This window comes from Pipistrellus hanaki (assembly GCF_964339955.1).
Source record: "Pipistrellus hanaki genome assembly, chromosome: 2".
Classification (NCBI taxonomy): Eukaryota; Metazoa; Chordata; class Mammalia; order Chiroptera; family Vespertilionidae; genus Pipistrellus; species Pipistrellus hanaki.
The window spans coordinates 25714236-25836131 of record NC_140504.1 but is presented as its reverse complement, the minus strand read 5'-3'; the positions used below and the strand labels follow the sequence as shown (position 1 = coordinate 25836131).

Below are 121896 nucleotides of genomic sequence, written 5' to 3'. Positions count from 1 at the left end.
AATCCCATACATATGCAACAGGATGTTATATTCAGTACCTGCTAAGGCATGAAAGAAGCAGAGACCCCATTTCAAAGTGAGGGTACATTCCAGGGTTTGTAAAAAGAAAAAAAAAAGGAGCTGCTAGTGAACTTGTTTTACAATCCTGAACTGACTACCAACTTCTGCCTATAAGAGAATTTGAGGGGCGAAGGTATGAAGTGGAGACTAAAAGAGTCCTTTTGGGAAGCTGCTGGAATACTATGTGTCCCACAACCCTTCAAAAGAGTAAGGCTTGGTACAATCAAAATAATGTCAGTAGTTAAGAACATGATGTTTATACATGTAGAATGTACTTGTTCCAGAGTTTATTTAATTTATTAAGGAAGGAACCATCAGAATGGTCAAGCTGGTTCAAAAACATTTGATAGGCTGACTACATAGGGGCATGTACAAAAAATATTGGCATATGACTTCCAGTAAGATACAAAACTAGTAAATGTGCTATAGGACAGTAAAACTCTAAGATCTGGGATTATTTTCTCTAAAGGACAGTTACATATAAAATTTTAGAGATGTATGAATAGTAAATATTATCACAAAACTGTACTTTTTCCTAGAGAATAAGGTAACCTTTGAGTGGGCTCTTAGAGTAGGCATTGAAAAGTTATGTAGTTGCTCCTTATCTTATGTTCATGCTTTGAACAATGTCAGTGAGCAGTCCCTGACTGTCATTTGAAGCCTGGTAGGACATACATCAGTGGGTCGCTGCCATTGGGGACACACTGGGCTAGCTTTTGACTCCTTTCTGAGGAATCAGAAATGCAATTGGTAGGCTGGCCTGTTGTCAATCTCTGAGCTAAAGAGAGGCAACTGTGTTGGCTGTCTCACACTCGCACAATGTGGCAGGGCAAAGCACGCAAAAGCATTTCCTATATGTCACATATGGAACATGCAAAAATAAGAGAAAGTGGGTTATTTAAAATTCTGTCCAGGAGGACCACTGAGACCCTGCAGAGGGAAGCAAGAATAATCACTTCATGCCAGAGACATCATCACCTCTAAAGGGATTTAGGGAAGAGGTCCACTGTGGATGGGATGGGTGGTCTCTGGGTAACAGACAGCTTTGTTGACATAAGAATGCCTGACCCTCTAGAGAGGTTTTATAAAAACTTATTTGATTCCAACAGAGGATATTCCAACAGACTGAGAAAAATGCTTCCTGAAATGTCAGTTTGCAGCTTCTTTTATTCTTTTGAATTAAGGAAGAATTGGAAGGTGTGATTACAGGATAGTGAAGATCATGAGGTCTCTTGAGGAGTCTAAAAGAGGGTATTTCAAAGGTGTGTTAACCGAGATGCACAGAAACAATGAACAGGAATTGCTTAAGGCAAGGATAAGTCTGTGACTAAAAAGTTACATGCTTAAGGCATGACTATCCCATATAATAAAAGCATGATATGCAAATTGACCCTAAGGGCAGAATGACCAGAATGACTGCTTGACCAGTAACTGTGAGGCACACTGACCACCTCTTGGTCCCTTTCCCTGGCTGGCAGGCTCCCGTCACCTGATGGCAAATGGGGAACTGGGTTGAGTAGTGGGGAATGCGGGCAGTGCCAGGCCAAAGCCTCCTCCTGTCACCCCACACACAGAGGATGACCCAGGGGTGGGTGGCGGTGGGGGGTCGGGCCAGCTGCAGGCAGCAGGGGGAAGATGGCCCTTTCACAGGTCAGACCTAGGGACTGTACCTGTGCATGAATTTCATACGCTGGGCCTTTAGTTTACTATAAAGCCTACCAGTTAAGAATTTATGATCATATTATCCTGTGAGGTTGTTTTCCATAGAACTGTCTTTTCATCCACAGCTTTAAACACCTGTCAGGTGCAGTACCAGCCAAGACAGGACTTTTCTGCTTTAATCCTTATCCTTTCCTGTGATCTTAATATAGGAAATAAATAAGATAGGAGCAAGAATGCAGAATAGGAACATGAGCCTTTTTTAAATTAAATGTATTGGAATGACATCCTAGCTAATAAAAGAGTAATATGCAAATTGACCATCACTCCAACACAGAAGATGGCTGCCCCCATGTGGTCAAAGATCCTGCCCCCATGTAGACACAAGATGACCACCAAAAGATAGCCAGCAGGAGATGGAAGTTGAGGGCAATCAAGCCTGCAGGGGAGGGTAGTTAGGGGTGACCTGACTGGCAGAGGAGGGAAGTTGGGTGTGATTGGGCCTGCAGGGAAGGGCAGTTGGAGAGGAACCCAGGCCTGCAGGGGAGAGCAGTTGGGGGGGGGGGGGGTAGACCAGGCCTGCAGGAGAGGACAGTTAGGGGCAAACAGGCTGTCAGAGGAGTGGTTAGGGGGTGATCAGGCTGGTAGGCAGAAGTGGTTAGGGGTAATCAGGAAGGTAGACAGGTGAGCAGTTGGGAGGCAGCAGTCCTGGATTGTGAGAGGGATGTCTGACTGCCTGTTTAGGCCCAATCCTATTGAAGAGGGTGTAGACTGGGATGAGGGACACCTCCCGCTCCATGCACAAATTTTGTGTATTGGGCCTCTAGTTGGTTAATAAAATTACATGGGTTTCAATGTACAATTCTATGATACATCATCTATACATTGCATTGCGTGTTAACCATCCAAAGTCAAATATTCTGCCACCATATATTTGAACCCCTTTATCCTTTCCTACCCCAAACCCCCTTCTCACTGGTAACCACCACCATATTATTGTCCATATTTATGATTTTTTTGTTTTGTTTTCCTTGTTCATTCACTTGTTGCTTTCAGTTTTATAATCTCTCATTTGAGTGATATCATATATGGAGGTTCCTAAAAAAAAAAAAAAAAGTAAGAACAGAGTTACCATATGACCTTTTCTGGGTATCTACCCCAAAAATGTATTCACAAAGATATATGCATACCTATGTTCATTATAGTATTATTCATGGTGGCCAAGACATGAAAACAAGTGAAGTGTCCTTTGGTAGATGTTTGGATAAAGAAGATGTGATACGTATATCTGGTTTCAACTGATAACTCAAATTTGAAAAAGAAATGTATTTTAATAAATACTGCTTTTATAATTATTCAAAGTATACACATTTTTGGAATATATATATACATACATACACACACACACACACACACACACACACACACATATATATATATATATATATATATATGCATATATACACATATGAATACTACTCAGTCATAAGAAAAGAAAATGTACTGCTGTTTGTGACAACAACATGGATGGATCCTGAGAATATAATGCTAAGTAAAATAAGTCAGACAGAAAAAGTCAAGAACCATAAGTCTTTCTTTCAGGTCCTTGACTTTATGCTTGCCTGTCATCAGCAAGCCTGATAACTATGGAAGGAAGAAAACGTTGATGCTAAATCATTTGCAAGGTTTTGACAATTACGTGGGACTGGACATTTTTCTTATCCATCTAAGAACTTTTATTACCTGTGAGTGACCAGAAAAAGTCTTGAGGCCTGCCACAATTTTCCTCTAGGCAGCAGCCTACCAAGTACAAAATAAGATTACTTAATGAGTTGCTGACTTAATGGGTGTGTGTGTGTGTGTATGTGTGTGTGTGTGTGTGTGTGTGTGTGTGATGGGGGGCGGGGGAGATATTTAAGCGTGACCTTGCAGCTACCCTTTACATTCAATGTCTAGTCTCTCAATTTCTTCCTTGTGGATAATTTTTTTTATGTCTTTAAATAGAATATCCCTAGTTCAGAAAACTTGTATTCAAATCTCATCTTCACCCTGGCACAATAAAACATGACTTTGCAAAAACTCTCAGGAATACTGTACTCCAATACAGATGTGGAAAACTATTTGCAGAACTGCTGGTGTGTCAGTTAAATGCATTCTGCTTCAGGACATTGGCTCTCTAGAGGTGTCTCTGTTTTCAGATGTTTCATTTCATGTTGTCACTAATTATGTTCTGAAAGACAAACACTTCATATTTTTTTTTATTTTATTGCATAATGTGGCATGGGATTAGTACTTTTCTTTTCTTTTTTTTTTTTTGGTTCTGCTTTGTTTTTCATAGCTGTGCATGAATTAAAGTATTTTCCAGAATGTAAGATAATGTCCTTTTAATGCTTTTGAAAAGTGCCAGGATATTTTATTGATTATTTTTATGAGTTTAATTTTACCAGTAAATGCTTTTAATAATTCTTCTCTGCAGTGAAAAATGATGCTGTACAGAAGTGATTGGAGGTTTTGTATAAAATACTGCTCTTGATGATGAAGTCAGAAATGAAGTTTGTTTATTGTTCCCTGCCTGGACTATTCCTTGACCTGATTACCCCATGTCTTACTCTCTCCCCGAATTCAGAGGCTCCACATCAATCATTAATTAGCTGCCTCTTGCATGCCCACACTGGGGATCAAGCCCCCAGCCAAGGCGTATGCCCTGACTGGGAATAGAACCATGACCTCCTGGTTTATAGGGCGATGCTGAACCACTGAGCCACACTGGCCAGGCTATTTTGTTTCTTTATGCTGCTCTGTCTTTAAAAAACCTGGCATATTTATGTTTATTTACTGACTTTATGCCTCCATTAAAATATAAATTTGACAACAGGAGGGGCTATGTTTGTTTTTTTCACTGCTATATTTTAGAACCTAGGATGATGGACCCCGAATAAATATATGTTAAATGAATGAATGGATGGATGGATGCATGATGAAAACCTTTCATGGTAATTTGAATGGCACAGCTATCAGGGAAATGCAGCTTTAAATAAGAAACTCTACGAGTGTTATATCCTTTTAAAACTTTCACTGTATAAGATTTAATATTTTATGATTTTTTTTTTTCAGAGTGGAAGAGAGATAGAGAGTTAGAAACATCAATGAGAGAGAATCATTGATAAGCTGCCTCTTGCATACCCCCTACTGGGGATGTGCCCACAACCAAGGTATATGCCCTTGACTGGAATCCAACCTGGGACCCTTCAGTTCGCAGGCCGAGGCTCTATCCACTGAGCCAAACCGGTTTTGGCAACTGTATAAGGTTTAAAGGAAGGATTCAGTGAATTTATACCTTGAGCACTAAGATAACCAAAGCCACCACCATCATTTTTAAGCATTTATTAAGTACCTACTATGGGCCTGGTTTAATTCTTAAAGACTTAATGGACCTTGTTTCATTTACTCTTCCATGCAGACCATGTATGGACTAAGTGTGATGTTACGGATTAAACTGGGTTTTATAACATGTTCAAGGCCACAACTGTGGCAGCTCTAGAAGTCAAACTCAGGTCTGCCTTCATTTCAAAGCCCGGAGTCATGACCACAGGCTATCATTGTTCTTTCTTATCTATTCCGGCTATAATCGTATACAACTGAATCTGCCAAGGCAAAGCATTGTGTTCTTAAATGAGTATTGGCAGGTGCATTAATGTGGAAAGCAGTGGTGCAGAGGGTGGCATCATAACCACAGACCTTGAGATTATTAGTCCAGCAATAAAGGAGGATTCAGTGTGGATAAGCATAAAAGACTTTTTGACTACTGCCTGCAGAATCAGGTATACATCCCACTTGCAGAATATAAAAACAGCCTATTTCGGAAGCCAAAAATTAAGTTCACCTCAGGTGATTCTGGGAAGTGTGGGTTTATATCCTCCCCCTCTCTTTCTCTCTCTCATTACACCTACCCACTCGCCCTCCCATATATTTGGTGTAAAGAAAATGGAGTTCTGAGTTTGCCAAGGCACCTGGGTTCTAGTCTTGGCTTTGTCTATTGTGACCTTGGATAAGCAATTGAACAGGGCCTATATGCGGAAGTTCTGAACTTGTTTGGGTTCGTTCTTCTAGGGTCTGCCCTTTGCTGGCTCTGTAATTTTGGGTTGTTATTCAAGCGTTCTGTGCCTTAATTTTCTTAGCTATACGTTAGGCTGTTTTGAGGGTTAAATGTTACAAATAAAACTCTTAAAACAGTGCTTGGAATACGTAGGGGCTCAGTGCTAGCCAGGGGTTACCCACCCCAGCAGAAAGTCTCCAGACCTGCAGAGTTTCCCAGCCCTTTCCTTCCCTCCCTCTCCATCTCCTTCGTCCCCCTCCCCTTTCTCCTCCACCTAGCCTCTCCCCTATTCCCTCTCGGCACGGCTCCTTAGCTCCCTCTGCCGGCCGACAGCGGCAGGGCCCAGCCTTCCGGTTGCTATGGCTACTGAGGCAACGCGGTAACCAAGGAGACCAAGGCGGAAGCTGTGGGCGACTAGCTTGGGCCGCGGCTGTGACGCGGAAGCCTGGGGTCTGCAGGTGGGTGGACCTGCGGCGGGGCTGGGGGGCTGCGGGGCGGTGAGGGGAGCGGGTGGGCCGGCGGGGAAGGAGGGCCAGAAGGTACTTGCGGAGCCCCTGCCCGGCTCTGTGTCAGCCCTGCAGGCTGAGGGCTGGGCCAGGAGGCCTTGACCTCAGGAGTTGAAAGTCCTCTTTTCTCTAGGCAAATGGAGACCTGGATCCAGGGAGAGCCCCAGGCAGGACACGGGTACCCCTTCTACAGCCGGACCTTTTAAACGTGCTAGCTTCTTTTATTCCTTGAAGTTATTTGCGCCTTAGGAAAAGTCTGGTGCCTGAGAAAGCATGATCACACTCCCTTTCCTGGCCTCCTTTCTGCCTGGGCGGCCTCATGCCCCCGCTTCATTCCTCCCAAGCAAAGGTCGCAGAGAGGGATGCCAGATTCCTGATTCATCTGAAGCTGTGGAACTTTTCCCCTCCTTCCCGAATCAGCATTTGAGGGCTCAATATAGCGGTCTGGTAGTTATGTATTTTTTGCACCCTGCTATTTAAAATCCAGAGAGAGCAAGTCTCAGAAAATAAAGTCATATGAAGTTGAAACTTCCCAGGTTAAAACTATGCAATCTGTATGCTAATTGAAAACTTAAAAACAAAACACACACACACACACACACACACACACACACACACACCAAAAACAAAATGGAATCCTCCCGCTCCCTCTAGCATCTTATCTTAGAGGTTACATAGAGGTCCACCCTGACCTTCCATAAAATATGCCAGCTGTATCACAAATTAATTATTTGAAAGTTCCTCGGTCCTTGGTTTATTTCCTTCAAAACCCAATACTTCCCACAATTATTTTATTTGCTTTTTAATTTTTCTTAATTCCTTCAGCAGAGTGTAAGTCTAATGAGGATTGGGCACTGAACCTGTCTGGTCCACCTTGTTCCACAGCCCTTACCCTGATACCGGGCACAGAAGAGGTGTTTAATGTGTATTTGTTGAAAGCTTATCACAGTCCGGTAGGATACTTGGGGAGAAAACCCAAATATTTGTTGAAGCAGGAAAGAGGGTGGTGTGTTCATTAAATTTTTTTTTCATAAGGTTGATTATGCAATAAATTCAAAGCAGTACAGAAAAATTAAATACTTAAAACTTAGCACATTATTTTTTAAAAATATTTTTATTGATATTTTTTACAGAGAGGAAGGGAGAGGAATAGAGAGTTAGAAACATCGATGAGAGAGAAACATTGATCAGCTGCCTCCTGCATGCTGCCCGCTGGGGATGTGCCCACAACCAAGGTACATGTCCCTGATTGGAATCAAACCCGGGACCCTCAGTCCACAGGCAGACACTCTATCCACTGAGCCAAATCTGTGAGGGCAAACTTAGCACATTATTATTAGCAATACACTATATGTAAGCCTTCTACTAATTGCTGGGGATTCAAAGTCCAAATATTTGAGTTACTTGGGAAACAACACTTATATAAGGGAAGCAGCAAACAAATAACAGCGAATGAATGAAATATACATGGTATCCTCACAGTATGAGAAACTCCTTTCTGATGGAAGAAATCTTCCTGGTAGAGGTAGCCTATGAACTGGGCATTGAATAGAATACAACTTGTGAGCAGAGATGTGGAAAGTTAAGCATAAGGTTTAGGAAGATTGGGATGCATGAGGGATCTTAAGTTCCAAGTGGAGAAACTGTGTATTTGTTGTTTTCCTAGGGCTTCTGGGAACTGTTTAAAGGCAATCATTTGTGACCCCAGATTACATGGGAGCAACCTGACAATACAATTTCAATGGTGTTTGAATATATTGGTGTAAAATATTTGATGTCAAACAGTTCTTTTTCTAAATTTTCTGTTTATGGCAGATTGAGAGTAGGGGAGGGGCAAGAATCAAAATGATTTCAATGAATCATTTTAAGTCAATAGAACCATATTTAGATTTTGAGTCTTAAGAGAAGCCAATAGGACTGGGAATAAAATTGTAATTCCTGGCTCTATTACTAATCTTGGACAGATGCCTTATTTACCCATTCCTAAAATATGTGCCAGAGAGCACCTAGGGTATTAATGGATTGTAAGAGAATGAGTGGGAGATATAAAATATAAATACAGGGTGCCCCCAAAACATGTATACACATTTTAACAGCTGATAGCTCAATTGATTTTCTTTCTCTTCAGCCAGACTAAGTTTTGAACAAAGGAAATTTATCCTAAAACTAGAGGCCTGGTGCACAAATTTGTGCATGGGTGGGGTCGCTCATCCTAGCCTGCAATCAGGGCTGATCGGGGCTGTCTTGTCCAGTAGGCTGGCCAGGGGGAGGAAGGGGACTGGGAGGTTGGCTGTGGGAACATACTGGCCACCAGGGGGCAGCTCCTGCATTGAGCATCTGCCCCTTAATGGTCAGTGTGAGTCATAGTATATGGTAGACTGGTTGTTCTAATTGTTCAGTCGTAATGGTAGCTTAGGCTTTTATATATGTAGACTAGAAGCCCAGTGCATGGATTTGTGCACAGGTGGGGTCTGACCTGTCCTGATCAAGGGTGGGACCAGCTTGCGGGGAGGTGCCATGGTCAGTTGGCCAGCTGGCCCCATCCCCTAGTCAAACTCCCATTCAAACTCCCTGTCAAATGGGGGCCATTTGCATATTAGCCTTTTATTATATAGGATACTATGGAAAGTTTGAAAATGCAGTCGAAGTACAAACACTGCCTTTATAATTATTCACAGTGTCCCTCCCCCCAAAAAACATATACACACTTTAACAGCTGACCACTCATTTAATTTTCACTCTTTTCAGATTTAACATTTAAAATAATGGGTGAAGCCATACTAGGCTTCGAACAAAGGAAATTTATCCACTAGACTTTTTTTTAATGGGGATACATAAAATATAAAGTTTACAATACAAAACTGTCAACAGTTAATAAATTGAGGGGCACAAATACAGCAGTGCCTGGACCAGAACAGTCATCAGTTTAAAAAAAGGCATTGGAAAAAAAAAATCATTTCTGTAGATTCTTTTAAATTTTGAAAATGAACTGTATGTTAATGAACACTGACTTTATCCTCATTCAAAGTATGTATATATATTTCTGGGGTACCCTATATATGAAAGAGCTTTTTCCCCCTGAAATTTATAGTTTATAAATTTAATACTTTTATTGCTATTTATAATCAGATGTTTCTAGTTAATACAGGATTAATAATAATTGTACATTACTGTCATGCCTTTCAAAATGTTTTTAAGCAATAGAAGAGTTTCTTTATATTAAATCTGACCCAGAGGTTTATTATGTAAAATAGATAAACATCAAATAAGTTGTGGTTAAAGCAGAGCCTTTAATGATCCGCCTATTTCCTTTGCAAGGTATCGGGTCTAGTAATAATTAATGTCGTTTTTAACATTTGTTTAAAATCTTGCTTGGCGTTGACTTGTATTGACATAACCTTCAAACACGTGGTATCTACAGAACATGTGAAGTGCAATTAACAAGTTTTGCTTGAAAAAGTTTGTGTTTGGTTTGGTTTTTGTTGCAAAACTAGGGCTAAGAAGATGGCGGATGAAGAGCATATTCGGCACCGCATGCTTTACGAGTTCCAATTAGGAAGAAAAGCAAGTGAGGCTGCAAAAACATCTGTAGTGCTCTTGGTCAAGATGCAGTTAGCGCCAGAAAATGCCAGCGTTGGTTTGAGAAATTTTGCGAGGGAAATTTTTCGTTAGATGACAAGAGTGGTCAAGGCCGTGTGTCCAATTTTGATCAAGAAGCTCTTCAAGCTCTTTTGGTGCAAAATCCTCAAATTACCCAACAAGAGCTTGCAACAACTTTAAATTGTTCACAAAAAACAATTTCCAATCAATTGCGTGCACTTGGCAAAGTCCAAAAGTTTGGAAAATGGGTTCCTCATGAGTTGACCGACAACAACCATAATCAAAGAGTCACAATTTGCAGTTCGCTCCTCTCTCGTCAAAACCGTTTGCCGTTTTTAGAGCAAATTGTTACCGGAGATGAAGAATGGGTGCTGTATGTTAATTTGAAAAGGCGGCCTCAATGGTTGGACAAAAATGAGGCTCCGCAGCCCACGCCAAAACCTGACTTGCATGCGAAAAAAGTGTTGTTGTGTGTTTGGTGGAATTTTAAAGGAATTCTTCATTATGAACTTTTACCATCTAACCAAACCATTACAAGTGCAGTGTATAGTGCCCAATTGGAAAGGTTAGCTCAAGCTTTAAGAGAAAAAGAACCCGCGCTGATGAATCGGAAGGGCGTAACTCTTCACCACGATAACGCATGGCCGCATACTGCAAGAATCACTGCTGAAAAACTGCGCCAGTTGGAATGGGAAGTTCTCCCTCAACCTGCATATTCTCCTGATATTGCCCCTTCTGATTACCATTTGTTTCGTTCTTTGCAAAACTTTCTTCTTGGAAAAAAATTTAATAATGAAGAATGCCTCAAAAATGCATTGACCGAATTTTTTGCATCAAAATCACAAGAATTTTACAACAGAGGGATTAAAATGCTTCCTGAGTGTTGGGCACAAGTAGTAGAAAACAACGGCAACTATATTGTTGATTAAATTTTGTTGTATTGTTTAAATAAATTCGATTTAAAAAAGTATTAGAAAACGACATTAACTATTACTAGACCTAATAGTTTCTAGGCTTGCCCTCCCTCTCCATACCCCAAGCTCTCTGGAGGCTCCTTAGGAGCCCACTGTTGTACAGGCCACAGATATCCTGAAGATTGAGGGCTGAGAGGTGGGATCCTCACCATTTTCTTCATGTGGATAAAGCAAAACTCAAGAGATCACTCTGACACAAAGTCTTCTGCACTTAAACACTGTCCTATACAATAAGAAAGGAATATGCTAATGATCCGGTATGCTGCAACATCATAACCAATTTACAAGTGGTAGAGAGCTACAGGAGGGCGGGGGAGCAGGTGGAGAGTTACAGGAGGGTGTGACAGTGAGCTACCAGCCATGGTGTGCGGGTGGCCAGCTGAGGCAAGCGGCAGTAAGCTACTTGCACAAGGATTTGTGTGCGGGGCTACTAGTCTTTTAATATTTTTGTTTTTAATTGGAAAGTACTTTACAATGACATCTTGTCCCTTGCTGTCTAAGTAAACTTTCTCAGGTGTTCTCAAAGGGAGCCTGCACATAGAATGTGAACTGTGGGTGACCTGGGATTTTTGAATATGTGCTAATGTAAAAAAAAAAAAAAAATCCTGATTTATTGGCTTTTAACCTTTCGGGTTTAAGATTCTCTGAATCTTTAGAAAAAGCAACTAATCTTATATAAGTTTTCAGTTATGCAAATTGGCCCACCTTGAAAACTATGTTTTCCTAAACCTCCCATTTTGCCAGTGTCCTGATGGTAAATTCTTGGAGGCTGGGCCAACTCTTTTTTATTTTTTTTTATTATTCTTTCTTGATTAAAATATTACATATGTCTCCTTTCCCCCCCTATTGACCTCTCCCAGGCCACTCCCAACCCCCAGTACATGCCCTCATCTTCCTAGTGAAATGTATTTTTGTTTATTTCACAGAGGAAGGGAGATAGATAGAAATAGCAGTGATGAGATAACCTTTGATTGGCTGCCTCCTGCACGCCCCATACTATGAATCAAGGCCGCAATCTGGGCATATCCCCTGACTGGAATCAAATCGTGACCTCCTGGTTCATAGGTCTTGTTCTCAACTGCTGAGCCATGCCTGTTGGACAACGAGGGCGACTCTTGATGAATGCTCTGAGCTTTTAGATTTATAGCTCATCATCATAAATTTCCTTGTTTCCCTTGGTGGCAGCAGGCCTTGGTGCTTGGGTTGCATTCGGAATGAGAACTGTGTATAAGGATCATCAAACCATCATGGACAATTTTGGGTCATATTGTCTGTATATGTGTGGGGAAAAACGAGGTTGGGGACAGGAAAATGTTGCAGCCTAATAAATCAGGGACCTAGAAAATGCTCCAAGTAACTACTAAACTTTTTGGATTTAATGATAAGACAAAAAAAATGAGTGATCAGAGGACAGGTGGAGGTTTGCATCACAGGGATTTTATCTGCATTCCCCTGATTAGGCAACTGAAGTTTTGTGCTTTGCTATTCTTCTTGATGACATTGTTATATCCTTGCTGTCCCAAGAAAGGTGACTGATTCTCTGTTGGTTTTACTAAAGGAAACATGCAGAACGAATGACTCACAATTACAGCCTTTCTTTTTTTTTTAATTTTTATTCCAGACAAGAAAATTGGCTTATGTGTGTGACTCGATAAAACATTCAATTGAGAAGAAACCTTACTAATTGCATTCAGTGAAGTGAAATGCCCTCTGAATAAGACCATTTGTTGGTTAAATCACATTATCAGCAGAGTTATAAATCTGAATCATCTCGTGCTAATGAAATTCACTGACTTTTCTTTCATTCTTTTCAGTCTTTCTGTATCAGATCAGCTTTATGTACATACACAAAAAATTGCATATCTCAATGCATAAATAAAATCAGGCAATGTAAATTATTTTAATTTATTAGACACAGTAACTGTGGATTCTTTTTAAAAACATATATTTTATTAATTTTTTACAGAGAGGAAGGGAGAGGGATAGAGAGCTAGAAACATCGGTGAGAGAAAAACATCGACCAGCTGCCTCCTGCATACTCCCTACTGGGGATGTGCCCGCAACCAACATACATGCCCTTGACTGGAATTGAACCTGGGACCCTTCAGTCCATAGGCCGATGCTCTATCGACTGAGCCAAACCAGTTTCAGCAGAAAATGTGGATTCTTTTACTTTTACTTAATGATAATGATAATGATGAAGTATTATTTTTCTTGCAAAACTTACCAACAGTAGACTAGGGTCCAATAGTTGGATTTCTTGATTATAATAATAAAAAAAGATATATATATATTCTATGTTATAGAAGCAGGATTATTCCAGAAGGTTTTATTAAAGGTAGCTTTTGTAGCCTCTGTTTGATAAAAATGAGACAGAGATTTTACCTACAAAGAAGATGCATCCTCCCCAAAAGCAAACAAAATCCTAGGTGTCTGTTCCTGTGAAAGCTTTAGTTCTTTTTGACACTGATTTTAGCTTTGAGAGACAAGAGGTGTTGGTTGAGAAATGAATCTGAGTTGGGTGTTCCTCCTAAGTATTTCTGTTGGAATGTCCCATGGTATTGCTGTTGCTTATGTGGCTTTCTCTTTGATTGTGAATTCTTTGAGGGAAGATACCATGTTATTTACCATAGTGACTTCAGTACCGGTTACTGGGGTCACAAAGGATCTGCTACATTAATGTTGATGAAAGGCATAAATATACATACTCCTATGATGCAACCACTCACTACATTGCTTACAATATAAAATTTTGTGAAATTTAATTTTGTAATTATCTTCAAAGAATAATTTCCTTCAGAGTTTCCTCCAAGGTTGTAGAAGTCTACCATTTCATGATGGATTTGATTTTTGGAGGTAGGGTTATTTGAAACTAGATTTGAGTGAACAAAGTAGTTGCTTCTGCTGGGCATTTTTATTTTCAATGAAGCACAACAAAATAGATTTGTGTTTTTTTTTTTTGAGGGTATGATGGGTTCTGAAGACGGTTTCAAAAGAGACATTCCCAAAATGTTTTGATCAATGGTGGCATCACTGAAATTATGTTGTGTAGACTTTGAAGTCACAATAACCTTCCATTTGGTTATTCATATTCTGATGCCTACTCTTAAGTCTATGAAAAGCTTCTAGTGTTATTTTATGTTCTTTCCTTAAAACTTTCAGTGACTCTCAGCTATAGAATAAGTTCCAAAAGCTTTATATTGGCATTTAAAGCAACCCATTATTGGGCCTCAGTCTATATTTCCAAGCTTATGCCTGCTTTTCCCCCTTCATGTAACCTGTACATCAATCAAAGGGAAGCAGTCAGTCCCCATTTAAGAGCTGTACTTTCTTATAATGTAGAATGATCATTCAATCCATATCATCATATATAAGCCTTGCTTATCCTTAAAGCTATATTATAAATACTAGCAAGCTAGAATTCTCTCTTTTCTCTCACTTCTATTATTAAATGTGTAAATTTTATGGCCCTTGTCATTTCCACCTTGTTTTATAGCTTTTACATATAGCTCTTAAATGCTGTATTTGACTCTATGCCATTTGAGCCCAAACAACAAATATTCTTGGGCCTTCTTCATGCCTTTCAGCCCAGAACTTTGCATATAGTGTAGCCTTTACAAATATTTATAGGGAGTGTGAGCATATAAGAGCACATATATATAAACTTGAGAGTATCAAATGATTTGAGCATTTAAGAGTAAGGACTCTATGTATTGCTTCTTATATTTCTATAGAGTATTTGGGATTTGGAAATTTTTATTCATATAAAAATCTAATAGTTTTGCATGTGATTCGGTAATTCAGCATTGCAGAGTAAATTATTATAGGACCATGAATAATTGGGATACTCAGGAAAGAAGGTGTTCTGAATAATTTAATTTTCTGGTTAACTTAGAGTTAGGCAGAAAATCTATTTTGTTTCATTTCTTATTGAAAATTCTTTCTAAATATGCTAATTTCTTATCTTAGGCTAAGAGCATCATTAAAATTTTCTTTGATAAATGAGAATATTAAAATGCTTTTGGGCAATCATTGCATACCTTAATTCTCATCTTACATTACCATATATGCAAAAAAAAGAGGTTTTAAGTTTGGACTGTATCTCTTTTCACTATATTTAGCCTTGGATGTTATTTTTGGATGGGAGCAAATACATGATATATATTTTTATAACCTTAACATAGAAAGAGCCAGAATATGTACTCTACTTGTGTTTATGAATGCTTTCTTCACTTTCAGTTGAATATTGCCATAGCCTTTTGCTACATGATTATTGTAAAATCTTATATCTATCAGAAATGTTGTATTTATAATTTTATTGGTATGTAAATGTATATAAATTATAATTATCACATACAATATTTTTTTTGTTTAACCTTTGATTTAGCCTTTTTTTTCTCCTAACAATTTCTAAGTTATATGTAGTTTCAGATTTGTAAGTTAACCTCTTTACCACTGACATAATTCTTTTGTCTTTGTTACTTTTTCAGAAGTTTCCACAAATAACAGTAATTTGTAGAGAATATTAAGACAGTAACCATGAACAGCAAAGACTTTGTAGTTCTTCCATGGGGAAAACCTGGACATTCTGTGAAGCTAAAATATAAGTAAGTGCATACAATATTTACTTAAGGAGAAATAATTGCTGAAGTTTTTGCATATTGTAACTGAAAGCATTTTTGCTTAAGGCTGTTTAGAGTTGAACTCTAAATTCGTGAATTCTTATCTCTTTTTTGTTTTCACAGCTGTATTTTCATCTATAAGAGTGTTGGCCTGATAATAGATTAAAAAGTAAGAAATAAAATATTTATGACACGGGAATAGAAGGAAAAAGGTATAAATGAAGGTTGTGCATACTAACTATTAAAACTATAGCAGAAAGTTACAAATATTTTTTGTGACACTTATATAAAATAAAATAAAAATATTGCTCTGAGAAAATGGAAAGAAACTTAAAGTTAAGGAGACTGTTAGGGTGAGTGACCTTTTAACAGGAAAAAGGAAGCCCTCACTTTGCATGGTTAAAAGATGCTATGTTGAATGCACCTTTCTCAGGAAGAATACCCTCTGTCCTAGATTGCCTGGTAGATGCATTCAGCCAGAGCCAAGCAGCTCTGTGTATCTGGGAATTTCATGATGTGGCGAGGATGCCAGAAGTTCAGTATATTGTTTGCCTTTGAGAACATCTATCTAGAGTCCCTGAAAATTCCCAAGATCTCCCTGTCCAACATCACTAAAACCCCACTAGTACAGGTTGGGGACAGACTGTTGGTTTTTAATTTTAGTTTCTGAGTTCCCTGGTCCAGACCAATAGTCCTATGGTATTCAATGTCTTCATAGCTTTCCTAATCCTCCCTTTACTGTAAAAGCATTGTGTAACTAGAAAATGCTATACAAATTTATGGCATTATCATGATAAGGATCCACATTTTTTTTTTTTTTTTTTTTTTGGTGGGGAAGGGAGGTATGCAATCGCTGGTATTACCAATTTCCCTTTATTCTCTAAAAAGAGAAGGGGATGTGCCTTTGATTTTAGTGATATGTTTCAAATCTGTGTGTACAGACTTATATTCATCCAACAAACATTTATTAAGAGTTCTAGGGAATGGTGGAAACAAAAGGAGGAAGTCATAATCTGTCCTCAGGCACCTTGTAGAGGATGTGAGTAAACAAAATTGTCCCTACAGTCCCAGGGGCTGAATATGTGCCATTTTGGTATACTCAGGTACCTCCCGGTACACCTCCAGCGAGCTCACGAGCACACTGTATCTCAATTCCACTCAGACGTGTCCGTGTTCCTCTCTATGCTAGAAGCTCCATTGGGTCTCATGTTCTATTACCTAATTTAGTGAGGGTATGGTATGTAGTAGGGGCTGAATTACACCTTGCAGAGCAAACATAATGAAAGCAATGCCCTTCCCTCAATATCTTTGCCAGCGTCTCTAAACCTTCTGGACAGCCTTTTCCTCTTGTCACTTTTTATATATCTCCCTGGATTGTATTCATTTGGGAACATAGCATTGGCTCCCTTGCTCCCAGCTCTATAAATCAGTTCTCTCTTCTGATTTCCATTATTCTTATTTTGGTTTCTTGCTGTGGCATGTGTGGGTGCCCATTCAGAAAATAGAGATTTAAACTCATGATAGGTAACAAAAGATAGACAGCTAAGTTAGCTTAGACCCACGGAAGAGTCAATGACATGCTGACTAGAAAATAGAAGGAAATGGCTGTGTCAAAAGCTTGGTGGGCTTCAGATATTATAAAAATTTCTTGTACAGGAATCTATAAGGGGGCTCTTGTCTCAAAAGTTATCTTCTTATTGTTTTTCTTCAAGGAAAGAATTGGTGGTGCTTGGCTCAGTTACCATTTAATCTTTTCGATGGCTCCTGTACCAAAACCCTATAATCAAAAATAAATAAATAAATAAATAAATAAATAAATAAATAATAATAATAAAAAGAACAGAGCCTGCATGGAGAATACACACACACACACACACACACACACACACACACACACACATATTTGACATAAAGATATAAATTTACTTTAGCAAAAATAAATTTATTTCTTTGAAGATTTAGCAAAAATATGTAGTCTGCTTACACAGAAAAAGTGGTTATTTTAAACAGTGTCTTGAAAAACACTCAAATCCTTATAGAAAAGACAGTATAAAATTTAAAAATAATTTTCCTTTGTTGTCTATTGTGTGCCATAGATATTTGTTTATCTGTAAAGGCATAGCTCATATATAAAGTGAATTATGATTTATCACCTCTAGCAATGCAATGGGAAAAATGAGAGTCTAAGATTTGCAGAAATACCTGCTTAAATAGAAAGCAAATGCTAACTTTAGAACCCATATTTTAAAGAAGCAAGAGTAATTAAAATATTTTATCACTATTTATTACTCACAATTTTGCTTAAAAGAAAAAGTTGATATAAAATTACTTTGCTTTGATTTTGTTGGTTTACCCCAAATGAACGTTCTGCCTTTAAATCTTATTCAGAAATGCCCGAGAACTGAAGGTAGAGAAAGTACAGTTAGAGTTGGACAACCAAGAGGTGGAAAAGAAGCTGCAAGAGTTCCAATCAACAAGGAGCAAAGACAAAGAAGAAAGAGAGTAGGTGATGTTTTTGGATAATTTCAGAGGAATAAACTGAATTATGCAAAGAACTATTTTATGTACTCTTGTCCTTCCAATAAAGATCTGTCCTGAATGAACAATTTCTGGCTTTTCCTGATGATCAAGCAATATTGAATTTCCCCTGTTTTTTTTCTCTTTGTGTTTCTTATGTAAGACATGTTGCTTTTTAAAATCACTATGACTTTTGTATCTTCTGGACTATATTTACTCTCACATGTTATTTCTCTGCTTTTATTTTTCTTCTGAATCATTTATAGTCTAGAATTTTCAGGACATTAATACAGAATTTGCCTTTTGCTCCCCTAAAATTGCCATCAACAGGAGATTGCTAGTCTATGTTTAGAGTCATTATTATTTATTTAAAACCTTTGAGGGGCAGGAGTTTACATGTACATACATATATAAGAATTGCTTACAACCATGAGTATGTTTGAAATATTTTAAACCAACATGCTTTAGCTGAAATTCAATTAAAGAAAATTCAAATGTTTATTATAGTTTCAGGATAATTTATCTTTGTCTATCTCCCTGGTCGGCAAACTGCGGCTCGCAAGCCACATGCAGCTCTTTGGCCCCTTGAGTGTGGCTATTCCACAGAATACCACGGCCGGGGCGAGTCTGTTTTGAAGAAATGGCATTAGAAAAAGTTTAAGTTTAAAAAATTTGGCTCTCAAAAGAAATTTAAATCGTTGTACTGTTGATATTTGGCTCTGTTAACTAAAGAGTTTGCCGACCACTGACCACTAGTCTATCTCTTTGAAAAATATTCATGACACATGCACACACCCTTTCTCATGACTAGAACATTGGTTTAAACAAGGCATCTCTATAGTGTATGTCACCACAGGTGACAAAGTTTATTGTGCACCTTGCTGCTCTTCTCTTAATGATCCAATTACCAGTTTTATTTCTTTTTACTTCACTGCTTTGGACTTCTCAGTGGCTCAAAAATGTGTCTATGAAAGAGAGTTTCTGAAATCAGCTCCCAAGAGTCAGTTTTATTTAGCTGAGGAACCTTTTCTCGGTATTCTAAAAATTGTTCTGAAGCTTGACTGAGTTTTCAGAAGAGTTAAATGCTTTATTAAGGTTCCATGGGAGGTAAATGTAGCCGGAATGAGAATGTGCCACTTCCTGGTTAGGAAGTTGGAAGCCCAGTGTTCTCATCTTGGCTTTCTTATCCATCATCTGTGACCTTGCGCAAGATTTTGTCTCATTACTTTTTAAGTGGGAACTGAACTCCCTGTTCTGTTGACTTAAAAAAAAAATTATGAGTCTCAAAGGTACTTTGAAAACTAAACCTTAGAGCAAACAGCTTGCCTTCTTTGTAATATCTGTTACCTTTCAACCTGGGAGCTAATTTTAAGTTTTAATAAAGAATTAATCACTTAGATCTGCTGAATATTTTTTATTATTGTTTTGCTTCCTTTTCCTGTTTATATCTGTGGACCCTTAGCTTTTAAAACTGCATGACAATCTGTAGTTTCCTATAAATCAGTAAAGCTATCTATAGTCATTATAATGTCCAAAAAAATGGAATACTTCATCTCTTTGGACATTTCACTTTTATTCATTTTATCTCAAAAATTCCAAATATGGTAAAGCTATATTTCAGAATTACCGAGGATGCTGTGGCATTATTGATATTTCATTTTCATTTTGTGGTGGTCTGTTACATGCTAACAACTGCATTTCCATTTTCTGAAACAGGAAAAATATATTTGTTTTCATTAAAAGGAGAAATGTGTTTAGTTATATTTTATTTTCTGTTTATTTATATTAAAGGTCAAGTGACTATCACTGGAAATCTGGAAAAGTGGGAAAATTGGGTAATCCGTCACATATACTGTCACAAAATAAAGGAAATGTTATTAAGGTAAGAAAATATTATTTGATTCTCAAGCAGTTTGCTAAGCAATAATATATAAATTATGTTTTCAGGTCTTGCATTACTTTCCATACTTAAGAGCTTACTGTTCTTGTTTTAACAACTGCATATTATTGGATTTTGATTAATTTTTTATAGGCTATATAGAACTTTCATATTCAGATATGTTTTTGTTTTTCATCTGCAAGTTGAATTTTTTAAAACTAATTTTTCCCATTCAGTTTTGTTTCTGGTGTCAAGTATTTGAAATAGAACTATGTAGGTTATTTGATATAATAAAGGGACAGATTTTTTTCTGCCTTTTTATTATATCACATTTGCTTAATATGTTGATGTGCTGCTTAAATAATAATTATTATCACTATCCTGTTGATTGTATATATGAAGATACCAAGGGAAAACTACTTATAGGTTGCCCAGCTATAGAATTACTTTATCTTTACTATCCTATATAATAAAAGGGTAATATGCAAATAGACCGAATGGCAGAACAACTAGTTGCTATGATGCACACTGACCACCAGGGGGCAGATGCTCAATTCAGGAGCTGCCCCCAGCCTGCAGGCCCCAAGAGCCCGATTGCAGGGCTGGTGAGCTGGCAGGAACGGCCAACCCCTCAGTCCCTCCCTCCCGGTCAGCTGGCTACTATCTCAGGTTGGTGAAAATGTTACTGGGAGGGGTGGCAGAGGACATGGGAGGTGCCAGACCAAGGCCCCCACCCTACTAGTCACCCCACACACAGAGGCGTCCAGCGGCAGGGGTGGGACCAATGAGTGGGTGGGAATGGCCAGCCTCTCGGTCCCTCCCCACAGCCAGCTGGCATTCTTTCCCACAGCCCAGACAGACACAGGCCTGCCCACAGCTGCAGATAGCTGCTGCTCACTCCTCTCCACCTGCTCCCTGCGTGGGAGGGAGGAGCCATCAGCAGGGTAGCAGGCATTGGTTAGGTGGGTCTGCTGAAGTCTAACCTGTTCAGAATTCCATGTTCTATGCTTAAAGCACCTGATCTTACCCTCCTCAGTGGTGATATGACCTGAAGTCTAATTAGACCTTTTAGTGAGATGGGTTGTCATGCCCCAGGATTCTGCAAGTAGAATCCTCCAACGAATAAATGCAGTTGAATGTTCAGGTGTGACCAGAATGACCTTGATAGTGCCACCAGCGCCCTGGAATGCTCTCAGGCATTGGGCCCATACCCCATCCCTTACCATGAAGGAAATTTCACACAAAGCATCTTCCATGAGCCGGCCTCCACTGGGGGATCACAGTCTCCTACTTGAGCTTGAAGTATATCCTGGGATGCGCCCACCTTGGGTGCAAGATGGTGAATGGGGAACTGGGGGTGGGTGGCAGTGGGGGGCAGGGCCGGCTGCTGGCAGCCCAGCGAGATGGCCCTGATCACAGGCCAAGCCTAGGGACCATACCTGCACATGAATTTCATGCACCGTGCCTCTAGTGTATCATAAAATAACATTGCATTATATGTATGATTAAAGCCAGATGAGTGCCATTCTATAAAGAAAACTGTTTTGCTTCTGAATTCGTTAGTACAAGATCCATGACTTTGTGAGTTTTAACTTAGATAGCTTTTACTTTTTATATACCTGTCATTAAACTTTCATTGGGCAGTTGGCATCTACAAACATTTTGCTTGGTGCTTCTAAACTTTTTGGCTTTGAAAAAGCATTTTATATTACTGAAATATGTTTCTTTAATTTTTGGATTAAAAGTTTTATAATCCACCTTCTGTTTTTTATTATCTATCTGAGACATAGTGTTCCATGTTTTAGATGCTATTATAAATATAATGTATTAAAAATGATGACTCTGTGATTCTTATCTAATTCATTCTTTGTAATTATTTTTATTTTTAAAATATATTTTTCTGAGAAGAAGGAAGAGGGAGAGAGAGAGAGAGAGAGAAACATCAGTGATGAGAATCATTGATTGGTTGCCTCCTGCATGCTTCCTACTGGGAGTGAGCCTGAAACCAGGCATGTGCCTTGACCAGGAATCAAACTGTGACCTCCTGGTTCTTAGGTCAATGCTCAACCACTATTGAGCATTGGCTATTCTTTAGTATTTATTAAGTGCCTTCTTTGTCATGTAGTGAATTTTTCTTGTTCTCCAGGAGATCCTTATCCAATGTGGAAGACAATGTAAAATATAGAAAACATCAGTATGTAATTTTTCATAACTATTTAGTGTATGAGCTATCTGTGCTTGAGAAATAATAGTTTAGTTCTGAAAATATTTGAAAGTCTACCAGATGTGTTTGTAAGAAAACAGTGATGAATAAGTCATAATGCTAGTGCCCACAATCTTCATAATTGAGTCAAAGGATGAAAGCATGGAGGGTTGGGTGCTATAGAAGGTGGGTATCCTTATCTAATAAAGAAGGAATATGCTAATTGATCATCACTCCATCACAAATATGGATGCACCCACAGCTGAGGCCAAGTTCCCTTAAGGAGCCTTAATGAGCAATCAGCAGGGACTTGAGGCTAAGCCCTCCCCCGCCCCCATGGGACATGACAGGAGACGTCAGGCCATGCCCCCCACCCAGCAGGGCTTGACAGGGGACCTCAAGGCACTCCTCCCACCTTGGTCTAAGATGAGGGACCTCAGGCCATAACTCCCGTTCTGGTGCTGGGCCAGGGGACCTGAGGCTATGCCCCCTGCTTTTGGGGCTCGAGAAGAGTGGGACTGGCCAGGACTGGATCTCACAAGATTTTGAGGCACATGTGGGTGGGTGGGGACTTGTCCTGTGGTGCGCCCCAGACTTTGATAGGAGGAAGGTTTTCATATACATTTTACTAATTTTCTTTCATCTCTGACACTTCTATTATAGAGAAAGGGCAAATAGCAATATTAAATTATTTCCTCTAATTAATCCCCTTTTAATGTGCACAAATTTCGTGCACTGGGCCACTAGTCCTAGTATAAGGTGAGCTAGGACAGGAGGGGAGGCCTTAAATAACGTTGATTTTTTTCATTGGATGAATGGAATTCCCTGCAGCTTTGGAACAGGAGGATAGTAAGATTAAGGTGATGCTTTATGATGGTTGATTTTGTTCAAATATCCAGTGTATTTTAAGTTTATAAATATAGAGCAAATGACATCCAAACTGTTTTGCTCATGCATTGCATTAATAAAGAATATATTTTGAGCACAGCTTTGTGCCCATGAACTCTTTATTTATAAATAGAATTCAATTATATATATATATATATATATATATATATATATATATATATTTGTTTACTAATATATCATGTAAATTGTAAAGCAAAATATAGATATTAATCAAGGATAATATGTAGATTTTTCTTTGATATTCTCTTCTCTTTTCCTGAGCTTCCTCAGACATGCATACATGCTACTTTGGAGGCCACTGGTATAGAGGCAGAGAGATCTTCAAAAGAATCTAGAGATCTTTAAGAGAATTTGATGAGAAGAATCTAACTTAAAATGTAGCAGAATAATTACAAAGGATACATGAAACTAAAAAAAAAAGGGAAAGGAAAGGAAGAAATCATATATATAATTGATATTGCAGTCTGGGTTAGCTAGGAGATAGAATAAAGAGAGAAGTTAGAAAAAGAGTTCTGGGATATTGATTTAGACCTTCTTCTCTTCCTTTCTCTCCTCCTTCCTTCCTTTTCCCCAGCTTTATTGAGGTATAATGACAAAATTGTAACATATTTAAAGTGTTCAATATGATTATTCAATATACATATATGTTGTAAAACTAACCCTGCCCACTGTGCTGAATTGATTATTTATCTATTGCCTCACATATTTCTCTCTCTTTCTCTCTCTTTCTCTCTCTCTCTCTCTCTCTCTCTCTCTCTCTCTCTCTCTCTCTCTCTCTCTCTCTCTGTGTGTGTGTGTGTGTCTGTTTTATCAGAACATTAAAGTTCAACCCTTTTAACAAATTTCAGAGATTTAGTTTTTATTTGATTTAGGATATTTTTTTCCATTGATTTAAAAAATATATACCGGTATTTTAGATTTTTTACTTACAGGAAGGGAGAGGGATAGAGGGTTAGAAACATCGATGAGAGAGAAACATCAATCAGCTGCCTCCTGCACACCCCTTACTGGGGATGTGCCTGCAACCAAGGTACATGCCCTTGACCGGAATTGAACCTGGGACCTTTCAGTCTGCAGGCTGATGCTCTACCCACTGAGCCAAACTGGTTAGAGCTCCATTGATTTTTAGAGAGCGTGAAAGGGAGGGTGAAAAGACGCACAGAGAAATATTGATGTGAGAGAGAGACACTGATTGGTTGCTTCCCACATATGCCCCAACTGGAGCTTGACCAGAATCAAATCCTTGACCCTTCAATCCATGTGCTGACACTCTAAACACTGAGCAAAACCGGCTCGGGCAAGATTTAGAGTTTTTATTTGGATTCTCATGTGTTTGTAGAAGCTGAGCAAGTAAATGTGGTTCCTGAGAATCTATAAAAAGCTCAGGTGTGAAGGGAAAAGCTCCAGGTATATGGAGGCCAAGGGAACTTTAATATTTACCCACTCTCTGTTTTACACCAGTCAACAGCTTAGCTGCTTTGTCTGTTTTATCTCATTAAGTGCTTATATCACTCTTAAAAGGCAGCAGTTATTTTTCTAGTTCCACAGATGAAGTAATTTAACATCAAATAAGTAACTTGCTCAAGGTCAAGCATCAGGGCCAGGATTTGAGAGGCAGGCTTTCAGGCCGGCTCTAAGATAATTCGCCAGCTCTGCAGTGAAGGGAGCCTGAGAAGAGAAAGAATGGTGGGAGGAGACTCAAAATAATGTGATTTCCTGGAAGGGGAAAGTGAAGGAGGGTGTTTTTAGAAAATATAGAGAAGTCAACCCTCTCTGATACATTGTGTAGTGGAAAAGTTTTGAGTCTAGTTTTAGACCAGTGTTTTCTCCACAGGGGGCAATCCCTTCCCCCAGAAGACACTGGCAATGTTTGGAGACATTTGATTTCACCAATGAGAGTTGTTTGTTTGTTTGTTTGTTTTGCTAATGGTATGTAATGGTTACAGTCCAGGAGTGCAGCTATACATCCTACAGTACATTGGACAGCTCTCATAGCAAAGAATTATTTTAGCCAACGTCAAGAAATCCTGTTTAGACTAAATTCCTCACTCATTTCCTTAGTGTTGTGATTTTTCAGACAAGTCATTTGACCTTCCTGAGGTTTTGTCACTGTGTTTGTAAACATGCATAATGATGCTCGTTAATTACTTCACAGAGTCTTTAGCAATGTGTGAGATACTAGGTGTGAAACCAATTGTAACATCAACTGAAAATCACATTAAAATGTCTATTTATGGGGAATGAGAATTTCTAGAAACACAGAATTTGATTTGATGATTGGGTCATTATTAGATGTAGAGATGAGTCAGTTTGTGGTTGCGAGATGGATTCACAAAGCAGAGTAAAGATTAAAGATGCAAATGAGGGAAGTGCCAGTTTCTGGGGGTTGTAGTATTTTTTTTTTCATTTTAATTTCTTTATTGATTGAGGCATTACATATTTGTCCTCATCCCCCCATTTACTCCCCGCCATCACCTCCCCCGCCCATCATGTCTTCACCCCTCTGTTGTCTGTGTCCATTGGTTAGGCTTATATGCATGCATGTAAGTCCTTTGGTTGATTTCTTCCTCTTACCTCCATCCTCCCCTACATTTCCTCTGAGGTTTGAAAGTCTGATCGATGCTTTCCTGTCTCTGGATCTGCTTTTATTCATCAGTTTATGTTGTTCATGTTACAATTCAGACATATCATTAAGGTAGAAATATTGGAAATTTTGATTATAACAATGAGATTAATTTATCTGTAACTTGTATAACTTTACAAGTTTAAAAATAAAAGTTTGATTCCTAAGAATTGATTATTTTAATCCCATTTTTCTTTTTTGCTGTTTGGTACATAGCATCTGAGTAGCTACTTAAAGGACTTGAACAACAAGTGCCTTTTTGAAGCAAAACCACTAGCTTTATTGAGAATAATTAGGCCTAAATTTTCACATGACTGTGGTTGATACAGCCATAGACATAGAGTCAACCTCTGTTCCCATATTCTCATGTACAAATTGGGCAATTGAGTGTGCAAATTACAAATTGAAAAGTAGGCATGAACTGACAGTGTCTGTGTAGCTGTGCACGCTCCTTCATATTTATCTGTGTACTTCAAATGTTGGTTTTAATGACCAAGGCAAGTAGGTGCAATTGGCCAATCTGTTTTATATATTTAAATCTTAAGATCCCAGCATTTTAAGTGAATATTTGTCTGAAATACCTAGCAGTGAGTCTTATTTACCTTTTATTTCCTACAATTGGAAAAGTCAAGGATCACAAATAATATATTTGGAGGTTAAGTCTATGATGCTTAAATATGTGGTTTCTAAATTGGTCAAATAAGATAATAATATTGGCTCCTACAGTATATAAGCAGAGTAGCTCAGTCATAATTTAGTTCAGATCCAGTCTATGCAAATATTAGACTTTGTGTCTTTCACAAAGATCAGAGCTAGAAAAGCCTTTATAATATTTGAATAGCAGTGCTTTCCTAAAATCATTTGATGATATCTAATGATATTTGTTTAACATAAGATAATTTAGTCTCAATAATTTATAGTGCTTTAAAAGATTGTTTTTATATATTTCCAAAATGTATTTTCTTTTTTATAAAATTTTATTAACTTAATTACGAGGTCTAGTTATGCTTTAATGAGGATCTATTAATTTTATATTATTCTTTCAAAAATTTTGTTTTCAAGATGCACCAAAATTTTATAACTTTTGATATTTTTGTTAATGACTTAAACTTTCTTTGAATAAGAGAATGTATAACTAACAAATAGTATCTATTTCATTCATATAGCCTTTTCCTGGAAAAGTAAGATTAAAATTACTGAAGGAGAAGCTTCAAGGTAAACAGTTTACCATTGTATTATTAGTTGCTATAGATATAATTTTTTTTTTTTACATTTGAATTACATAGAAAATTGAAGTGCTAGAATTGTTTTATGCAATAGAAAGCTTCCACATCCCCAGATGATGACTCTTTACCTTTAATACTCAAAATACATTTTACTTATGTTTCTTTGTAGTGGAGGGGGGATTATTTTATTTACAAAGACTATCAACTTAGAATATGATTATAATATAGCATTTTTCATAGGGAGGACTTTCATAGCACTAGTACTTAAAGTTTATTAATATCATCTTTTAACTAGGATAATAATTTGGCAGTATAAATTATAAATTAAAAATGTACTCTAGGAAATTAAGGGAATATTAACAAATTCATTTATATTTTAATATATTTTGACAACAAAAACCTAAGTTAATATTGAATATATAATAATTCCAAATGAAATAAGACTTTTTAATAGAGGACAAACCCATTTGATTTGAATGGCTAAGATGATTTGGCAGAACAAGTTCTAGAAATGTATAACATTTAGTATAGAAGAAGTTCTGTGTGGGCTTCAGTTTGATCTGGAGATATGACAGAATGCCACAGGTATTCTATCAAGAGCATAGTTTTTATGTTTTTTTTTTGTGTGTGTGTGTTTAAAATAACATATAATATATATATTTTTAAATGCCCCACACTGGGATCAAGCCTGCAACCCAGGCATATGCCGTGACTTGGAATTGAACCATGACCTCCTGGTTCATAGTCAACACTCAACCACTGAGCCACACTGGTCAGACAAGAACATAGTTTTTAACACTTATTACATTCTATAATTTTACATGCCCCGTTTAAGTGAATTTTAAGCAGAGCACATGTGGGTGAATATGTGTGGCCCTGAGGTCATAGGAAGGGAACTGTGGGGTCCTCAGCCTACTGGGAGGATTAGGCTTGGCCACCTGCCATGCTTACTGGCCAACTAATACTTAAACATTACTTGATAATTTAGAAATATGCATAGTTTCATTAATTACTTGATTAATTGAAAATCTAAACATCATATTACAAAGTGATTAGTCTGACTTTTCTTTTTTTTTTTTTTCTTCCAGAGCCAGTGAAACAAGGTTTTAATTATCAGATGGCAAATTTTTCTGAAAGAGAAAAGCCCAAGATGAGAGGGAAAGTGTGTGGGCAGTGTGAGAACAAAACCGCTCTGCTTGTACGTACACTCTACTGAGATTCTGGCATAGAACTTACCCGTGGTCCCAGATACTGTCCCAACTTTTCCTGCTCTGCTATCGACACACTTTCCCTCTGTGACTCTTACTGTGACACCTTGGGATGGAGTGTGCCTGCTGCTGGGGAAGGCCCACAGGGCCCTGAGGCGCCTCCTCCGGCTCCGGGGTGAGGCACTAACTGCTTGAACTTGCCCTCTCTGCCCTACAACCCAAACCAAACCTACAACCCAAACCAAAACTGCAGCAGGCATTCTCCTCTCCTCTGACCCCCACATCTCCCTCTGTGCCCCTTTTGGTCACACGTGAAGAGTCTGTTATACTTGCTATCACCATGTTCTCTCCTCTTATTCTCCTCTCTCTCTCTCTCTCTCTTTTAATTGAGGTATATTTCACTTACCGTGAAGTGGAAAGATCTTACTAGTAAATGTATACATAACTAGATGCCTTCCTAGAAATGTCTGCACTCCCAGCAAGATAACAGAAGACTTGTGCCTTTTCCAACTCATCCCCACAGCAAAGGCAGCCACTGTTGTGATTTTTAGCTCCTTATACATAGTGGTGCCTGTTTTTGAACTTCATGTAAATGGAATTATAAGGTATATACACAGGGGTGGGCTAAGTAGGCTTACCGGCGTGAGTAAATGAAACACAGAGTTTATTCTTGATTTATTTATTTATTTATTTATTTATTTATTTATTTATTATTAACATACTTTTGCCCACCCCTGTGTGTGTGTGTGTGTGTGTGTGTGTGTGTGTGTGTGTGTGTATATAATTTTTCTTTGTGTGTAAGTTTTGCTGCATGTGGAGATGTGGAGATTCACTCACATTACATTTATCAGTAGTTTGTTCATTTGTATTACTGACTAGTATTGCATAGGATAGATACACCAAGATTTACTTGTTTGTTCACGTGTTGAATGACATGTGGGTTGTTTCTGTTTTTCCCTGTTATGTTGATGGCTGTTGTGTGTACATTTATGTGCAAGTCTTCCTCCTTCCCCCCAATGACATTTGTTCTTTCTTTTCTTAAAAGTTTTAAAGCGAACTTTAAAAAATAGTTCAAAAGATAATGCTTTCTGACAGCTCTCTAACTTTTCATTGGTGTCAATGCCATGAACTTTAAAAAAAATATCGTAAAATACATCATAATTTAAAAGTTCCCATCTTAGCCATTTTAAATGCTCAGTTCAGTGGCATTAAGTATCTACATTGTCTGAAAATGCAGACATTTATAAAAATATTGGATTTATTTGATTGTAGATTTTATCATTTTTAAAAATAAATGATTAGTATTGCAATTAATGACAAAAAATTGACTTAATGATTAGTAATGTGGGGCTGTGCCTGAAAGCTTTAAGCTTTGAGCCAGAATTTGGGGTTGAAATTATGGCTCCATTAACTATACTACTTGACAAATTCTTAATCATTTTGTTCTTAATCACCTTCACAATAGAGATACAATGGTCATTATCACTTTAGGGGGTTGTTGTGAGGATTAAATGAGATGAAACATGTAAAGCCCTTAGAACAGTGAGTAAATGCTCAGTAAACATTGTGAATATTGTTCTTTGATTCTAGCCTTCTCTTTTAGTTTCATTATACTATAGTTACATAATATTTCTTACTGTTTTCACCTTTTTGTAGTGTTGGCCTAGTCATTTTATATATCTGATAAATCTGTCTACATTAACGTAGGTAACTATGTCATCATATGGGGAGTTACCATTATTAAAATAATACAATTTAAAAAAATTAATGGACATAAAATGTCTGTTGAATTTTTAATAAGAGCTTAGCCTACTTTCCTATGTTTTATACATTCTAGTGCCTTATTAGTGCATTCAGCTGCTGCATGGCATCAACTGGGAGCCTGTTAGCATACAGCATCTCAGATAGCATTTCAAACATCACCAAATTAACCGGTAGAAGGCAGAAGAGCTTGGTCAACCTCTCTCCAGTCTGCCCCAACCGCTTTAGGCTTTCAGTTCCCTGTTGAGGGAAAGAGGAAGGGTGGGGAGAACACTGGAGGGCACCCTCAAGGGGAGGGAATGAAAGAGAGTCAAAGGGAATGTGAGCTCCTTGACAGAGACTTCCTGGCACCATCTTGTCATGATTTCTTATTTGCACCACCAGTGTTCTGAACCTGGGCCAGCTCAAGGAAAGGAGGTATTTTAGCCATTCTCGCTGCTTTTTGTCCTGGTGGTAAGAGTGTTGAAATGACTGCCACTGCACGGTGGTACTTTCACTTGTAGTAAAAATTCCATTTTCTTCTCTCTTAACTTTCAGTCTTGCTTGGTACCAGTATAGAGACAAGTACATAACATTTTTCAATTTGTCCCTAAACTTAAAAATTACACTTTAACACGTAAAGAATTTGGAAGATAAATGTATACTTGTCTGTAATCATTTCACCAGTCATAACCGTTGCTGACATTTTGAAATAATAATTTTGTTTGAGGAATCTTCTAAAAATATTTTTTAAAACCATGTTTTGAGAAGCATCAGTGAAAGAGTATACTCAAGGAAGTGTATGGGGCCTTTTAAAGGCAAATTGTATGCAAACCATTTGAAACTAAGTGTACCCTGTTAATCCATACAGTAAGATAAAAAGACTAACGCTGGGAGTAGTTTTGATCCAGAGACAGTGCGGTGTAGTTTGTATCAGGTCAAGAAATTTGACCTGATGATGCCTATTGTTTTATGATTTATTAAAAAAATGTTACATGCATACTTTCATCTTACACACATATAAGACATTCTATCGAGTATAGTTATTTTGATATGAGAGTAATTTGTTTACAAATTAGTTTTTCTGAGTTAAATCTTAACTGGGACAAATGGTTGTTCCAGTTTCCTTGGACTGCACTATAGGTATGTAATGGAAGAAATAAATATAATAGCAATAGCATCTATACACAAACATCTTATCAAAGTCATATTATAAGATTGTGTTTTTTGTTTTGTTTTTTAAATATCTTTTAAGGTATGTCTTGAATGTGGAGAAGATTACTGTTCAGGATGCTTTGCTAAAATTCACCAGAAGGGGGCACTGAAGTTCCACAGAACAACTCTTTTGCAGGTATGGCTTTAAAATACTTTACTGGAAATGTATTTATAGAACGTTTCAACACAAAGACATTTAAAACATGCTTAATTATCGAGAATTTAGGATGATTTGCACTAATTTCTAAAATTCTATTAGGTACAGACAATCTTTACATACTTAAAATTATTTTACTGAACACTAATCTGAATCCTATTTTGCTATTTAAACTGTGTTTTAATGTAGTTCCTAAAACACTTAGCTTGATTAGAATTTTTATGTCATGCATTCTATCTGTGAATTTGACATTTAAAAATTAGACCATATTTTAAACTATTGTTTTAATTGAATACATGATCTAAGTATTATTTCTATCTAACTTATGTTTGACATTTTATGTTTAGTTTAAAAATTATTATTTTATTTGTCCTCATTATTATGTAAATAAGCTTATCTCTCAGGTTTCCCCCTACATATTAGAACCTTTTATTTATCTTCATATAGTCATTGGTTTTTGAAATGCCTAAACTCAAACCATGTGAGCTGGTCTTAAAATTCTACTACTTGAGCAACTAATATGGTTCAATGTAGATATGAAATTATAGCACTTACTAGAGGCCGAATGCATGAAATTTGTGCCAGGAGCTCTGCCCTGACAGCTTGCCTTGGCCCTCGTAGCCACAGCTTCGTCCGGAAGGTCTTCTGGAAGGATGTCTAGAAGGTCGTTTGGCTGTCTGGTCTAATTAGCATATTGTGCTTTAATATTATTATAGATGTTTAATGATGCCTTGGTTTCTCATAACTTTCATTCCTTTGACAACAAATATTCATTGAGTACCTTTAGGAAGCAGTATCTGTGAGAGGCAGTGACCTTGCACAGTTGAATATCACTAGGATCCTGCGCTTGGATCTGGAGATAAAACAGAACCAAGGAACTTGTGTAATGGGTTAAGGATTTTATTATTTCTTAGAGGCAAAGGGATGGGGATGATTGGATCTATATTTTGAAAGATCACTGGTAGATTTAAACCTTTACATTTAAAAATACATTTGTATTGATTCAGAGAGGAAGAGAGAGAGGGAGAGAGAGAGAGAAACATCAATGATGAGAATCATTGATCAGATGCCTCTTGCCTGACTCCTACTGGGGATCGAGCCCACAACCCGGGCATGTGCCCTGACTGGGACTCAAACCATGACCTCCTGGTTCATAGGTCAATGCTCAACCACTGAGCCATGCCAGCTGGGCTTTACATGTTACTTGAATATAAATATCAGTAGCTCTAAAGACCCAAGTAATGATAATGCAAAACCTAAAATTGATCTTACTCATATTAATATTTATCAATGTCAATTACTTTCAAATGGCTACTCAATGTTTGGATTATCCTGATAGAAATGCAGAAATGATGGAGGGAGAAGGACAAAGAAACGACAAAAAACAAACCCAACTCCCTGCTATTGTCTCCCCTCAGGATGGTGCAATTGAACTGTCATAAGAAATAAGAGTTGCTATATACAAAAGTGAGTGTAATTGCTAACATGGAACCAGTATAAAATTTAACTAAAGACACTCCACTTTAAGGGAGAAAAGTATAATTACCCTACTGTGCATTTATGTTAGGAATTTTCCATTCAATGATTTATTCAGCACATTGTTTGAGCTATTACTTAGTGAGTGTAGATACTGCTGGTATGGAAGATACAGAGAGAAATAAGACATGGTTTCTCCCTCAACTTCAGGATCTGACACTTATGATTTAAGTCTGATTCTCTTCTCTCTCTCACTCCTTCACCTCTCTCTCTCTCTCTCTCTCTCTCTCTCTCTCTCTCTCTCTCTCTCTCTCTCCACACACACACACACACACACACACACACACACACACAAAACATACACACACACACACACACACACACACACACACACACGGAGAGGAAGGAGAGGGAACATACATTTCAATAAATGTTAACCTTTATTATGTAAGTCTCTGCCAAGTAAAATGCATGAAGGAAATTATTAAATTATCTTGCTTTTCTCTCTGTTCCCATCCTCTTCCCTGCCTTTCTCTGTGTTAAGGGTCCAGATGCTCTTGTGCCTTGGCCTGATGACCATGGCTCAGCAATGAGTGGACATCTCTTTCTGTTTATCAATTATTAACCAGTCATAGAGTGTTTTTGGTTTTCTGCCCTTTTGGTACTATCCAAGTCATAAGAGATTTTTTTAATTGAGTGCTGGATTCATACCCAATCTGAGAAGTTAGGGTGGACATTTTAAGGGATTAAGCAAAGGAAAAAAAGAAAGAAAGACTCATAGATACTGAAAACAGTATGGTGATGGCCAGAGGAAAAGGGGGAAGTACAGAAAGGTAAAAGGGGGGAAATGGTGATGGAAGAATACTGGAGTTGGGGTGGTAAACATATGCTACAAGTGCTGATGGTGTATTGTAAAATTGTATACCTGAAACTTGTATAAATTTATTAACCAATGTCACCCTGATAAATTCAAATTTTTTAAAAAAAGTAGAAACAAAAACAAACAAAAAACAAGTGTTTTATAGGATGCGAAGAAATTTGGTGGGAAAGTATTTGATTCTCTAACAACTCTGCTGTACACCTGAAACTAATACAAAATAATATTGAATGTAAACTGGCATTGAAAATTAAAATAAAAAAAAATGGTGTAGCCATTATGGATAACAATATGGCAATTCCTAAAAAAAAATAAAAATAAAATTAGTATATGAGGGGAAAAAAACATTACTAAATAAAAAGCAAGCATTCTAGGCTAATGGCTGCTATACCTTATCTTTTTAACCTAGTTATTATAAAGCATAGCCAAATTTGAGTATTCTAAATCATTTGACCCCCATCTTCTAGCCCAGTGAGTCTGTATGAAGTTCATTGTCAATTAGTATCATTTTGTTCTGTCATATCTTGTTTTACTTACAAAAAAAAAAATCCCTGAAAAACTGAAAGCAAACTATTTCCATTTCCATATTGACTAACCTGATAATTTCACAGGGCCTTTCTTTTGACTTATGATTGATTTAGACTTGGCAGTGAGCTTGACACACAAGTTTATTTTTACCTCTCAGACTGTTAAATAATTACTTATCTGAAAAATAGAGTGTAAATGTGCACCGGGAATTACTAAGGATGAATATTCTACTTCTATATTTAGAATCATTTTCAACACTAATGGTTTAAAAAAGATGATTGTAGTGGGTGAGCTTCACATTGATAAAAAATAGGTCTTAATATAGCAGGAATTTCTATTATCAGAGATAATGGAAGATAGGAGAAAAAACAAACTAAAGGCATTTTAATGTGAAGTATGACATACACAAAGGGAGGTTGGATTAAACAAATCAATATATTCTGATATGTATATTTTCTTAATTGGAATGGAGATTTCCATAAGTGGATAGAAGAGATCTTAGGAAATGGAGAGGCGAATAAGAAGAAATAATTGAGGTAGAATTTCTATGTTTTCTGGTATAAAACCTTTATTTTTAGCATCTTTACATTTTGATCTTCAAATAAAGGTATGCCTATATAAATATGGCTATCAGTGGGAATATATGCTTGCTTGAACAAAGTTACAGAAAAATAATTATCAGGAAGGACTTCAGTTATCATCACAGTACAATTTATGCTTATTGACTTTATGGTAGAATTTTTTTTTCCTTTTAGTTGACAGTAACCAATATTATCTAGCTTATGGACTCACAGTATTATCATTCTGTTGCCATTTAGAATAATATTATATTTTCATTTTATTTATTTTTTATTTATTTTTAATTTACACAATATATTAGTTTCAGCTGTACAGCATAATAATTTAATAGTTGTTTCTATTGCTCATTGACCACCACGATAAGTCTAGTTAACATCCGTCATTATACAATTCCAAAAAAATATTTTTATTGCGATGAGGACTTTTAAGATCTATTCACTTAGCAACTTTCAAATAGACAATACAGTACTATTAACTACAGTCACCATGTTGTCCATTATATTGCCATGACTTATTTGTTTTATAAGTGGAAATTTGTATCTTTGGATCCCCATTTTGCCCATTTCCCCCACACTCCACCCTTGCCTCTAGTGGCCACCAATCAGTGCTCATAATATATATTTTCAAATTGTAGCTAGTCATTTTGGATAATATGGTTACTTAATTGGATGATCTTAAAAAAAATTCATTCTGGAGCAAGGGAGAGGGAGAGTGAGAGAGGGAAACATTGATTGGTTGCTTCATGCACAAACTTGCAACTTGGGTATGTACCCTGACCAGGATCATGTAACCTTATAGTGTAGGAGACAACACTCCAACCAACTGAGCCACACTGGCCAGGGCTAGTAGCCCAGTAGCCCATTTTAAATGTCATGTGTACACTATTATTGACGCTATGATGTACCCCCAGATCCTCCTCTTTAATACTGAGACAATCATTCCCTACCTCACTGAAGTGTTGCCTGTGGATTAGCTATAGTTAAGCCTTCCCATGAATTATTTTGCTCAAAGGGAATGGCTGCTTCCAAGCTTAAACTCCATCACTGGAGGCAGCCTATTTTCTGGGCCAATTTCTGGTTGATGTGAGGGTACATTGCCAGCAGCCCACTTACCTCCATTGTCAACTCTGATGGGCTTTCAAAGCTCCCCGCCTTGGGATTGGCAGTTGCATTGAAGTCAGCTGTTGCCTCTACCCTACTCTCCTCCCCTTCACTGTCCAGGTGTCCTTCTCTGAGCAGGAAAAGCCATGCAGGCAGAGCTCAGCATTTGTTTCCTGGGGAACAAACATGACATTATGCTATTTAGAGTGAAATTACAGATAATTGTTGCCCTAAATTTAGAGTAATTTAGCGCTGCTGTTTTGAAGGTCAATATATAACATCTTTTTCTTTACTTTCCAAATTCTGAATTAAGTAGGAAATAGATATTAGATCTGGAAGGCAGAAATCAAAATATCAATTTTATTATTGATACAATCAAAATTGGTGGTTGTAACATGAATATATAGACAAATTCAACTTCCTGGTACTTCCTTAAATTGAACCTTCTTCTGATTCTTTTTTTTTTTTTTTTTTTTCCCTCATTCACCCCACCAAATTGTAGACATTTATGTACCTTTGGCAGAGCAGGGCCTAACCAGTACAACTCCTCAGTGAGGGTCTAGATTGGAATGCATCCCTCTCTGGAGAGGCAGCTGAGAGAACCCAGAAGGGCAGAAGGCTCACTTCCTTCTCCCAAAGTCTCACCTAGAAATGGATGGGAAGTAAATGTTCCTTCAAAAAGGAGTTATTATAATTCACATGATTTTAGAATCCCGGTGATGTAAATATACTAAACAGGTATATTACATTTGCTATTTGTAATTATTAGTTAATATTATACTTAAGAAGAAATAAAGCATTTAAAATATAAATAAACCACTGAGTACTGGCATGCTTTATCTGTTTTTTTCAGTGGGACTATTGCATATTTCTTGTGCCACAAGTCTGTGTTCATTGTCCTTCAATATGATTGTTACTTTGTCCTTTATCAGTTTTTTTTCAAAACTATATTGTTATTAACTAGTCCCTCTTTTATACCTCCTGATATTTTTTTTTCCCCAGAGAAGAAGAGAGAGAAAAAGAGAAATAGAAACATCAATGACGAGAGAGAATCATTGACTGGCTGCCTCCTGCATGCCCCCTACTGGGGATCAAGCCCGCAACCTAGGCAAGTGCCCTGACTGGGAATCGAACCTTGAGCCCCTGGCTCATGGGTTAATGCTCAACCATTGAGCCAGTACGGCCAGGCTTTTCTGATAAATTTTAAATTCTGTGAGGGTAGGTACTATTTGTGTCTTATTCACCACAGTATTTTCAGTGATTGATATTGTACCTGGCACATATAAATCAATTTTTGAACAAATGAAAACGTGAGTGAATCCCTCACGAGATGTTCAAGCTCCTGAAATAATTTAAAACTATATTTTAAGTAGCGGTGTGTATTTTTTCTCTCTGACTTTTGAAAACCAAAGACGATAATTAAAAGACTTACAATATGTTAAAGTGCTATGTTAGAGGAGGGTTAACAAAAGCCTTTGCTCTTTAGTATGTGAATTTGACCTTTAATTTTCTAACTCTTTCCCTGGGACACCGATAAAGGTAGTGATGTCTGCTGTATTTCTAGACTTATGGTAAATATGACTCCTGATTGGTCAGGTGGCTCTTACTGGGAGAACCGTCGTTACTTGGAGTGAGACAGAGCTCCCTGAGTGTGGTGAGCTGTACAACTGGCCTGTCTGCCGTGAGGCTCTGGAAGATGTGCAAGAGGTTAACTCCATGGGAACAGGGTTTCCAAGCGAGGTGTGTCCCTAGCTGTGCTTCTGCCTGAAGTGCTGCTGCCAGAATCCAACCCAAAAAGATACTGTCCTGGTGGCAATGGTATTCCTGTTCTTATCGTTCTGAGTACACTGATGCCAAGACTGGCTTTCTGGCAGCCCTGGTAGTCTGAAAGTTTAGTGCATCCAGGCAGACTCCTCGGTGGACGTTGCAGTTAAGTCTTTAATGAACCAGAATGTCAAAAACCAGAATGATAGGATACCCGAACGATAAGGGAAGAACACTTGTATAGGCATCACTGACAAGAATTAAAAACAAACAAACAAACAAACAACAAAAGCAACACAAACACACACAACTTTCTTGATGTATAACTTAGATATGATACAATTCATTCAAGTTGCACAATTCAATGGATTTAAGTATATTCACAGATATGTGCAAATTCCAGCACAATTAATAGTTTAGAACATTTCCATCCCCTCAAAAAGAAACCTGTTGCTACTATTTTCATTCCCTATATGCCTTTTCCCAATTCCCTGGCAGCCACTACTCTATTTTTGTCATTGTAGGTTAGCTTATTCTGGACATTTAATGTAAATTGGGCCATCAGGTATCAGTACTTAACTTTAGTTCATTCTATGGTTATTCCACATTTTTTTTATGCATTCATTGTTTGATACACATTTGCATTCCCACCTTTTGACTATTATGATAAGGTGACCAGATTTTAACATCAGTAAAGGTGGACACCATTGCGGGGGGGGGGGGGTCTTGATTAAAAATTTGGTCTATATGGAGCAACAAAATTTTTCATAGAACACAAAAATAGTAATTTAATATATTTTTAAAAATTTCAACATAAGTACAATTTACAAATATAATAAAAAAATTATGTATAATCTTGTCACTTTCAAGGCCAGTGCTAGATTTTTTGCCGCCACTATAAAATATAAATAATATGAGTACTGTCTGCTAATTTCATAAATAAATAAATTACTTACCTAAATTATTAGAATAGCTGATTTGTAATGACATCACTTGTTTAGCTTACTAGCACGCAGTATGATGTGTATTGTCTGAGAAACAGTTACAAAATGTTTTCGTTGTTGAGAACTTTGATAAGCAGTTCTCGACAATCAGTTCTCAACAATTATTTGTTATTATTAAAGTTTAACATTATAAAATTAACAAAAATAATATAAAACTCATATCCTGGCAAAATAGCCACATGGCCGCCGAAAACGGTATATTTCCTTCCCATTCCCCTGCCATTCCCTAGGTTGTCCTGCATTCTTTCAAAAAATCAGGGCTTTTTTAAAACGCCGTGGGACGAGGGACAAATTGTTAAAAATTGGGACTGTCCTGCCAAAAGCGGGACATCTGGTCATCTTATGATAATGTTCCTATGAACATCTGTGTACAGGGTTTTGTGGGAATATGTGTCTTTTTTCTCTTAGTTGTATCTGTAACAGTGGGTCCTATGGTGACTGTCCCTACTTGTTGGAGGAACTGCCCACTCTTTCCCAAAACGACTGCTCCATTTTGCACTTCCCCCAGCAGAGTGCACGATTTCTGCTTTCTCTGTGTCCTAGCTAACACGTGTTGTCTGTCCTTTTGATTCTGGCATCTTTGTGGGCAAAAAGTAGTATCTCCTGGTCGTTTTGATTTGCATTTCTCCAATGACTAATGATGCCACACTTCTTTTCATTGCTTATTGGTCATCTGTATGTCTTTCTTGGAGAAATGGTGGCAAGAATTTTTGAGAAGACTTAAGTATGGGCTCTTTATTAGCCTGCACGTCAGTAAAACTCCATGTGTGTGATGATCTTTAAGATACGAGTACTAAGAAAAGCTAGGGGAAGGGAAAAGACCATCTTTGATAGGGCTATGGGGAAAGAAGTTAGAAAATACCATCAGTGGGGAGTTGGAAGAACATAGTGGTTTAGGGAGCATATTACAGTAGCAAGTGACAGGTACGGTGGAGTGGGTGGAGGCAGTGCGAGGGTTTGGTGCAGAGAGGGCCTGAATCAATGTCAAAGGGAAGAGAAGGTGCTTCTGTGAAATTTATGCTGAGGGCATCCTTAAGATAAAGCTCATATATGCAAGCTCAGAAACTCCCAGGGTGGTTGTGTGGGTCAGATTCAATGACAGCAAGTATAAAAGTATTTTATTCAGAGCAGGTGCTCCATACATTAGGTTTATTAGTCAGGATGCATTGCTAGCAGAAATTCAGTCAAGTCTTACACCATCTAAATTTAGAAGTTAGAAAATAGCATAATGTTAGTGATGATGAGTCTAAATTACTAATTAAATGGTTACTTTTGGTTTTAGGGCTGTTTTCATATATATATATATATATATATATATATATATATATATATATATATATATTACTGCTTTTGTGTAAAAAACAATAACAGTGAAGTAAGGTATTAGAGCTCAGTCTGTAAGATTATATTAAAAACACAGACTTTCTCCTCATCCAAATTGAGAATAATAGAATCTCAATTTTGGAGGGGACCATTCAGATTATTAGATTAATCACATGATGAACCTTTAATCAATCATATTGCAAACATCCATCATCATTGGAGCCTTTATAATTCATGGGTGCTATTTATGTTAGCTTACGATTTATCATAGAATCTGACAAATTTTAGAATAGTTTTATTGACTGTATTTTATGTTTGTTGGACTTTATGGGCTAAAAGCCATCTAATTATGATGGAACAGCATTACTAAATATAAAAATCAAATATGGCAAATTATTTATTGTTAATTAGTTTATTCTGCTATGCCTAAAAATCTATCATTCAAAGAATTGCATATAAGCATATAAAATCTTTTCTTCCTCATGTAGCTCAAACATGAGTAATTGGTGACAGTAGCTAACTTATCTGAATGCATTTTACATGTTATATTAGTCTAAAACAATAGTGACTACTTGCTAAAATATTGTACATAATTATATGGCATCAGAAGTGCAAATAGAAAGCAGGTGGCAGGTGTGAATTTCCTGCATTATTTTCTTGTTGCTATTCTGGCTCACTTTTATGATTGCTCTCTAAATAGAAATTTTTAATGTTGTAATAAAAGTTGAAGGCACAATTATTTATACTGAGATTACATTCTGGGTTTTTTTCTTGATACCAAGAGATTTAAAAATTTTTGACAAATATTACCTTTTGAGCTATTACATTTTATGCTATATTGCCTTATATAAAATATTTTAACTGCAGTGTTTTATTTCATTATTTTTACATGTTATTTTAAGATAATACTAAATATCGAGTCCAGGTTATGTTCGCTTGGCATTTACTATCTGTTAAATAGCAAGCTGCATTTATATCAGGGGCAAGTGTCCAGGTCCCTGTTTATTTTTATTATCTCTTTGTGTGTCAAGGGGGAATAATAATACATAAATCTTTGAATAATAGAGCCTGTGGTTTCCATGAGACCTTTGTAAGAAAGGTAAATCTGAGGATCCTTTACATTCTACTTTAAATTATACTTAAATGATACTGGAGTAAGCAATAAACCAGCCACATGAATTTCACACTTCCAGGATTTCATTCCTGTCTGGCTTGCAATAAGGAGTTTCTTATACCATTGATATTTTTGAACTACTCATGCACATTCCATATCTGTTTTTAGAACCATGATGAACAGAAGTGGATGTAAAGTATAGTTTTGTTGTGAGTTCTCCTGTTGCAATTTTATTTTTTATACATAATATATAGAGTTTTATATGTAAATATATATTATATATTAGAAGCCCAGTGCATGGATTCATGCACATTGAAAGTAAATTAATTGGGAGGTGGCCAGTGGAGTGGGACTGGGCAGGATGGGCTGAACACTCCTTGGAGTCAACCTCCAGTGGTCCCTCCCCAGCCAGCTGCACCTGGGGCAGGGCTGGGGCTTGAAGGGCACGTGTGGAGTAAGTGGGGTCTCTCAGCCTAGCCTGCAGGGATCAGGCCAATACCTGCAGTCCAACATCCCCTGAGGGGTCCCAGAGTTCAAGAGGGCACTCTGCAAAGTTGCTGTCCCTGACAGCTCCTGTGTTGTGTGTCTGCCCTCTGGTGGTCAATGCACATCATAGCTACCAGCTAGTCAGCAGGTCAGCCAATCAGCCAGTTACTTAGGCTTTAAAAAAAAAAAAAAAAAAAAAAAATTTCTTTATTATGAGAGGAAAGGAGTGGGAGGGAGAGATAGAAACATCAATGATGAGAGAGAGTCATTGATTGGCTGCCTCCTGCACACCCCCTACTTGGTATGGAGCCTGCAACCCAGGCATGTGCCCTTGGCTGGAATTGAACCTGGGACCACACAGCCCACAGGCTGACACTCTATTCACTGAACCAAACCAGCTAGGGCTCGCTTAGGCTTTTATATATATAGATGGCTTCAGAATAGCTCAGTATGTATTAATTAGATTTAAGGTCAGTACATGTGACCTCGGTGCTCAATAGCAGTGACACAAATGTATTTCTCAAATCAGAGCCTAGGAGCAGCCAGTCTCGGGTGAGCATAGAGCTCCAGGGGTTGAGGTTGCAGGCTCTTTATATTTTCTTGCTCTGCCATTGGGGACAGGGGGTTCTGTTTCCCAAATTACCTTCCCATCTGTGATGTCTATGAAGCATCAGTTGGCACTTGTTGCAATTTTCTTTCATCCCGTGAATATTGTTTGCTTCTGTTTTTCATTTATTTGTATGAAGAATTTACTCAAAATTTGTTTTCTTTTTTAGTTTCTGCCATGTGGAAATTTCTGTCCTCTTTCTCTACCTTTCCAACTGGCCTGAATTACTTTTTTGTTTTCTTGTTTTTGTTTTTGTTTTTTCTTTTTTTTTCTTTTGATCCTAACAGTAGATACAAACTTTGGTCACATAACTTTAACTTTTATGGAAAGTGCAGATTTGACTCTGCAGTAAATCATAGGGAACAAATTTGTACTAAGATTATCTTTAAAGGTGGAATCATCAGAAAAGCAAATAATAATATGGTCTAAGAATAGAAGATATAGTTTAATACTGTAGAGTAATTAAAAGATAAAGCTCATTATTTTCATTCTTGTTTCATTAATTAAGATGTTTAAAATTATGTATTTTATAAGTGAATTATGTTTACTTTGGAAAGATATTTTTACTAAGTAGAAATGTAATGGGATTGTTGCATCTTGCCATAGATCTATGATAAGTTGAGGAATTTATCTGCTTGGTGAGTTAGTATTCCTACTTTTCTATGTAGTTTTAAACTGAGAGATTTATTCTCATTGTTAGTGTTGATTTCTGATAATAGGATCCTTAGACCCTCCACATGTAATGTATGAATAGAAATATGCTACAAAATAATTTGTAGATGTTTCTTTGGATAAACAAATCTTGAGCAAATGTTTGATAACTTTTAATAAACTTTACTTTGCTATAAATTAAAGCATAATTCTTTAGTGTGCATGTGTTTGTGATATAAATTTGCATACTATGTTATGGCAGAAACACTTATAACTAAAAATACGATCTCTGGTAATAAAAGCATACTATGCTAATTAGACTGGACATCCTTCCATCCTTCTGGATGAAGCCAGGGCTGTGAGGGAAGCCTGTGTCCCAGGTGCCTGCGGGTGGCCAGAGGTAGGGAAGGCTGGGTCCTGGGTGCCAGAGGGAAGCTGGTGCCATGAGCCGGGGAAAGGAAGCTTGCTTTGCACAAATTTTATGCATCAGGCCTCTGGTTTCTAAATAATTCCCCATTCTGGAAAATCACAATTTCTTAAACTTTTTCCTCTTTTTCCTCCTTTCTTTCCTTCTATCCTTCCTTCTTTCTCTCCCTCTCATCTCTCTCTCTTTCTCCCCCCCCCCTCCTCTTTCTCTCTCCATTAATCCTCACCCAAGGATATTTTTCCCATTCATTTTTTAGAAGGAATGGGAGGAGGGGAGGGGGAGTTACAGACATCAATGTCCCTGGGCCAGGGACCAAGAACCTGTAACTGATGTATGCATCCTTGACTGGAGTTGAACCCCAGACCCTTCAGTCTGCAGGCCAACACTCTAACCATTGAGCCAAACCGCTAGGGCTCAACTTTTTTTTTTTTTTTTTTTTAAAGGTCTTTATACATTCCTAAGGTTTTGGTTTTAATTGTGAGACAGCTTGCCCTTAATTGCCTTCTTCCAGTAATGTGATGGAGAGAGAAAAACCTAAGAATAAATAAAACGCCACAGTTTTTCTGATATCATACTTCCGTTTACCAATTGCTTATGAGGTAATTTATAGCAAAGAAAACAGAACAAACTGTTCTTGAGAGAATGTTCCTGATAAGCGAGGGGGATTGTTTTCCTCAAAAGGCAGGCCAAAATAAATAAATAATGAAAAATATATATATAATATAAAAATTCCATTAGTGCACTTGATATTTCCACAATGATTTTATCTATTAAAGCTTTCCCAGTCTGCCCGTATTCAACCCTGACAATCACTGCAGCTGATGAATTCCTAACGTTCCTTCTGCTGAAACGTACTTTCTTTCTCTGTGTGTATATGTATCTCTTTTCCTCCCTCTCTACCCTTTTGCTTAGCATATACAACGAAATAGCAGAACTCTCCCACAGAAATTAGTTTTTTTACTTTCTAATGCAAGGCTATGTTTGCAATAAATCTCTTCTAAAACTCTGTAATTGGGAAATCAATGAAAGTTAACACCATGAAAAGAGACATCGCAGCATTTTCTTTGCTCGCAATTAGGAAGTAACACAGGTCTAAATTGTGCGGGGAACTCTGTGAGCTGGAACCTCTGGATCACATGCGGAGGCATGGCTATGCCACCGTGGGCATTGATATTCCTGGCCGGGCAGCCCTGGTGTGGGATGATAATGGTAGCTGTGTTTTGAAGCACGGACACTGTCACAAAGTCTATCCTTTTTTTTTCTGACTAAACTAAAACTTTCACTCTTGGATCTTCACTTCTACAAGGTGCCATCCATTCCAAAATGTTATAAAATATCAACTCTCTTTACTTTGATTAATGATGCGTTGTCAGAGTGATGAATTCTTCTTGGGTGTAATTTGAAAGATAATATCATTCCAGGGAGGACAAAAAGAAAGTTCAGGTGAGAATTTAGAACAGCAACCAGATGAAATCCTACCAGCACGCAGTGCAGTGAGAGACGTGAGGGGACCTGGAGGTGCTGGCAGTCAATCACATGCTGGGTCTTTAGTTTAAGCTTCTGTTCTACAGCGTGATGTACTATGTGCCCCGAAGGCTGTTTTGTTTTTGTTTTTAAACATATTTAGCATGTGGCCACGTGGCACAGCTAATTTCAATCATTTTCAGTCCCCTCTGCCTCCTGTTGATTCCTTTTAGTACTGCTATATACATATAAACGTTCATATTTATAAGATGGGAATATAAATATCTTTGAGTTTTAAAATTGGGAAATATATTTTCAATAGATATGGTACAGTGTAAGGCACTTAATATGCATAGTTTTCTATGTCATTTTATTTTATTTTTTAATATATTTTATTGATTTTTTTTTTTGACACAGGAAGAGAGAGGGATAGAGAGTTAGAAACATCAATGAGAGAGAAACATCAATCAGCTGCCTCCTGCACACCCCCTCCTGGGAATGTACCCGCAACCAAGGTATATGCCCTTGACTGGAATCGAACCTGGGACCCTTCACTTCCAGGCTGATGCTCTATCCACTGAGCCAAATCGGTTAGGGCTAGTTTTCTATTTTAAATATTTCATTACAATAATCTTCACATTCTTGTTTACTGACTGCTTATTACTTACAATGATAGTTTTTGTATTATCAAGTAAAAGATAATTTGTTTTGTGTTACAAATCCAGATAGGTCCTTCTAAGCAGAGAGAAAAGGCTGCAGAGATATATGCCAAACTGTTAATTATGGTTATGTTTGGAAAGCACCAGTCCTGAATTAGAAGACACCTCTATTTCTTACTTTTTAATATGGTGGTATTATGATCTATTTTAGTTGCGTTTCTATAATTTTAAAGATGTTGCTACTATAAGGCTACATCTATGTATTTCTCTGTGGGGATGTTCTTGAGTATTTTGGGCAGGATTTTTTCTTCTTAAGCTCTTCATCCCTCACAATTCAAAACATTTATTAAACTTGGTGGTTATCACCCATTAAATGTCAGTAGTGCTGTCCAATGATTGTGAAAATCAAAAACACCTCCCCACATTTTCAAATCTTGATGCTCTAGTTGGGAAGTAGTGATCTTTGTATCAATCAGATCTCTTACACTAGCTTGCTAAAAAAAAAAGACTTTTTCCTTGTTGCTGATGGCCTCACAGATGTCTGGTGAGGGAGTGAGGATGATGTGGCTGAGACACGGTAAGAACCAGGACTGGAAATGGGAGAGCTGTTGAGGGCCCAGGGAGACGTCTTCTCTTTGAACTTTGTATGTGTGTGTATATCTACTTTATTCTTATAATGAACAAATTATGAATTTACCTAACAGACAGACCACATGTCACCTTCTTGATTCCAAATCTAAATTCTCATCAAATCAACCTGGACTAGATGCTGACTCCCTGTCCAATGTCTCTTGGACTTCTATATGTCGTCTTTCAAAAAGTGTTTTTATTTAGGTCCCTTGTCCTTTTTTTTTTTTTTTTTTTGATTGGGTTGTTTATCTCCCTTTTGTTAAGTTGTGTGAGTTTCCTATAAATTTTCTCAGAAATCATGTTGGAAAATATGTTCTCCCATGCAGTGGACTTTCTTGTTGTTTTGTTGATGGTTTCTTTTGCTTTTTATTTTGATGAAGTCCCATTTGTTTATTTTTTCTTATTTTCCATTGCCCTAGGAGCTGTATCAGTAAAGATGCTGCTACGACAAATGCCTACTATTTTGCTGCCTATTGCTTCTTCTAAGATTTTTATGGTTTCTCGTCTTACGTTTAAATCCTTTTTCCATTTTGAGTTTATTTTTATGTATTTTTATTTTTTTGTAATGTGGTTTATCTACTTTGCTATCAGGTTGTATTAGCCTCATAAAAAGAATTTAGAAATATTTTTCTTCTATTTTCTGAATGTGTTTGTGTTGGATTGGTATAATTTTTTTCTTAAATATTGGTTATAACTTATTAGTGAAACAGTATGAGTCTGGGATTTTTTTTTCCTCATAGGAAGATTTTGAATTATTAATTTAAGAAAAATTTCCTTATTCTATTCTAATTTTCTAGATTCAATTTTGGTAGCTTGTATTTTTCACTGGATGTTATCAAAATGTTGGCATAATTTAAGAAATATATATTTTTATTGATTTTTTACCAAGAGGAAGGTAGAGGGATATAGAGTTAGATAAATTGATGAGAGAGAAACATCAATTAGCTGCCTCCTGCACACTCCCTACTGGGTATATGCCTGCAACCAAGGTACATGCCCTTGACCAGAACCAAATCTGGGACAATTGAGTCCAAAGACCGATGTGCTATAAGCCAAACTGGTTAGGACTGGCATCATTTTTTAAATTTCTCTATAATCTTTTTAATTTCTGCAGAATAGTGATGTTCCTTATTTCATTATTTATTTTGTTAACTTGTATTTTACTCTTTATTTTTCTCAGTCAGTCTACCCATGGCTTTATAATTTTTCAAGTCTACTTAACAAACCAAGTTTTGATTTCATTGATTTATTCATTTTTTTTCTATTCATTGACACCACATATGTTATGTTTTCATGATCAGTCAATTGAAGGTATTTTCTATTTTTGTGTGTGTGTGGTTTATTTAGTTTTTAATCCAAAGATTATTTAGAAGTAGCTTATTCTACTTCTAAATATTTTGTTTCACAAAATAAGTTGTTGCTGTTTTTTAATTTTAATTTTTTTATGGAGGTCAGAGATCATGCTTTCTATGATTTCAATTCTAATGAATTTATTACCACTTATTTTATGTGAAGCATATGGTCTATCTTGAAGAATGACTCATGTGCACTTGTGAATAATTCATATTCTGATGTTGTGAGGTTGAAGGTTCTTTAAATGTGATTTACTTGATGGTGGTGTTCAAGTTTTCTATATCCTTATTGATTTTTGCCTAGCTATTTCATTAATTTCTGATGGGGGCATTAACATTTCTAACTGTAATTTTTAATGGGCTTAATATCTTTTTAGTTAATAGTATGTTGTTGCTTTATATATTTTGGGGCTCTGTTGTTAGTTGCATATATAATTGTTAGAATTTCCTATTTTATTGGCTGTTATTATTATAAAATATTTCTCCTTGTATTATTTCTTATTAATATAACCAGTCCAGTTTTTTTATTGTTATTACTTTCAAGATATATATATATATATATATATATATATATATATATATATATATTCATCCTCTTACTTTAAACTATTTGTCTTTGAATTTAAAGTTAGCTCATAAATGGCTCATATTGGGTCTTGCTTTTTTTTAAAAAAAAAAAAATCAAGCCTGACACTTTCTGCCTCTTAATGGTAGTATTTAGTTCATTTACATTTAATGTAATTAGTGATGTATTTGGGTTTACATCTTCCGTGTTGCTATTTGTTTTTCAGATGTCTGTGTGTTTTTTTGTTTGTTATTTTATTCCTTCTTAATTTGTATTAAACAAATTTTGTATTGTACTATTGAAATTTTTGATGTGTGTATGTATGAGTGTGTGCATAAATGGATATAGATATATTTATTCAGTGATTATACTAAGTATTATAATATACATCTTGTAAAAATTTACTTCACATTAACACTGACTTACTTTGGTAAAAGATTGTATAAATGGCTTTAACTTAACTCTATGTTTCTCCAGTTCTTTGTGATATTATTACACACAATACTGATTCATATCAATGTTATAAACCCACAGCAGTGTTAATGTTATTGCTATATATAATTTTATGCCCTTAAAAAATTAAGAGAAGAAAAGATAAACTAAATATTTAAGCATGTTTTACATTTATCCATATATTAATGTTCCTGGAGTTCTACTTTTTTTCTGGTAAATTTAATACCTTTTAGTCTTAAAATCTCTTTTTAAGTTATTCTTTTAAGGCAGAAATAATAATGCTAATAGTGAATTATATCTTATTTGTCTACTTGGGAAAGTCTGAATTTTTTGCTTTATTTTAGAAGGATGGTTTGCTGAATATACAATTATTTTTGGCATTTTTTTTTTCTTTCAGCACTTGGTATCATTTCAGTGCTGCCTGGTCTTCATTTTTTTCAGATGCAAAATCAGCTGTTACTCATATTAATGTATGCTTATATGTGATGAGTCATTTTTCTTTTGTTGCTTTCAAGTTTTCCTGGTTGTCATTGGCTTTCAGTAGTTTGTTTATAATATGTCTCTGTATGAATCTCCTTATATTCATCATCAGGTTTGGTGAGTTTCTTAGATTTTTAAAGTAATACTTTTCACCAAATATGAGAATTTGGGAACAGTCATTTCTTCATATATTTTCTGTTCTTTTCTCTCCCTCTGATACTCCCTCTAAATGTATGTTGGATGCTTGATGCTGTTCCCTAGGTCTCTAAAAGTATATTCATTTTCTTCAATCTTTTCCTCTTTGGTTTTCAAATTGGATAATGTATCTTGATCTATTATCAAGTTCACTAAGTCATCCTTTTTGGGGAAGCAGGGGACTTGGTTGGACAGTCTCTAAGGAAGAATCTCCGAAAGATCAGGGCCTCTAGGGAGACCTTGCCTAAATTAGCTGCCTCTGCCTTGATTTTTCCAAACAAGTCCGAGCCCCTGGCTGTTTTGTTGGAATCTCTATGTTTAGTCTTTAGATCTGACCTTGTAGAAGCATGTGCTTTCTCAAGAATACTTACTCTGCTGATTGTTATCTAGAGGTTAATTTTAGTTCAAGCTGTTGTTATAATAAAAGCCCAAGGCGGCAGACAATCGGGGCTGTTTTGGTGCCTCCTGCCAAGCAGCCCTATAGCCCTCTCTTTCACAGGAATGTGTGTCAGAGTAACCCATTCATCCATCACTCAGGGTCTGCTGGTCAGTCCTGACAATCCTTCTTCCATTTTATGTCTCTTCTTAACCTATGTAGGTCATACTCAATAATTTTCATTTTGTTCTCTTGATGATTTCCATTTCTTAATTAGCCTTTCTATAGTGCTCTCGTTTTCAGGATCATCCCATTAAATGTTTGGCTGGCCTACTGCTAACCCCAAGTGGGACCAAAACCTCAGGCTTTCAGACCTATAGGTTTTCCTCATTCACTTACAACCAAATTCACTAGATTGTTGATAATGCCACAGAAACTTCGAGATACTACTTTCTGCTGAGAATCAAGCACACTCCCTATCGAGCAAGGCCAGTCTTGCCCTAGTTACACTGATAGAGTTGGGAAGAGAAATATAAAATAGGAGCAGCCGGACACTCTTCACTAATGTCACAGTAGTTTTTCTTGACTGACTACTACTTGTTGTTTGATGTTGGTTGATTTCCTGAAATAGCTTTTAACAAATGTACCCAACATAATATTTATTTTATGGAGGGACAATTATTTTCTGACCTCTTTAGTATATCCTAGTCTGAAGTCCCACTTCTGCCTATTAATTAGGGAGAAATTCTATTTTCTGTGAATTTTAACAATTTATTTTACAGAGAAGTAGTATATTGTGATCTAAATAAAAAGGCAGCAATCATTTGAATGCACTACTCTATCACTCTGCAGGGTGTTTTTCATTCAGAATGTATATTCTTCACAACAGCTTTGCAAGGTAACTATTGTCTTCATTTTACAGGTACAAACACTTAAGCTTAGAGAGGTACAATCATTTCCCTTTTGTACTATTATTGATAGTGCTTTTTAGTTTATCTGTGTTGACATTGACTTAGCTTGGGTAGAAGCGACACATATTCAAATGGAATTTTCAGTCATTTTTATCTCAGTAAATTAGTTAAATTTGATTCAACCAGCAATGTTCTAGTTGCATAGTGTGAAGGACAGGGCTTCAGGGAGGAGAATTGAAAGAAGGCGATGTAAAACATTGTATGTAAGGCAGAATGAGACATGGTTCCCTCTCTCAAGAATTCACAAAAGGGAAGACAGCTGTATTCAACCAACTGTAACACTACTGACTGATAAGTGTTTTGACACAGAGATACTCCAAACTGAATGTGCATTCAAGTTACTTGTGAAACTGCAGATTCTGAGTCAGTGAGTCTGAATGGGACCTGACAGTTTGTGTTTTTAGAGAGTTTCCAGGGATGGAGATACTGCTGATTTATGGGCCACACATTGAGCAGCAAAGCTCTATGGGTGTAAGCAGGGTTTATAAGAGCACGCAGAAAATATGTCTATTTTGCTCCAATTAGTTGAGGAAGAAAACTTTGTCTCGAAGAGATTAAACAGTTTGCCCTTTTAAGCTACCTTTAATAATGCCATTGGATATACATTGGAGCTGGATAACATTTGATCTGGGCCTAAAGTGATAAAGAGAATTATAATAGGAGCACTCACCTTTCCAAGTAGGGAGGAAGACTTTGGTAAGGCAAGAAAATAATATATTTATGTACATTATTAAAGGGAAACACCTTTTTTTTTTTTTTTATAACATTTTCTTTTTATTAGCTCAAGCAATACCCAGTTAAGGGTAATTTCCAAATACGCTTGCTATAGTAAAAGTTGTTGTTACTCACCTAAGAGTTTGACATGGATGTTCCTAAGACACCTTCCCGCTTAAACAATTATTTGGTGACTTTTACCTGTAACATTCAACTTGGTCAATATGTTACTTCCAAAGTCACTATACATCATACGATGAAAAGGATAGAGAAGGCAATTCGTTTCTTATCACCTTGACATTGGAAACTTGTTACTGCTTCCCACACTCAGTAGCTATCACAGAGATCCATGGGATTCAAGGGAAGAATTTCCCTAGGCGGGGAGGGGAAAGCATCTAGCGATTAGTTGTCAGTTCTTCTCTGGAGTGAGTATGGCAAATGGGTCTGGAGGATGGGAAGCTATAAGTTATTAATATGTGTGATACATTTTTCACATATTTGGGAACTTTTAAATATTGTAAAATAGTATGTTACAGTACTATAGTGAATTTCTAGACTTATTGATCCTGTTAAACATATGTCTCTTAGTTAAGAGATAGATTATTTAAGTTTGTTCTATAATCCTACTCTTATAGAATACTTGTAACTTTGTTGTTCAAAACTTTTTTTTCAAAGTTTATGTTGCCCCCAACCCTCCCATATACATGCATAACAGAAAAGATGAGCAGAAGGAGAATCTCGAATCCTCCCTTCAATTTGATGCTGCTTGCTCAAACCTGAAATAAGTAAATAAATTAAAACAAACAAAGAGTAATCTTATTTTTAAGAAAGCATAACTAAAGCGCATTTTGTGTTAATTCAGTAGGGAACAGGACTAGGCTAAAAGAAGAAAAACCTTGGCTCTAAATCATTTTATACCCATTGGCTTTGACCTAAGCTTTATGAGCCTGGGTTTCCTTGTCCAAGTAATGGGGATCAAAATATCTGTTAAATATTTGTTCCTCTATTGAAATAATTGCTTTAAGAATAAGAAAAATTAAGTATACATATACACTTTTAAAACCAAGGAAAGTAATATTTAAATATTCCATTTTTTGTGAGAAAGAAAATTCCAGTTTATTGGCATTTTATTTATCCAGAATTAACAGAACTTTAAGACATTTAGATATACAGTATTGTATTTTATCAGTTATCCAAGCTGTTTATCATATATTTAATAGTAAATTTAATATAGGAATGAAATCATTTTTTGGCTATTTTATAGTCTTTTAAAATGCTCCCTAAAAATGTTACAAAAATTATTGTAACGATAAGATACATTTTAGGACAAAAGTAATCTTTCTTTTGTGCTATTTAATTGTGTATATATATATATATATTTTTTTTTTGAATGATGATTCTATTGTAATACTTTTATGTAAAAATAATACCAATATTTTAAATTTTGATTTAATAAGATAAAAACTAGATATTTTAACCACCTTTGATATCAACAGAACTTCATTCTAGGAAATATGAAATCAGACTTAGATAGGATTATGTGTAGAAAATATTTGCCAAAATGCAGTTATTTCTGGAAGGATTAAGCAGTATCATTGGCTTGAATATTTTCTCTTGTCTTCCTTTCATGTTTTTCCTTGTTAAATCAACTGTATTCAGCTTCAATTTATAAACAATAACATGCACTCAACATTTCTCATATAAATAATAGCATACACTTATTTGTGGTAAAATACCAATAACATAAATGTTTTCATCTTAAACATTTTTTTAAAAATATATATTTTATTGATTTTGTACAGAGAGGAAGGGAGAGAGATAGAGAGTAAGAAACATCGATGAGAGAGAGAGTCATCGATCAGCTGCCTCTTGCACACCCCCTACTGGGGATGTGCCTGCAACCAAGGTACATGCCCTTGACCGGAATCGAACCCAGGACTTTCAGTCCCCAAGCCGACGCTCTATCCATTGAGCCAAACCGGTCCCGGCTCATCTTAAACATTTTAAGTGTACAGTTCAGCAATGCTAAGTGCAATGAGTAGTAAATAAGCCATAGAAGTCTAGTGCACAGTATTATGAATATGCACAATAATATTGTATTATAATTATGAATATATATATATATTTAAAAAGACTGTATAGGTGTAAATGGGCTTTTGAACGGTCATTGTGAAGTTTGGACTGGACACCATAGATCTGTGAAAGCACAACAATTATGTGCATAGGTCACCTTAGTCATTTTTTCATATATAACTTATTAATTCAGTGTGAAATAACACCAGTTAATTTGATGTTCACTGATTTATTCAAGAATAAGATTGGATCTTAACAAATTTTCAAAAGGTCATACTGGAAAATTTCCATGTAATTTTAGCTATTTAAATAGGTAAGTAGTTGAAAATTTAAAAATAGGAATATTTCCATGAGAGAGTCCAAATGAATTATTTCTGATCCCTGCCAGAGTTTTCCCCTGTCTTGAGGACATTTGCTAAGAAGTAAGACTTGCTGCTTTTGCTCCCAATGCCAGGCTCTCAGAGAGCCTCTGAAAGGCCCGCGTCTTCCCCTGGAGTTTGTTGGGTTCAAGTTCAGGTGGCATTCATCATCCTGCAGTGTCCGGTCGGGGGCAAACCCAGGGAGTTCTGATAGAAGACTCCTCAGAAGAGGGCTTTCCCGAGATTTGCCTGTTCCTTTTGATTCTGAAGAAGGCTCTTGGAAAGCTTCTTTGAATTATTTTTTTTTCAGTCCTTTACTTTTATTAAGCTTTATTGTTGAAGGTATTACATATGTCCCATTTTTCTCCCGTTGACCCCTTCAGGCCTGCTTCTTTCCCCCACACCAGGCCTCCACCACCCCATTGTCTGTGTACACATATGCGTATACATTCTTGATCTCTTCCCACCTATCCACCCAACCCCACCTTCCCTCTGAGATTCAGCAGTGTGTCCCATGTTTCTATGTCTCTGGATCCATTTTGTTCAACAGTTTATTTTGTTCATTAGATTCCACATATGAGTGAGATCACGTGGTACTTGTCTTTCTCTGACTGGCTTATTTCACTTAGCACAATGCTCTTCAGATCAGCGATCGCCAACCTTCCAGACCTCAGGGACCATCGGTTGGCGACCGCTGCTCCCGATCATTTATTTTAATTCCGGAGTCCTTTTGCTCCTTCCCCACAAACCTCATTTTTACTATATGTTATTTTTCAGGCATGGCGGTGGCCACACAGAGATTTAAGGAGATATGATTTTTTTATTCTATGAGCTTACATGGTATCATGGGATAGACAGATGCCACAAGATGATCTAAAATTACTCTTGTAGGGGTTGGTAGGAAGAGAGTACAGAGAAGGGCCACTGCACACAGCTGAAGAAGGAAGGCCTGGAAAGGTTCCTGATGTGGGAGTAAAGGGTGACAAATCCAGGAGAAGGAGAGGTCTGAGAGGCAAAGAAAACAGTGGAGGGTGGAGGGCCTCCCTGGTAACTGACACTCATGAGCAGAGGTGCCACACATGGAGAGCCTTGCAGTGCGGAGAGACTTCAGGAACTACAGATAGATGCACTTCCTGTGTCTCCACTTTTAAACAGCTAATAGTTTCTAAAGATGTTTTATCACCGAGGAATACTTATGACTGCTTATTCAGGCTCCGACCAGATAAGCTATATTTAGTTCTTTCGCCATGGTGTGCATAAAATTACCGGTCTACTTATGTGGGGTTGGAAAGGCTATGAGTCATTAGAATGATACTATACACCTGGGTCACTTCCCAGCTCTGCCACCCACTCACCATGTGACCAAGGGCAAGTCAGCTAAACCCGCAGAGCTTTTGTTTCTTTATCCCTGAAACAGATAAAAATAGGAACGCTTCAGAGTTGACTTTAGGATTAAATAACATGTTTTTAAGACACTTAGGCTAATGTGAGCCCAAACTAGCCCCTCCAAACATCTTGTAGCTGTCACTATTATATCGGTTGATATAAATGTCAATTTGTATTTTTAAATATTAAGTAAAATACATTGAATTTAGTAGGAATGGAATAATGAAAACATAATGTGAGGTATCTAAATTACAGAAGGCTTATAGATTTGGCTTTTTAGTCACATTTTTGTTCCTTTATTAACAGACAAAAACTCAAATATTATCCAATGTATTGGATGTTGCCCATCAGTTTATCAAGGAAGTGAATCCAGATAAACTCAAAGGGGAGAATCGCTCTCCAAAAGAGATTAGTAAACGTCAGCATCGACCCAAACCTCCTCCGCTGCAAGGGAGCAGCTGCCAGGTAAGCTGTGGGAAGTGTAGGAGACATTTCTGTCATATATGGTCCGTCATATATGGTCCTGGAGACTGGCATGCCTATACTGTAGAGTTTTGCAGATTATTTTATCAGATTGTTATTTAATCTTAATTTTTTTTATTGATCAAAAACATCTCGACTATAACAATCCCTTTAAGGAGATTGCTTTGATTGTACTGGATGCTGATATATTTTAAAAAATATATATTTTATTGATTTTTTTACAGAGAGGAAGGCAGAGAGATAGACAGAAATATCGATGAGAGAGAAACATCGATCAGCTGCCTCCTGCATACCCTCCACCGGGGATGTTCCTGCAACCAAGGCACATGCCCTTGACTGGAATCAAACCTGGGACTCCTCAGTCCACAGGCCAATGTTCTATCCACTGAGCCAAACTGGTTAGGGCTGGATGCTGATTTCTTGATGAATGATCTTTTGAGCCTGTGGCTTTCTGGGCATTTCCACCATTGCAGGAAAAGAATGAGTATTTGGGAGGAACATAAAAATAGAGAACACAATGCAATATAATGAATTTATATTAATCAGGACGTCAGAGGCTAAGAGTACAAAACCTTGCCAAGTGTTTTAGGTGACAGTGAATCTCGTAGTTTTTTATAATAGGATTTATACCAAAAGCTGGTAGTTATTGAGATTGATTACTGACCCCATAATGTGCTAGATAAGTTTCATCAGCTCATGTCCATATTTTTATAATAGGATTGCTGTATTGACTTTTTAGCAGAAGACAAACTTCCTCAGATTTTGATCTATGCAATAACCCTTATTCCTTTACCTCTCCCCTTCCCACTGCAGTTTGGAATAGTGCCTGACCTGTCCATAGTCACACAGCTTGTTACTTGGTGGGTCTGGAATTGCATCAGTCTGAATTCCAAACCCATGCTCACAGAGTATAAGGGAGAGTGTGCTCTATGCTAGTCTGACCTCTTCCAGAAGAAGAACTATGCTTGAATTGTCCAGGAAAGTCAGCATATTTGAATGGATTTCATGTTTGTGAGGAATCACTGAATTATGAATTAAAGCCTCATAATTATAATAATGTACTGAGGCCTGACGGTGTGCCAGATACTGTCTTAAATATTTTACCTGTAATATCCATTTTTGTCCTTTCTTAATTCTTTTTTTTTTCAGATGAGAAAATAATGGCAAAAAACATTTTTTATATATGGCCTGAGGTATTATTGATAGTGGAACTTATATATGAACCCAGATTTTTTATTCCAAATTACTTGCTTTTAGCCACTACTTAGAGACTATGATTTGAGGTTTTTCCTTTATGCCTGCCATTTTTAAAAATTTATTCTATCAATAAAAATGATAAGTCAGCCGAAGCCGGTTTGGCTCAGTGGTAGAGCGTCGGCCTGCGGACTGAAAGGTCCCAGGTTCGATTCCGGTCAAGGGCATGTACCTTGGTTGCGGGCACATCCCCAGTAGGGGGTATGCAAGAGGCAGCTGGTCGATGTTTCTCTCATTGACGTTTCTAGCTCTCTATCTCTCTCCCTTCCTCCTTTCTGTGAAATATCAATAAAAAAATAAGTCAACAACTAACATTTATTAAATACCAGATGCTAGGCATTGTGCTTAGTTACTTACCTGCCTTCCCTTATTCAATAATCATAACCATATGAGTTTTGCATTATTATTACCCCCATTTAACAGATGAGGACAATGTGGGCCTAAGTAAATAACCAATGAAAAAGCTACAGAGCTTATTTCTTTGCCTGTGCTTCTAATTACTAGAATAAGTGCTGCCTCTTATCCACATAGGTAACTGCTGTATAGACCCTCACCTCTTGTCTTAAGAACCTTTAATTCAGTGGTTTCATCCGGGAGTATATACATTTTCTCAACTGGAGAAACCTTAAAGAAACACACAGAACTGAGTTTAGCATCTCTATGAGTGGGGTCCAGACATGTGAGGTCTTAGTAACTGCTCAGTGATTATTCCTGGTGAATACTCGTGGTTGGGAATTGCTGGAAGCCAATTCCAGCATGTCATAATTGCAAGAGTTTCATCAAAAGGTTGATGAAACTTGGAGGCTCAACAAGGGCTGAGTCACATATGTAATCATCTGTTGGAATAACTAAAAGGCACTTCCCCCAAACCTGAATAGGATAATTTTTTGCTGCCAGACAGCTCAGGGCATCTTAATCTACATGTTATTGCCTCCTGTTGGCCAAACACCTGAACAGCCATACACTATTCCCCAATATGACCATGCTTCTGTAAATCCTACCCTTTGAAGTGTATATCTCCACCTTGCCTAAGACAAACTGTGTTAATAAAAAGCTGTGGTCCTGAGACAAGGAGAACTACCAACAACTTAGAACTTTAGCTCCTTTAGCTGAAGATCCTCTGACCCCCAATGCCTTTCAAAATTATCTTTTTTCTTTGGACTCTTATTTAATCTAAGCATAGCCTTTCTCCAGATTGCTAAACCCTTCTTAATGCTGGGACAAGAACCCCAGCAGGGAGTCACAGCTATAGACCCTCAGGTGTGCACCCATCTGTAGTGCATGCACTAAAGAGATGTCCCTATTATATGCTTGGTAGTCGTCTGTATTGAAGAGCAGTGGTTCTCCAATTGTAATAAGCATCAGAAGTATGGGATGTGCATTCCTGGTCTGCCACTCAAATTTTGATTTTTCCCCCCATCGGTGTTAGAGTACAGGAATCTGATTTTTAATTAGCCTACCAAGCAATTCCAAAACCTGGAAGAGTCAAAATGGTGACAGTGTTTAATAGCTGTCTTAGGCCTTTTCTTATGGATTCAGGGCCCTGGGTATCCTTGGAAAGGGGTGCAATTCATAGAAGAGCTTTCATTTTAGAGACTAAAACCTGGATTTGAAATACTGACCCTGATTTTCTTACAAGCTTTCATAACATCCAGCATTTTACTTAGCTTTTTTGATTCTCTGTTTCCTCTTCTGGAAAGTGGCACGTATATATGAAAATGGGAATAAACATGTCTTGTTGGAATACCCTGTGGCCCAGGAGTGTAATGCCTGCGCAGCACGGACTCATCAAATTTTCTATTCCTTATAGAATTTGGGCAGGGTCATAGGCTCTGAGTGGAAGTGACATATGACAGTCTGGGCTGAAACATTTAAGAACCAATGTACAATCTGCTGGCTTTTTCCTATTCTGTCACTACTACTGTGTTTCCCCGAAAATAAGACATCCTCCGAAAATAAGACCTAGCACATGGAAAGATAAGACATCCCCTGAAAAGAAGACCTAGCACAACTTTGGGAGAAAAAAAATTAATAGAAGACACTGTCTTATTTTCGGGGAAACAGGGTATGTGGAAGCCAAGTATTCCAAAGGCATAGCTATAAAATGCAAATGTCTTATATCTCAGACTCTGATTGGTTGCTTGGAAAGGAGCCGCCCTGGGGAATTGCTGCAACCACCACACACTTAAACCATTGCACCAAGTTTTCAATGCTTCTTTATTAGTGCAAACACACACACACACACACACACACACACACACACACACACACACACACTGTTTAGTGGATGCCTGTAATTACCTTCCCACATATTTCTGAAACTCAATATTTTCCAATCAAATTCATTATTTTCCCTCCAATAGATATTATTATACTATTGGTGTCAGCCTGTCTCCCAGCTTCCTAAGCTGGCACGAACAGTTAGTTATTTTCAATAGTCCTGTCTCTTCTGCCTCTGCACATCCAGTCAGTTACCACGTCCCACACAGTCTACCATCTAAAACCTAGCTTGACTGTTTGGTCATTTCTATTTTTATTGCCATTCTTAATCCTGAAGTTAGCTCTTTCTTCAAGTGAAAAATGTTTATAGGGTGTACATTTCATTTCATTCTCTCTTTTTCTAGGAATCAATATTTCCAATTTTGTATGTAGTTATTTATTGAAGCCAATATTAATATACTTTGCAAACTGCTCTGAAAACATGCTTTTTACACTTAATGCAACATTTTAATATCAATTTAAGTGCATTCTAGAACCTTCTCATTCTATATAGTGGCTATAAAATACTCCATTTATTAGACTTATTAAGATCTATTTTCCACTGGTCAACATTTAACATGTTTCAGTCTTTTGCCAATACAAACTATAGTATGAAGAATGTTTTTGGAAAATGTTGGTTTGTATACATATTTACATAATAAATTCTGAACATTTCTAACTGAAGAGGGTTATGCATTTGTAATGTTGATATTGCCAAATGGCCATAAGATTTTCCTTGCATCCAAACTCATTATCTCCCCCCACCCTAATTTCTCTCTTTATATGTATGACTATTCAGTGGTTTTGTGTTTCCAATAAGTTTAAGCCTAATTGTCTATGTGGCAGGCAGGATTGTTCACGATCTGCCCCCTCTTTGTCTTTCCACCCTTTATATTTTTTCATGTCCCACTCTGCTGTATTAATATAAACTACTTCCAGTTTCATGCCATACTGCTGTTTGGCTCCATGTCTCTGTCTATGTATCATTCCCTCTCTCTGGAATCCTGCCCGTGCCACTCTCGGCCCACAGAATTCTTGTTTATCTGAGTTAAATACCTGCACTTGCACCTGTCTCTGTTGTGGGCTTATTAACCTGTGTTCTGTGGCCAGCAGCTAGCACAGTGTCTGGCAGGTTCCCAGCTGGTTTTTCTTTACATTTAAATTTTTTATGCACTATTTAATCATCTTCTCTCAATTGTACTCTAACAATCTGCCTGTTTATTTTGCAATTAAGGAATGAACATGAAGGATCCTACTTGTGTCTCTAGAAGATACACAATGCCAATTTAGCAATCTGATATCGGTATAGGTAATCCACACTTGGTGATTAAACATTGGTGTGGAATTTATTTTGCTCTGGCTTCATAATTTGGATTTCTCTGATTCAATGGATAACTGCCAATGCCAACCTTTATTTTTTTCGGTGTGCTCACAGTGGATTTATATTTTATCCTGAATTCATCTTTTCTCCCATCTTTACACTAAGAAGCATGCAATGTTTCACATGCATTTATTTATTCATTTATTCAACCAACTTTTAATGAGCATCACTTTGAACCTGGTACAGCTCTTGGCACTGAGGGAGGAAAATATCCTCTGATTTCATTACATTCTAATGATGTGTGTGTGAGAGAAATAAGTAAATTCACACAGAGATATTATTTTGAGAAAAATATAGCAGATAAGGGATTAGAAAGTGTGTGTGTGTGTGTGTGTGCGGGGGGAGAGAGTCTGTATTTTAAGGTCATCAGCAAGGTCAACACCTACTCTGAGAGTAGGTGACGATTGAGCAGAGACTGACTGAAATCAGTAGAATGACTGTATGGCATGTGGAGAAGACTCACTCCAGGCATTGGGTAAAGATAGTGTGCAAAGCCCTTAAGTGGGAAGGTGCTGGGTTAGTTCCCAGAACTGTAAGGATATGTTTGTCTGGAGCAAGGTAAGAGAAGAGGAAAATGGAAGGAATTGAACTGAAAGGCAGGGAGTACAAGGTTGTGTAGGCCCTTGTAAGTCCTAGTAGGGTCTGGGGGATTCATACAGAGTCATTGCAGGGTTTTGAGCAGAGGCCTGCCCTGATCAAATTTGCAAGTTATGAAACTGCTCTTTCTGCTGTGGGGAGGTGGCAGGAGCAGGAGATTGGAAAATAGGAGGGTCACCTACACGACTGTTGTCACTTTCCAGGGAGGGCACTGGTGAATAACATAATGATAAACTCTCAGTCCTGTAGGCTCAGTTTTAATAATTTCTGAAGAGACCATTTGTAACCCGGATACAGTTTGAAAGAAATCAGTGGAGCATATACATAACTAAAACTTTAAAACATTCTATTCTAAGTTTAAAAAGCGTGTGACTTTGAATGCCTAACAACTAATGCTATTTTCATTTTATGATCTGGAAAATTTAGGAAAGCATACTTAGATACATTTTTAATTGGTATAGGTGGAAGTTTCAACAACACCAAAAGAAGAGAGTACAAACCCGAGAGACAGGCTCTTGTGTGAAGGGTCATTTGATGAAAAAGCTTCTGCCCAGTCCTTCCAGGAAGTTTTAAATGAATGGAGAACTGGACGTCATAGTGGCAAAGGCGAGCAGAACGTCCCTGCAGCAAAGCCAGGTAAAGCGATTTTTATAAAAAGAATGTTGTAAATAAAGCTGAACTTAAAGTTTTTCTCTGTGACTATAAATACAATATTCAAAAATATTAACATTGGGATAGCAGATATAACTCCCCAAGTAATATTCACTGTATGACCAAAGGTTAGTGGTTTAATATTTAGAGAACCCATGATATTTATCCATGAAGATGTGCATAGTTGTATTTTATTCATTCTCACTGCTTAAGCATCTTCTGTTATAGGAACATAGTACTATCTGCCTGTTTGAATGTAGGTGGTTATTTGGGTTGGTTCTCATTTTTTGCTATACAAATGGATGATGCTGTCATGAATATTCTTGTACAGGTATCTTGGAACACATGTGCCCACATTTCTAGGGTGTCTATTCCTGGGAGTGGAAGAGCTGGGTCATTGGGTGTGCTCAACTACACTAGATAAAGCTGAGTTATTTACCTCAGTGTTTGTATCCGTTAACATTCTCACCTGCAGAGTGGGAAAGGGTTGGTTGCTTCCCATGACTACCAACACTTAAATAATCAGATTTTTAAAAGTGTTGCTGGACTGATAGAGATAAAATGGTACATCTAATTTTGCATCTCATTTCAAATGATATGAATATCTTTCCATATGTTTTTTGGGCCCATTTCTTTTAATAATGTGCTTTGAATTTCCAAATTTTCTAGTTATTTCCCAGAAATCTCCATCAGTTTTAAGTCCCTCTGAATAGTGGTTTTAATTTGTAGTACTTCAGAAACATGTAAAGCATCTGGAAGTAAATTGCCAGGTCGACATCAATTCATGAAGAAAATTGTCTCCTGCAGGTGCCACCTTCTGAGTTATTTCTTTTCTTTTTCTCATCATCTGTAAATACAATATTATTGTCACTGGCTATAACACATGCCTTTACCTTTATGTTTGTGTGTGTTTATGGAATATACAATGAATCTATTTGTATTTATCTGTTAGCGTTTAAAAGAATTAGTTACTTTTAAAAACCTTGTGAATCATAAGATTTAAAAAAACATTTTTATTGATTTTAGAGAGGAATGGAGAGGAGATTTGACAAGTTCTGTATCATGGGAAAAGTTATAATTTATAGACTAGGTTATATTAACTATGCATGTTATATTATTGTTATAGATTCAGTGGAAGAATGTGAAGTACAAACCAATCTGAAAATTTGGAGAGAACCACTTCATGTAGAATTTAAAGAAGACAGTATATCCTATATGGACAAATTATGGCTTAAAAAACACAGAAGGTATTTTCTGAATTTTTGCATTATTAATAAGTAATATAAAATGCTATTTATATTTTTGCTTGTGTGACATGCTTTTTTATAGCAATTTTATATGTCTGCTTTATATTTGCATAAATAATTTTAAAGCAATATTAAATCCACGCAAGATTCTGCTGTTCTAATAAAAATTTTAATTATACTTATATATATGATGCATTGTTTATTTAGGGTTTTCGTTGAGAAATCTAAATATAAATGTGGGGAAAAGGCACAAAACAACATACAATTTTTAGAATAATAGCAAAATAATGTGATCAATGAAAGATTACGTTGAGAAGGTATTGCTCTCAGACATTTAAAATTAGCATAAGCTTTTGAGGCTATATTTTTCAGAATCTACTTTTAACCTTATTTAGACCTTTAATTTTATAATTTTATCAAGCGTATTCAAATATATTTTATACAAAGTCTGTTTCATTGGATTCGACATTTCATAAGTTGTTTAAAATTTAACATTAAATATTAATAAGCAACATTTATTTTTCACAGTTCTTAAGGCTGGGAAGTTCAAGATAAATGTGCCCAAGATTCAGTGTCTGGATAGAGCCTGCTTCCTGGTTCAGAGATGCCCATCTTCTCACTGTGTCCTCACATGCAGATGGGAGGAGTTTTTGGTCTCTTTTATAAGAGCTCTAATTCCATTTATGAAGTCTCTACCCTCATGATCTACTCTCCTCCGAAAGACCTCATCTAATACTATCACCTTGGGAGCTATGATTTCAACATATGAATTTTGTGGGAACACAGACATTCAGAACAGAGCTTTCTGCTCCTGATCCCTCCAAGGTCATGTCCTACTTTCATGCAAAATATATTCAATCCATTTCAAGAGTCCTAAAATTCTTAACTCATTCCAACACCAATTCAATAGTCTAAAGTTCACTTTGTTATATAAATATCATCTATTTCAGATATGGATGAGACTCAGTGTATGATTCATTCAGAGGCAAATTGCTTTCTAACTGTGAACCTGTGAAATCAAACATGATATGTGCTTCCAAATACAATGATGGAACGGAAATACACTAAATATCTCTACTCTAAAAGGGAGACATAGTAAAGAAGAAACAGGTCCTGAGCTAGCCTGCAACCCCAAAGGGCAAATCCTATTAGACACCTCAATAATTCTTGAGAATTATCCTCTTTGTGGATGCTCTGCCCTCCAGGCCCACCGGGATGGAGGTTCCACCTTTTAGATACGCTAGAGTAGGGCTCCAGCCTTCTGGACACGAGGAGACAGCAGACCTTCCCTATAGCTTCGCTGGACCGAGGTTGGGTTCCCAAGTTTCTGGTTGGCTCTGCCCCCATGGCTTTGGGTGGTCTCATTCCTATGGTGGCTGAATGCTCTATTGCATTCCAGTGACTGTCCAGCATGTAATGTGGTAGCACTTGTAGTCTAGGGTCACACAGGTGGCCTGGTCCCTACAGTTTCTCTGGGCATTGCTCTCTTCAAGTAGCCTGGGACTTTCTTGTTCTGTGATGGGAGGGATAGTTCTGAGGATTTCTCTATTGCCTTTAGGATCATCTTTCTTTGTTTTAGATAATAGGCCCTGGCTTCTGTTCAGATGGCTGGCTGATCTCCCAATCAGAGCTTAATCTCCCTAATCCTTTGGCCATATACTTCCTATTTTCTCCTGAACAGGCTCTCATTATTTTCATTATGGATAGTCTGAGAATGTTTCAAATTATTAATTTTGTATCCTGTTTTGATTAGTAAATTTGTCATTAAGAATTTCTCTCTTCTTGCATTTTACTATGAGCAGCCATGAGAAACCAGAGCTCTCTTGCAACACTGCTTAGAGATTGCCTCAGCCATATGTATAATTTCAAAACTCGCAAGTTCTACCTTTCATAAAACCCTAGGACAGAAACACAAGTCAGGGAAGTTCTGCGCTGGTTTATGAACATAAATCGCTTTTTCTCCATTGTGTAGTAGCATGTTTCTTACTTCCATCTGATATTGAAACAGAATTTTTGGACTGGAACATAGGGTGTTCCCCTGGACTGGAAACCGGATTCTTTGTCTGCCAGAGTTGAAGAATGAATCCACAGACAGAAGATGGTATAGCAAAGGTGGAAATTTATTAAAAAATAAGTACAGACTCCTGTGTATGGAGGGGGATAGGGTCCCACTGAGTTCCTTTTCCCTATGGCTTATAAAGGCTTCAGATCTGGTCCCTTGAGATCCCCAATGATTGGCCACTATTCTCTTAGACTGGTTACTATAGTAACTCCTGGGCTCAAAGGTTGAACATCACATGGGACTTGTGAGGTTCTCCAGCCCCCAACCCTAACCCCCCCCCCTTCCTTATTGTTTCCCTATTCCCTTTGGGCTTTCTTCTTCTCCTGGATGAAGAGTTTCCTTCTTTTTATTGTGTAAATACAGACCTTTTGCTGTTCCCAGCTCCCTCATTCTATGAAAATGTATTACCTGTTGCAGCTTTTCAGCTCCCCTATTCTATGGAAATAAAGCTTCTGCTGCTCTACAGCCCTGTGCTTCCTCCATGCCCCCCTTAATTTCTAAAATTTAAACCTGTCTTTTTCAACCCTAAAAAATTCTGTTTTAATACCTCATCAGAATGGCATTTACCACCCTTATTCCTACCGATGTTCTGTTCAGGATTACCTAGGTGTTCTCTAAGAAGGCTAAGGTCTTTTCTACAGCTCTCCTCTTTTCTTTCTGAGCCCTCACCAGAATTGTCTTTAAAGATCCATTCATAGCAATGTAGCTTATTTGCAGTTCCTTTCACCTGCAGTGAGATTACTGGCTCTCATGGACTGTGATATGTTTATTAACTTATCAACTTCAGTATATGTGTAAAGTAGTTCCACATGACTAATATTGTTACAGAAAACCAATATTTAGAGAGACAGAGTTACATTTATTACATATGGGTCCAGAGGAAAATGTCTTAAATTCTGGGCCCCAACATGCAGGAATTTTTCATAAGTAAAATTATGTTTTTACTTTCTTTGCCTCCCAAATAGAATACTGAAACAGACATACCTATTTGTTGCCAGCCTCTTTGGCAAGTTCTTAAAGAGCCTGTATGTTCTGGGCCTTGAGACCTCAACCAGAGGCCTGGCCTGGTGCCAGCACTGATAACCTTGTCTGGGGAAGGTTTAATGGCCTCGCTGAAGTGGGAGTAGTCTTAGCAAGCAAGAATTTACAGAAGCCAATTAGCAGGGTTAAAATGTCAAACAGTAGTTTTCATATAAGATGGATGCTTCGATATCAGTGTGAGAAACAGATTCCCCAACTGGAGCACATGTGTATAGTGCTTTTATGGTTAGCCCTCAGTGTCCGGTCAAAACCTTGTTTTCCAGAGGTGCTCAGGACATGATACCTATTTCTTCCCCACCTTCCTTGGAAAGGTTTTACTATTCATTGATTGCTTTTTAAACATTGACTAGCATTAACTCCTGTACAAGTCTATGGATTTTTATTGATACCTCAAATCATGTGTTTACCATTGTACCAAACAGCACAGTTTAATCACGCCAACATTCCTTCATGCTTCCTCTTTATAGTCAGCTCTTCTTTCCTGACCTGTGGCAATCGTTGGTCTATTTCCCACCTTATACATTTACCTTTTTTTTTCTTTCTGAATGTCATGTAAATGAAGTCATATAATAGGTAGGCCTTGTGTCCTCCATTTAGCAAAATGCATTTAAGATTCATCCATATTCTCAAGTGAATCAAAATCCATTTGTTTTTATTGTGGGGTATTAGTTCATCATTGTGGCATACAGTTCATTTATTCAACTGTTGAAAAATAGGGTACTGATTTCTAGTATATTTGTAATAATGGTTAAAGCTATTACAAATATTTGTATGTAGGTATTTGTTTGAATATAGGTTTTAAATTTTCTGGGTAAATACCTGGGACTAGGATGGCTAAATTGTATGGTTAAAGTGTATGCTTATCTTTCTGAGAAAATGACAAACTGTTTTCCTTAAGACTGAATAGTTTTGTCTGCCTTCCTTCAATCTATAGGAGTTCTAATTGCTCCCCATTCTTGTCAGTGTCTGGTATTTTCAGGTTCTTTTCTTTTGGTGGTCACTTCAATAGGTGTGTCCTGTATCCCATCGTGGCTTATGTGGCAGGACTTTAAGTTTTTCATATCAAACTCTGGCTGTTCCCATGTAACAGTTGTTTAAGTTTTCTATCTCTCCTTTAAAGGGTGATGCCCTAATAGTTCTTCACCTCTGAAACTCAAAAGTCTGTACCTATCGATTGCATCTTTCTAATTTAAGAATCAATATGTAATAGTGATATCAAATTCATTCATATTTTATTATAGATGCCTTTTGATGCCTTTCACATTCAGTTTGTTATCCAATAAAAGTACAATTTTGTTATTAAATGAGTACCATCATTTGCTTGGATACATATAGAAAGCTTTAATTATGGGCACATGAAGTCCAGAGCTATGCTGACTACTAAATGTTGACAAATTTCCTTGTTAGAAAAGAATGATTAGTGAACATATTCACTAGGGTGTTACTTACAGTTATTTTGTTAACAGTGATTGTTTTTTTTAGTTATTGCTTTATGTTTTAATTATAGATGCTAGTATGGGGCAATCTATTTGCAATTTACAAGCTTGTGATTGTAAATTGATTACAACATTTCTGATGGTGTACTTCTGAAAAGTTTCCCTTGTTGATAATGATGATCATGGTTAAGACTTTATCTTTGCCTATCTTTGTCATGTTTTATAATAGGTTTTTATAAATATATTAGTGGCCCGATGCACGGGGAAGAGGCAAGGAGGGGTTCCCTCAGCCCAGCCTGCACCCGCTCCATTCAGGGACCCCTTGGGGTAGTTGGACATCCCTTTCACAATATTGGACCGATAGGTCCTAACCACTTACCTGCCTGCCTGCCTGTCTGATTGCCCCTAACTGCTCTCCCCTGCCAGCCTGATCTCACCAGGTCTCTCTCTCTCTCTCTCTCTCTCTCTCTCTCTCTCTCTCTCTCTCTCTCTCTCTCTGTTTTACAGACCTCACTGCCTCCCTGTCTTCCTCTTTCTCTTTTCCACCTAGTAGGGGGGTGGGGCCAGTGAGGGTTGCTCCATTCTCTGCCCACCCTCCCTTCCATCCAGGTCTTTTCATGCCCAGTCTGTTTTGTTTCCTCATTCTGAGGGAGGCTCTGAAAGTGAGCTGGGAGGGAGGGAAAGAAAGGGAGAAAAGGCTGTGAACTGGTGGTGCCATGTGTGTCTGTGCGTGTGTGCAGTTGTGAGTATGAGTGCTGGCCCTCACCCCCCTTGTCCCCTTCTTTGCTGCTACAAGTCCCCACCCACCACAGCCTGCTGCTTACACAGCCTGGGTGTTAGGTGGATGTGACAAACCCAGGGTTTTTATATATTAGGATGTTCCGTTGCATTTTGTTTTGTATTTCTTTTCTGAATTGGATAATAACATTTACATTTTGTGAGCAATCAATGCATGTGTTTTAAGAGCTACTTTAATATCTCCAGTAGATCTATTAAATGCTGGGAAAGTTTCATGAAAGAAAGCATGAGATTTGGATTTAGAGTATTTTAAAGGTGGATATTAGCAATTAGCTGTTTTTATTTTCCCCACTCAAATTCCCCTACTTTTTTCATTATATTTAAGTGTCAAGTTTAGCTAATCATCAGAAGTACCTGGGCAAGTTTTAGAATATTGATTTCTCTCCTTAACCCCAGACAAATCTAAAAATCAATGTTTTAAAGGGTGACTATGAGTCTATCTTTTAAAAATATCTTCCTTGGTGATTCTGATGCAAAAAGCCTAACAGATTGACCGAATACATTTAAAACTGCTCATCAAAAGTTTCCTAAAATGATTTGGTCAATGTTCAATAAATATTTATTTAAATTTTGAAGTAATCCTATTCTAAAATATATTTTATCCTTTTTTTATATAGCATGATCTATAACAAGGCCTGGATTCTAGGGTTTCAATATCCAGAATTGAAGACTTGTTTATTTACTAAATGGTTGCTTGTTTGTGAGAAAATCACAAATTCTCTTGGCCTACACTTTCACATCTGGAAAATATTGTACCAGCAGACTATAGGGGTGGTGGCGGGGCAGGGAGTTCCATGCAACTCCCGGCTCAAGTGTGGGGCTGCCTGAACCGAACAGGTCAGGCCAGCACCTGCTGATGCCCCTCCGCCCACCAGAGCTGACCAGTGCTCTGCAGATATCCAGGAGCGGGTATTTGGTGCCAGGATGTGGACCTTTCCAGGAGATGTGGCCAAGGCCACGTAGTAGGTGGAAGTTGCAAAGGATTCGCCTGCGTGGACACGCATGGGTGTTGCTCATTGGGCTGGACTTCACCAGCACTTGCTATTGAGATGGGGGCTGTCCAGGCAGTATGTTTGTGAAGCGCCTCTGTGGGTTTTTCTTGAGCCTGCATCCTGAGACCCAGAGGCCAATAGGTAAGGGGTGTGGTGCAGCCTTGGATCTGAAGGAAGAGTTCTAGATTCTGGTGAAGGCAGATCCATGGTCATTTTGGCTACACCCCCACCACTCGCGTATTGAGACTGCAGTCTGTTTACTGGAGATGCCCAGCTTCTGGCTGAATGGCTCTTCAGCTGTGGGAGCGCACTGATCACCATGGGACAGCTCCTGCATTAAGGATCTACCGATCTACCCCCCAGTGGTCAGTGTGCTACTAGTCGTTCTGCCTTACATTCTGGCTTCATATATATATATATATATATATATATATATATATATATATATATATATATATATATGTGTGTGTGTGTGTGTGTGTGTGTGTGTGTGTGTGTGTGTGTGTGTGTAATCCGTATATATATATATATATATATATATATATATATATGTGTGTGTGTGTGTGTGTGTGTGTGTGTGTATGCAATCTATCTATCTATCTATCTATCTATCTATCTATCTATCTATCTATCTATCTATATATGGATTACTTATATTCAGAAAATACATATAGCCATAGATTGCCATGAAATTATAAAAAAAATTAGTGCTGTTGCAAATTGAAAGAAAGGCAATATAGAGTAATTATTATGAACATGGGATTGGGAAGGCAGACCTTAGGTTCAAATTCCCTTTCTGCATTTATTATCTGAATGACTTTGAACAAGCTGGTTTACTTATTTGTGCCTCAATATCTTCATCTGTAAAATTAAAATAACACTAGTGCCCATTTAATGCATCTATTAAGATTTAATACCCAGAATTAGTTAAAAAAGAGCCTGGTACATTCAAAGTTATACATCAGTGTTACCTATTACTATCACTAAAAATGCTTTGACTTTTTATATGTAGACTTCATGAGCCTGTATGGTTTTTAAGGGCTATAGCTATTTTTTTCTTTGTTAAAAAGTGACCAGCTCCCCAGTAACTGGGAATGACCTCCAGGACACTCCTGACCTCTGAGAATCCCTGTGCTTCATTGCCTTCCATATGAGATGGGGTAGGCCGCACCAAACCTCGTTATTCATTGGGTGACAGATGCCATAACCAGAATACTTCATATTCATATGGTGGGGCCCTAGGTTCTCACTCTCCTGGCTTGGTGGAAGCTTAGAATAATGTCTTCAGGTTCTCTTAGAACGTGTCAACATATTGCCAAAACTGTGGGGAGCAACACACATTCATAAATTAGCTTTGTAAACAGGGTGGCATGTTTAATGGGCTTCATGTGGCTTCTGCAAGAACACTGACTTCTATCATAACTTTACTTTCATTCTAAACAAAAAACAGTGGGAGAGCAATTTAAATATCTTATTTGCTGTTAATTTGATTTACAAAATTATTTTAGTGGCTTAAGAGTCTGTTAGGCAATCACATTTTTCTTCCATGAATTAGAGGTACAGCTATGACTTCATTATTAATTTTGTAGACTTTCTCCTTTGTGAAATAAATCAAGATCCTGTCAGGGAAGTTTTAGATAATGTATTTTAGTCTTTTAATTGCTTCCTTCTTGTTTTGTAGAACTCCACAGGAGCAACTTCAAAATAAGCCACCAGATAAACTCATACCTCAGTGTACAACCACAAGTGAGGCACCATGTCCTCAGAATGAAAGTGATGAAGATGATGATGGTTAGTTCAGTCTTGATTTGACATTTTCAAATGTATTTCTTTTAAATTATTTCCTAACCATTAATTAGTTGTTTTTCTTTATTGTATGATTCTCAACTGGACCATGTACCCTTTATCTCCTGATCAAAATGCATACTTTCTTCCATTTTTTAGATTGTTTCATTTAAAAATTGAATGTCAAAAAATGTGTATTTTACTTGAACTAGGAAAATTGACAGCATTTATATATTTGTGTGGACAAACAGGAGAACATTATCCTCTTATTTTTGGCTATGTTATTTGAAATAGGAAATTATCAGGTAAAGTATATGCTTTGATGATAATTATTTTCCAATCTTATTCCCTAGTTGAGGAGACCAAAGTACAATGCCCAGCTCTCTTTCTGCCAGTGGAAGAGTTAAGAACAGAGAGACCTGAACCATCTGTCAGAATAGTTGAACTGGATGATGTGAGTGCTTATGACCAGTTTATCTAACAAACCGGAAATTCATAGCATGTAGTTACAACTACATATTCTTTTCAACAAGAATCTTTTATCATTCAACATAGTTTAATTTAAACATGCTGATAGTAATAAACTGTATTATTTTAGTGTTGACAGTAAATGTCTGAATTGATAAAGTGTCATTTTTTTTTTGGAAGCATGTGGCATGGTAGATGAAAAGACATTTTATTTTTTAACTTATAAACATGTAGTGTATTGTTTGCTGTATTTAGTTGTTTATGTTATCAGGCTTTTAAACAAAGATTAGTGTGGTATTTATTTAATGAAATCTATATACAGTTAGTTTTTTAAATGTCATTTAATATTATTCTCTATTTAAAGGAAAAATATTGTGATGATGTAAGGGGTTTAGTGTATCATAATTTGAATACACACCTCTAGAAGACAACATGTAGAACCAGCTAAAGCTAGAGCCAGTTAGAGAGAGAGCTCCGGGCTGAAAGTCTAAATTGTGACAAACCGTATATTCCTGACTTTCTAATCAAGTAGCTAAATATGGCACTTATCCTTGAAATTTATATTACTGTGATTGTGAAAGAAAAATACTAGGATGTCGGAAGTACTTCTTTAAATACTACTTTTTTCTTTAGGTTAATAGCCTTTGCTGTTTTAATAGTGTGTGTGTGTGTGTGTGTGTGTGTGTGTGTGTGTGTGTGTGTCTGTGTATGCACATGCACCTAGCAACATTTTTATTTCTCCTCTGGATAAATTTAAGCTATTGAACAAATAAATATGCGCGCACACACACACACACACACACACACACACACACACGTTACTAAATTCTTCATAGTAAGCCTATGTCAGAGAACTAACCTACTTGGCACTTAGTAGTTAATTATAAAACATGAGTTGGTATTATTGTTTCTGAGTGTGACAGTAATGACAGAGCAAGTGCCCTCAGCAAATATCTTTTGAATATGTTGGTTCTTCTAGGAACTCGTAGTCAGAGAGTTCATGACATTATTAGTGAAAGAGAATTCTTTAAGTATTATTCTCTAAATAACCTATAAGTTAGCTGGTTAACATATAATGATCCATTTATTGAATATACTAATGTTATAAAACATGCATTTAATAAGACTTATGAAGAAGAATGTGAAGAACAAGGAAAGATTGTGCCTTACAAAGTCGAATTAGCTGATGCAGTTAGTCAACAAAGGTAAGGTCTTTCTAATTCACTTTTGATGCTATTTAAAAAAACCCCACCAAATAATCAACTCTTTATTGAAACCAGACATACATATGTAAAAAAAACAAGTAAAGCCATCTTTAAATTTATGTGCAATATTGCTAATATTAGTCAACATTTAATAATTAGAAAATTGTTTATAATGATATTTTTATACTCATCTAATATCTGGACTATTTAATAGATGCTTCTGAATTTAGGAATTACTATTATTTGAAATGACTGACCAAGACCAATATATTTTATATGAGCTTTGTTCTTTTCTTCAAATATAACTCTGGATTTTCCTCACTTCAGTTTGCTATGAACCAAACCATAAGTAAAAACAGGTATATTAATAATTAGTTTGAGAGAGAAAAAATAACTCCCAAACTATGGATTACATTCTAGATAGATTTCATTGTGTGATAAATTAAGTATAATGGTTCACTTTGCAACTTTATTTTTGGTAGAATTTTGTCATTTCAAATGAAAAATAATATCTAGCCGTATTTTTTGTTATTGTTAATCTTTATCTTAGGACATTTTCCCATTGATTTTTAGAAAGAGTGGAAGGGAGGGTGAGATATCCTATATAATAAAAGGCTAATATGCAAATCGACTGAACTGCTGAAGGACTGATCGCTATGACTCACACTGACCACCAGGGGGCAGACACTAAATGCAGGAGCTGCCCCTGGTGGTCAGTGAGCTCTCACAAGGGGAGCACTGCTCAGCCAGAAGCCTGAGTCATGACTGGGAGCACAGAGGAAGTAGCTGTAGCTTCTCTGCCTCTGCCTCTGGGGCAGCACTAAGGATGTTGGACTGTGAGAGGGTACAGGCCGGGCTGAAAGGACACCCCCTCCGTCCTACCCCCGAGTGCACAAATGTGCACTGGGCTCCTCTCTCTCTCTCTCTCTCTCTCTCTCTCTCTCTCTCTCTCTCTCTCTCTCTATTTTTTCTCTCAAACTAATTATATATTATATATATATATATATATATATATATATATATATATATATATATATATATATATATATATATAGAGAGAGAGAGAGAGAGAGAGAGAGAGAGAGAGAGAGAGAGATACATTAATGTGAGAGAGACACATTGGTTGTTGGCTGGTTGCCCAACCAGGGCCAGGGTTCGAGCCTATAACCCAGGCACATGCCCTTCACCAGAATTGAACCCAGGACTCTTCAGTCTGCAAGCTGCTGCTCTTCCACCGAGCCAAATTGGCTAGGGCTTTAGCTCTATTTGTTAATAATAATACATTTTATTCCAAGTCTGCTTCACTGTAGCTAGGATTTCAAGGTGTTTTGACTACAAAGTATTAAATTGGTTAAACATCAGAATGAAATTTCCATCCAGTAACCCTTCCACCAATTCCTTGTTTATATGTTCAGATCAACATAGGCCTTGCCAGCATTTTGGAATAACAGTGGGCCTATGTGATGCACTCAGATGTGAAAAGCCCCATGTTTGGACACAGAGACCCAGATGTCTAGTAGCTCATGTGCTTTTGCCATTTGCCATTTTGACAGAGGGCAGTAAACAACCTCTGGCCAGTAGATAAGAGGTTTATATCCACTAATATATCCCCAGGAAAATGAGTGCTATTTCTGCTCTTTAATTTGATTATTTTATATATGTTATCACAAATCTTTGCTTTGATCTCCTTGTGTGGTATTAGAGAAGATAGAAAAAGTTACTGATCATTGTTTGGCAACATTTTTGCATCTTGGGTTTGGAGGTGCCCATAGAGCTTCTTATTTTCTTAGAAAATCATAAAGAATCATAGGTGATTCAAGAGGATCTCTTTGATCTAGCATAATGCATGTGTTTTTATGATGGTACTATATAAAGCTTACATAAATTTCAGGTGTTATTAAATATATTATTCAATGCATTGAAAATGTTACTTAAATTGTAACTATGCATATATATATATATGTATAAATCATAATTAAAAATGAAATAAGTGCCACATATGTATTTTAACTCTTAAAGTTCATTTATGAACAACTAAAAGTTTATTTAAGTATCAAACCTTGATGTGATAGAAGGAGAATTCACCTGGGGTGGTGAACTAATTACACAATATACAGTAATGTATTATAAAATTGTATATCTGAAACCTATATAATTTTATTAACCAATGCCATCCCAATAAATTCAATTAATTAAAAACACACACCTTGATTTCATCACATTTTAATGGGCTTAAAAGATCAACTCTCCATCTTTTGAAGAAAGAATATAAGGAACCACATTTATTTCAGAATATTTAAAAAAAGAAACTTTCAATTAAAATTTTGTAGTAAAACTAGTGTTGGCCCAGTTGCCTATTTCTTTTAATTCCATAATACGACTTAGTTATTTGTAGTTTAAAATGTGTTCACAGCAAGGCTGAAATAAACATTAAATCAGTGTGAATACACCTATTTCTTTAAGTTTTTATTATATTTGTTTTAATAAATTGGGAATTTTTACTTCTTTAATATTATTTCTTTCAATGCTATTCTTTTGCTTTTCCACAAACATGGAAGTTGCACATTTTATGATTATCAGAATACTTTTCTGTATAAAAATTATATCCATCAGCATCATGTTTTCACCAAGGAGAAAACAGACCTCTTACATCTTCATCCAAGCAACAGCCCTTCTTATTGTGAAGATAACTCAAAAGGTAACTTTTTTTTTCTTGTTCATTACTACTATTAACAATAAATGTTGGTAATTTAATAGAACTAATTGGTAATTCAGTATACACAAGCTTTGACTCTTTTGCTGTTTATTCTAACCCCAGAAATTTTAGTTCTCAGAAGAAAATTGGTTGAAAGTACAATATATCCACATGGGAGCTTAGGACTTTTACATAGCTCCAGATCTAGTCCAGACTGTATTTTTTTTTTTTAACCTAACTGTAGCACAGTGTTTCAGTTACCTGTGTGAAAATAGTGAATATGAATGTTCACTAAGTGTTACTTTAAAGATACTTAATTTATTTAAATAAGCTTTATTTCTTATTTTTTTAAAAGATTTATTTCTTTATTGATTTCAGCGAGGAAGGGAGAGGGAGAGAAAATCAATGATCAGAGAGAATCATTGATCTGCTGCTTCCTGCACACAGCCTACTAGGGATTAAGCCACAACCCAGGCAGGAACTGAACCTGGGACCCCTCAGGACTGACTTAGGCCAACGCTCTGTCTAATGAGCCAAACTGGCCAGGGATAGGCTTTAATTTTGGGGGCAGTTTTAGGTTTGCAGCAAAACAGAACAGGAAGTGCAGAGTTTCCATATACCCTCTGTTACCACAAACTCATAACTTCTCCCACTATTAACGTCTCAAACCAGAATAGTACATTGTCAGTGAACCACCATAGATGGACACATTTTTACCACCCCAAATCCTTAGTTTATGTTAGAGTTTGCTCCTGGTTGTATCTTCTATGGATGTGGACAAATTTATAATGACATGTGTCCAGTATTATATTTTATACAAAATAGTTTTACTGCTCTGAAAATCCTCTGTGCTCTGATTTCTTATATCTCCCTTTTTCCTAACCCCTGGGTACCACTTATCTTTCTACTGTCTCCATAGTTTTCCTTTTCTAGAATGTCATAGAACTGAAATGATATAGCATGCAGTCTTTTCAAATTGGCTTCTTTCAGTTAGTGTTATGCATTTAAAGATGCCTCTGTGATTTTACATGGCTTGATAGCTCATTTCCTTTTAGTGCTGAAATTCCATTGTCTGAATGTACCACAGTTTAGTTATACATTCACTTATTGAAAAATAGCTTGATCACTTCCATGTTTCAGCAATTATGAATAAAGTTATATATATCTGTGTGCTGGTTTTTGTTTGGACCTACATTTTTAGCTCTTTTGGGTAATACCCAAGAGGTTTGATTGTTGGATCACATGTTGAGTGTACATTTAATTTTGTAAGAAATCACCAAACTGTCTTCCAAAGTGGCTGTACCATTTTGCATTCCCAAACGCAATGAATGACAGTTCCTGTTCTCCACATCCTCATCAGCATTTGGTGCTGTTAGTGTTTCAAATTTTACCATTCTAATAATTGTGTAGTGGTATTTCATTATTGTTTTTATTTTTAATTTTATAATGGCTTAGGATGTTGAACATCTTTTCATCAACACTTATTTTCCATCAACATATCTTCTTTGATGAAGTCTGCTAAGGTTTTAGGCCCATTTTTTTAGTTGGGTTTCACATTTTCTTAAGATTTCTTTTGTTAACAATACTTTACTAATAATAGATACACATTTTACAGATATTTTCTCCAAGTTTGTGGTTTGTCTTCTTACTCTCCTGGTAGTGTCTTTCACAGAACACTTTTAATTTTAATCAAGTCCAGTTTATCAATAATTTGTTTCAGAGAATCTGATTGGTATTGTGTAGAATTCATCATGATACCCAACCTACATCTTCTCCAGTGTTCTAGGAGTTTTATAATTTTGTGTTTTACAATTATGTCTATCACTCATTCTGAGTAAATTTTTGTGAAGGGGGTGTAAGGACTGTGTTCAGATTAACTTTTGGGGCATGCAGAGGTCACTAAATGCAGACACTAAATGTTCCAGCCCTGTTTGTTGAAAAGGTGGTCTTTTCTCCATTGTACTGTCTTTGCTCTTTTGTCAAATATCAGCTGACTATATTTATGTGGATCTATTATATTTATGGATTCTCTATTCTGTTCCACTGATCAATTTTTTATACATTTGCTAATACCACATTGTCTTTATTGTATAGTTGTATTGTAATTATTGAAGTTGGATAGAGTCAGTTTTCTGACTTGGTTCTACTCGTTCAATATTGTGTTGCTTAGTCTGGGTCTTTTGCCTCTCAATATAAATTTTAGAATAAATTTATCAATATATACAAAATAATTTGCTGATATTTTTATTGGGATTTCATGGTGTCTATGGATCAAGTTGGGAAGAGCTGACATCTTGATGATATTGAAGCTTCCTATTCATGAACACTGACTATATTTTATTTAGTATTTGAGTTCTTTAATCAGAGGTTTCTAGTTTTACTCATATAGATCTGTACATAGTTTGTTAGATTTATACCTAAGTATTTCATTTTTGTTTGCTAATGTAAATGCTATTTATGTTCATTTCAAATTTTACTTGTTTATATTGGTACATAGAAAAGTGATTGACTTGTATGTTTAATTTGTATCCTGCAATCTTGTAATAACTAGTTACAGGATGTGTGGTTTTTTTAAATTCTTTTGAACTTTGTAAGTAGATAATCATATTATCTTTGAATGGTATCAAATTCATTTCTTCCCAATCTGCATTTCTTTTATTTCCTTTCCTTGTTTTACTAGGTAGCTAGGTTTTGCAGTTCAATGTTGAAAAAGGAGTGGTAAGAGGGTAAAAAACTTAGCCTTATTTTTCATCTTATGAGTAAAGCTTTTAGTTTCTCATCATTAAGTATGATGTGGACTATAGCTTATTTTTGTGTGTGTGCATTTGTATGTTTTTTTGTAGTCATTATCAGATTGAAAATTTCCTTTTATTCCTGGTTTTCTGAGAGTTTTTATCATAAGTGGGGTGTTAGATTTTGTCATGTTTTCTGCATCTATTGATATGATCCTTTGGTTTTTCTTCTTTAACTTATTGATGTGATAAAATAAACTGATTTATGAATATTTAACCAAGATATCTAATTTTTATGACTTAACAGAGCTTCCAATGAATAGAGTAAATTAAATCATACCTGTACATTGTGTATCACATTTTAAACATTAATAAATGGATGTTTTGTATAACTTTTTAACAACAAAAGATCTTAATAATGAAATTTTGCCACCTTAAGTGAATATTGTAGAGATTAATTGCAGACATTTGCATATAACAAATGGCATGTGTTTCTACTGGGAAAAAATCAGATAACTTCTATTTAAGTGTAGAAGGAAAATACAGCATTATTGTGGAAGCTTCATTAAATTAAATAGCCTTTATAAAATTTTTTTTATATAAAAGCATTTCTATGACATATAAGTTATTGCATTTCTCCTAGTATTTGTGCAATTTGAGGTGATAGCTGTTGGATGTGAAAGTTCTAAGTAAATACTACGTCTAATAGCCAAGCTATATCAGCATTTGATTGCAACAAGTCTTTTGGGCTGCATGGCAAAATTTATATCACTGGACATTATTTTAGTCATAGCCTCTACTGTTTTACACAGTATATTTATAGAGATAAGCTATTTATATTAGAAAGATAATAAGCGATAATCAGATGAAGCTGTATTCATTCTGGAAAATATATGTCAGATGAAAGCAACGTGGTGCAAAATTGTTAAATTATTTTAACTCTTTAGAAAATCTAGACCAATGTTCACAACCTGCACATTATAATCCCCTGGAGAACTTGGTAGAGGAAAATAAACCAACAGTGCTGAGTCCCACTCCCTGTGTTTGATTCAGTTGTTTTGGGGTCAGGCCCACACACTGACAATTTTAAAGAGCACCTTCAGATGAATCCATTGTGCAACCAGGTTGAAACCGATGATCTAAACCAAATGATATGTTAAAAAGCAGACATGATGAGATGGTGACTCATAAAGTCTTGCTCATTTTGTAGCTTTCCAGAACCAGGTGTTCCAGCTTAAACAATTTCTATGCCTCTAACTGCTGCTCATTTATCTGGCAGATTTCTTTTTGCCTTCTCCTCATCACTAGCATGCTATGGAAAAAGAGGTGAAATGTGGAAGTAAGATTCCCTCCGCATTATTTCTCATAAATTGCTGTTTTAAAACTAGAGTGGGAGAGGAGGTAGGCAAGTGGGAATTGAACCAAAGGCTGAATAAAAATTTGCATCAATTTCAAGATTTCATTACAAAATAAAATCTTGCCTCACTCCATTAGTCTCTAGCTCATTAAGGTTTGAATGCCTAAGTAAATCATGATTATCATTTAGGAACAAAAACAACATCATAGTATTTTTAACACTGAGAACTCAGTAAAGAAATGTTGACAAAATAGGGTTTATTGATACAGGTGTACATCACAGAACATTTGGTTTATGAACAGATTAATCAATTTATTTGTTTAAATGTATTTAACTCTTATAAATGTGTGTTTTTGACAACAGGAACTTCAAATAAAAAAGTTGGCAGCAATGTGGATTCCGATGTTTATTCTCCTGCTGTTGAAAACTTGGGGGAAAGCAGCTTTTCTGAAAGTCATTTCAAAGAGAAAAGTATAATCGATATGGAATGTAATCAAACGCTGGATAATTCCTGCATATCATCTGCAAACAAGGATTCTTTTCCAAAGGTAGATTTAGAAACACCTTCCATTAAGGAGAAATTGTCTCAAGACAGCAAAGAATCCTTGGAATGTAGCAATTTTCTGGAGAAGCCAAACTTTGAAGATTCAAAAACTACAGAGTCACCACTGGTAAATTTCAATTATGTTTGTTATATTAAAATTTTTATAAGAACACCATAAGAAAATGTTATGCTCACACAATACATTCTTAAATGTTTTCTCCAATTGAAGTTAAAATGTACTGTCATATATTATCATAAGGTAGTTGAAGATTGAGTTATATGGGAAAGAATGTTAATGACTTACAGGACAAATCTAATATGGTAAATGCCATGATAATAAATGGCTTCTATAACAAATAAAACTTTAAGGTCTATCTCATGTACCATATTTATAGTGCTGTTACCTTTCTAAATGAAATTTGTTGTTATAAATATTTTAGTATAATAAATCCATTCTAGATTTTTACTGTATAGTCACTGGTTAAAGTGAAATAAAGGCAAATATGTACATAGAGTCAGTTTTTGTGGCTTAATGTAAGTATAGGAGTTAAAGGTATCTGTCAGGTAGAAGGTTAATAAAGGAATAGGGGTGAAGTTTGTGTTTCTCCTTAGGAAAAATGGTAAAGTAACAATTGGCAATAATTATTGCATTACTACCAAATTTTAAAAGTACATTTAAATCTCTGTTCCACATACTAAAAATGTGAAGTAATAGTGATTATTGATAATAATCTCTTGGGAAATTGAGCAAGACAAATGTTAAATTCTTTCAAAATGGCGAAGTCCAACATTTAACTATCCTTTAGAGTCATTTGAAATGAATCTCTATCGTGCCTAAACTGAAGGTGGTACCAGAAAATTGGACTGAATATTGAGCTGCTGCTATTTCTGTTTGGAGATTGGATTTCTGTGCCCACTTTGCGGCTGATCTTGTTCCTTTTTAAAGTGGCAAAGTGGAATGAGACCTCTGCAAAACCTTAGATCCCTAAAAGTCTGCTCAGTCTCTGAAGGACTTGGCCAGGAGACATATTCTCTCCCCTCTTCCAATGAAAAAACAATTGAGCATAGATTGAATCTGTGCAAACAGAACAGACAAAAACTCTAATTGACCTGTTTCCACAGGGCATCATGAGGAGGGCTAGTGACACCTGCCCATGCAGTGTGCTGTGTTAGAGGAGAGGAATCCTGAGCAAAGAATCCCAATTTTATTTATAGTGTTCGTAAGCCTGGCTGACCTTTGCCTTAGCAAAAGGAGACATCATCTCCTGTTAAAATAAATAAAACAAAACTATTTTTATTAACAAGGATATATCTCAAAAATATGATGTAAAAATTGAAATGTAAAAGGGTACATAGGGTTTGATAGCACTTTTGGAAACTTTTACAATATGAACCTTTTTATGGATACACTCAAATTTAATAATATTAAAAATATAATATATTAGACTAGAGAATGTCAACTTCAATTAAATAATACAATTAATTTATAAAGATTGATATACATTGTGGTATAGAAATTTCTCATATGTGGAATCTAGTGAACAAAAACTGATGGACAAAATAGAAACAGAGGCATGAATACATGGAATAAATAGACTGACAGCTGTCAGAGGGGAGAGGTGAGTAAAGAGACTGTATGGAAGAAGGTGAAGGGGATTAGCCAAAGAACATATAGGTAAAACCTATAGACACAGACAACAGCCAAAGGTGGGGGAGGCTGGGTGGAGGTGGGCACAGTGGGTCATATATAATAATGTCAATAATAAAATAATAAAATGAAGTAAAATAAAATGTAATTCACTTATATGTCCATTATATCTCAATAAAGCTAGAAAAAAAATTGAAGCAAATCTTTAAATTACTGATATTTAATTGTGTGATCAAGTTGAATCATGTGTTATACATATCTATAAACATGATCTCTGAAAACATAACAACCTGGCCACTCAGTGTATATCCTATACAATAAAAGGCTAATATGCAAATTGTCCCCTTGACCAGGAGTTTGAACAGGAGTTCGACCAGCAGGCAGGCCAGCCAACTGCCCATGACCCCTCCCCCTGGGCAGGCTGGTGGGACCCCACCCATGCACGAATTCATGCACTGGGCCTTTAATATATACACATATACACACACACACACACACACACACACAAATATATATATATATATATATATATATATATATATATATATATACATTCAATACATTCAGAGATCATAATAATCTGGCCATTCAGTGTATTTAAAGCATTTCATAATTAACATTTAAATGTTAAAAAAGCTACTCATTATATTTTGATCTTTTATGATATTACTAGACTCTTGGTCCATGAAATTTGTGCACTGGGGCGGGGGCTGGGGAGCACGTCCCTAAGCCCAGCCTGCACCCTCTCACAGATCAGGAGCCCTTGGGGGATGTCCAACTGATGGCTTAAGAGAGTGGGCCCAAGTTAGTAGGCTATTCTTAGAGCCCCCTCCACCACCACTGTGCTTGCCAGATGTGAGCTCAGCTTCTGGTTGAGTGGTGTTTACCCCGTGGGAGCACATTGATCACCAGGAGGCAGCTTCTGCATTGAGCTTCTGCCTCCTGATGGTCGTGCATGTCATAGCAACCGGTCCTTCTGCCTTTTGATCGATTTGCATATTAGCCTTTTATTATATAGGATTGTAAAAGAAAAAAGTGTTAAATGATTACATCATAGAGAACAGTGCTTTATAATCTACTGATGACTACAGGAAATGTTTTTATGCTCCTCCTGCCCTAGCAAAAGCCATTCTTTGAGCAGAAACTACTTGGACATTTGTTGTGCTTCAGTGGAAAATTCAAGAGTGAGCAACAGGGGAAATTTTTAGTAATGGCATTACTTGACTTTGAAATTGACTGTTTGGCAGTTCATTTTGCACATAGTTTTTTTAAAAAATTGAGTTATTCATAAAGGTGGGACCACCTATGAAATTAAGTACTAAGTAGTAGAGCAGCAACAGTGAGATAAAAGTCAGGTGCTGGGAAGAATGTGGTCTAATCGGGCTCTTGGTCTGGTTCTGAAACAACCAAGTTAACTTTGTGAGTTTGGGAAGAACAAACTCACTTTCATTGTTCTGTTGACCAAGGCTTTAAAAAAGCTTTCTAGATTTGTAATTGTCTAATCCAAATATGAGCTCCACTGTGGCCGAAGGGGTTCTGTAAATTGGTTTCAGTGTCTGGGGAAACCAATGAAGATATGAGTAGAGTGGACTTGGACTTATCTTTTTTTTTTTTTTTAATTTTTTTAAAATATATTTTATTGATTTTTTACAGAGAGGAAGAGGGAGAGATAGAGAGCTAGAAACGTCGATGAGAGAGAAACATCGACCAGCTGCCTCTTGCACACCCCCTACCGGGGATATGCCCGCAACCAAGGTACATGCCCTTGACCGGAATCAAACCCGGGACCCTTTAGTCCGCAGACCGACGCTCTACCACTGAGCCAAACCGGTTTCGGCTGGACTTATCTTTGAATGAGATGATTTATTGGTCGCTATTTGGTTTTGTATATTTTAGCATTTATATGACTTTTAAATTTAAATCAAGTTACAATTATTTCTTTTGTGTTGGTTACCAGCTTGAACAGACTGCATTAGGGCATTCATTAGATCCAATAGGGAACTTTTAAATACTGGTGATATAATATATTGTAAGCCCATTTAGAGCTCTCAATTCAGATCTCTTATCTGTTTCTTATAAATTCCATGTACTTAAAAAAAATATTTTTATTGATTTTTTTTAACAGAGAGAAAGGGAGAGGGATAGAAAGTTAGAAACATCAATGAGAGAAACATCAATCAGCTGCCTCCTGAACACCCCCTATTGGGTATGTGTCTGCAACCAAGGTACATGCCCTTGACTGGAATTGAACCTGGCACCCTTCAGTCCACAGGCCGATGCTCTATCCACTGAGCCAAACTGGTTGGTTGGGACTTATGAACTTTTAAAAATTCATTTGTATTTTTCCTTGGGATGAAAGCATATAAAAAAAATAAGTTCATAGTGTGATAGAGTAAGTCTAGGCATAAAATGAGATGGACTTATATTCAAAACCTAAGTCTGCTATTTTTGAGCTATAAAAACTCAAATTATATAGCTTGTTCCTGCCTCAGTTTCCTAATTGCTTAATGATGAAAATGTTGTTAACTTGGACTTTGTCTATGACTATGGTGTGGTCAAATTTATCCTCTTTGACACTTTATCTTTGAAATAATATTATGTATAGAAAAAGACACTAGTTCAAAAAGCACATCATATGAGAGAGTTTCTGCTTTCCAAATAATGTGTGTGCAATGACATTGAAGGGGAAAAAATAAAGGAAAGAAAGGAGAAAGGAAAATTTGGTTTCATGAACTTTTGTATTCCTTGGTTTGATGGCAATTACTGTAAATAATTACTGTAATTGTGGTTTATACATTTCTCAAAACTTATTATATATAAACTAGAGGCCTGGTACAAGAAATTTGTGCATGGGAGAGGGTCCCCTCACCCTAGCCTGCACCCTCTCCAATCTGGGACTCTTTGGGAGACATCCAACTGCCAGTTTAGGCTTGAACTGGCAGTTGGACATCCCTCTCACAATCCTGGACCTCTGGCTTCTAATCGCTCACTTGCCTGCCTGTCTGGTCACCCCTTATTGCCCCCCTTGCTGGCCTGGTTGCCCCTGACTGTCCCCATGGCATTCTGGTTGCCCCCAACTTCCCCCCTGCCAGCCTAATCACCTCCAACTGCCCCCCTCTGCCAGCCTGGTTCCCCCAGCTCCACCCCTGGCCTGGTTACCCCCAAGTGTCCCCCTACTTGCCTGATTGCTTCTTACTGTCCCCCCCCCCCCCCCGCCAGCCTGATTGCCCCCAACTGCTTCTCTTTGCTGGCCTGGTTGCTCCTAATTGTCCCCTCTGCCAACCTGGTTGTGCCCAACTGCCCCACCCTGCTGGTTGGTCATCCCCAGCTGTGCCCCCTGCTGGCTGGTCATCCCCAACTGCCTCCCCTGCCAGCCTGGTCACCCCTCATGGATCCTCCCTCTCCCCGTTAGCCTGGTTGCCCCATGCAGCCCACTGTTCAATCATTTGGTCGTCCTTCATTAACCCCCCTGCCAGCCTTGTCACCCCACACAGCCTGCTGTTCAGTCATTTGGTCATCTCTCATTAACCCCCCTGCCAGCCTGGTCATAGGCAGCCATCTTGTGAGGGTTTGAGGGTCAATTTGCAATTATCATTTTATTATATAGGATGCTATTATTTGTCTCCTTTACTAGAAATTAAATTTGAGGAGGGCAGAATCCATGCCAAGAACATAGTAGGTACTCAATGAATGAATGTGCTGCTTTGTGTTGATGAGATAAACTTAATTTTGTTTAATATTTTTTCCTAGTCGTTACAGGAAATAGCCCTCAGAAATAAGCCTATTACTGAAAAATATCAAGGACTTGAAAGATTCTTTGTTTCTGATAGAAACGAAAGACTCAACTCGCTGCCTTCTCATAGTTTAGAATGCAGATCTTCTGGTACTAAGATAACAATTGCAGGTAAATTCAGACATGAAATCAGTCGGCCTGTTGACCAACTTAACAATTTTCTGACACATTTTTTAAAGCAGTCCAAAATCATGTTAGGAAATATTGGGCAATTCTGTTCAACAAATACAATCAGTATATTCTTCTTTAGCTGAAGTTAATAGTTCTGTATGAGTTGCCGCATATTTATATTGAAAACTGCTATCAGAATGAGGGATAACATGACTATTATGAGACTGGGAGAAATTATTTTTAGAATTTAGTAATGTGTTCCTTAATAAACTATGAAATAAGCATCATATGATGATTCTTAAATGTCAACTTAAAGGAAAACCCCAAAATCTCAGGATCTGTGAGATTTCTGAGACATACTATTATTTTCTTTAAAACTAGATTTTGGTTTCACGTGAATTTTTAGGATTCCTCTGTATTCAAATGTGTTTATTCACATATAAATAATTATGTTTTATGTAATATTGTTAAATACTTCTTAAAATACCTGTTTCTATTCAAATATGTGTATAACATCTTTGCAGTTTAGAGTTTATTTTTTATCTTTATTAAGCTATGCAAATCTAATGGTTTTTATTGTGTAATTATGACATTTTGTCTTTCCTAATATACACCAAACCATTATAAATGTTCCTTCTTTAACTAAATATTATCCAGTAAGATAATATAGTTTTATTAACCAATGACACCCCGATAAATTCAATACCAATAACAAATAAAAATAAAAAGAAATAAAGCAACATGATTTTTTCTCCTTTACCATGTATATAATTGTACCATTTTTCTATTTCAGGAGACAGAGACTGGATCCCAGACCAGAGCATAATTGCATGCCCTAACAGTGCAGTTGCCTCAGGTGCTGCACAGAGTGGCCAGAACCCATCATCAAATAGAACACAGCAAAAGATGGGTGAGATGCGCTGTACATACTGGACAGTGACATATTGCTGATTCACACTATTGATTAGTTTGTCTTTAGCAGTTTACTAGCCACCTGAAAGTTAATTTTTGCAGTGTTATAATTTAAACTTAGTCATTTTAACTAACTGTCCTATACTTTCTCCACAAAACAAAAAACCTAGAGTAGTCATTATTCCTGCTAAAACACACACACAGACAAACAAACTGAGTTGCAAGCTTAGTTATTTTCTGTAGCAAGGTATTAGAGCAAAATGTTGTAAAACTGTAGCTCAGGATATGGTGTATACTTTGAACAATCCTTACCTACTCAGTTTCATTACGCTCTGAGGAAAACTGTATTTATACTAGGTTTTGTGTACTTCTCCACTTGGTTTATATGATGGTCAGCTATAGCCATTTATGAAATGAACTAGAGGCCTGTTGCACAAAGATTCATGCAATAGGCCTTCCTTCCCCTGGCTGCCTGCACTGATTTTCTTCTGGCACCTGGGACCCAGGCCTTCGCTCCAGCCAGAATCTTCAGTCTTTGCTCCAGCTGGAGCCTTCAGTCTTTTCTGTGGCCTGAGTGCTACTCCTGTCACTCCGTCTGGCCCCTGCCTTCCCCTCATAGCAGGCGTTCTGCCTCTCTTGGCCTCTCCACACCTACGTTCCTGCTGCCTAGAGGCCCAGAGTGGCTGACAACATCTTTGTCTAGTTAATTTGCATACTCACTCCTGATTGGCTGGTGGATGTTGCAAAGTGATGGTCAATTTGCATATTTCCCTTTTTTCCCCCTGTAGATGGCTTAGGCTAAGATTACAGCTGAGATACCTCCATTCTAAACCTAATGCTGAGGGTGTTAATATTGGGCTTGATTTAGTTCATTGACTCTATTGTCTAACCAAAATAATTGCCAGATTTTCTTTGACATGTTGAATGTTTGTTGAAATATTTTCATAGTGAGTATAAGCAGAGAATTTTGACATTATTCTAATCGATAGTATTATTAGTTAATTTTCACTATCCATTAATACCTGCTAAAGTAAATTTATGCTGAATTTTATATGAATTTTGTAGTAGATGACTGATGAAAGGCAATTCAACACAGATGTGTTGACTATGTTGGTACTGTGCTGGGCTAGGGGATAAAGGATGCATTGCTAATGTTCACTGAACAATTTAGGAGGGGCACTTGAAAAGAGGGCTTTTTGCCTTTGTCCGAAAGCCATCTTAAAACAAGAAATTTAATTACATATAATTTGTACAGATGTGTAAGATTTATATGTCTCTCTTGGCCTAAATCCTATGATTAAAGTTCCTTGGCTAGATTAGATATTTTCCATATACATTTATGTTATGAAACTGTCAGACATGAGATATTTTGAGTGAAAAAAATCATCCATTTATGACAAATGTTTTTTGGCTCTATTGTTAGGTACCCATACTCATATCAGAATCTAGATCATCTTAAAAAATTTTGGTTGCTTCCTTCTGAGTCAGTCAAAGGAAATGTTTTAAGTCTTGGTGTATTGATGATTTCAAACTCAGATGCAGCATACTCTGAGAAACTTGTTACTAAGACAAATATTCATACATAATTACCCAAATGCCTTTAAATATCCACTTGGGCTGAAACCGGTTTAGCTCAGTGGATAGAGCATCGGTCTGCGAACCAAAGGTCTCAGGTTCGATTCCGGTCAAGGGCGTGTACATTGGTTGTGGGCACATCCCCAGTGGGGGGGTGTGCAGGAGGCAGCTGGTCAATATTTCTCTCTCATTGATGTTTCTAGCTCTCTATTCCTCTCAATTCCTCTCTGTGTAAAATCAATAAAATATATTTTTTAAAAAGAGTCATCATCTGGGGGTGTGGAATCTTTAAAAAATCAATAAAATACATTTAAAAAAATATCCACTTGGAATGGTCAGTTGAAATAAAGAATTTACTATTGAAACATCTTTGAGAGAACCAACTTCAGGCCAGGCACTACCAGGCACAGGTGATATGAAATAGCCCTCCTTCCCATGACCCCAGAGCTGAGTCTAGCATAGAGGCTCTCAGATGTCAGTGGGAGCAGAATCATGGGGGAGACCTATTGTAATAGACTCTCCTTGCCTCACTCCTCGTGATTCTGATTCATTCAGGCTGAAATAAGCTCCAGGAATTTGCATTTATTTTATTGACAACTCCATGTTATACTAAGATAGTTGTCCAAAACCATATATTGAGAAAATTGCTATATAGATATATAAGCATCAATTACCTCATCTATAAGTTTTATAAAAAGACTGTGAGTGACATACTTTTGGGGATTGAAATGTAATTAATAATAGTTACAATAGAGGTAGGTACCTGTGCAGTCTTTTAGGAGTGGCAATGATGAAAGTTCCTTGTTTTGCCACTGAAAAGTGTAGATATGAAAGGTATTTGAGACTAAATGATATTTCAACCAAAGCTTGAAGAATTCATAAGATTCATCAGTTAGGAGCATAGAGAAATGGCTTCAAGGAAACAAAAAATGGCTTTATCAGTGGCCTTATGTAACACACAATTCTCCTGGCTATGCCCTAACTTGTGGAAGTCTTATATTCTGAACTGATGCCAGTATAAAAAGGAATTCCTATTTCTGTAAGATTTTTTTTTTTAGATTTGTGAATGTAAAACATGATAGTTATGAAAGATATGTGTATTTACCAGCAAGTCCACTGATTCTACCCACCTCCTCCTAAAACCTACTCCTAAGTCCTCCCCCAACCCATCTTTCTGTCTCTGTAAATGGCACCACCATCCGAACATTGCTAAATCTGAGCCCAGAGAATCATCTTGACTTTCTTATTCATCACATTTTATTTATCTGTAGATTCTGCTATTTTCAGCTCTAAAATTTGACCTCAAATCTAACCACTTCTATCTGCTCAAGATGAACCCAAGCCAGTTGTTCATCACCTCTTACTTGTCCCCCCAAAATGCACTTTTGCCTCTTCATAAAGTTATGATTAATTTCCATCAAATTCTACTACTTATAGTCAATGAGTGAATTATTTATATTTATTGTCATAAAATTATTTATAATTTATATGGAGTGGATCATATTTCCCATAAATTTAAGCCATAAATAATGTCAGTCTTCGGCTTAAAAGCATCCCATATCCTCTTAGAGAAGATAGAGAAAAATAATATTTTTTACTGCACATCACACAACAGCACCTGTGTTGTCCCTGCCTGTCTTTTCTAACTGCAGCTTCTCCCACATTGCAGCCCCACTGGCTTTCTTTCTTTTCCTGGACAAGCCATACTTTTACCTTATGTGCTCTTCTCTCTGACCAAGGTTGCTCTGAACCTTCATCTCAATCTTCGTATCCTCATTCATGTTATTGATTCTTTCCCATTATTCAGTCTCAGCTCAGAGGCTGCCTCCTTAGAGAGAGGCCTTCTCAGACTGCCCCATCTATTTAGTGCTGGTCTCTTGAGTCCCTTAGTCACATTTACCTTTCTTTTTTTTTTTTTTTATAAAAAAAGCATATTTTATCGATTTTTACAGAGAGGAAAGGAGAGGGATAGAGAGTTAGAAACATTGATGAGAGAGAAACATCAATCAGCTGCCTCCTGCACACCCCTACTGGGGATGTTCCTGCAACCAAGGTACATGCCCTTGACTAGAATTGAACCTGGGACCTTTCAGTCCATAGGTGGACGCTCTATCCACCGAGCCAAACCAGTCAGGACACATTTACCTTTCTTTATCTTTCTCATAGAACCTACCACTAAGTGAAATTATTTTCATTTACTTGTATATTTTCTGCTGATCCCACCCATAGTGGGAAAAAAAGCAAGAACCTTGCCTGTCCCATTCATTGGTGCATCTTCAGTCATTGTAAGCACTTAGGCAGTGCTTCTGAATGAGGGAAGCTGGAGAGCAGGACTGTGTGTTAGTCTGGCATGCAACCTGAGGATGGGGCAATGTCTGATTCACTTATGGATAACCTGGATCCTGACACAGTGCCTAGCAGTTTTAGGGTTTGACATATGATTTTGTAATTACATTGGATAGGGTGTGAATTTATAAGTTCTCAGAGTTGGAAGGGATTTAAGACATTATTCCATCCAACTCCTTAATTTTGCTGGCAAGATATGAATTTTCATGTCCTTGGTCAGAAGCTGATTTCTAATACTAGGAGACGAGACAGGTTCTTGCTTCCCAGTTTAGCATTTTTCTATGCTGCTGAATAAAATTTCCATATGTGTTTCAAGAACTGTTGGAAAACACATTTCTATTGTATGTTTTATGTATAAATTCTCAGTAATTTACTCAGTTGAGCAAGAATATCAATAGACAATAATGTTTTGCTACCTTTGTTCAAGAATGAAATAGTGGGTCTTATGATCAGATAGAAATTGTTTCTGAAACACTGTGGGAAATCCATGTTACCCTGATTATGCTTCATCAATTCTAATGTGTAATGAGAATTGCAACCGTGACTATTGTTCTTATTAATTGAGTGATTCATATTTTCATATTCCTATCAGCATTCTTGTGCCCATTAATATTACCCAAAGGCACCCTTCAATTTTATCTTTCTAATATTTGGCATGATCTCATTAGTAATCATAGAGCATATACTCTTTAGCTAATACCAAGGACAATATTTAGAGTAACTGTGATCAGTGTTAATCTATAATTTCTCAATATTACATTACCAGTGATGACACAAATTACTCCTAAAGTAATCTCTTATATTTATAATCTACCAATTGGGCTGTAAAAGTATATGGAATGATCCCTGCAACAATGGCATTTTTCATTAATGCCAGTCTTAACTGTGTCTCAAATCTTAACCCTACCAATAACATTAATAAGCTTATACAATAAACATGAAAGAGAATGACATACCCACCTACATGAATAAAATAAATGACTAAAGTCGAGGACCAAATTAGAGCTTCTTATGTCTCTGCATATTGGTTACTCTTAATTGCACTTTGAATGTATTTTCATTAAGAAAGATGGTCTGTGCATTACCACCATTTGTCCACCAACCAGATCTGAAATATCATGGCTGGCAAAGTGCACATAAAGAACTATCTGGCATTGAAATGGGGACTCAAAAGAACTCTTGGCCCAGAAATGAACTCACTACAGACTGATTCATTTGCCTCTCAGCATAATCATTATGGCTTTTCTCAGTTTAGGTTCTTACAAGGGTATTTCTTGGATTACATGAGCTCACACATCTAGAGGAAATAATGAACAACATAAACAGACCCAGAGAAAGAGAACCAGCTATCAGACTCTCAAACCTCAGAGGGAAAGTAAGGGAGGATGGGGGTAAGGGGAAGAGATCAACCAAAGGACTTTTGTGCATACATATGGGCCTAGCCAGTGGCCATGGACAACGGGGGGTGCGGGTGGGGCATATCTAGGGAGGGGTTTGGGATGGGAATGGGGGAATAAGGACAATTATGTGAGACCATAATCAATAAAAAATAATAATAATAATAATAAAATAAAATTAAAAAAAAGAAAGAAAGATGGTCTGTCTCCTTCTGTGTGCTAAGCATAAGTCTGATTCATTTCTGGTATACTTTTATTTTTTTCTCAATTGGGATCAATTACCCTCAAGTATTGTGGCAACCAGATGTTGTTATGAGTTCAGCAAGTACCGTGTTTCCCCGAAAATAAGACATCATCCGAAAATAAGACCTAGCGCATGAAAAGATAAGACACCCGCTGAAAATAAGACCTAGAGCAACTTTGGAAGAAAAAATTAATATAAGACATTGTCTTATTTTTTGGGAAACAGGATATTTGTACTCTCCTGAATTTTCTGAAGGACACTTACATTAATGTCAAAATGTACTCACCTCGTATCTATACGTGTTGGCAGAAGTTCAGTTCTTGCTAATAAATCTTTTGTTTGTTTTATTATTATTATTTTTTAAATATATTTTATTGATTAACAGAGAGAAAGAGAGCTAGAAACATCGATGAGAGAGAAACATCGACCAGCTGCCTCTTGCACACCCCCCACTGGGGATGTGCCTGCAACCAAGGTACATGCCCTTGACCGGAATCGAACCTGGGACCTTTCAGTCCGCAGACCGACACTCTACCACTGAGCCAAACTGGCTTCGGCTGTTTGTTTTATTTTCATATGAGTTCTAAGCCCCTTTAAATTTTACTTGACTGAAACCTAGCACATTACAGATAGACGGGTGTGGTTTTCTCCATAGACCTAGAACTTTTGATTTAGATAGGGGAATTGTTGTTACAAGCACCAACCTATGCTCCTATTGCTGTTCCTACCGCTGCTTCATTATTCAGGAATGAATGGCAAATTTGGTATTATAGATGGCTGTGAATAAAACATTGATTCTTTACATATTATAGTTAAAAGGGTAAATCATTTTTAAATTCTTGCCATTAAAATAATTCTTAGGGATATCTACATTTATTTTTCTTAAAACGTAGGCAATTTTTTTTTGTCAGAATAGTCTCCAAACACAAACAGACACAAAGGGTCAGGATCTTATTTAAATTTATTCATAATTTTATTCCAACAAAAAGTGTTTTCAAAATTGATTTCTGAAGTGTTCATTAAAATTGGTGCCCTTTGGGACTTACCTTAGTCAGTTTTAATTGCTTAAATAATTACCCACTGCATTAAGATTCTTCTTAAGGTACCAGCTACATTCAGAGTAGATCTGTAAAGTTAAAAAAAATAACTTAATAGTCATTAAATATTTAATACATGCCAACTGCCTGTAGCCTCTCTTCTGATTTTTACATTTTCCTTTGAGTCAATAGATTGGGCATAATGCTTTATGGCATATGTTCAGTTACATCATAATTTTTATGATAATGACAATAGCACTACTCTAAAGAATTTAATATTTTGCACAATGTCAATTTGTGTTAAGGGAATGCAAGCTTATCTTCTAATATAAATCATTTATTCTCAGTATAAATACATTTATCTAAATCAGAACAATTAGTACATTTAAAATGTTATCGGTTCTATGCATTTCTAAATTTGTACTTTGAAAATTCCCTTTATTAAAGAATCTTGAAACAGTGCCAAGGTATAAATTAATCATGTTGTAGTAGTATAACATTTGAAGGGATTATTTTCTTCCTACTATGAAAGAGACACACATGTTGAAGAAACCAAAAAAACCAACCTTTGAAATATATCAAGATAAAGCCCTGACTGCCTGTGTAGGACACAGTGATAACCTGACTTAGATCTGTACTTCCAGGACTTTTCCACTAAGTGCCCTATAAGGTAGCAGAGAGTGAACTTGTGTTTAGGAAATTAGAGTTTTGATGTCAATTTCTTTAAAGCCTATACTTTAAAAAAAATAATTTATTATATACTAATCTATTTTGTCTTCATCTTTGTTCTTTTTTTAAAAAATTGTATTTCTATTGTTTTTAGAGAGGAAGGGAGGGGAGAGAGAAATAGAGACATCAATGATGAGAGAGAACCATTGGTAGGCTATTCCTGTATGTAACCCACTGAAGATTGAGCTTGCAACTAAGCATGAGCTCTAATCAGGAATTAAACTGTGAGCTCCTGGTTCATAGGTTGACACTCAACCAATGAGCCACTTCGGCCGGACTCCATGTTTGTTCTAATATAAAAATAAATTACATGCCATCAAGTAAAATTGGTTCAGTAGGAAGTGGTACCATGTTTATCCTTGGGTTGTTTTCCTCTGACAAGGCACAGTGTGGTATTGTCCCAGAATTTAAGAAACATGGCACAGCAGTTGCCTAGGCGATAGATGATATAAGATAGAGGTTTACTGGTCTGGAATTGACTTTGGTTGCAGATGTTTTGCTTTAGTTAATATTAATATTATTTAATCTTTTTATGAATGTAGAAAAATTATGAAAAAAATTACTGCGAATTGTTTTTTTATAATATGGGAAAAGTAATTTGGGATTAGCAAAGTGTGGATGATAATCTAAAATTTAATTTTTCATACACTCTCGTGCATGAACTGAACTGCTCTAAGTTTAGGGGACTGGTATTTTGTATCTTTAATCACTAATTTAAAATTTAAAAAGTAATTGATTAATTTTTATTTTTATTTTATTTTAGGCAAGACACCACAGAGACCTTCAACAGCAAATTTACCACTTTCTACCTCTGTTAAAAGAGGTTCCAATCGTAATTCCTCCTATCCTCCACCAAGAAGTGCCCCGGCTCAATTATTATCTAGAGCTGCCTCTGAAATTTCAGAAATTGAACACATTGATATTACTGACCACAATGAGCCTTTTTCAGACAACACTGCTGATCAACAAACCTTTGACAGTCTGGAAAAGGAATTGAATATGCTGAGAAGTCTTGCAGGTACTGCTATTCCCCCCCCCTCCCCCCCTGTAGACAAAGTTAACTCTGCCCTCTGCCTGATTCTTCACATCCTGCTCCAAGAAAACAAACAAAATGTCTTTTCATTTACCTCTTTTAACCATCCAAGTTCTGTGTCTATTTTCTTGAATATCACTTGAGGTCACTCTGCAAATGTTATGTGTGGATAGCCACACAAGAGATAGTCCTCCTTAGGTCACATGAACATAGCTCCATTGTATTGTGTAAGAATCTTCATGTGGACAGAAAAAAAAAAAAAAAAGTGTTCTTCTTTCTGCAAACCCACTGATGGCTTATCTCTGTAGCTGTATGAAAGCTGCTGTCCAATATTCCTGTTGGAGAATTAAGCCATTAGATGTTTTAAAGCAGTATTTTTTTAAAAAATAAATTTTATTGACTTTTTACAGAGAGGAAGGGAGAGGGATAGAGAGTTAGAAACATCAATGAGAGAGAGACATCGATCAGTTGCCTCCTGCACACCCCAAATGGGGATGAGCCCGCAACCAAGGTTCATGCCCTTGACCAGAATTGAACCCAGGACCTTTCAGTCCGCAGGCCAACGCTCCCAACGCTCTATCCACTGAGCCAAACTGGTTTCGGCTAAAGCAGTATTTCTTAAGCTTCACCTTATCCAGGGAGCCTCCGGGGATCTTGTTAAAATGCAGTCTGTGTCTCTGTATTATCTTGGGCCAAGATTCTGCACGTCTAACAAGTACTCAGTTGAGACCAATGCTAGTAGTTGGCCGACCAGTAGGAGGAAAATTATGTCTGTGCATTTTTGTTCCTAAACCTCCATGGATGGAGAACAGTAAATCATAGGCATATTCTTGAATTTACAAAGGTCTGGTTCAGTAACAAAACATCAGGAGAGGAAATCTTAATATTTGTCAGAAAGTTGTTCACTCAGTTTGATAGAAGTCAGCTGCAAATCTCAGAGGCAGGCCAGAAACTTGCAGGGGCCTGTGCATTCCACCCACAGCTCCTCCCCTGGCTGTTTTAGTGATATTTACCTTTGAATAATGACTTTGGTGTTTTCCTAAAAAAGGATACATATTGGTTTTGAAAAATTCAAGCAATACAAAAGAAACACAAAAGAAAGCCAAAATCCCCTCCCCCCCAAATTTACTATCCTGAAAACAACTATTACTAATATTTAATCAGCGTCATTTTAAACTTCTCTGCTTATATCATAAGTCTACATATAAGAACTTATAGTTAGGAGGATAATAGGTTATAGGAAAGATGATAATTTTATAAAAATAGATTTATGTTCTACATAATAGTTTTTAAAGTTATACATTTATTTACCCAATTTAATAAAAGTAATTGAACTGAAACTAAAGGAAATTGTACATTTCAAATAAGTTTTTTTAGTCACAAAAATGTTAAGTTGAACTACATCAAATTGCCTTTTGTAATAAAAAACAAACAAATGGTGGAATATTGGCAATTTTATATGGTCCAACCAGTAATTTTAAAAATTAAGGGAAAAGGTAAAAATAAACAGTAAGCAATTGGGACCATTTTTTCTTTATGATTTATTTTCTACAGTAATAAAATACAATAACTCATTTATTTCTTATTTTTAACCACATGTAATTATAGATAGCATTGACTACATCTCTGTTATAGTGATATTATAATTTTTTATTTATTTTTGAAGGTATCCTTTTATTTCTTCTTTCTTAGTGAAAATTCTTATGGATTAAGTGATCAGTACCAGCATTTTTGCTATGACTTTCCAATTTTGTGCCTTTTTTCCCCTCATCTGAGGAAATGTTAAGTGATTTTGGAGAAAGAGGAAGAAGGAGAGAGAGAGAAAGAGAGAGAGATATGATTGGCTGCCTCCTATGCATGCCCCGTCCAGGGATTGAACCTGGAATTTAGGTATGTGCCCTGACCTGGAATTGAACCTTCAGCCTGTTTGGTGTACGTACGGGATGATACTCGAATCAACTGAGCCACCCAGCCAGAGCATGGGCCTTTTATTTTGATTCTTCTCTGGAAAGTTTTATTGTGGCTTTCATGAGAATGTCTGTGCTTTAACTTTATGATTAATTAGCAAGTTAGCTATATGAAATTAGTGTATCACATTTTTTCCCCTTGCACTTAGACATTTCTCTAGTCTGCTGTCTCTGAATATGTGCTAGTTCCTCCCTTAGCAGTTTTCCTTTAAATTTAGTTTGCTTGAATGTGATTGTCAAGAAGATTTTCCCCTAAGTAGGGCTCATGGTGCTCAATTTCTTGAGTTCTTTCATGCTTCAGAATGCCTGCTACCTTTATATTTGAATGGCAAATTGGCTGAGGGTAATTTCCCTGGATCCCTTTTATCTTAAACCTTGTACCTACTGACTCACCATTTTCTGGGCCTGAGTTCCCCTCTGAAGTAGTTTGAGGTCACCTTGATTCTTTACTTCACCCTCTCTCTTCTTTTCTCACTGGATATTTGAAAAAAAAATTCAAATATCTTTGAAATTCAGTAACTGAATGAGGATTGTTTCAGTTTTAATAATCCAGCCTTTCTTAAAATAGACGGTTCTCTTTCTGTCTGCAAAATAAGTTCCTCTTTATTTTCAGAGAAATTTTCTGCTATTGTATATTTAAATTGCTTTTCTGTTCCATTTGGTTTTCTCCTGCTGAGAAACCTATTTTGTTTATGTTGGATCCTCTTTGTACAATGCATTTACTTATATTTTCTTCACCTATTTAATCCATTTTTTTTTTACTTTATTTTGAATTTACTGTGATTCTCTCAAGAGTTACTTCTATGTCAGAGTTACAATTTTTAGTGGGCTATAGTCTATTCCTTATTGATCAACTTAATAAATTAGCTCTCTAAAGGAATTGCTTTGACTTGCTTTAGCAATTTTTTTTACATTGGTATAATTCCAAACTTAAAGGAAACTTGCAATAATGCAAAATCATACAAGGAACTTCTGTATTTATGATATTTTATCCAGGCCACCACTTGTTTGTCTTTTCCCTCATTGCAAGCGCGCGCGCGCGCGCACACACACACACACACACACACACACACACACACCTCTTTTTCCCCCCTGAACAATTTAAGAGGAAGTTACAATACCATGATCCTTTTATTAAAAAAAAAATTGGGGTGCATTTCCCATGAATAGGACATTCTCATACACAGCCATAGTAAAATGATAAAGATTAGGAAATTTAACATTGATGTAATATTAGTCTCTAATACATAGTGCATATCTAATTTTTAAAAATTGTCCTGATGTTCTTAGCTTATTTTTTCCTGGTACAAAATTTAATCCAGAATCAGATCAACATTTAATTTTTTCCTTTTTCTTTTATCTAACGTGTTTAATCTTTGATACTAATTTTGCTCTTTTAAAAAATATTGTTTTTGCCCAGCTGGTATTGCTCAATGGTTGAAAGTCAACCCATGAACCAAGAAGTCCCAGGTTAGATTTCTGGTCAGGGTACATGCCCAGGTTTTGGGCTCAATTCCCAGTAGGGGGCATGCAAGAGGGCAGCCTATTAATGTTTCTCTCTTGTGGATGTTTCTTTTCTGTCTTTCTATCCCTCTCCCTTTCTCTTGCTCTCAAATCAATAAAAACATATTTTTTTTTAAATGGTGTTATTATTTTGTGTAGCCAAAAGACATGGGGATTTTCTTATGGTCTTGATCTGTTTTCTACCACATATGTCTTTTATTTAATAATTCTTTGTGTGCTATGGATTTTTGGATTCAGGTTTGTTTGTTTGCATAGCTAGTTGCTATCATTTCTTTGTATCTTACTTGCTCATACTTATTGTGGATGGCTTTGCTCATATCCTCTGTCTTTTCTGATATAATGAAAATGTGTTTTTCTTGAAGTGCTTTATACCTGCACTGAGATCTGTCAGTCTTCTCTTTGGGGATATACTTGTGGGTTGACTATTGCACTCTTCTGTGTCCTGCTAGCTCAATGTCCCAGAGAGGATAGACAAAGGGCTGGGGATCTCAGCCTCCTTTGTTGGAGGATCTGGGTTCTCTTATCTTTTTAAAAAACTTTATTAAATGGCAAATTTGATTGAACCTGGTTTCAAGTGTGTTCTGTCCCCATGGGGACACCTGTACATTTACAATTTATTTGCCTCTGCTTGTCAGTACTTTAGATATTCTCACGTCCCTATTATTAGCATACTAGAGGCCCAGCGCACAAAATTCTTGCATGGGTACAGCCCCTAGGGCCATCTTCCCCAGCTGCCCAGAGCCAACCCTGCCCCCTGCTGCCACCCACCCCAGTTCCCTGTTCTGCATCAGGCGAGCGGAGACTGATGGCTGGGAAAAGGCACCAAGAGGTCGGCCATTTCTGCCCGCCTACAGGCCCCATCCCCACCATGGGTTGCCCTCTGTGTGGGAGGTGACTGGTGAAGTGGGACCTTGGCCTGGCAACACCTGCATCCTCTGCCACCAATCCCAGGTTCCCTGCTCACCATCTGGTGATTGGAGCCTGCTGGCCAGGGAATGGGACCAGCAGTATAGCTCATAAGTAACTGGTCGAGGTCATTCTAGTCGTTTTGCTGTAAGGGTCAATTTGTATATTACCCTTTTATTAGATAAGTTAGAGGCCTGGTACATGGGTGGGGGCTGTCCGGCTTGCCCAGATGGGGGCCTCAGATTAGGGTCAGGGTCCCAGCTGGGAGTGGGGCTGGCCAGGGCGAGGGGCAGAAGTCATTCTGGTCTCTGGTCTTTCTGATTGTTTCAGTCGCTGGACTTTTATTATATAGGATTGGGTGGGAAGGATGTTGGGGTGAACATCGGTAAGACTCAGCTACATCTCAATTGATCTTCTGTTTATGTCTCTGCTTGCCCCTTGTCAAAATTTCTTATGTGGACTTGTAGCCCTTTCTTTGTATGGTTCCTCTTACAGTTTTTTAAAATATGTTTTTTTATTGATTTTAGAGAAAGAGATGGAACATCAGTGAGAGAGAAACATTGACCAGCTGTCTCCGGCATGCTCCTTTCTCGGGATCTAGCTCCAAACCCCGGCATGTGCAATGACCAGGAATGGAACCTGGGACCTCCTGGTTTATGGTTCTAGGTTGAACCATTGAGCAACACCAGCCGGGCTGTTATGATTTCATTTTTATTTTTCTCCTCTTTCTATAAATTTTCTTCTAAGTTGAGGAAGGAGAGTTTATGATTCATCTTTACCCATCTGCCCTTCATTTGCTTTACTCTAAATTGCTAAAAGTCAAATGCAAACCTCCTGGAGGGTAACACACTACTGAAGGTGAATTGTAATATGAAGCATGGCCTGACCTGGGTCTAAATGGATACATTTTTAATCATAAAATAAAGGGTTTCTTATTTTGATAGATTGAAAAGTTACATTATTTATAAATGAAATACAGTGCTTATAAGCAATGGTCATATTGTATGTGTGTTTCTAACCAATGAGCTTTTGATTTGCCCTTTATCGCTCTCATTCTTACATGCTTCACTTTTCCATTGTGTCTCTCATCTTCTCATACACCAACACCGAGTTTTCACCAGAATAGGTAACTTTTCACATATGAAAGCAAGCCGATGTCCCAGAGGCAGGAGGCTGCCACTTACTAGAACACACACTTGACCCTGGCACAACTCTCTTTTCATTGGGAAGATTAGCTTTGGATGAGTTCACAGCTTTGAGGCACTCTCCTGGAGCTGAGGGTGCGAGAAGATGGCACATCAGCTGACTCAACCCCACAGTCAGTGAGGTGACAGATGCTGGAGTGAAATCAGGCCCTATTCTCGAAAATTCACTGATTCTGCACAAGGTTTTTGTATTCTGTTTAGCATCAACGGGCAGAAAAAATTCCACCCACATTTTGCCACTTATGATGCAATCTGGTAAAACTCTTGAGATTTGGTCTCATGCAGACACAGCTTCACAATTTGATGCTTATACAAATGTAAATGTGCTCACGTCCCTGTGAAAGCTGCGTTTTTTTGTGAGCAGCTAACCTTGACCCATTTTCTGTTAGCTCTGGGATGCATCCACTTCCGCTAAGTTCAGTGGCAAACAACTTTGCCGAGGAGCTGGGAGAAGAAAAGACAGAAAATAACTACATTAAGTAAAGTGTTTCTCCTCTGATTCAGATTGCTGCGGCTGATATTAGAGCCATTTCAGAAGCAGGCGAGGTGGGCCCAGCAGGGAATGCCTCTGTGCAGACACAGCTTCCTGCTGAGTCAGGAGAAAAGGGGCAGCAAAGCCAGGTGGTTGAAAGCCTCCAGCCTCTGGGTCATGGGGGACCAGAGGGGAAGCTGGTTCTGAGACAAAACACTCCCTTACGGCTTTGTGACATGGGGCAAATTATTTTCTTAATCTCACTTTGCATCAGTTTCTATGTTTGAAAGCTGGGTATAGTAGTAAGCCCAATCATAAAATTGTTGTGATTGAATTTGAATTCAAATGTGTATTAAATATTATATTTACAAAAATGTATTTCTATCTACAATAAGGAGTTTGGATGTCATTCTAAGAGTCCTGCCAAGCTACTGGGGGTTTGAAGTAAGGACACACACACACACACACACACACACACACAGGCACAAACACACACACACACACACACAAACACACACACACTCACACACACACACACACACACACACACACACACACACACGTACGCACGCATGCATGCATGCACACACTAACTCAGCATTGCCTAGCACATAGTAAGTCCTGGAAAAAAATGTTAAATTGTATAAGGAACCAGTGGGTGGTGCTTTCTACATACAGTAAGGTAAGGTACTCTTGGTAAGTCTAAATTCCAGGGAAAAATATCTAAAAGCTATTTCTATTCTACAATGATGTTTTCTTCTAGGCTGCCTTGAGGATTATAGTTAGAAGTAGTCCATGCCTTATTATCATTCTCCCCACACATATTTTTGTAAATAATATTACAGTAATTTTCTTAATAAGTCCAACATATCAGTATAACTTGCTTATTAAGGCCCCTCGGCAGGTTTCAGATGTTAGGGCCTAAAGAAATTTGGAAAGTATCAGAAAAGATGCATTATGAGAAAGTAGCAGTAATGAAGTACTTTCAGGCATGTCCTTTTCAATAGTTAAAAATGATTTGTTTGCTTCAAACTCATTCTGACTTGCAGTTTAACAGACTCGGTGGTCCTTCAATTCCCAAGGCAGTCGTTTCTTTGTGTGAGTTTATAAATAGTTAACCGAACCAAGCAATTAAAGAGAGGAAAGCACCTTCTTTTCAACAAAAAAGACTAACCACCCACCTGATATTATCAGATGTGGCTACCTGTCTGGGATGTAAAATAGTGAGTCAGTGGCTTCCTCTTTACTTGGAGCCTCTGTTCATTGGTTGACCACCAACCACAATAGTAACTTGTAGAAGGCCTACTCAAGGTTTATAGTTAGCAAATTCACTAGATAAGACAGCCAGGCAATGATGGGCTTGGAATGCTCCATGTAAGTGAACATATTACAAATGTTCTGATAAAAGGAATAGAAACCCATTCAATGAGTAATAATATCCATCATTTGTTTTTATATGTAATACTAAGGGCCCCTTGCAGGAAGATTCCTTCAAGAATAGGGCTTCCCTCCTGCCACCACCACCTCTCCTGTGTGCACGCCCCTGCACTTTTCCTTCCGCCTCTGCCCCCCAACCTCCACCCAATGTTTTTCCTCCCACTGCCACCGTCCCACCAACCCTTCACACTTTCCCTCCTGCAGTTGCACCCCGCCCCCCTGTGCTTTTCCTCCTGCCACCTCTGCCCTGTGCTTTCCATTCTGCTGCTGCCCCACACTTTTCCTGCCTCCCTTTGCAGCTGCCCGCCTATCCCACCTATCCCACCCCACCCATGCTTTCCCCTCCTGTAGCCACCTGGCTTTCCGCTTTCCCTCCCTCTTCCTTCTATTCTATCTTCAGTCTTCACTACTCCCTCCCTCAGCATATGCAAATCAACCGTCATCATTGTTGGGTTAATTTGCATACTTGCTGTGATTGGCTGTGGGCATAGCAAAGGTATGCTCAATTAGCATTTTTTAATTTCATTAGTGTAGATTGCTTCATTTGCTCTTCATAGCTACTCTGAGATTGGACAAGTGCTAATTTTGATTTCCCCTTTGTGGGTACTGGTGCTGGGCAAGGTAACTAACTGCCTTGGTCTCCCCTTTGTACACAAGCGCCCAGGCACAAAGCCAGGCAGGTCTGTCCTGCATTCCTTTGTCCTACCACTATATCAGAATGCCACTCAAATAATTTTAAATTCTTACTTCAAATCAACATTGTGACCACTAGCGTGGGAAAGGGTGTGGGCAGAATGAAGGTAAAGGGAAGAAGGTTTGGGGGGATAAACAAGGCGAGATCTAGTGGCAGAGCAGAAGGGAAATGGAGGGACAGGAGAGCAGGAGGCCAAGGCGCTGGGGAGGGGCTCACAGGGTGCAGAGCGAGTGTCCTGGTTGTCACATCCTCCTGAACACTGGCCGTTTGTAGCTAGGCTGCACAGTTCTTTAGAAATGCTTACTGTTTTTGGTTCCTCATGTAAATAGCCTATCTCTACGTGTTTCCATTCTTTGAAGTTTTTAACTTTTTAATGTTTTTAAACTTTTAATGTTTCTTTGGTCCTTCCTTTCTTATTTCCTTTATTTCTTTTACTCATATTTGATTATTTTTTTGTGTGGAGTAATATATGAATATGTTTTAAATTACATGAGTTTTAGAAATGCACCCTAGAAGTTTATATATTTAGCCAATGTTTTTGTCTAATTAAAAAAAATAAATTTAATCTTTTTCCATCACTGTTTATCTTCCCTGTTCTTCCAACTTCACTCCCTGCCCTCCTCTCCATGTTATTGCATTTCCGAGATTTTCCAGTCAGCTGACCTGACAGTTTTAAAGTAAAATTTTCAATATAAATATCAATCCGGTTTTCCTCGCTCTCTATTAAAAAGTCAGGAGACTTGGGTTTTTGAACAATTGACTAGGTTTAACACAAAATAACTTACAACAGGACTTTATATGCAGTTTTATATTTTCTTTTTGTCGTGAAAAATCAAGTGATGTAACCTTTGCACCATAATAAGATGTTCTGAAATATAATTCTGAGAATTAATAATTATACCCAAAACAGGCCCATTTTATTTGTACAATTTAAATTAGTTCTGTGTTCATTTAATTAAAACTCAAATACATGACAGAGGTTGAATACCTTTCTGGTGGTATTCTTCAGTTCTAAGCATCATTATTGAGTTTTGGTATCATAATCCTACTAATTCCAAATCCTGAATGGACTATTTCCCCACAGGTAACATTGCCTATCATTGGAACATATAAAGGGGCCTGGCATACCCATATTTTTTTAACTAGTGGAAAATTGGGAGAAAAGATAGTGGCCTAAAGTTAGAAAATTAGATTGTGGGACATAAAGTGTTTTAGGATATAGGTGAGCTAAAAGAGCTCAGATCTAGTGCTAGTTCTTCGACCATGTGTCTGTGAGAATTTCAAGAAGTTGCCAATCCTCCGTGGGCCCTTAATTTCCTAGTTTCCAGCAAGTGGAGATGAGACAAAAATTTAGCTGAGAAATCTTTTCTTTTTCTTCAAATTAATCTTAATTAATCCAAATTATTCAAATGTAAGTAAGAGCAAGGAAAACCCTCCTGATTGCTTTAGCAGTAGCTTCATCCTTAACTCTACTGGATTTCTCCATGTATCATAATATAAAAGTCAGTGGGATAAATTATTTTTTAGGACACTTCCAGTTATTCATGTATTGAGGTCTGTCTTACAGAAGAAATGATCTAAGTAACTTCAAATTAATACTAATGAGCAAAAAAGAAAGAAAAAATCTCTTCAGTCAAGTATATGAAACATTGTGGTTTTGATTCCTGGTTGTTTTTCCAGAGCAGGATACAAGGGTGATTACTTTCCTAGGTCCTTGTCCAGATGGATTCAAAGAATGAAACAATGGATAAAAGGTGGTATATGAAAAGGGTGGAATTTTGTTGGAAGCAAGCACAGACTCCCACGGAGGGAGAAGGTTCAAAGGGGGTAACCCACTCAGCTCTTTTTTCTAAGGTTTATAAAAGCTGCAGGTCTTGGTCTCTTGATATTCCCTTCTCGTTGGCATTTCTCCATCCTCTGTGAAAGTTTGTTTTCTCCTTCTCCCCATACCCTGTGGCTTTTCCCTAGCCTCTGTGGCTGGATATCTTCCTTTCCCCTTATCTTGTGGCACCATTTTCTCTCTCTCTCTGTGAATGTATGCCTTTTGGCAGCTCCAAGCCTATGCCTTCCTCTCTCTTTATTTCTAAATCTCCCTAAACCTGCTTATTTTATCCCGAAGACTCCTTTCAGTTTGGTGTTTGGTCATTCTGATCAGGAGGGTGTTTATTTGGCACTGTCCTCAAAATGATGGGAAGAGGAGCACCCAGGAATTTTAACAATTTTAAAACTCAGCATAACCTCATGTACAAGTTCAATGACTCTTAGAATTGTATCAATGATGAAGAAAAGGCATTATGGCCTTTATAATATAGTGATCATTTCTTTTTATTCTTGACTTCTTGGTAGTTTATATAAAGATATGTTTGCTTATATTTTTGCTCACATAACTTGCACTATTTTTTCTAACCTAAGCTGAACCATAGGCCCCTTTACAGAAAAGGGGAAGATTTAAGACTTCTCTCTTTTCACATACAAATGATTTTTTTTCTACCCAAACAAAGCCTGGAAGCAAAAACAACAACAACAAAAAAACCCAAACAACAACAACAACAACAACAAAAACACTAAAGGGCAACTTTGCCAAGACTAACATTTGCCTCCCACTGTATGGAGGTAAAGTTTTAATTTCTTAGAAGACAAAAAGGGATAATAAAGTGTTTAACATTCAGACATGTTGAGGAGTTGACAATATTCTAGCTTTAAGAGGATCACTTGGTTTTCTTTATAATTTTAGGAATTCTCAGGACAATGGACACTTTTCTTAGGTATAATGTAGATTGAAAAATGAATGTGGCTGTTTGCAATAAGTCAGAGAGAGACAAATGCTATGTAATATCACTTACATGTGGGATCTAAAACAGCCTGACTCACAGAAACAGACAAGAATGGTGGTTGCCAGGGGCTTTGGGGTGGGAAAAACTGGGACATATTGATCAAAAAGTACAAAATGAGGAAGTTCTGAATATCTGACATACAGGTGGGGTAATAATTACTATTACTGTATTACACATTTGAAAGTTGCTAAGAGAGTAGATCTTAAATGTTCTCACCACAAAAAAGAAATGGCATTTATATGGTGTGATTGAGGTCTTAGCTGACACTATGGTGGTTGTGATTTCACAATATAGGTTTCAAATCAACACATTGGGCACCTTAAATAATCTTTCATGTCAAATATATCTCAATTAAGCTAAAAAAAAATAAGACTGGGGAATTTGCTAAACAAAAAACCAATATGGTTAAAGTGACTTGATACCAGGCCCTAGTCTGGAATCTCAAAATAAATTTACCTCATTCTCTGACCATCCTACAAACATTAGAAACTTTAGAGATGATGCAAAATTTATGATCCTCTCTCTACTACTTCTAGTTTACTCTGGACAAAATGTCAGAGCCATATGTTGTGCATTTGTTTCTTGGCCTTATGTGCTGACAATTCATGAACTAAAATATTTCAGATCTTTCAGACAAACATTGCAGCCAAACCTCGGAAGAGTCACCCGCCTTCAGCGATGATCCGCTGAACTTAAGTCTGGCAACCCTGGATTCCTTTCAGACCTCACATCCCAGAGGCCTCTGTGGAATTAAGGACCTGAGGTAGGTTACATGTAAACATAATGCATAGTGACAATTTGGACAAGCCCCAACTAATTCTCTTCGCTATATGAAGAAAGATTGTCCCCATGTGTGTAGTACTTTATGTGGCTATTCGTGTAAAATGGTTGTGTCCTTTGCCGACCTATTATAGGGATTCAGTAAAAGGTTTGTGAAGGTGTTACTTTATTATGAAATATGACAATTACTTATGATACCAGTAGCCCTGTGTATGAATCCATGCGTCAATAGGTCGCTGCTGCCCTCCTGTAACTCTCTGCCCACTGCCCCGCCCTCCTGTAGCTCCACCCTCCCAACCCCCCACCCCCCAGCTTGCTGCCCTGCCTCATCCGGTAGCTTTCTGCCACCAGCTTGTAGTTTGCTGTTCCACCCTCCTGCAGATCTGGTCATTATGCAGTTGGTCTGTATGTCCTGAGGCTAATTAGCATATTCTTCTCTTATTATATAAGATATAAGCATATAATTCTCTGCTATAAAACATGCCAGAAAACTTTAAAAAATGGAATTCAATAATAACCCAGCATTTCTTTTTAAATTGAAAGTTGCCTTACTTTCATGAATTAACCTAATAATTATAATTTTAAATAAATTTTAATACTTTGCATTAGTAGAATCTTACTCAATGTGAATAAAGTATTCAGAATACAATATTAAGAGGTTTCTTTCTTGAAATCAAGTCCATGCTGTCGATGATAGTATAATTCAGTTTATCATTTCACTCTTTCCTCACATAGGTAAGAGCTTTTAGGAATGGTGACCAGTTTATAGGAAACATACTAATATACTAATAAATTCTTAAGACATGTAGTTTACTATGTCTCTCTAATATTGATGTACTGGAACTCCTTATAAAAGGAGGAGGGCTTTTCTTAGGTTCATGATAAATATAAATAAAAGTCCCCTGTATTGTAAATTTCTTTGATTGGTTTGAAGTCTAATATCACAGTAAAAGGAAAGCAAGAATGTTGCTCTCTTTTTCTGAAGGAGGAGATAAGTTAGCTGTGGTTTTTGGGTTTTTGCATTTCTAACACTAAAAGTTTATTTTTAAAAGGGGTAAATCTAAAGTTTCTGTACCACCCATCTCCAGAGTAATTAAAAACAAAATAAACCTACCACTTACTGTCACCATATTTCATAAAGTAAAGGACAAATACTAAAACATAAGGGGAACACATTAACAGAATAAAACACTATGCTTTAAAACTAAGAATGTCATGAAAATATCATTACAGTGAAAATTTTTATTCACAGTTAGGTCTGCACTGGTTCACAGTTGAGAGTGTAGGCTCTGCTATTTTGCCAGTGTTGGACATTAAAAAAAAAAAAAATCCAAAGAACAGTTATATCCATCATGGAATGTTATGCAAGTATTTTATATTTAGTGCCATACATGGACTGACAATTGAGATAATTTAAACCAAAACATATGAGTGGTGCAGGCCCCCCACTGTTCTCCACTCTACCTCTTTTCAAACCTTGAGCCTCCAACAGAGCTTCTTCTCCACAATAAAACACAATGAAATAAAATAACTCAATAATTATTGTCATTAATTCTGGTGTTGGCATACCTTGACTGGCTATCCACATAGTCCTAATTGACTGTACACAAAAGAGTTGATTTATCCGGCAGTCTACATTCATTGGGATTCTATTAAACAGCCAATGTAATGATGAATGTCCTTAATGTTGACCCTGAGGCTCAGCAAGTTTCTGAAGTGCCTTCTGAATCATCAGTGAAAGACACAGTCAGAGACTGTAAAACCTTCACTTTGGTACCACTGTGGCTTTATTTCTTGGGAGAGGGAACATGATGAGAATATCTCATTAAAAGGAGGCTTGGTATATTGGGTATGTTGAAAATTACGGCCCCAGTCTGAGGCGGCCCCCTCACATCTGCCTGCCTCCAGCGACTTCTACGTATGTAGTATTGATCAGAAGATAAATGAAGAGTTCAAACCTGGTTCTGTATATTGTGTATTGATCTCTTAATGTATTTCCAGCTTTTCTGAAAATGATACTGAAATTCAGTCTTTCCTGACACTTTCTGAAAGCAGCATGGACGAGGAGGAAAAGGACTTCCTTGACAAGGAATATGTCATCATACTACCATGGCAGAAGAGTACCTAAAGATCATTTGTTCATTACTTGTTACTTTTTGTACCCAAAGTAATTGGAAGAAAAGTTAACAACTAATAAAAGTAACCAAGCAATTACTTCTCTGGTGCTGGAGATTTTCTTTAATGTTTCTGATATTTCAGACTACTAAAAGCTAGTAAAATGAAAAGTTTAAGGACTTTTTCTTCCAAATAATATATTGTGTTTCAAACAATAATCTATATTGCAGATCACATTAATAAAATTTGGTGAGTTTAAAATAATAACAGTTGCCTGCAGGTGTAACTCAGTGGTTGACCATCAACCTATGAACCAGGAGGTTGTGATTGATTTCTGTTAGGGCACACACCCAGGTTTTGGGCTTGATCCCCAGTGAAGGGCCTGTAGTAGGTAGCTAATCAATGATTCTTTCTCATCATTTATGTTTCTATCTCTCCCTCTCCATTCCTTTTTGAAATCAGTAAAATATATATATAAACTAGAGGCCCCATGCACAAAATTCATGCAAAAGTAGGCCTTCTTCTGGCCTCCTGCACCAGCTTTTCTCTGGCACCTGGGACCTGGGCTTCCCTGGCAGCCCGGCTTCATCCAGAAAGTCATCTGGAAGGACATCTGGGCTAATTGGCATATTACACTTTTTTTATTATAGATAACAGTTAAATCTGTGTTTATAGAACCTACCATAGACTACAACCTAATTACATTTAAAGTAATATTTAATTGTCAAATTATATTTTAAGTAGTTATGTCATCAGTAAAAGTATACACTTGACAGCCAGGTAATGCTTGACAGTATCATCAAGTGTGTCTGAAATCCATTTTTTTTTTTACTTTGATAATTATAGGTGCTTTTTTGTTTTATTCTGTTAGTGCTTTGGCATTTATAGAAGTTCTGATAGCTTCAAAGTTGCTGCTAGAAAACAAAACAAAAAAAGGGACCCCAACTAAAGTGGAAATACTATTTTGTTCTTTGTTCTAGTAAAACACAAAGAAAAGGTCCCCAAAGCATCTTATTTTAGGAGGGCCAGGGCCAGTGTGATGGTTAATTTTATATGTCAACTTGGCTAGGCCATATTTCTCAGATATTTGGTCAAACATTATTCTAGCTGTTTCTACAAAGGTATTTTTAGATGAGATTAACAATTAAAATTAAAACAGTAGTCTTTGAATAAAACAGATTAACTTCCAGTCTCATGCAATCAGTTTAAAAGCCTTAAGAGAAGAAAGGCTGATGTCCTTCAAGGAAGAGGGAATTTTGCCTTTAGATTTCCTCCAGACTCGGGTTGCAGCATCAACTCTTCCTTGAGTCTCCAGACTGCCAACCTGCCATGCAGATTTTGGATTTGCCAGACTCCATAATTGATCTTTTTCTCTGGAGAACTAATTACTACAATCTAATTACTACAATCACTTTGAAAGACTGTGATGATAGCCAATGAAAATAGCAGTTATTGGGTTGGTGGGTGTTCAACCTTTTATAGGAAGTTAGAATTCAGGTGCTCAAGAGCAGAAGACTATGTGGAGAGAGAGTTTTATGGACTTTTTTAGGATGGCTTCTCTTTAAGGTGTTTGTGGATTTATCAGAAAAATATCCCTGCAGGTTGGTTGTGCCATCATTTTGTCTTCTCTGTGATTCTGGATAGTAAACCCTTACACAAGACAGATGGTTTTTGAGTGTAAATTCATCTTTGATACTCTTTCCACGGCATCAATAAATTGTACTGACATTCACACACATCATTTACTGAAAGGATAGAAAATGACGAAGAAACCTATAGCCATTGGTGTGTCTTTAAATCTAAAAATGCCCTTTATTAAAAGTGATTAACATAAATGAACAATAAGAAATCAGCAGTTAATCCTACTATCAGAATAACATTTTTCACAAAAGAAATATCTTAACATTAAAAGTGTGACTCTCCAGTATTTTTACTATCTCCTAAGCACTTCTATCATAATCCTGTAGAGACAACAGTGAGTCACCCTGGAATCTTCATCATTTGTCTCAGAGCCCTGCTGGCATCTTGTCCCAAGGCTGCTAGCTTTCTGAATTATCTGTAGCTAAAATGGGGATTGCCTGTTCACATATGTTATTTTTCTTTTTAGCATGCTCACTCAGGTTTAGCGTCTCTTGACTCTCCCTACACTCCTTTGCTCTGAGACAACATCATCCTTATCGTTCTGATGAAGAAAATTGTTCCTCTGGATGCAATTTATAAAACCCATGTTTTTCTCAGACTGAGTGGAAGGAGATGTTTTCCTATTCTCATTAGGGAAGAGGACCACTAGTATTCTCTCTGTGTTTTTCACTCATAGCTTGAGTCATTTATGAACTAGCTCAGAAAGACATTTTGTAAGATGACATTGCCTTTTGCAACCTAAGAATTTTAAAATAAGAAATTATGCTGATAATTAGTTATCATCAGTGCATTCCTGGCCAGAATGTGAGATAAAGAGTGGACCATTGACATTGTCATTTAACTTGCAATATGGCATTGAAATGAAACATGAGAGTCCTCTGTGCAGAGCAGATCAGACCTCCTTCTGTCTTTATTTGCTTCCCATAACCACACATTTAGAAAAGATCCTTAATTCCTTTGCCATTAGTCTAATGAGGAAATAAAAACAAAATAAGATTAGAGCCTGTGCCTGAAGCAGCTGCGATGTGTTCTCTCATTTTGAAGCTCAAGTTTAAAATTGCTGTGTAAGGCATGCATCTAGTTCTGACTAGGGAATTGAGTTACAGACATCCCAGGTACATCACGGTCATGTTCCTGCTACTAGAGTTAGTAGGGTGTGCCTCTCACAACTATTAGACTAGCAATCGCATGATATTATATGCATGTTGGCAGCTAGTAGTTTGTGCTCAGATTTGCCTGGGGGTGTAATAGGCATATTAAATTCTGTAATTTTACAGTTCTAGACATACACATGGTGAAAACAAACTGACATTAAATTATATTTAACTAGGGGCCCAGTGCACAAATTCATGCATCTTGAAAGAAACTGTGGGCCATGATGCTGTGGTGGGCATGGGGGCAGGTCTCAACCCATCCTCAATACCCCCACCTGGCGCCTCCTGCCATGGCCCCCAGTCCCGTATCTGCAGGCAGTGCCACTCCTGCTGCCATTGCTCCAACATGTTGGCCCTGTTCGCACCCACTGATGGCATGGAGCAATTGGTGTCAGTGCCAGCAGCAGGTGGGAGCAGTGGCTGCTCCCCTGATTGCCCTTCAGGAGCAGTGGAAGGTGGAGAAGCCCTCAGAGGCAAGTGGGGCAGGTAGCCATCACTCCCATCCACTGACAGTGCCAGGCACCTGCAGCAGGTGCAAGCAGTGACTCCAGCACCGGCTGTGGATGCAAGTGCGGTCAGCGCTGGCAGCAGATGTGGGCGTCAGTAGCAGGTGTGAGCGCAGGGCAGGACCACGGCACAACCGAGCAAATAATTTTCAGTAACCACCAGAGGCTTGCCCTGATGACAGTGACTAATGCCCCTGCCTTGGTGTGGCACCCCCACTCAACTGCTCCACCATTCTGCTGTGGCCAATGCACGCTATGTTCCGTGCATGCCTCCTGGAGGTCAGAATATGTCATTGTGACCAGTTGTTTGGTTGTCCCACCATTTTGTCTATTTGCATATTAGGGTTTTATATAGATGATGACGATAGACAGATAGATAGATAGATAGATAGATAGATAGATGATAGATAGATGATAGATAAATCATAGATAGATAGTTTTAATCTGTTTGATATTTGTTGAAGTCCTTCACATCCAGTCCTTCACATCTGGTGTGTCACATAACACAAAGGGTACACTACCCTTAATACCACTTAATGTTGTACCTTATCTGTGTGGCAGAAAAGTGTTTTTGAACAAATGAATGTTACAAAATGATTCAGATACTTTAAAAAACACCTTGATTCATTAAAAAACAAACAAACAAACAAACAAACAACAAGAAAACAAACACACTTCTCCCTGTCCCTATGATTCAGTTGTTGGAAAGATCTTGAGCTATGTCTATCTCATCTTGGTTTTGGCTACATACTATTTCTCTAAAGTTTAAAAATATACCTGCGCAATGAAACTTTCTCTACTTTCTGTTTAAATTCTTTTGTCCTTTTCCCATTTTTATTTATTTATTTTTGTTTATTTATTTAAAAATATATTTTATTGATATTTTACAGAGAGGAAGGGAGAGAGATAGAGAGCTAGAAATGTTGATGAGAGAGAAACATCAACCAGCTGCCTCTTGCACACCCCCTACCAAGGATGTGCCTGCAACCAAGGTACATGCCCTTGACCGGAATCGAACCCGGGACCTTTCAGTCCACAGACTGATGCTCTACCACTGAGCCAAACCGGTTTCAGCCTTTTCCCATTTTTTTAAATGGTATCCTATTAATACTTTTCCCTTCATAGTACCTATAATTATTAATGTGTCTATTTCTTGAACATATGTCTCCCAATTAGACTACACATTTCAATAGAGCATTTGTTATGTTTCTTTTGTTCACTATAATTCACTTAGCCTCTTTGCATAATCCTAATTTAGACTGGGTGATGATTAGTGATCAATGAATGAATGATCAGGACCTAACTGATAAGTCCCTAACTTTTCCCAGGGGAAGGGAGCATGATGTGCTAGTATGTAGAGGAAGAAACAGAGTTGATCAGCTTATACTATTTATTAACTGGCAGATCACTAAAAAGATACTGACATTACATAGCTCAAAAGAAGGGGTGAGAATCAAAAGCAGTAATGATATGAAACATTTTAGGCACTGGAACATGCTATGCCATGTTTATCATCACTTTTTATGAATTGAGGCTACAGTCATTGAATATAGAGGCAAATTAATAGATGGGTCAGTTAGTGAATTCAGGATCAAGTTGACATAAATGATTCACAGAAATCACCGAATATAAAAAACAGAGAATGTTTTTAATGAGTAGGGTGATTAGATTGATTGATATATAACACTTAGGTTGAAAGCTAAATATCTAAATTTATTTCATTAAAATATTTCTGAAACATTGTTCACTATGTTTATAGATTTCTTCTGTTTTGAAATTCAGAGTTTTTAAGTGTTAAAATTGTACTGGTACTTTATAAACACTCTGTGCATGATATTTTCAAAGAGGAGAAAATTTAAAAACATACTATTTATACCTTCCAAAATCTGTTTTTATGGAATATTTTGTTTCAGCATAATTTTCATTTCTAGTTATTTATTGCTAGCCACATTTTCATAAAAACAATCTTTATGTCCTCAGAGTTCATCTGTGCCTGTATTTTATCCCCCACCTAAAGTCATAATTCTTTGTTAGTGACATCCTGATTGTTTGCTGGGTAAATGATTATGATGTTGCAAACAAGATTATGACTTTGGCTGGGAAATAACCAGCATGCATAGATGAACTCTAAGGAAATAAAGATGTTCCTTTTTTAATGCAAATGTCTTTCATAGTTAAGGAAAAGGAGTGGATATTCTTAATGTTCTCTGTGAAGTGACAGTTACATTTATAATGAAAATTATTGATTGATGGAGGTATCTTGTGTTTTTTTCCCCCCAAATACAGATAACATACAATAACTATACAGAAACATAGTTCTAAAAGGTCTCTCTTTTTGCTCTCATTTCTGAAAGAAGGAAGCAATAAATATGTACATAGTTATACAGAAAACAAATGCACAATTTTCTAGATACAAATGCTTAGAAAGATTTCCAAAGGGGAAATACGTACTTCACCCTTATTTTAAAATTAACTAAACCTTATATATTTAACAGAAGTTAAGTATGAAAGAGATGTTTAGAGTACAGCTTAAAATAATTTTACATTTTTTAGGTAATCATCATATTTTTATAGAAAGATCATTTTGCTTCTTCAAATATGGCACAGTTCTCAATTTTTGTACTTAAAAAATGATACCTTCAAGTGCAAGTGGGAGGTGAACAGATGGATCTTTAATTTTTCAAAGTAAACATCACATTTACTTTCTCCTCTGATCCCCTATGGCATAGCTCTGGGAGAATAGCTAGGAAGTTAGACTATTGAGTCAGTGAGAATTTGGCTTAATTCATATTGCTGGAAATACCAGTAACAAAATAACAGCAGTGGACGAGAAGTTCTGAGAGCAGGCATCTCAAAAGCTGGTATGGCAACTACATCTTACAAGATGTTATTGCCATCCTCAAGGCCACCTTGTCATCCAAGATGGCCCTAGATCTCTAGCCATCACAATCTGCGCTTGAGGTGTCAGAGTGAGGAAGTGATGGAGAGCAAGATAGGTACTTCCCAGGTGAGGGTGCTTCCTTTAAGCCAGTCTTCCTGGAAATATCACACAACTCTTCTGCTTATAGCTTTTCTGGCCAGATTTAGCCATGTCTAGATCTAAGGGAATTTGGGAATATAATGAATATATTGCTGCTCAGAATAAAATCAGAGTTCTGTGACCAGGGAAGATGTGCAGAGTGGATCTTGAAGGCAACTGACACCTCTGTCACAGGCTCTAATGCTGTCATTTCTGATCCACAGCTGCTTGGTTTCAGAATACAGTATATATATATATTTTGCAGTAAGTGTGGTTTGAGATATGTGGTAGAAGCCAACCTTTTGAAATTTAAATAAGTCAAATTTAAGAGATATTACTATAGTTAAACCACTCAATTCTAAATACACACCATGTCTCTTTTTCAGTCTGAAATACATAGTTAAGTTACACAAACAGAGACCTCATCATTATTCAGTTCCAAGTTTTCACCTTAGAACTTCTTGAAACACATTCAACATCTCTTTAAAGTTCAGTCTTTGGGCTGATGCCCAAATCCAATCTGCTTTGGCAAAGGCATTCAATGTGCTCTGTTAAAAATACTGCGATATGAAATATTTGTCTCAAATGAATGTTAAAATACTAGGGAATTTGAAACCTAGGATGTTGAAAATTTTTACAAGATTACACAGAGAAAAAATATAAAATAGTTTCTTATAGGAATGTTGAATGTTAGTTTGGTAGATTACAAATAATGTCAGAGATAAAGCCTCATGGTTATATTCCCATATAGTAGTGATCAAATATTTCATAGTCCATATATAAACTGAAACATTAATTGCCTTTAAATTGAGTTCTGGGGACTTTTAAAGTTTTGTGATTAAGGGGAGGAGTATAAAGGGGGTCTGAGTTGCTCAACAAAAGCATCTATGCTTGGATATGCTTTATATGAAGGGTTGTTTTTTTTTTGTTGTTTTGTTTTGTTTTGTTTTGTTTTGTTTTTAAGATTAAAGAAAATAATCTACCACAAAAGTTAAAGATTTGTAGCCTTGAGTCCTAGATTTCTTGGCCCCTTCTCAGTCCAGTGTTCTGGGATTTATGTCACAGAATTGCTCTATGTTATCAAGATATGTGACTGAATACACATCTCTGTGTTGTAAGGCCAGACTCCAGAGAACCATGGAAAGAAGATAGTTTCTCTTCCTCAATTCACTGAAAGTTAAGCAACAATCATCCAACTTTACTCAGCCATCTATATTGGTAACTCGCTGTTAGTTAGATGTTTTTTTCTTCACGTGCACACAGCATATGAAATACAATGACTTTATTTTAGTAAGAAGTGTAATTGTATGGAAATCCAAGAATAATAACTATGGAAGGCCTCACAGGAATTTTGAATTCCTAGACTTGAAACATTTCTCTCTCAGGATGCTATGGACACCCATGGGTCCCTACTTTTGGGGGGCATGTTAGCTCTATTTTCCCTAACAGCTTCTTATATTCACTCATACTTTCTGCCTATGGCCAATGATTTAGTTTATTATGGTTTAATCAGACCTCTCACTCTGCCTCATAGCATTTCTTCCCACTAACCATTTTAGTTCCTTTAATTGGTTTTTCAATTCTATATCAAGAGAAAAGTTGGGTTGGTTCAGTTTATGCTTTCTTTTTTAATTTATTTTTTTAATGTTGACATTATTACAGATGTCCCCCATTGCCATGACCACATTGTTGTCTTGTCCATATACATTTTTTACTATCTTCTCTTTCTTTCATCTTCTCCTCACTCTCCAATCCCACCTCTCCTCTGACATTTATTCATGTGTACATGTATCCATGACTGGGTTTCATTGTCAGTTTATTTTGTTCATTAGATTCTGCATGTAAGTTAGATCATATGGTAATTGTCTTTCTCTGGCTTAATTCTCTTAGCATTATAATCTCCAGTCCATCCATACTGACACAAAAGGTAAGAGTCATTCTTTTTAGCAACCATGTAGTATTCTACTGTGTAAATGTGCCACAGCATTTTATCCACTCATCTACCGATGGGCACTTGGACTTTTTCAGATCTTGACTCATTGTTTGAGTCTGACTCATCTCTGGGTCCTCCTTAGGCCACCATCTGCCTGGCTTGAAAATATAAACTGGAGCTCTGGTGGCCTAAGGAGGGCCCCGAGTTGAGTCAGATTCAATCAATATTGCCAGGTCATGGTGTGGAGAGAGGGAAGAACAACTTGTTATAAAATGTGGCCTCTGCATGTCAGCAAGCTCACTACAATGACATAAGTCATTTTTTTTTAAAGTGAAGTAGTTTTGATATGCCATCAACTTCTCTGAAAGACACTGAAGTTAGGAACTCAATGTAGGGATAAGGTTTGTAGGATTGAGTGGTAAATGTTGGAGGGTGTGTGTGAGGATATGGGCAGTGAAGGAAATTCTGTTTTCTAGAATAAAGAAAGCGAATTAAGGGTTAGTGGCACGTCAGGACCACCCTGGCTGTATGGGAACAATGCAGGTGGTGCCTCTGGTCTTGAACAACATCAAGCTGAAGTGCAGATGCTCCTACTAGTCATCCCCAAGGCCATCTTCTCGCAGGTGACTTGCATATAAATTTTACTCTATTTTCAAAAAGCCATTGCTGGAAATGAGTAACCAGGAGCTCCATTCTCATTTTGTTCTCTAATGTCCTCCTCATAGACACCTTTTTAAATTTCCAGGACTGATCTACTTGACAACAATAAGGCAAAATTTCACACCAAATTTCCCTCGGGAAAGAGTATTCTCTAGAGGTCCAGAAGATTTTCAATGCAATGTGTCCATGTGGCAGGTGCTTCCCTGGGCTCCCCTGGTATCCAGGACCAGATGATTCTGAGGGGAACTCATGCTTGTCGCACACAGATTCCTCTTTATTGGTTCTTGAAATGGCTCCTTTTTCCTCTTTATAGAGGGAGAACTAATCCTCATCCAGATGCTTGTGATTAAAATAAGGAACACAGATAATAGAACTTTTTCCAAGGATCTGTCTCCCCCTGCTATCCGAAAATGCCAAGGTGAAAGCAAGCCATTTATTTGCAAATAAACATTGCACTGGGGATAAATGGTTTATTTTCCAAGTTGGAAACAATTATACTTTGACAGCATCACTCTCAAGATTTTAGGTTTATTATAACATCATTAAAAACACATTTAGTTGGTATTAAATGAAACAGTTCATTGCACTGATATGAATAGACAATTTTGACATGAAGCTAGTCAAAATTTAATTTTCAATTTTTCTAAAGAAGTGTTTTCTACCTATTATGAATTAAGGTATCTGATTTCTGGGACATCTCTGAATAGCTCAAAAATTTTTTTTTCCTATGAACAAGAATGATAGACTGCACTTATCATAAATGGCCAATTTTTTAGTATATGGTATTTCTATTCTAAAATATAGAAATAAAATGCTTCCATTTAAAAATTAAATTAATTAAATTTAGATAAATTATTTTAGTTGATTCTACAACACCAGTCAACATAAATGCTATCTCAAGAAAAGGAAGGTGTTTTTTACCCATTGTTCAATCCAAAAGGTTCCTTTTAGAGCGAGAATAGCATACTGTTATATCTTCAATTGAAAACAGATTTTTTGAATCTTCCTTCTTTAGCCATTTCATTCACAATCATGTTTGCTTCCTGCATAGTAAAATTTATAATAAAATATGTCTATACACCACTTCCATTTCCTCAGCTCCAGTATCTCTTTTGACTCATGAAATTATGCTCTTGTTCTCACCATTTGGCCATAATACTCTTATCAATGGTGACCTCCATATTTCCCTGAGCTCAGATTAGCTTCTCAGAATAATTGGATATAGTTGATTACTCCAATGTCCTTGAAATTGTTCTTCACATGTCCTTGAGGATACCACACTCACAAGATTTCCTTTTTATCTTACTGGACTTCACAGCATTATCTGAAATTTCTTCTCCTTTCCTAGCTTCTGAATTTTTATGTACTCAAGGTACAATCTTGCAACCTCTCATATATCTACAGTCTGGATGATCCTAGCCAATTCAAATTACATAATTTCACTTTAAAATCACCCCCTTAACTCCAGATTAGGATATAGACATACCCCAAACACAACTGTGGATCTTCTTTTGCAAATTGACTCCCCTTTCGATCTCCCCATTTTTTAAAATGATAGTACAGGTGCCGAAACTGGTTTGGCTCAGTGGATAGAGTGTCAGTCTGCAGACTCAAAGGTCCCAGATTCAATTCTGGTCAAGGGCATGTACATTGGCTGCGGGCACATCCCTGGAAGGGGGTGTGCAGGAGGCAGCTGGTCAATGTTTCTCTCTCATCGATGTTTCTAGCTCTCTATTCCTCTCCCTTCCTCTCTGTAAAAAATCAATAAAATATATTTTTAAAAAATGATAGTACAGGCAAAAGACACTACTAGTCATCTTTGAATGTTATTTTCCTTGCAGGGTCATATACATTCTGCAGTAAGTCCTATTAACTCTATCATATACCCTGAAAGTTGCTTCCTCCTAACTACCTACACAAGTTCCATCTAATCAAATTCACTTCTCTCACACTTGACTCAATGTCTCTACTTCACAAAAGCCACCAAATGAATTTCCCAAAAGCCACCAAAGTCTCCTGTGGATAGAACCCTACCTAGCTCTAGGCTCTTATCACTTGCCCCTCTTCCTCAAGCTCACCCTTCTCTAAGCACACTGGCCTATTCATTGTTGTTTTATCTCAAGAAAGTTCTAACTTTACATCTTTATACCCCCTTTACCCTCTTTAACACTTTTCCCCTATAAGACTCCTTCAGGTTCAGGTTTTACTTAAAAAATATCTCAGAGAAATTTCACTGGTATTTGAAGGAGCCATATACCTCTTCATCTGTCTCCTTGCATATTATTACTACTCCCAATACTAGTACAGAAAACATTTGTTTACCTTCTTACTTAGTGTCTTCATTAGAGTATAAGTACCCTAAAGGCATGCACTGTCTTGTTCATGACTATGTCATTAGTGTGTGTCTGGTACAGGGAAGGTGGTTAGTAAACATTGATCAAATAAGGGATATTTTTTTCTTTGCAAAGGTCTGTAGAGAGGGCAGTTGATAGGAGAAATATTCTACAATAACTTCCTAGCATATGTTGAGTTCTTATAATATGTTGCAAGTATTTTTATCGCCTCATAATAACTAAATATGTTAAGTACTATTATTAATCCCTGTTTTACATGTGAGAAAATGGAGCACAAAAATGGTTAAATGATGTGCCCAAGATTACTAGGCTGGTTAGTGAGGATGCTGTAGTACAAGTATAGGCTTCTAATTCCAGAGTCTACATTTGTCAATATGTATAATACTTCCTCTACTGCTGTTTCTCACTACAGAAACTGTTAAAAATAGTTTAATATTGATTTATAGAATAGAACTTAACTTTAGGTGCTAGAAGATTTTTGGTTGTTTGTTTCACAAGATATCTTAATATGGCTTTATTATAGATTAAGTCAGTTTAATTCTTAAAATTGTGTTTCTTTGAAAAAAAAAATTTAAAACATCTGCTACATTGCCTCAAATCTAGTAGATATTTAAAAGGTCACAATTGAATAAAATGTCAAAAACAAAATTTAGATATGTGATAACATATATATTTTTAGTTTCACAGTGATCATATTTCTTCCAAAGGTGGAATATGCCATTTTTTTTTATGGATAATAAGTGATTGGTGAGGAGGCTAAAGCTAGCATATGGCCTTTTTGTCCTTGGCTGTAGGCTCAGGTACCACTTGGATCATCAAATTTCATAGTATGCCTGCCCACAGAATAATTCTGTGAGATACCTCACTGATGATATCAGTAGTCAGTATCATCCACCTAATAAACATTCTTGACAATCTATTATGTGCTAGCCCTTTCAGTAAGCTTTGAGGCATAAATAAATAAAGCATGAATCCTGCCTCAAGGAATTTACCATCTGATAGACACAAGATAATTGCACTAATGAAAGCAGACCAAACTCACCTCTGTGAGATGTGTGTTAAGGAAGGCTTCTTAGAAGAAGTTATGTTCAATTTGGGCCTTGAGAATGATTTAGGCTTGCCATGTCAACTATTATAGTTAGGTGAGGGTTGAAAAGCATTCTTGGCAAAACTTATGTGGCAGAAATAGCCCACTTCAAGAGGGCAATCATTGTCTTTCGAGGCTTCTCATTAATAAGTTAAGCAATCATCATTCAGTTTTGTATTTAGGCAATTTATAGCCTGAAAATGGAAGATTCCGAATTTCTCTGTGCTAAGGTTATTTTAAGGTTTGACATCGGAGATCAGTAAATTCTTCTAAGCTCTAGGGACCTGACAATCTGTCCTAAATGGACAGGAAGCAATGGTGTCTATTTTTCAAGTTATGCGTTAAGTAGTGATGTCAAGATGGAAAAAGCACAAAGGGGACTTCCACTGATGCGTGCGGACAAGCTGAAGCCAACTATACATGACAGGGGTATATCATTCAGTGTAACAGCAACGTGCTTATTTGCCTTCTTGAGTTCCTGGTAAAACAGCCATCACCGGGGACCTCTAGCAAAATGAGTGATGGGATCATGGGCTGTCATCCTTTTTGGTTTTGTGTAAGATGGGAGGCATTATCAGCTCTGTTCTTTGAGATATTTATCTCTTGCATTGTCACATGCAAATCAGATTCAACACAGAGAAAAAAATATTTTCTGTCAATGTGCTTGAGACTGTTTCATGGAGCACTAGGGTTCCAAGAAGACCCCTTAGGGTGGAGGGTATCAAGGAGCAAGCTTATGACCCCTACCCAAGTTTCAGTCACAGAAACTCTACTTCTTTCTCTTCCCTATCACTCTTTTGTATAAGATTTTTCTCCACAAAGAGTTCTCATCTAAAACATTGAAATAGCATTGTTCTCATTCTAAGTGCACTCTGATGAGAAATGAGTCCTTCTTACGACTGTTACTTTGAGTGGAATGCTCCAGTGTACAAGCTTAGTGCAGCGTAATGCACAAATACATAGAACATAGTCTAAAGCATAGATCAACT

The 121896-nt window shown here is 37.0% G+C and overlaps 1 protein-coding gene across 1 annotated transcript; it reads left to right on the top strand.

Annotated features, from left to right (window-relative positions):
* The first annotated feature begins 6183 nt into the window (after positions 1 to 6183).
* ZBBX (zinc finger B-box domain containing) lies at positions 6184 to 108651 on the top strand. Its single transcript, XM_084872647.1, has 20 exons — positions 6184 to 6273; positions 15386 to 15502; positions 17906 to 18019; positions 19826 to 19916; positions 26815 to 26863; positions 27963 to 28072; positions 31078 to 31173; positions 55114 to 55272; positions 61243 to 61417; positions 62559 to 62679; positions 70690 to 70799; positions 71147 to 71247; positions 72387 to 72466; positions 75025 to 75164; positions 79614 to 79921; positions 85193 to 85346; positions 86140 to 86256; positions 94350 to 94604; positions 106283 to 106421; positions 108440 to 108651. The coding sequence occupies exons 2-20, from the start codon at positions 15435 to 15437 to the stop codon at positions 108564 to 108566; spliced, it is 2514 nt and encodes an 837-aa protein (XP_084728773.1). The 5' UTR covers positions 6184 to 6273; positions 15386 to 15434; the 3' UTR covers positions 108567 to 108651.
* Positions 108652 to 121896: the final 13245 nt, after the last annotated feature.

Coding starts and splice junctions, on each gene's coding strand:
- ZBBX (XM_084872647.1), top strand. CDS start 15,435: ATGAACAGCAAAGACTTTGTAGTTCTTCCATGGGGAAAACCTGGACAT. Junction 70,800..71,146: donor AAGTGATGAAGATGATGATG/GTTAGTTCAGTC, acceptor CTTATTCCCTAG/TTGAGGAGACCAAAGTACAA. Junction 85,347..86,139: donor TACTAAGATAACAATTGCAG/GTAAATTCAGAC, acceptor TTTCTATTTCAG/GAGACAGAGACTGGATCCCA.